This window comes from Staurois parvus, unplaced genomic scaffold (genome assembly GCF_062004578.1).
Source record: "Staurois parvus isolate SC_StPar_1 unplaced genomic scaffold, SC_StPar_1.0 ptg000282l, whole genome shotgun sequence".
Lineage (NCBI taxonomy): Eukaryota > Metazoa > Chordata > Amphibia > Anura > Ranidae > Staurois > Staurois parvus.
Genome location: NW_028318078.1, coordinates 15,140,192 through 15,247,881, shown reverse-complemented (window position 1 = coordinate 15,247,881; position 107,690 = coordinate 15,140,192). Strand labels below are relative to the sequence as shown.

The following is a 107,690-nucleotide window of genomic DNA, read 5'->3' as shown; positions in this document are numbered from 1 at the left end:
TCCTCCCACTGACACGAATAACCAGGCATGAATCCTTTTCCTAATGACCACAGATGTTATGTAATTGACCACCAAGTTTGAGACACTGTCTACTCCCCCTGACTCCGGGGACTTTTCTACTCCCTCTGGCCACAGTCTGGCCCCCCTTAAGTTTGAGGTATAGTAAACTGGCCCTTTGTTTAGAAAGTTTGGAGATCCCTGGTTTAAATAAAATATTAACTGTCACATTTGCTTGTGTTCTCAACCAAACTGTCAAATTATCAAATGTCTGTTGTCAGAACTGGTCACATGTGCAGCATCATGACAGTTGCAGATCAAACAGTCAACTTTTATTCATTTATGCAAAATCTTCATCCCAAAAGGAAAAGAACTGTTGTAATCACTTATAGCCTAACTCCAGGATTTAGAAAAGTTTAAAGCAGAACTATTTCCCAAAGTGGTGAGCCTGCAGGGAGCAGCCCTAGAAATTGGGTGAGTATTGCAGCTAGAGTTGCTTTGTTACCTTAAAGTGGTTGTAAACCCTTACATATACCCAATGATGTGACTAGCCTCAGACGATACACAGAGATTAATCAAATCCTCCTAAATAAGGTGTACCTTTTTATCTACACCATCTCCCCCCTACATCCATTCAAAACGCAGAATTTACACAGAATCTCTCATCTCTGAAAAGCATGGGGTGGTGGCTGAAGTTACATCAGTGAGGGGAGCTCTGAGAGCTGATTGGAGAGAGGGGACACACCCCCCCTTCACACAGGAACAGAGGTGAGGCTGTCAATCACAGACTGTTTCTTCCCTATCACCATTTTTCTCCTGCTGTCAGGAAAACTTGTCAGAAGTGACTCATACAGATAGCTTTGTGCTCTGGATTAAGACAAGCATACACTATAGAGGGATATGCTTTGTTCATATTTGATGTCTGAGGTTTACAACCACTCTGAGGTTCCTTTCAGATGAGCATTCTTTCTTTTACGTTTTTGTCACCAAGACAGAAATAAATGGAAATCCAACATTTTATACTTTTCACCAGAACAAGAGGTGAAGGTAAATCTAAGAGTGCTTGTTTATACCACAATTCCCATGTTCATTGTGTATTCTGCATGGTCCATTTGCGGAGGGTTTTTTTGGAATTATTTATTTGCTTATTTTAATAAGTTGCATATATGTGCATCTGTAAATGAATGAGAAAGCACTGCAATGGTGTAAAGCTCTCTGCAGTGGGTCGCTTTTCAGACACGTTTAGCAGACACGTGTTGTGGCACATCCCCATACACGTAAAGGAGAAAACAAGCATCCATACTCACCTCTATGCCGCAGCTTTGCTGTGATGCTGCAGCTGTCCCACATCAGCTCTAAGTCTGAGAAATGAGTGATCACATGACTGCTGGTTGCTCAGTTCTCGGTCTTCTGTCAGTCACTGCTCTACGCTCTGCTCCTCTAGCGCACAATGGAAGGTCAGACTGGGAATGGAGCTAAAGCACCTGGCTCTGACTCTCAGCCACGTGTTGAGAGGCACAGCCGGCTATCAAACAGGCAACTGGGTGGATCCTAACAATATTGTCTTCTAGAGCCTGAATTGGCTCTGCCCCATCAGCTTATACAGGGCAATAGCCTGCAATTGCCATTTTTGGAGTCACAGGAGGGAAAAAGTAAGTGCACTACTGTGAAATACCACCATCAAAAGCAACATATTGTTTAATTTCTGCCATGGCTATAATGCACAACATCACGGCCACAGAATGTGTACATCACTGAGCAGCTGCATGCCCTTCTTTAGATGGGTAGTCAGGGGGGCAGTAAAAGCAAGCAGCTGAGGCCGTGTGAATGAACCATCTGGGAGATTCACCTATTTGTTCTTTTTTTCGTTATCACCAAAAATAAAATCCCAAATTTTGGGTTGGCACCAGAAGAGGAATAGAGGGGAAATCTTCCAATAGGCACACTAGTTCTGGTGACAGTAAGGGATTCCCTTATTTAGCAGGGATTTCCTCTCACTTCCTGTTTTGGCTATGGGACAGGGAGTGAGGGGAAATCTCCCCAATGGAACAAGATTGGCAAAAAAAACCTGAGTGGTTATAACCCTTCCATACTCTATCCAAAAATGAAAGAAAAGAAAAAAGATTTTGTCACTGGTATTACTAAAAAATAATAAGAGAGGAGCAGACTTTAATGGCCCCCACATACACTTACCCCCATATACATGCACCAATCCTAATTGTTGCGGGTGATGCCGACCCCCCCCATCCCCCCATCCTCCTCACTGCGCACTAACAGACAGAGTGTCTCTCACCCAGCCTGCCGCCCGCTCTGTTTCCTCCTCCTAGCACACCAGGGACCAATAGGGAGGAGGATGGGGACGGGTATCATGTAGTCCCAGAAAACATCCAGCCCCATTTTTCAGACAGAGAGCAAACTGCAGCTCCCAGCATGCTCAATAGTAACTGAAGAGAGAGTAAAACCCAGGGAAAAAAGCTCCTGGAGGGGTGTGAGTGCTGAGAGGGACTGAGTGGAGGCTGATGTCTGTGGGGAATGCCATCAGGGAGCGAGACAAAGCCACTGATGTCCCATTTGCTGTTCCAGTCTTTACACCTGAAAGTGGAGGGAGAACCATGCTTTCCCAGCTCCACCAGAGAGAGAGTCACTGAGCTACTGCTGGGGTACAGACATGCTACACTACAGACTGGAGTCGACCAGGGCAACCCAGAGTGAGCGAACGTTCATTACAGCTGTGTTGCTGGGTCTGGAGAGAGGGCCTTGTGCTCATTACTTGCTATCGCTGCTATAGACTAAGCCATAAGGAAATGACTAATCTGCCATCCTATAGCCCTAATACTGTCTGCAGGCTTTATTGAGGGCTGCAATTCACGCCAATGAGCTCCAACGATTAGCTGACGAAGACTTGGGACTAAAGACTGCCCCTAATCGTAACTGCCCCAAGCCCCTAGCTGTTTGCTAGTTAAAGTGGTACCGTATCCTTGTCCATTCATTTGAGTACACTCAAATTAAAACCGCTATCATTCTAAACTCATTTAGCCACTTTCCGCTCGTCTGCAATGTATTATGGATTGGCGGCAGCAGCATGACCAGCAATGTACCCGTATGTCGCTTTTTATTTCTGGGTTTGGAGCGCGCATGTGTGCAACCCCCGCTGACACCCGCTGACATTCGCTGCAGGAGATGCATGTCAGCAGGTCTCGGCCAGTGATTTTTGGCTGGGACTCTGCTACAGCGAATGGAGAAGCAGAGCCGAGTGTTTGTAAATACAGGGACAAGAGCTGAATCTTCTCTCCATTTTGTTCCAGGGAGAGAAGAAAGAGACATCACACATGAGCAAAAGCAGCACACTGCACCCACACACATTAGATAGGCACAATTAACCCCATTATTGCCACATTAACCCTTTGATTGCCCCCTGCCACCCTGCCAGTGCCATTACTACAGTGTCAGTGTACAGTATTTTTCACTGATCACTGTATTAGTGCCAATAGCAATGTCAGATAGCGTCACGGTCAGTTAGCGCCCCTCCCAGCCAAGGTCAGCTAGCGTTAGATTGCCCGCACACTATCGCACTCATGCCATAGGTCGCTGATCACCGTCATTACTAGTATAGTGTTTGTACGGGTCAATATTTCGATCATGAACAAAACTACACCAGTGTCTCCTTAGTATTAGTAAAATTTACTGTTAGCAGGATCATCCCCGTTCGCTGCTAGCACTTGCGTTTAGCCCCAAAGCTCCCCCCCACCCCTAACAAGAAGTGCAGTGTCAGTGTAATTTTTGATCACTGTCACCTGTGATACAGTGCACACAAAACCACAGCATTAGCAGAATCAGGCCTGATCTCTGCTAGCATTAGCAGGTGAATTTTATTGGTAGCAGTTCAAGCACTCCCTAACAGCTAGGTACTCTTTTTCCCGTGAGTAGCACTAGGTACTTGTAAATTTAGAACCAAAAATGTCCCCAAAAAAGTAAACTAGTGAAGAGGCCTACAGGATTCTGAGTATGTCAGATGAGAGCGAAGGGGAAGCCTCTTGGACAGAATCCTCCTCAGAATACGAACCTGTGGAAAGCAGCGGCATTTTGACAGGTAACTCGGACGATGGAGAAGAGGTCCCTGTTAAGATCAGGCATACCCGATCCCATGAAGCTGAAGTGCTAGGATCGTATGACTTGTCTCATATGCAGCAGAGTGCCAATACTAGTGCCGCATTACCTTTTGGTGGACTGGCAAGCACCAGCAGCCTAGTACATCCTGGTCTTTTTCATACCAGCACTGCAGTATCATTTGGTGATGTGGTGGGTCCCATAAGTGCAGTATAAGTTTGTACGGTGGTGAGCATAAATAGCATCCCGCAGCCACCAAGAATTCAATACAGGCCCATAGTGTCCTTCCTGACATGTTTGCAAATCCTGATTGGTAGCCCACAGATTCTGCAGCATCTGTACTTCCCAGATTCACTGCCCAAACCAGAATTCAGGTAGAAACAGCATATTTAACTACTCCCCTTGATTTTTTGAAGTGTTTTTTTCACAGAAGATTTGTATAATTTGATTGTGGGCCAAAGCAATCTATACATACAACAATATATCGCCGCCAACTAAAATTTAGCTCGTCATACAATTTGCATGGAAACCTATTATGATTTCCAAATTTAAAACTTTTTTGGGCCTAACCCTCAACATTACAAATAAGAATGAATTGCAGTCGTATTGATCCCAGGGGCGGACTGACAACTCATGAGGCCCCGGGCAATAGGGGATCATAGGGCCCCTGTGTCCTTGCCCACACTCAAAGCACACCCAAAAAAGCCTATAAAAGGTACCAGGGGCATTTCATGGGGCCCCCTACTGATCCCAGGCCGTCGGGCACTGCCCGAGTGCTCAAATGGTCAGTCCGCCACTGATTGATCCACAGACCCAATTCATCATATGCCCATGTTCTCTGCTGCTGTGGCCAGGCGTAGATATGAGATAATAATGTGTTTATATATCTTGCGAGCCAAATCAGATAACCACCCTAACGCACAAAACTGGACAAAATATCCTTAATATAATTGGATCGCAAACACCCAACACATAACTACCACTGTGTATAACTTATATCACCATAATGTGTTGCGCTCCTTAATACTTACTTATGATCGCTTATCCATGCCCAATACAAATGATCATGCATAGACAAGTGAAAAAATAACTAAACATACATTAAATCCTTTGACCAAAATACATATATAATAATCTCTTAATTTACTTAAAAAACTAAATAATTCATAATATTAATATATATCCGTGATTATAAAATTGCTAAATCAATAATACATCATTTTTAGTGAAAAAAATATAAATCTCAAAAATAAATATACATATTTACTTAATTAATATTGTGTAGAAACAGTGTCCCGTAAAACATAAAAATAGTGACTTAGTGCTTTAATTAATCTTCAATCCGTGATTGCATATGAATCCGTGACTGTTTGTGAATCCTCCCATTAGTGCAGATGTAAGCTCACCTCCTTATCTGCCTATAATTAGGCTATATGCGCTTTTGGTTCACCTCCTATGGAACCTGCTTGATAAAGACTCTTTCTTTTTTAGATAGTGGATATCCTTTATCACTGATTTTCCCCTCTGGGATTGATCCCTCCTCACGAGGACATAAGCCCTCTATACTCTCCTCTCCATGCGTCTCTCCACATATAGGGAAAAAATTCCGAACATAGTGTTTTATCCTTTTAAAATATAGCTTTATTATCTCCAAGTAATACACTCACATGTGCTGTGATCAATATAAGGCATTTCAAATGTAAACCGAATCCTCCGCTGACCGTTTGAAGCATGCACCCGCCGTCTGGCAAACAATCTGACTCCCTCCGAGTGACGTTGCAGTCCCACCCCTAGGGCATGCTTCAAACGGTCAGCGGAGGATTCGGTTTACATTTGAAATGCATTCAAACAGTACCTCCCCAGCAAGCGTGCCAGATATAGGGTCAAATTGTATAAGCTCTGTGAGAGGGCCACAGGCTTCACATACGAATTTAGGGTTTATGAGGGAAGAGACAGTGAAGTAGAGCCTCCCGACTGCCCAGACGTGGGGAGCAGTGGCAAGATAGTACGGGACTTATATGTAGACAATTTCTATACAAGCGTGCCACTATTTAGACATCTGTACAATCTTGCAATTGGGTATTGTGGCACCGTACAACCTAATTGTCAGTGCTTCCCCCAATGCGTTCTGTCTTCCATTCACGCAGACATGATATCCCAAATTATCACGGCATCTGGCGTTGTTGAGAAACCCCTCTGTGTCTACGACTATAACCTTAGCATGGGAGGAGTGGACTTCAACGACCAAATAATGAATCCGTACCTAGTTTCCCGCAAAGTTTGACACTGGTACAAAAAGGTGTCTATTTATTTCAATTGGCTATATATAATGCTTTTGTAATTTATAAAGCAATTGGACGAAGTGGATCCTTCCTAAAATTTCAGGAAGCGATAATCATGACCCCTTTGTATCCAGAAGGTGCTCTGGACCAATTCCCAGATGCAGTGAGCCGGCTGAATGAGAGGGATTTTACAGATGTCCTCTCTAGTACCCCATCCCAAAGGCCACCCCAAAGAAGATGTCATGTCTGTAGCAGACATGGAATAAGACGCGACACCCGCTTTTTTTGTCCCTTCTGTCCTGATCTCTGCCTCAAAGACTGCTTCCGTCACTACCACACACTACTGGAGTATTAGTATAGGTACAGCACGGCACAGTCTAGAGCACATATTGACCATTTTCACTCAGGGTCTCGAAAAATGTTAGATGATAGTCTGAAAACTGGCTATCGCATTTTGAGAGACCCTAAAATCGTAGGCTGTTCTTAAGGCTCCATGCGCACTGGGTGTTTTGATAACAATGGTAACATTAGCTATGTAAAGTCACTTTAAAAATGTGAGTTTTTTAGCTTTATTTGTGTTTTTGCATTAACGTTTAGCGTAGTTTTCCCACAATTGCATTTTTTAGCATTTTTTTTACCCCCCAAAAAATGTTTTTCTTTGATCAAAAAAAGTCCAAAAACACCAGTTTGCTGTGTTTTACCACGTTGATTACAGTCTATGTGTGCACGGACGCATAGGACAGCATGCTGGGGGGTTTACTAGCTGTAGAAAAAAATGTAAAAAGCCAATAACAGCAGCTGTAAAAATGTCCAGTGTGCATGAGGGCTTAAAGTTACAAAAAAATAAAAAAAAAAAGTTGTCCTTTTATTGAGTTAATGTTCTATTGTTACTTTGTTTTATTGTTAACCATTGTTGTTTGCGTTGCAGGAACACCATTCAGTTTTTCGTTTTATTGAGTTACTGTTCTATTTCTACTGTGTTTTATTGTCAACCATTGTTGTTTGCTTTGCAGGAACACCATTCAGCTGCAGCATTGATCTGTTTATTCTGACAGCAACAGGGGGGTCTTGATCTCACAATATGTACATCAGTGCATGCAGTGCTGTTGGATGAGATTTTTCATCTACAGTTAAAAAAAACCCCAACATACATGCCCGAGCTTGGGGGCCTGGGGTGGTCAGTGGGCGGATCACTCCTATGCTTCGGCATATTTTAAATTTTTTTGACTTATATTTTTTTAAAAAATTGTTGTTTTATTGAGTTAATGTTCTATTGTTACTGTGTTTTATTAACTGTTGTTGTTTGCTTTGCAGGAACTCCATTCAGCTGCAGCATTGATCTGTTTATTCTGACAGCAACAGGGTCTTGCACTCAGAATATACGTCAATGCCTGCAGTGCTGCTGGATGAGAATTTTTATCTGCAGTTAAAAAAAGAACAAATATGCCCAAGCATGGGGGCCTGGGTTGGTCAGTGGGTGGATTGCTCTTATGCTTTGGCACATATTGTTTTCATATTTTCTGACAGTGATTGCAATCAAAAAATGTGTTGTTTTATTGAGTTAATCTTCTATTGTTACTGTGTTTTATTGTTAACCATTGTTGTGTACTGTGCAGGAACATCATTCAGCTGCAGCACCAGTCTGTTTATTCTAACAGCAACAGGGGGGGGCTTGCGCTCAGAATATACATCAATGCGTGCAGTGCTACTGGATGAGATTTTTCATCTGCAGTTACAAGAAAAGAACATATATGCCCAAGCATAGTGGCCAGGGGTGATCAGTGGGTGGATTGCCCCTATGCTGCAGCATATGTTTTTTTTTTTTTTTCTGGCACAGATTTCTTCATCCACATTGATCAATGTGAATGGAGGAATCTCTTAATTTTTTCCGTGGGCTGAAAGAAAAAAAGAACATTACGTGTATGCCCAACATTAGAAGTGGGTGGATGCATGGTGATATTTTCTAATCGTGGGCATACCACACACTTTTTCTATCAGAGATTTATTCATTCACATCGATTGATGTGAATGGAGGAATCTGTTAAGTTCTCTTTTTTCGATCAGCATGAAAAAAAAAGCATTACATATATCACCAACAAGGACCAGTGATGTACTGGTATGTCTACTTTTTTTTCTGCAATGGTAACGCACTGGAATTGCAAGCACTGAAGTGAACTATGACATTGAGAACCATATAACCTATTTTCTGTGTGTTTTGGATGTAGAAATAAAGCACACTGAAATGTGTGTAGTGTGAACTGGCCCTAATTCCACATAAACCCATGGCGTGTATGAGCAACATATCATTTAAGTGACAAACTTGTGGTAAGAAAGAAAAATCTTCCATTGACTCAACATGCCTCTCAGCAAATAATGTGGGATGTCTACTTTCCAAAAAGGAGTCATTTGGGGGGGGGGTTGCTATCCCGACATTTCATAGCCTTTGAAATTGTGATAGGTAGTGAGGAATGAAATGAGGAATTTATGCACCATCAGGCATTCAAAGGGGTCATTGCACTTCAGGCTCCTGTATGTGGCTAGGCTGCCAAAAAGTCTCATACATGTGGTATCCCCACACTTGGGAGAAGTAGCAGAATGTATTTTGGGGTGTAATTCCACATATACCCGTGGCATGTGTGAGCAATATATCATTTAAGTGACAACTTTGTGTAAAAAAAACTTTTTTTTGTCATTTTCCAAAAACTTGAGGAAGAAAAATAAATCTTCCATGGACTCAACATGCCTCTCAGCAGATAGCTTAGGGTGTCTACTTTTCAAAAAGAGGTAATTTGGGGGTATTTGTACTGCCCTGGCCTTTTAGCACCTCAAGAAATGAGATAGGCAGTCAGAAAGTAAAAACTGTGTAAATTCCAGTATCTACAGTGCCTTGAAAAAGTATTCATCCCCCTTGAAATTTTCCACATTTTGTCATGTTACAACCGAAAAAAATGTTTTTGCTATTCGGCACTACGCTATTTCAACTGGTAATTGCGCAGCCATGCAAACAAAAGTTATGTCCTTGTTTTCACACAAAAAATGCTTTCTTTTGCTGGTATTTGATCACCACTGAGTTTTTTATTTTTTGTAATGAAAAAGACAGAATTAAAAAAAACAAAAATACGAGAATTTCTATTATGTTATAAAAAATATACAATAAACTCAATTTTAATCATAAATTTAGGTCAAAATGTATTCTGGTACATGTATTTGGTAAGAAAAAAATCCCAATAGGTGTATATTCATTGGTTTGTGTGAAAGTTATAGCTTGCACAAACTATGGTATACAGTGCCTTGCAAAAGTATTCATATACCTTGACATTTTTCACATTTTGTCATGTTACAACCAAAAATTGAAATGTATTTTATTGGGATTTTATGTGATAGACCAACACAAAGTGACACATAATTGTGAAGTGGAAAGAAAATCATAAATGGTTTTCAAAATTTCTTACAAATAAATATCTGAAAAGTGTGGCGTGCATTTGTATTCAGCCCCCTTTACTCTGATACCCCTAACTAAAATCTAGTGGAACCAATTGCCTTCAGAAGTCACCGAATTAGTAAATTCCACCTGTGTGTAATTTAATCTCAGTATAAATACAGATGTTCTGTGAATCCCTCAAAGGTTTGTTAGAGAACATTAGTGAACAAACCACAGCATGAAAGACAAGGAACATACCAGACAGGTCAGGGATAATGTTGTGGAGACGTTTAAAGCAGGGTTAGGTTACAAATATATATATACAGTATCTCACAGAAGTGAGCGTACCCCTCACATTTTTGTAAATATTTTATTATATCTTTTCATGTGACAACACTGAAGAAATGACACTTTGCTACAATGTAAAGTAGTGAGTGTACAGATTGTATTACAGTGTAAATTTGCTGTCCCCTCAAATAACTCAACACACAGCCATTGATGCCTAAACCGCTAGCAACGAAAGTGAGCACACTCCTAAGTGAAAATGTCCAAATTGGGCCCAAGGTGTCAGTATTTTGTGTGGCCACCATTATTTTCCAGCATTGCCTTAAGCTTCTTGGGCATGGAGTTCAGAGCTTCATAGGTTGCCACTGGAGTCCTCTTCCACTCCTCTTCACGGAGCTGGTGGATGTTAGAGACCTTGCGCTCCTCCACCTTTCGTTTGAGGATGCCCCACAGATGCTCAATAGAAACTCAGTGGTGATCAAATACCACCAAAAGAAGACATTTTTTGTGTGAAAACAAGGACATAAATTTTGTTTGCATGGCCGCGCAATTACCAGTTGAAATAGTGAAGTACCGAATAGCGTAAAAATGGCTTGGTCAGGAAGGGGGTAAACCTTCTGAATGGCAAGTGGTTATTACTTGCCTACCGGGTACTTTTACCCCCTCCTGCCCAGGCCAATTTTCACCTTTCGGCGCTGTTGCAATTTGAATGACAATTGCGCAGTCACGCAACACTGTACCCAAACAAAATTTGTATAATTTTTTTTGAGACAGAGAGAGCTTTCTTTTGGTGGTATTTAATCACCACTGGATTTTTTATTTTTTGCTAAACAAACTAGACAAGACTGAAAATTTTGAAGAAAAAAAAAGTTTTCTCTTAGTTTCTGTTAGACAATTTTGTAAATAAGTATTTGTTCTCCTTCACTGATGTGCGCTAATGATGGGCACTGATAGGTGGCACTGATGGGCATTGACAGGCATCACTTGTGGACATTTACAGGCATAACTAATGGGCACTGAAAGACAGTACTTATATATGGCACTGATAGGCAGCACTGATGGGCACTGGTGTGTGGCACTAATAGATGGCACTGACTGGCACTGATAGGTGGCACTGATTGGAACTGTTAGGCAACACTGACGAGCACTGATAGGTGGCACTGATAGGCAGCACTGACTGGTACTGATAGGTGACATTGACTGACATTGATAGGTGGCACTGATAGGTGACAATAACTGGCACTGATAGGTGGCACTGGCTGGCACTAATAGTTGGCATGGAAAGGCAGCTCTGATGGGCACTGATATATAGCACTGATGTACACTGATGTGGCATTGATGGACACTAACAGGTGGCATTGATGGGGCTACACTGATCATCAGGGCACTGAATAATCAGTGTAGATGTCCCCTCTGAGGAATGATCACGACAGAGCCGATGTCACCGGCTCTTTACTGTGATCGGTGATCTTTGGGGCGCATGCGCAGTTAGAGTGGGGAGGACATCATATGACCTCCTCCCAGAACGAGAGAACCGTCTCTCGCCTGCCATTTCCTAATATGGTGGGCGGGAGGCGATTAAACTGACATTTATGCTAATCCATATAAATAAATTAAGCGTGTTTATCAATAAATGTGTTTATTTATTGGCAATACCCCACAATCAGGTGAAAGGAATTTTAAACTTGTACTCGCGGTGATTTTATTCAACCAGATGTGTTGTAGGGGCTGAGGTTGTTCTTGGAGTCTAGGAGCAGAAGAGAACCCAAAATGATCAAGCGGCTCCTTGGGGAGGGGGGTACTTAATGAATAATGTAGCGGGGCAGAGTTCGCCCCACACACACTTTCATGAATAATGTAGCAGCGCAGAATTTGTCGGCCCCACATACATTTGAATGAATAATGTAGCAGAGAAGGCTGAGTTAGCCCCCCAAGCTCATGGGCCCAGCACCAGTTGCCCGCTGTGCTCCCCTTCGGCCAGCTGACTCCTCATATATTATTCATAAGCCGCGTGAATCCTCATTTACTGTCCCCTGTCACAGCGAGGCCTCTTCTCAATATTCAGGAGCTATCCCTGGAGGGGGCGTGTCACCAAGAGCTCACTGATGGTGATCTCATTCCGCAACCACCAATCAGAAAAAGAAATAAAGGAGAAGGGGCGGACCGTCCTCTAGTCTACGGTAATAGACTGCGGGATGGTAGTCAGTGTTTCCAAGATGGCGGCTTCTTCAGTATCGCAGCCGGAGGTAAACCTGTGTGAGTCCCCGGTGCCAGCCTCAATGTTCTCCCCGGAGCCTGACGCCGAGGATTCGGACTGCAGTGTGGACGGAGAGCCGCTGAGGAACGGAGAGGCGGAGGTGGACCTGACCAGCAAAGTAAGTGCAGGAAAGGAGGGAGCTGGTGACAGCTGGGCCCCCGGTTAAGTGAAGGGGCAAGTGGACGTGTCACTCCGGAGAGGGGGGTGGGGGGAGTCCTGGGCTCTGGACAGTTTTGCGATGGACACCTGTGGGCTGGCACGGTCCTGTGTGTGTGTGGCTGCGCTCCTCCATTCAGACATCTGGGTCCCTCCAGCAGAAGTTTAGTGTTCCCGGCCATAGTGCAGAGTCTAGTACGCTCGGCATGGGATGTAGCTCCTTCCTGGTTTCGTTGATGCCATGAAAATGGCCTATTAAAGGGGAACCCCACCCATTGACAATGTCTGACTTCCCCTTCTGGTGTTCTTATAATACATCGATCAGCCATAACATTATGACCGCTGACAGGTGGATAACACTGATTATCTCATTACAGTGGTACCTGAAAGTGGGTGGGATAATGCTAGGCAGCAAGTGAACCTGTTGTCCCTGAAGTTGATGTGTTTAAAAGTAGAAAAGAGTGAGTGTAAGTGTTTGGGCGACTTTGATGAGAGCCAGATTGTAATGGTGAGACATCTGGTTCAAAGCAACTCCAAAACTGCAGCTCTTGTGGGATGTACCCGGTCTGCAGTGGTGAGAACTGACCAAAAGTGATCCAAGGAAGGAAAACTGGTGAATCATGGATGGCCAGGGCTCATTCATACATGGGAAGCCAAGGCTGACTTTGAAGTCCTTTTAAGAGCTACTGGAGCTGCAAAAGTTAATTCTAATAATAATCTATAAAAGGCTAACCTACCGCCACCCGAATTCTATATGACCCTGTAAAGCAGGGGTCTCCCAACTATGCCCTCCAGGTGTTGAGGAAATGCAAGTCCCATGAGGCCTTGCAAGACTCTGACAGCCACAGGTGAGACTTGCATAGGCATATTGGGACTTGTAGTACTTCAACAGCTGAAGGGTCATAGTTTGGAGACCCCTGCTGTAAAGAAAAGATCTGTATACTTGCCTATCCTGAAGCTGGTTTGGTCCCAGGATCAGCTGTCAGCGCCGGCTTCTGCGTAGAGGAGTGGCAGCTGACAATGGATGTCCTATTGTAAGGCTATGGATGATGTCATCTCCCAGGTGTTTTCAGAATAGGCAAGTATAGGGATCTTTTCTTTACAGGGTTAGAGTAGGTTTAGAATGGAGGTGGGAGTAGGTTTAGCCTTAGATTGTGACTGGAATTTTGATTAAAAGGTGTCAGAACACACGGGGCATCACTTTGTAATGTATAGGGCAGCGTAGGCACAGACCAGGCCAAGATGTCCATGGTCACCCATTACCACAGTCAAAGGATCCTATAAGGGGCATGTGAGCATCAGAACTGGACCACGGACCAATGGAAGAAGGTAAACCTTTCTTCAATTCATCGGACCAGGCTGAGGAACACAACAGCAAGTTTGAGTTGTTGACTTGGCCTCCATGTTCTCCAGATTTTAATGCAATCGAATATCTGTGGGAGGTTGGAAAAACAAGTCCGATTCTTGGAGGTCCAAACACGCAACATACAGGACTTAACGGATCTGATATTGAGGATTTGGTGCCAGATACCACAGCATACCTTCAGCGGTCCAGTGGAGTCCATGCCGTGACGGGCAATCATTATATTTCTCCATTCATAGATCTGTCTGAACATGTGACACCTGATGCTGTGTCTTTTTCTACAAATGGAGTTCAAAAGTGTTCTTCCTAGGATATGTGACATTGGTATCCCAGGAGGAGAGCAAAACCTAATTCTTCCCTTGACTTAAATGGAGGCTGGGGGTGGGGTCAGCAGCGCAAAAAAAGCACAAACTGAAAGGTTGTGTGTGGTTTTTTTTTTTTTTTTTTTTTTTTTTTTCTTTTATTTGAACAAACCGCACTAGGGACCGTACTTGCCCTAAATGGAGTGTGTCCTGAGTGCTGGTGGCTGCTGTGTTCTGTTGAAATCTTCAGTCCTGTGCTCCTTGATACCCCTGCAGTGGTGATCTTCTGGTGCTGCAGGGGTTAATATAAGCGGCTGCACCCGTGACAGGCACTATGACCACCCTTTCCACCCCCTTCCTCCATTCAGGGAAGCTTTACTATCAGTTCCCAAAATGAAAAACCTTCCATGATTTGAAGAGGCAGTCCTTTCATTCATCTGCCTGTCATCCATTTACATTGCTTTTAGTTGTGGGGACCAATAGTACAGCTTCTATGAATAGAGGAGGGGGCAGGCTTTAACGGCACTTTGGTAAATGCCTATTACAGGTGAAACAGCTGACATTAACCCCAATAGCACTGGAAGATCACCCCCAGATAGCAGGGCTATCTGGGGGTAAAGGACTTTTGCTTTCAATCCAACACAGCAGCCAACAGCACACGGAAAACTCTTCATTGTAGGTACAGCCCCGTGTGTTCGTTCAGTAAAATTCAGCTTTAAATAAACTTTTAGCAGAGAACTGGAACTGTGTGTGCTCCTAGTTCTCAGGCCTAAAGACATACTGAAGAATCAGCAATATGTTAACTTGGCACTGAAAGCTATGGTCCCAAAAGGGTTAAACTACACTCACCCCAGTGCTTATGTGAGCTTTCACATGTCTTTACTCAGATTTGCATACATGTAAAGTAATTTCATGTCAGAAATGAGCGGAGCGTCTGATCTGGTCACGCCAGATGTATGATAATTAGCTGGATTAATGTTAATTACAAAGTGATTCTGATTCCAGAGATGCCATTTGTACATCTGCCTTTTAGAATGTCATCTAATCAGTTGTAAAATGTTTGCTATGTCTCATAATTGCTCATTGCGCTGGCACTTTGTGAGCCTTGCAAAGCTGATGACTTCATTAAATGCCTATAGCACAGTGTTGCTCTTGTGAATTGATTCTTCCCAGCTTGCATAATGCTACACATGAATGAACGGACCGTCACCGGGAGGCCACTTGCTGTTTTTTGCTGGTAGAGATCAGCTTTTCAGTGTATGAATGGACTGTTGTCACTATAGGCTTGGGAGCTGTCATTGAATGTCTGGAACAGAATGTGGACAGTGCTTACTGATTTGTGGCTACCTAGCAACATATTCATGTATTTGAAGTTTGTTGTCTTGATGTAATCTACAGCAATACAGTGGGCAGCCTGAACTAAACTGGATGAGCATGGCTGATGAAATGTGTTTGCAATAGAATAATTGTGGGTGGAGTCCACATTCCACTTTGACGTTTCTAAAGAAACTTTTTTTTTTTTTTTTTTTACTGTTGTGCTTTCTATTTATATCCTAGTAGGAATAGTGCAAATAATAGTTGGTCATCTTGAAGCCCTTCAGCTGCTCTGGAACTACTTGGCTAAACATTTAGAAACCAGGACTGTAAGAGTACATGCTTCAACTTTTAGTTCCTCAGCTGTTTAAAATGTTAGTTGCACAGCCTGGATAAAATGTTCTGAGGCATTTCATGTATTGTCATGAACTCAGTGCCTGTTGCTTTGTTTCCTTTTATACATTGAAGAAAATATTTATTTGATCCCCTGCAGATTGTGTAAGTTTGCCCACTTACAAAGAAATGGAAGGTCTATAATTTTTATCATGGGTGTATTTTAAATGATAGAGACAGAATATCAACCAAAAATCCAGAAAAAAAAGATACAAATGTTGTTTTACTCACTGCAACTCAAATTTATACGTATTTGATCTCCTACTCCCCAACAATAATTCTGGCTCCCACAGACTAGCTATGTGGTACACAGATTAGTCCTGTCCATTTAAGAAGGTGCTCCTAACAACTCATGTATATGAAAGCCACCTGTCCACAGAATATTTCTTCCATTCGAACCTCATTAACATGGGTACGAGCTGTCAAAGAACATAAAGGACAAGATTGTAGACCTGCACAAGGCTGGAGTGGGCTACAAGACCATCAGCAAGAAGCTTGGTGAGAAGGAGACAACTGTTGGAGCAATTATTCACAAACAGAAGAAATACAAAATAACCATCATTTGCCCTCAGTCTGGAGCTCCATGCAAGATTTCACCTCCATGGGGTAAGGATAATCATGAGAAAAGTGAGGGATCAGCCGAGAACTACACAGGAGGAGCTTGTGAATGATCAAGGCAGTTGGGACCACAGTCACTAGACAAACCATTGATAACATAATACTCCGCAATGTATTGAAATCCTGCAGCATCCGAATGGTTCCCCTCCAAGAAGGCACATATACTGGCCCTTCTGAAGTTTGCCAGTGAACATCTGAGTGATTCGGTGAAGGATTGGGAGACAGTGCAGTGGTCAGATGAGACCATAATTGAGCTCTTTGGCATTAACTTGACTTCGTGTTTGGAGGAAGAAAAACTCTGACTCTAAGAACACCATCCCTACAGTCAAGCACAAAGGTGGAAACATGCTTTGGGGCTGTTTGCTAAAAGTACAGGCTGACTTTGCTGCATTGAGGGGCCAATGGATGGGGCCATGTATTGTCAAATCTTGGATGAGAACCTTCTTCCTTCAGCCAGAACACTAAAGATCGTGGATGGGTCTTCCAGCATGACAATGACCCAAAGGCAGCAAAGGAGTTGCTCAAGAAGAAGCACATTAAGGTCATGGAGTGGCCTAGCCAGTCTCCATACTATAATCCTATACAAAGTTTAAAGAACTTCAAAAAAACAAAAGGGACTTTACTGGTACTGAAAACGGACAACCTCATATTACTGCATAAAACATGTTTATTGAAACATATCTTCCAGAAATTTACCATAAAAACAGTATTTTAGCTAGTCAGCCCAATAAATTACAGCATTATATGTTATAATATCAAAGTCCTCCAGAGGTCAGTACGTTTTGCTTAGCTTCCTCAGGACCCCGAAAGAGTTGGAGGCAAAGAAGTGTTATTGGCATACAGCGGCATTTCTCAATCAGGATGCTGTTTGTCAGGAGTGCTGTGCTGCATCCATGGTTTCCCATCATACATTTCCTTACTGTTATGTGAATATAAAAAAAAGGAAGGAGGTGATGAGGGCTCTGATGTGAAATGGCGGTGAGGCTGAGGACTCTGATGTGAAGGGGGGCAGTGAGGCTGAGGACTATGATGTGGGGGGGGGGGGGCAGTGAGGCTGAGGACACTGATGATGTGAGGCTGAGGACTATGATGTGGGGGCAGTGCGGCTGAGGACTATGATGATATGTGGCTGAGGACTATGATGTAAGGGGGGGGGGCGGCAGTGAGGCTGAGGACTATGATGTGAGGGGGAGACGGCGGTGAGGCTGAAGATTATGATGTGAGGGGAGTGGCGGTGGTGAGGCTGAGGACTATGTTGTGGGGGTGCGAGGCTGAAGACTCTGATGTGGTGGGGGGCACGAGACTGAGGAGAGTATCTGAGGGCTCTGATGTGAAGGGGGGTTGTTGAGAATGTGGGCTCTGATACTGAAGATTCTGATGTGAAGGGGGGGGAGAGGGAGACTGGGTACTCTGATGTGAATGGGGGGGGGGGGGGGGTGATAAGCTTTTGCAAACACTTTTTAAGTGTTGTGAATGAAAACTGGTTGGGAAGCATGGGGATAAACAATGCAAGTGTTTGGTGTGTGGGTTTTTTTTTTTTTTTTATATCCCAAGTTAACCTCCAGGACGGTTTACTTGAGAAGGCTCCGCCCACCTGCGGAGGGAACTTTTTCATATGGTGTACAGTATTTTCTGGAAGATAGAGATAATGGTATCACTTATTGGCAGAAAAGATGGGTTTTCTCTTCAGCCTTATACTGTGTGTGGTGTTTTTGTGGGGGGTGTTTTTTTTTTTTTTTTTTTTTTTTTTGTATAAGATTTACTTAGTAGTGTTCTTTCTCCAGTAGCTTCTTTTATTCATCTTGGCTGCTATAATTTTCAAGCAAATGTCCTCAAATGTTTCCCATATACTTCCACATGGGGGCTATTCATTGATGTCTGACACTTCCAGACTAGTCTATTACTTTGCAAGCTGGTTTGCATTGTTCTTTCTAAGGGCTCTTTCTGATGTTTGGTAGTCCTTACTGTCCCTCTGACTTTAACCCCTAAAAATCCAAACCACTGTCGCAATAGCATGCATTGGACAGCAGTACTCGCTGCAAAATGATGGGCTGGGTTTAATGCTTGCTTCGGCATGTATACAGCCCCATGTCCTTGTTCAGAGAGGCAGTAAACATATTATATATATATATATATATTTATTTATTTATTTATTATTATTTTTTTTTTTTTTTTTTTTTACTGCTTTGGTCTCACAACTGAATAAGCCCAAAGGTCTTATTCACACAAGCCACACATACAGACCATATCTGTTTGCTTTTTTTTACTACCACTGCAGGCAACCCATAGAAAACGAATGGGTATGCACCAGCTTATATTTTCAAGCAGGAGCGGTACGCAGGAACTGGGTGCACAGGCTCTGTGGTGACTAGCATCTTTCTGCACCTGATCAAGGGCAAATAGAAAACAATTGAGCCCAGTTCAAACCACAATGCTAGTGTGATGTGCACGTTGTAGCACATTGGGTGACACTGCAGGGCATCACATTGTATTGCAGAGACTTGACTGGAGTGTAACTTTGTACACTCCCAATAAAGCTAAAACAAACCTGAAAAATGTAAACAGTGTAATATGCTAAAACCATGCATCACTCTCCTCGGCAAAAATTCTAGCAGCTGCATAGACCAGATTGTAGAAATCTTGTCTCGTGCTTACACAGCAAAAGTAATCCTTGGCGGTATGTCTAACTCTAGGGATAAGGTTGAGGTAATATTTTAACCCTACAGTATCAACTTAGCCTACATCAGTGTTTCTCAACTCCAGTCCTCATGGACCCCCAACAGGTCATGTTTTCAGGATTTCCATTATTTTGCACAGGTGATTTGATCAGTTTCACTGCCTTAGTAATTACCACAGCTGTTTCATCTGAGGGAAATCCTGAAAACATGACCTGTTGGGGGTCCATGAGGACTGGAGTTGAGAAACACTGGCCTACATGAAGATACAGATTGTGAATACATTTTGAAAGATATGCAGAATTTTTGTTTCAGTCATATCCTTTTCTGTGTAGTTTTTCCTTTTCTCTTTTCCCCCTATAAGAGTTATTATTTTTTTACTATAGTTACAGCCCTTGCCTTGAGCTGGCGATACACGGCATGATGTTTGTCAACCCAACTGAAATGCACATTGCTGTTGTCACTGCCCGCTCCCACCTGCCATCCTGCAATTAAAAGATTAAAGGTGATAACTTGTATGCCATACTGCATTGGACTTCAGGTGACTGAAGTGCATATGGTTATGGTATAGCCTAGGTATTTGCCTCAATGCCTTCTGGGGGCATTAAGAGTGTTTGTTTTTTCTTTTACTACCTGTCTCCTTCAGGTCTCAAGGTGTGTGTGTGTGTGTGTGTGTGTGTGTGTGTGTGTGTGTGTGTGTGTGTGTGTGTGTGTGTGTGTGTGTGTGTGTGTGTGTGTGTGTGTGTGTGTGTGTGTGTGTGTGTGTGTGTGTGTGTGTGTGTGTGTGTGTGTGTGTGTGTGTGTGTGTGTGTGTGTGTGTGTGCCCTTGTTTTTTCTTTGGTAGCACCTGAGGGACCTTGGGTCCAACGTGAGAGTAGGTGGGATTGTACCCTTTGATGGGAATATTTGGTGGCGTATACCCACTGTGGGCTTTTCAGTGTCCAGCCATACAGTACTGCTAGCAGGTAGAGGGCATGCTAAACCTTTATGGTCAGACTCTGCTCCCCTCCAAAAAGGATCATTCTACCTCTGGAGTAGACCCCTTCTTGGGTGAGTGGATGAAACTTTGGTCCCATATGGGTTTGTGGACTGCAGATGTGCACAGTGCTCTTGTTTGAGATACGGGGAAGCCGATGCCTTGTCCAATGAGTGGCTGATTTTTTTTTTCGTTTGACCTTTTTGAGGAACATAGTCCCTTTTGGACCTTCACTGGATGCCATCATCACAGATTCCATGGGAGGCTAGAGCATAAGCAGTAGATTAAGGAAGAGGTCAATTAGGTGCAGGCCTTTGCCTTCATCTACTTTGCCGTCCCAAAATCCAGAGGGACCCTCTAACCTGCTAGGTCAACTGAAATCAAGTTTTGCCTGTCCCTCACTGGGATAGGGAGCCCCATCTCAGGATAGACTTTGCACAGGGAATCCTGGTTCTGGCCTAATGTTTGTTTTTTCTTGGCATGAGAGGACACTCAGATATTCCAAGAGGAAGAGGGCAGAGGTCATGGATCCTAGTGTTTAACCTCTCCTGCAGAGAATGCATTAAAGCGGCGGTCCATACAAAAGTGCTAGTTTGCTGTGAAGCCACAAGCTGTCACAGCCTGGTGCCCACAGTTGAGATGCTGGTGCCGTGGAGGAGAGATGAGAAGGGGGCAGCTCAGGTGAGCACATTGCTGGACTCTGGGATAGGTGAGTGTGTTTTATTAAGTCAGCAGCTACAGTATAGGCCCCTTTTAACGCTGGTGTTCTTTTTCTGGGCGTCGAAAGTGCATGACAGCTGTTCCCCATTAAATCCTATGTAATTGTTCAGTCTGCAGGTGCACTGTGATTTAAAAAGTCCTTCATGCTTTAACTTTGCTGCAGGATCCCTCAGGGGTGGTATATGCATAGTTACATTGATCCAATTTAGCTATTTAAAAATATCTGTACTTGGAATTCTTCTTTTAACCACTTCCCGACCGGCCGTTGTATATAAACGGCCGGACGGTGGCACTGCAGGGTCGGGTGGCCGTCTATAAACGGCCTCCCCACACCCTGCTTGTGCGCGCTCCCTGGGAGCGCGCAGCACCGCGATCCGGTGCCCGCTGTGTCCTCCGGACACAGTGAAACACCGATCGTCGGACGGGACCTCTGTACGAGGTCCCGATCATGTGATCACTGATTGGCCAATCAGTGATCACATGCAAAGTAGTAAGCAAGATGTCACTTGTGACATCATTGCTTACTATGTGTGAAATCTGTGAATGATCACAGAGGTCACATGGTACAAGGCTATTCACAAAAGCCTTGTACCATGTGACAAGCTGTGACCAATCACAGCTCACTCTGTATTTCTCAATGAGTGCAGGAATGCAGACAGAGAGAAAGAGAGAAATGATTGCTTTTACATCCTATATGGGTGTAAAAGCAATCGGTGTAAAAAAAAAAAGAAAATCTTTATCACCCCTCACAAGTAGTACAGTGTCACCATGGTGACACTGTACTGCTAGGGTGACAGTATGTAAAAAAATAAATAAATAATATAAAAAAATAAAATAAAAATGTAAAAAAAATGTTAAATTATAATTTTTGCTTATAAACTAATTTGGATTTTTTTTTTTACTAAAAAGATAACGGAATAAATTGTGGCTAAGATTTATGATGAAATATTATTTATTTGCAAAATTTTATAAAAAAAAACTTTTTTTAAAATTTTTTGGACATTTCATTTACATAGCAAAAAAAATACAAATCCCAGTGGTGAATAAATACCACCAAAATAAAGCTTTATCCATCTAAAAAAAATGGTAAATTCAATTGGGTACAGTGTTGCATGACCGCGCAATTGTCATTCAAAGTGTGATAGCGCTAAAAGCTGAAAATTGCCCTGGTCAGGAAGGGGGTAAAAGTGTCCGGTCTGGAAGTGGTTAAAGTGGTAAAGCTGGTTGTTGGAGAGAGAAAAAAAAGTTGTGCTTATTTGCTGTTTAATGGTTTTGCACAGAGCAGCCTCAATCCTCTTTATAGGTCCCCTGCTGGCACTCCTGTCTCCTCCTCCTTTATCCAGTGCCCCCATAAGAAGCCACTTCCTATGGGGACATTCATTCGGGTTCCCTCCCCAGACCTGTCTGTATCCATACAGACAGCATGGTATGGCCCTATCCCCTGCTATCTTCTCAGTTTTATTGACCGCATGCTATCAATATGCCCAGTGAGACGGGACAAAGCCAGGAGAGCCTAGGCTCTCATGTACATCGCTGGGTCGTGATGGGGCTCGAGTAAATATAAGCGGGAGCATATATTGCATTAAGCAAAAAAACTTTAAAACTGTACAACCACTTTTAGACCATAGACAGCCATTTAAATTGAATAGGTTCACCTGTCATTTTTGCCTCCCAAAGAGACACACATTGACACACAAAAAGAACACATGTAAAAGCGCATATATTTCATTAAAAAATTTATATAAAATTTTAAAAAGACTCTGTTGATTTTGGGCCTTTCACTTGTATTTGCAATGAATAATCTTATTTTGTTTTCTGTGCAATTGAATAACCACGTAGAAGAAAACCCTATAAATCATGCAGTTTGTGATGATTAAAAAATTACAATATAAGTGTATATTCCCACTGAATTAAAAAAAAAGATTTTTGCCAGTATTTTATTTAAGGTTCCTTTTGTACTTAAGTTGGTCAATCTCCACTCGCACTCAATGATTTTCTAATCCAAAACAGACATAAGGCATTATTTCCAATGAAGTCTTAACAGTATGTACATTTTGAATTTCAGTTTGTAATGAAATACCAGTGGTACATCTTATCCAAATAGATTGTACTGGAAACAATGGTGTGTGTGCAGTTAGGTGTATGTATGAAATAAGTATTTGATCCCCTGCTGATTTTGAATGTTTGCCAACTCGCAAAGAAATGATCAGTCTAGAAATTGAATGGTAGGTGTGATGTAATACTGAGAGACAGAATAGCAAAAAAAAAATTCTAAAGAAATGCATGTCTAACAAATTATTTGATCCCCTTCAAAAAACATGACTTAGTACTTGGTGGCAAATCCCTTGTTGGCAGTCGGAGGTCAGATGTTTCCTGTAGTTGGCCACCAGGTTTGTACACCTCTCAGGAGGGATTTTGGCCCACTCCTCTTGGCAGATCCTCTCCAAGTCATTAAGGTTTTGTGGCTGACGTTTGGCAACTCGAACTTTCTGCTCCCTCCACAGATTTTCAATCGGGTTAAGGTCTGGAGACTGGTTAGGTCACTCCAGGACCTTTAATGTGCTTCTTCTTGAGCCACTCCTTTGTTGCCTTGGCTGTTTGTTTTGGGTAATTGTCATGCTGTAACACCCATCCACGACCCATTTTCAATGCCCTGGCTGAGGGAAGAAGGTTTTCAGTCAAGATTTGACGGTACATTGCCCCGTCCATTGTTCCTTTTTAATGCGATGCAGTTTTCCTGTCCCCTTAGCAGAAAAACACCCCCAAAGCAGAATGTTTCCACCACCATGTTTGACAGTTGGGATGGTGTTCTTGGGGTCATAGGCAGCATTATTCCTCCTCCAAACACTGCGAGTTGAGTTTATGCCAAAGAGCTTGATTTTGGTCTCATCTGACCACAGCACTTTCAGCCAGTCCTCCTCTGCATCATTCAAATGTTCAGTGGCAAACTTCAGATGGGCTGGACATGTGCTTTCTTGAGCAAAGGGACCTTGCGGGCACTTCAGCAGTGCCACAGGCTGATTGCCTCCGTGCTGCGTCGCATTGATGCAGTAATTCATGCAAAAGGAGCCCCAAGCTGTTATTGAGTACTTGCTATACAAGGATTTACTTTTCAGTAAGCCAACATTTCTGTACTAAAAAAAATATATTTATTTTTAATTGGTCTTGTGTAAATATTCTAAATATGGGTTTCACTTTTTTAATTGAATTACTGAAATTACCTTTTTGATACTCTAATTTATTGAGGTGTGTGGTGTGAAAAATCATCAAATCTAATAAGGCCACAAAAAAGCCCAGTAAAGTTCAATGATAGTGCTGTTTGGAATCCTCCCCACAAAAAGTGTTCCACTACCAACAAGGAACTGGTGCCGTGCAGTGTATGCTCCAAACAAATCCAAAAATGGCTAAAACTTCCACTGAGGAAGTGATAGAAGGGAAGGACATAACCCAGAGGATAGCCGATGACACCCACAGGCCATGATGAGTTTTTTTTTTTTTTCTCCTGAGAGCTGGGCTATATCTCTGTGAGTAAAGTGGAGATAATAAGACCTGCCTATCGATCCAGGAAGGGGATATCTTATATGGTATAATTGGAACCCTGTGTATGTGGAGATTGGCTACTAAGGAGATCTATATCATAGGATATTGGTGTGATCCAAAAAGCGTGTTGGCCCGTAGGGTCACTTGTTGGAGGTGAGCGGGCATTTTGGCCATTTTTGGATTTGTTTGGAGTGTACACGCATGGCACCAGTTCCTTGTTCATAGTGGAGCACTGTTTTTGTGGGGAGGATTCCAACAGCACTATCATTGAACTTTACTGGACTTTTTTGCTGTCTTATTATTATATTTGATTTTTCACTGGGATTGTTTTCAATTTTTTTTCTCTGCATATATCTATATATATTTTGATTGTCTCGCCACACTTATTTGTGGTTTTTTTTTTTTTTTTTTTTTTTTGTATTTTTTTTTATTTTTTCACTGTGTATTGTGTATATGCTATACATTGTGATTTGGCACTTTATGATTATCCCAATTTTTGGGATCCACTTTGACAGTTTGGTACGTATTATCCCAATTGGGAATTGGGTTGTGTTTATTTTTTTGCTGCATTCAGGGTTGTATTTATGAACCCTTTTTTGATATATTCACTGAGTTGCACTTTAGTTGCTTGCACTTTTTTAGAACCTATTGGAACTTTTTATAGTTTATAATTTCATATTTTTAGCGCTGCACCATATGTATATTATTTATCTGTTGAGGTAAAGGAATTGGTGTTAACAGCTGTGGTTGGGTAGCATTCATCTAGCGCAGGAGGAACCAACACACTTATACATTGGTTACAGAAGGATTTCTAAACTTCTGAATGTTCCAGTGATCACTGTTGGGGCCATAATCCAGAAGCGGAAATAACATAATTTCATCATGAACCAGCTATGACCAGGTGCTCCTTCCAAGATTTCTGATGGAGTAAAAAGAGTTGTGCAGGAGGCTACAAGGACCACTTCTGGAGAGCTTCAGAAAGACCTGTAATTAGCAGGTACAATTTAAAAAAACAAAAAAAACCAAAATGCACTCAACGACCATGGCCTGTACAATATGCACGCTCACCACCCAAGACTCCTTGCTGAAGAAAAAGCATGTTGAAGCTCGTTTAAAGTTTGCTGCACAACATTTAGACAAGCCTGTGAAATACTGGGAAAATATAGTCTGGTCAAAATTGAACTTTGGATGCCATAATACACACCATGTTTCAAATGGCCCTGCACATCATCCAAAAACACCATACCAACAGTGAAGTTTGGAGGTGGGAGCATTATTTTGTGGGGCTCTTTTCCAGCATATGGCACTGGCAAACTTCATTTCATTGAAGGAAGGATGAATGGGAAAAATGTACCAAGACATTCTTACCAATACCAGGATGATGAAGATGAAACTAGAGTGGGCATTTCAGCAAGACTGATCCCAAACACAAAGCCAAGGAAACTCAATTGGTTTCAAAGAAAATAAAGCTGCTAGAATGGCCCAGCCAAAAACCTGACTTGCATCCAATAGAAAATCTATGGAAAGAACTAAAGATCAGAGTTCGTAGAAGAGGCCTAAAGAACCTTCAAGATTTGAAGACTGACGACTGTGTGGAAGAATGGGCCAAAATCACACCTGAGCAATGCATGCAACTAGTTTACCCATACAGGAGGTGTCTTGATGCTGTCATTTACCAACAAACGATTTTGTACGAAGTATTAAATTTCATTTAGCGTGTTCAATACTTTCTCTGGCATTCCACTTTATTGCACATAACTTAATTTCTGAACCTGTTTGGTTTCTTTTGTAGATATTGATTGCATGGGTTGTTGCCAACATGTGGGGAAAACCTTGTCAATATCACCTTTTTAGAAATCTATTTACTGAGAAAAATGGTAACGTGTTCAATACTTATTTTACCGTGTGTGTCCGCGCCAAAAGTATTGGGACGCCTGCTTTTTGACGCATATGAACTTTTAATGGCATCCCAGTCTTAGTCCGTAGGGTTCAATATTGAGTTGGTCCACCCTTTGCAGCTATGACCACTTCAACTCTTCTGCGAAGGCTGTCCACAAGGTTTAGGAGTGTCTGTCTGAAAATGCTTGACCATTCTTCCAGAAGTGCATTTGTGAGGTCAGGCACTAACATCAGAGGAGAAGGCCTGGCTCACAGTCTCTGCTCTAATTCATCCCAAAGGTGTTCCTCCACCCCAAACTTGCTCATCCATGTCTTTATGGACCTTGCTTTGTGCAGTCCTGTTGGAACAGGAATGGGCCATCCCCAAACTGTTCCCACAAAGTTGAGAGCATGAAATTGTCCAAAATGTCTTGATATGCTGATGCCTTAAGAGTTTCCTTCACTGTAAATAAGGGGCCAAGGCCAACCCCTGAAAAACAACCCCACACCATAATGCCCCTCCACAAACCTTACACTTGGCACAATGCAGTCAGGCAAGTACTGTTCTCCTGGCAACCACCAAATCCAGACATGTCCATCGGATTGCCAGACAGAGAAGCGTGATTTGGTCACTGCAGAGAACACGGCTCTACTGCTCTAGAGTCCAGTGGTGGCATGCTTTACACCACTGCATCCGCCGCTTTGCATTGCACTTGGTCATGTAAGGCTTGGATGCAGTTGCTTGGCCATGGAAACCCATTCCATGAAACTCTGCGGACTGTTGTGCTAATCTGAAGACTACACAGTTTGGAGGTTTTTATCCATTGACTCTGCATATTAATTTTTAATAACTGTCCCGTTTTCGGCCAAGTGCATCCTGAATTTTCGGTTTTAGCACCAGAATTTCCACTTTGGTTTGCCACTAAGACCATGCCATTGTAGCTCTGGCTGTATGTTTAGGGTCGTTGTCCTGCTGAAAGGTGAACCTCTGCTCCAGTCTCAAGTCTTTTGCAGTCTCGAACAGGTTTTCTTCTGAGATTGCTCTGTATTTGGCTCCATCCATCAACTCTGAGCTTCCCTGCCGATGAAAAGCATGGTGTGTTCAAGGAAATGTGCAGTGTTTAGTTTTTCGCCACACACTGAACTTTTTGGCCTAAAAGTTTTAGCCTCATCTGACCAGAGCACCTTCTTCCACGTGTTTGCTGTGTCCCCCACATGGCTTCTTGCAAACTGCAAACAGGACTTCTTATGGTTTTCTTCAACAATGGCTTTTTTTTTTTTTTTTTTTTTTTTTTTTTTCTTGCCACTCTTCCATAAAGGCCAGCTATAACTTTAAAAAAAAAAAAAAAAGCACCAATTTTGAGGATAAAAAAAAAACATTTTTTGCCTTTTTGCTATTAAACGTACAGAAAAAAAAATCAAATTTAGGCCAAAATGTATTCTGCTGCATGTCTTTGCTAAAAAAAAAAAAAAAAAAAAAAAAAAAAAAAAAAAAAAAAAAAATTCCCAGTATGTGTAAATTAAGAGGTATGTATGTATATGAATTTTTTTTATTCTTTACTAGTAATGACTGCGATCAGCAACTTATAGTGGGACTGCGGTGGGCTTTCTGATAATGGGGGAACTAACTTGGTGTCACTGACATCCCCAGTGACACCAATATAGTGATCAGTGCTAATAAAGCACTGACACTGTACTAATGGCACTGGGCATGAAGCGGTTAACATCTGGGGCGATCAAAGGGTTAAATGTGTGCTGTTTTATTATAGGGGCTGTGTGTGTGCTTCACTGTAAGCACACTGCTTGTATGGTTCTGTGCAGGAGCTGACAGATGAGATCTGTATTGCTTTTACATACAGGTCTCTTCCCCCGTCGGAGATGCTCGGCAATTGCCTGGACCCGGTGATTGACAGCCGAGGTTGCAAATGGTGGCGCGGGTAGGGAGCTTGCGCCCCTTCCCCAGAACTGCAAAATTGTGTGTGTATTAGTGATTTTGCGCACCCTGTAGCAGCATTTCTGTTATACGGCGGTGTGGAACTGGTTAAATGTAAAACAGAAGGATTGGGTTGGTTTTGTGTGGTTTTGTTTTGGTTTTTTTTTTCCTCAGTGTGCATGGAGCCTGAATGTAAAACGATGATTGCTCATCAATGGGTCAGTAAAATTGTAGCCTCATACGTCCTTGGGCTTAGTAGCAGCAATGAGTGTTATGGTTTCATAAGCACCGGGCTTTTTTGGTAAATGGTCCATCTCAAGTGAACAGCTGAGACATCTTGCCCTATGGTGCTACAGATTATATTTTCTTGAATAACTTAAAAAGCTGCTCAGCGGGGAATCTTATCTGTTTATGGAGGGAAAAACCATTCAGACTTCCTTTTTCATTTGAAAAACTTGGACGCTTTTCAAGGTTTAAGAGTTCAGACTATTCCCAAACAATGAAATGCCGTTATACAATTTCAAAATTATAATGAACATAAATTGCAGTCCAGTTTTCAAGAAGGCTGTTCAAGATGTACTGATCACATCGTTCCTTTTTTTTTTTCTTCTAGCATGTTCTAGTAAGCCCCAGTGCGGAACAGTATGATAGCCTTTTACGTCAGCTACGGGAAAGAATGGATGAAGGACGAGGGGAAACGATATATGTTATTGGTCAAGGATCTGGTATGTTGATAGTTAATATAGAATTTTGTTTATGTTCCTATGTTTTTAAGCACGTAAGATGAATTTCATAAAATTTTTTATGTGTACAGGTTATGTTCTTTGCTACAGTACATATCCATTTCTTAAAGTCCAGTTATGAAAATAGAGCTTGGAGTTCTTGGTGTGTGGTGTTGTGTGTGGGTTTTTTTTTTTTTTTATTATATCATCCATTGAAGGGCACAGAAGAAGGTTTGGATGCTGGCAAACCAAAAACCCTTTTAAAGCCAAAGTTGGGAGGAGGGGGTGGGGGGATAAGCACAGGAAACATTACTTATAAATGTGATGTGTCCTATTGCTGCAATCCTTCTGGTTTGGTGAGGTTATCAAGAGTGCTGATGATCCACCTGTCCTCGATTCATAGATTTTCATTCATTGAAGCTATTCTATGGCCTCTATGAATGTAGGAGGGGGTAGAAAGGGTAGGCATAGTTGCCACTTTTGATGAGTGCATATGACAAGTCCCTCATCTCTAGTTACCCCAGCTGCACCTGAAGATTTCCTGAACAAGATTTCCAGTATTTCTGGATAAACCCTCTGCACATTGCTGCAAACCCCTCCCAAAAAACAGAATATCTGGGTGAAGATTCCCCCCCCCCCCCTCCTATTTTCATAAGCCCCATCTCATTGCATACTATCACATTATGAAGGGTTTGCCTTGAAACAAAGACCTCTAGAGGAGCGCTGTCACAGCTCCCCAGGGCTTCCATCTTCACCCGGTCTTCCTTCCGGGTTTGTGAGCTCTGGCCAGCTGACTTGCCGAGCCGCGATGACGTCACTCCTGCGCATGTGAGTGGGAGTCCCGGGCCACGGCACTGTTCCTACAGAGTGCATGTGCTGGCTGTCAGTGCCAATATCTCCTAAACATTTCATGTTTTAATTTTACCTACAGGTACGCTTTATTATAAGATTACCTGTAGGTAAAATTTATTAAAGAAGCATTTACTACCGCTTTCAGGTCAACAAATATTTATCCCATGGCCCTTTCCCTTGGTGGTATGTTGTGAATGTTTGTGGGGGTTTAAACCCTAACGCAAAATGTATTTATATTGCAGCTTACCAAATCGTAGATGTGATGGCTGCATTCAATTTCTTCTTTAGGCTTTTCTTATTTTCATCTGGTGATCTGGCCAGTAACTCTGTTGTTTTTTCAAAAGAACACGTTCTCCTGCAAATGTATCAGTTTTACAGGGATGAAACAAACCATTTTAACACAGCTGGGTTGCTTTTTGCTTACAGTGATCCGCTTTTATTCATGTAAAACCTATATCCTAAAGTGGAAAACCAGTTTGCTGTAATTGGTTATAAAGTATTTCCTACAGTTGGGCTTCAATTCATTAGGGTATTTTAAATCTGCTAGTATAGTTAACACTGCCCTTCCCTCCTCCCCCCTTCCCAGACAGTACTGCTGTCTGCTGTTCTCCTTCATCCAGAGCGGGGCACTCAAATACAGGAGATGTAGTACTGGCCAGATCACAAGGTGAAAACTGGGGAGAAAGCGTTTATTAAAAAAAAAAAAAAAAGTGCCGCTACCACATCTAATGTTGATAAGCTGCAATATCTACAGAAGCATGTGGGGAAAAATGAAAAGAATTGCTCCAAATCGGTTGAAGCTGGGAAAAAACCCTACAGGTTTCACGAACTTGTTTGAAGTACTGATATTAAAATTTTTTTTTTTTTTTTTTCCATTTCTAAATCTTCTTTAGCAAAATCAATATATTAGACACCATTCTTTTCAATATGGAAGCCATAGTGAACTCTAATTTTGTGTAATTTTTTTTTTTTTTTTTTCTATACTACCTTTTTGTTGTTTTTCATTTCAGATGGTACAGAATATGGGCTAAATGAGGGTGATATGGAGGCATCAGTGGCTACAGTAGCTAGCATGGCAGAACAGATTGGTGCTGATATGATCCTGTTGCGAGAGCACCAAGAGGTTGGAGGCAAAGTACGAGACTACCTGGTGCGCAAACGAGTGGGAGATAATGACTTCTTGGAAGTGAGGTGAGAGGAGCCCCCATTCAAATTTTTGGTGTGTCTCTGCTACCAAATTATTGTTCTTATTTGAGGAACTGGGTATGTATTTAAAGTTCCTACAATTAAAGCTGAACTATATGCTGACATAAAAGACCTAAATAATGCAGCTTTGTAATAATGAATATATCATTAGATATTTTATGTATATTTTTTTTTTATATATATTTTAGCATGTGAATGACTTTTTCTTGTGTACCTTTTTCATATTTTTAACCGTATTTGCTTTACAGGCATTTGTTCTATATTGCTTTAGTAAATTAACCATACTGTCTTCATTCTGCAGAATGCTCACTGAGCTTGGTTAATTAGGTGAAGATATATGATGTGCAGCTACCATTCGGCTAGTACACTGGCACAGGAAAAAAAACAAAAAACACAAACTGCAGAGTCTTTACATATTCCACCTGATTTTATGATGTAACGTGTTCCCATAGCTGTTGACCTGTACTGGTTGTCAGATTTGGAATATGGTTTTCAGTGAACTACCACAGCACTGTTGAACGCCGTGGTAGTTCATTGAAGCTTCCTGTCAGAATATCTGCTTGACTGTACATCCCTGTATGGCAAGCAAATATTCTGATAGGTCTGCAGGAGATCTGCAAGACATCAGCGATCTACTGATTGCTGGTGCAATGCTTCACAGGCTTCTTTAGACAAAAATAATGCACATTTTATTTTTGTCCAAAAGGTGAACTTATCCTTTTTAATGGTGCGTTTTTGTGGGACTTTGACCCCTGCGCACTATAAACCATGCTAGTTAGGATTCAATCCTCTTGGCTCCCCCCCTTTTTTGTTCCCTCTGTTGCTATGTCTTCTTTTCTTCCTGCTGTTTTCTTTTGCTCTGTTATCCATTCTCTCCATGAGATTGGGTAGTCCCCCATTTTTACTCCCCTTCCCACCTATGAATACATTCACGCTAACATGATACCATCCCTTATAACCTACTTTTTGGATCCATCAAGCCCCCATTGCCCAGTTATAACAGATACCTTTTTCTTGTGATACCTCCTTCTTCCTTTTTTTTTTTTTTTTTTTTTAACTTGCCTTTTTATTTAATTTTCTACGCGTACTGGCTAGTTTGCATGTGTTATACCTTTTTGTTAGAAAGTCCCTTCTTGTCTAAGGTTGTCTACTTTATATGATCATAGTTTGATAGTGTTGAGCAGTCCATTCCAATGTGGAATTGCTAATATTTTTGTTTTGTACAGTCTGTACTGTTCTTGTTTGTGAAACCTGTTGAACACTTCTTTCTGCAGCTTCTAGATCTCCTCAGCTGAGTCTTCGGGAACTGTACTCATCTATAAAGGAGATGTGGGGGCTGGCCTGAATTGTCATATCTAGTGCTGGATTCTGCATGGGCGCTCACCTTGAGATGTGGTGCATGTTGTTAATTTAGCCACAGGGTGTTATACAGGCCTAGGCACGTGGTCTACCAGCTCCAAAGCTCTGTTCCTAAAAATCCCTTTGGGGTATGCCCATCGCAGAGGATGAAGTCAGACTAGTGTCTGGTCCCTTTTTAAATTCTTCTTAGTTGTAAAGATCTCTAATTTAGTCAGTACAGGGCTGGTGCCCTTTAAAATCTGTTCCAGGGTGCTCCTGTGCTTAGGCTACGGGAGCAGCGCAGGCTGCCACACTTGAAATGATGTGTTTATGGAGTGTGAGTGCTGGCCGTTTACAATTGCGGCAAGGGGTCAAATTGTCTTGCTAGCTCACTCAACCCAGATATCTGGGATGGATGGGGGGGGGGGGGTAGCTTTTCTTCACAGGGTCCCAGTAACCTCTGTTCGGACGTGGCCCACCGTGTGACTCCCTGCCTTCTTTTTGGCATTCTGCTGGTCCTTTGGCCACACAGCTTTCCTCCTATCATCTATCTTGAGTTTTCATCCACTATGTCTTTTCCTGGTCAAAATCTCTGTCCATTTTAGAGGCTGTAAATAAGTCGCAAGTGAGCCTCTTATGTCTCCCCTTCTGAGATGGTCTCTGATTTTGTTTATTGCGGATACACTGCCTGAGTATGAGCAATACCCCCACTCCCAACAATGTGGCAAATTATGTTTAATATTGATAAAAATGCAAAGTCCTGTCCTCCGATTCTCCAGAAAATAGTGCTGCCCCACTTCCAGCGGTGGACTGTTCCTGCTGTCCTCACGTCCGAAGCTGGTCTGTGGGCGTGATCACATCGGGAACAGCCTATTCACAAGACCGCTAGTGTTGGGGGGCGGCAGGGGTTGGTTTTGCTTGGTGGATTAGGCAATTATGTCTAAGCTTTGGGAACCAATAGACAAAAACTAGCGTGTGCCCGCACTGCATGGGAAAATACAATTTTGCCCCGAATTCTTCTTTAATAATAAGCAGTGCCAAGCTGCAGTTTCTAAAACTAACAAAATCCTTTCTTGTAGTAAAAGGTATAGCCTGCAGAGAGACTTCATTTTGTCCTTGTACAAATCATTAAGACCTCATCTGGAATATGCAGTTCAGTTTTGGGTACTGTGTATGTGCAGCGAAGGGCAACCAAACTCCTAGACATGGAGGAACTCTGCTATAAGCAAAGATTATAAGAACTGAATTTTTTTTTTTTTCTCTTAAGTGGAGATAAATGGGGGGTTATGATTAACCTGTTTAAATGAGTGGTCCACATAGTGAACATGTGTCGAGTTATTCACTTTTAGGTCATTACAGAGGACAAGAGGGCATTCTGGAGGAAAAGAAATGTAACCTCCCACGTACGAAAAGGCTTCTTCACAGTAAGAACTGAAGAACTAGTTCTGGGCAGCTCAGTAAATTGTTCTAAAGGCCTGGATGCATTCCTAAATGCACATAGTATAACTAGATATTTATATTTAGAGGCAATAACCCCCCCCCCCCTTCTTTCTCACTAGAGTGAATCAAATCATCCTTTGGCATTTTTTGCCTTCCTGTGGATCAACTGTGGGTATAGGATCATGTATATGGGTCTTTTCGATATCTTTCTTGGTTGATCTTTATTTATTTTTTCTTCTCTAACTATTCAACTACAGTTGTGTTCAAAATAATAGCAGTGTGTTGAAAAAAGTGAATAAAGCTCAAAATCCTTCTAATAGCTTTTATTTCCATACACACAATATTATTGGGAACACTACACATTCTATTCCAAATCAAAACATGAAGAAAAATATATCAAATTTGTGGTGTTCAAAAAATTGAAGAAAAGTGAATATTCGACTGTTCAAAAAAAATAGCAGTGTTTGTATTCTTTACAAACTCAAACATTCACTATATAAACTGATGGTGAAACAGGACAGAAGTTGCAAACAAGGATGAATTTGCACAGACATACCATCAAGGAACATAAAGATGACTTTTGCACACTTGTGGGACACAATTTCGCACAACCAGACCACACTTTGGGAGACCTCAATATTTTAGTTCTTAAAGGAAATTTAAAATTCTTTCAGGAAAGAAACTTTTGAACTAAGAACGGTCTAAATTTGGACATTTTTGATGTCACCCCACAAGTTTTCTATTGGATTAAGATCCGGGGATTGGGCTGGCCACTCCATAACGTCAATCTTGTTGGTCTGGAACCAAGATGTTGCACGTTTACTAGTGTGTTTGGGGTCGTTGTCTTGTTGGAACACCCATTTCAAGGGCATTTCCTCTTCAGCATAAGGCAGCATGACCTCTTCAAGTATTCTGATGTATTCAAACTGATCCATGATCCCTGGTATGTGATAAATAGGCCCAACACCATAGTATGAGAAACATCCCCATATCATGATGCTTGCACAACCACGCTTCACTGTTTTCACAGTGTACAGTGGCTTGAATTCATTGTTTGGGGGTCGTCTGACAAACTGTCTCCAGCCACTAGACCCAAAAAGAACAATCTTACTTTCATCAGTCCACAAAATGTTGCGCCATTTCTCTTTAGGCCAGTCAATGTGCTCTTTGGCAAATTGTAACCTATTCAGCACATGTGTTTTTTTTCCAACAGTGGGACTTTGCGGGGGCTTCTTGCAGATAGCTTGGCTTCACATAGGCATCTTCTAATTGTAACAGTACTCACAGGTAACTTTAGACCTTCTTTGATCTTCCTGGAGCTGATTGTTGGCTGAGTCCTTGCCATTTTGGCTTTTCTATCCATTTGAATGGTAGTTTTTCGCTTTCTTCCACATCTTTCAGGTTTGGTTGCCATTTTAAAGCATTTGCGATCATTTTAGCTGAGCAGCTTATCATTTTCTGCACTTCTTTATAGGTTTTCCCCTCTCCAATCACCTTTTTAATCAAGGTGCGCTGTTCTTCTGAACAATATCTGGAACAACCCATTTTCCTCAGAATTTCAGAGAGAAATGCACTGTAACCAGCATGTACAACATTTGCTGCCTTCCTTCCTTAAATAAGGGCTATAATTGCCACCTGTTTTTCAAAGAATGAATGACCTCACTAATAGAACTCCACACTGCTATTATTTTGAACATGCCCCTTTCAATTAGTGATTTCAATTACACAGAATCAACAGCATGCATGTAATGACTGTTGGGTCTGTTGGATTTCTATTACTCCACTACACCTGCTAGTAAATTATTTGCCATGTAGAAATATCATTTCTACCAAAAACAGTGATTGATCAGGTTAGTGATGTCTGACTTATTTTGAACGCAACTGTATATAACATTTTAGAGCCATGTTCTTTGAATGACGCAAGTACCCAAAATAAGTCTAAATTTTGTTATTGTTTTGTTCTAGGGTGGCTGTAGTTGGCAATGTGGATGCTGGGAAGAGTACACTTTTAGGAGTTCTGACACATGGAGAACTCGACAATGGCCGTGGTTTTGCCAGACAGAAACTCTTTCGGCACAAGCATGAGATTGAATCAGGCCGCACCAGCAGTGTGGGCAATGACATCCTAGGCTTTGATAGTCATGGACATGTTGTAAACAAACCAGACAGTCATGGAGGTAGTCTGGAATGGACCAAGATATGTGAGAAGTCCTCAAAGATCATTACTTTTATAGACCTTGCTGGTCATGAGAAATATTTGAAGACCACTGTATTTGGAATGACTGGTCACCTACCAGATTTCTGCATGCTGATGGTGAGTTGGAGTAGTACCAGAGTTTGTTTTCCTTGTTCTTATTTGTAGTTATGAAATATTTGAATTTGAAAGCAGAACTTTATGAAAAACAAATGTATTTGCAGTGGGACTTTATGAAAAACAAATGTATTTGCAGTGGGACTTTACTTGCACTTCAAGAGCTAATTGCTTGTTTATTCTTTGGGTACCAGTAAAAAGGACTTTAACTTGTCTGATGTGTGTGCAGTCCCTCTGCACCCTCGCGTACAATGCAGAGGTTATTGGCCCTACTTTATACTTCATGATGTCAGAGCACTTGTGGCCGATGTGACATAGACAAGAGGCTGCAGGGGCCAGTCTTTTACAGTGTACAGGAGCTGAGTGAAGTCCTTTTTTTTTTTTTTTTTTTTTTTTTTTTTTTTTTTTTTTTGTACTAGTATCCTTGGCATAAAAAGCATCTCTTTAGCTTCTAGGTTGTACTCTATGTAATTTATTACATGTCTTTTAGCAAGTACACTTCATTAATTTTCCACCCAACTTTGTTGGTAAAAAAAACCTTTCGCTGCTGGTTTCATCTTGAAAATGCTAGTTTTCTGCTCGTTTCATCATCACTTTATGAAACACTCCCAGAATTTATCATGGAAGGTCAAAGTGTAGAACCTGTGGTGGGCCATTCAAAAGGCATTCAAGCCAGAAGGTTAGCATGGGAGTGGGGCAATTACTATCTTCTACTTCATAAATGTGCATCCAAAAGCAAGGCTGAAAGTTTTTTACCTTCAGCCTCGGCTGTCCCGGGTCTCTCCCTCTTCATTAGCTGAGACCGCAACGGGAGCCATTGACTCCTGCTACTGTTAATCACAGCCAATGAGGAAAGAGTGGGGGTGTGGCCAAGCCATATCTGTGTGTGAATGGACATACAGAGGAACTAACCTGCTGCTTGGGGGGGCCCCATAGCAAGATGCTTCCTGTGGGGCACTTGGCAGGAGGGAGGGGCCAGGAGCGCTGGTGGGGGCCTGAAAAGGAGGATCGAGGTTGCTGTTTGTAAAACCACTACACAAAGCAGGGCAGTATGACATGTTTGTTGTATGTGGGGGGGGAAGGGGGGTTTAAATCTGCCTTTTTTAAAATCGCTTTAAAGGGCTGTAAATGAAGTGGTCTATATAGTAAAGAGAAGAGATCCACAATCAAAAAATGCTTTTATAAAATGGATCCATGCTACATAGAACGGTCTTGCATCACTCATACAGGTGTACTGTACCTTCTACATATGGGGTGAGATACATGATGAGAATTGTAAACTTTTTTTTTTTTACTTTTTAAATCTTAAAGTGCACAACTCCCCCTTAACTACTATATCTCCCAACTGTGCATCTACATCCTTAAACCATTTCCCTGAAATATTATCCTTCCCCTGGCGGGAAAAAATCTGTACCCATCAGGGGAATCAACAGTGAGTTATGCTTCCAATCTGTTTTTATTTGTCTAATCCATCCCATACTCTTACCACCTGTGTAAGTGTACTTCTAGTCTCATCCATATTACGAAACTTTCGTGGTATCCAAATAATCCTCTAATCGTGTTACTTAAAGTGCCTTCTATTTTAGGCCAACTCTTCCCCTGTGAATTATGTGTCCAATCTACAGTTCATGACAGTATCGCTGCAGTGTAATAATTAATATCCGGCAGATTTAATCCTCCTTTTTCGTTCTTATTACACAGAAGTTCATACCTAATTCTCGACTTCTTATTAGCCCATATTAATTTTTTTTAATATCGCAAAGAAGGATTTTGCAATGTGGACTGGGAGCATATGAAATTTTATATAGAATTTTTGGGACTATCACCATCTTAACCAAAGGTATACGCCCGATCCAAGAGACCCTTCCGTTTTTGAAAGTCTGCTCAACTCCTCTATTTCATTTATTAATGGGATATAGTTCACCCGATTTTATATTTTTTTTTTTTTTTATAGAATGGGTCAATTTTACTCCTAGGTAGCCTGATTCCTTTTCCCTCCATGAGAATGGGAAGGCCTTTTTGTAGAGTCTGCATCTCCTTCTTATAAATATTAAAGATCTTTGTTTTCATTAAGGTTTTTTCAAATTTTGAAAACTCCATACTACTTTTTTTTTTTTTTTTTTTTTTTCTTTATCTCATTCGGTTAGGTAACGTTAACTGTGGGTTCACATTATAAAACAGTATATCAGCATATGCTGCTACCTTATGCTCTATCTCACTTATCTTGATTCCTCTAATATCTACTCTTACCGTCGCCAGCAAAGGTTCCAAGGATAAAACAAATGACTGGGATAAGGGGCACCCGTCTCGTGTACATTCTAAAAGACTCCAAGAGAGACCCATTTACCTTAACTGCTGCTGTCGGGCCATTATAGAGCTCTTTTATCCAACCCATCATCTTAGTACCTATTCCCCCTATCTCTAGGGTGTCCATCATGAACCCCCAGTCTACCCTGTCAAAAGCTTTTTTTAGCATGGATTGACAATATAATTGTTGGTAATTTTTCTCTTTGCCTTCTGTAAGAGTAGCAATATTCTTAATTTATCCATTCTTGGGACAAAGCCCAGTTGATCTAAGTGTATACATTCAGGCATCAGCTCAGATAGGTCTGTAACTAGCACATTGTGAGCTCCTTTTTTTTTTTTTTTTTTTTTTTTTTTTTTTTAAATCGTTATATATGTTTGCAGCTTATTCCCATTTCCTCTCCTAAGGCGTGTGTGGTATGTATAGAGAGACCATAAGTTTTCCCAACACTTCATACAGAATTACTTCTGGATTTTGATTTGGCCATAGATATTGACAAAGGTGTAAGTTTGTCCCCTTATTTTCCCTCTTAAGCATAAGAACTGGCCCTCCTGGGTCCTCCAATCTCTCCTCCACAACAAAACTCACATTTTTCGAGAACCTGATCGCTACTCCTTTTAGCTCTCTATTAGTGAGTCCCCATAGTACCATGTTTGGTAGTACCTCGAGTATAGTTTAATATTAGTCATATGTTAAATGCGTATCTTGAAAAACACATCTGCCGAAAGTTGGTCAACTTCTCTAAGTAATTGTCTTTTTAGTAGAATTTAACCCTTTCTCATTTGTCATGAAGTTAATTGAACTCATAGCTATCTATTATTTGTTCTCTTGTTCAGAGGGAATACGGTGTAGACTGTCTCATGGATCTTCCTCCCCCCTCCCCCCCACTCCATCCTCTTCCCCAACCCTTACCAAAATTACAAAAAAAAGCCCCTGGCCTATACATTGTCATGGAATCTGATTCCCCCACTGGTGATTCCTAATTTGGGGTAACACTCTGAGCATGAATGTCTACTCCTGCTCTCAGCATGGGGTTCAAGTATTTAACATCCTGTTTAGCCTTCCGATGCCCCGCCATCACTACCTGTATTCCCTAAAAACCTACTTGGGAACACTGGTGAGGGTGGTGAGCAGGGTGGAATCAGATAATCGCGTCTCTGGGGTGTCTGATGTTACTCCTGGTGGGTGTCTTTAATCTATGTATTCTCTCAGTCTTAAAAGGATCTGTGGCTGGTCTACCTGTCAATGGGTTAAACACCTTTTATTTACCGTAGGTCCTCTTCATGTGCATCCTCTGGGAGACCTTTTAATCCATAACCTCTTTTCCTGCTGGCCGCATACAAATGTGCGGCCTCCCGGTCTCTGGGCCTAGACGCCGAGCGGCTGCACATATGCATTCAATTAAAAAAAAAAAAAAAAATGTGCTGAGAGCGTGCTCCCTGCGCGCTCCCAGCACACATGTCCGGTACTCACGGAAAGGTCCCAGTCTGCTCTTTTGATCGGGACCTTTCCCGATCATGTGATGACGCGTCACGGCGGTCACGTGATCCCTAAGCCCCGTCCGTCCCAGCTTCTGAAACTTTTAAAGGGCTGGGAGGCGCCGGCGTGTAGGGGTTAAGTTGTTTCTTCTCTCTGTTTTCTTGGTCCTCCAATTTTTAAATGACAGTTTCCTCTGTTCCCTTTGCATCTCTTCCAACTGCATTTCCAGATTATACAGGTGAAACTCGAAAAATTTGAATATCGTGCAAAAGTTCATTTATTTCAGTAATGCAACTTAAAAGGTGAAACTAATATATGAGAGACTCATTACATGCAAAGCAAGATAGGTTAAGCTGTTTGTCAGAATTGTGGTGATTATGGCTTACAGCTCATGAAAACCCCAAATCCACAATCTCAGAAAATGAGAATATTGTGAAAAGGTGCAATATTCTCGGCTCAAAGTGTCCCACTCTAATCAGCTAATTAAGCCACAACACCTGCAAAGGGTTCCTGAGCCTTTAATTGGTCTCTCTGTCTGGTTCAGTAGGAATCACAATCATGGCAAAGACTGCTGACCTGACAGTTGTGCAGAAAACCATCATTGACACCCTCCATAAGGAGGGAAAGCCTCAAAAGGTAATTGTAAAAGAAGTTGGATGTTCCCAAAGTGCTGTATCAAAGCACATTAATAGAAAGTTATGTGGAAGGGAAAAGAGTGGAAGAAAAAGGTGCACAAGCAGCAAGGATGACCGCAGCCTGGAGAGGATTGTCAGGAAAAGGCCATTCAAAAGTGTTGGGGACTTTCGCAAGGAGTGGACTGAGGCTGGAGTTTGCATCAAGAGTCACCACACACAGACTGATCCTGGACAATGTTGTTTTCCTCTTGTCAAGCCGCTCCTGAACAACAAACAATGTCAGAAGCATCTTACCTGGGCTAAAGAAAAACAGACCTGGTCTGTTGCTCAGTGGTTGCATCTCATTTGGAAACCAAGGACCCAGAGTATGAAGAATTGAGAGGCACACACTGCAAGATGCTTGAAGTTCAGTGTGAAGTTTCCAGTCTGTGTTGATTTGGGGAGCCATGTCATCTGCTGGTGTTGATCCACTGTGCTTCATTAAGTCCAGGGTCAATGCAGCCTTCTACCAGGAGATTTTGGCGCACTTCATGCTTCCTTCCGCAGACTAGCTTTATGGGGATGCTGACTTCATTTTCCAGCAGGACTTGGCACCTGCCCACACTGCCAAAAGCACCAAAACCTAGTTCAATGACCGTGAGATTACTGTGCTTGATTGGCCAGCAAGCTCGCCTGACCTGAACCCCATAGAGAATCTATGGGGCATTGCCAAGAGAAAGATGAGACATGAGACCGGACAATGCAGAAGAGCTGAAGGCCGCTATTGAAGCATCCTGGTCTTCCATAACACCTCAGCAGTGCCACAGGCTGATGGCTTCCATGCCACACCGCATTGAGGCAGTAATTGCTGCAAAAGGGGCCCAAACCAAGTACTGAGTACATATGCATGCTTATACTTTTCAGAGGTCCGATATTGTTCTATGTACAATCCTTGTTTTATTGGTTGCATGTAATATTCTAATTTTCTGAGATTGTGGATTTGGGGTTTTCATGAGCTGTAAGCCATAATCATCACAATTCTGACAAATCAAGGCTTGACTAATCTCATATATTAGTTTTCACCTTTTTAAGTTGCATTACTGTAATAAATGAACTTTTGCACTATATTCTAATTTTTCGAGTTTCACCTGTATGTCTGCTGAGCTTGTGGCTCTGTTCTCTCCTCCACTTCCTCTATCCTTGTAAACATTCGTCCAAGATCCTTACGAATCACTGCCATTTAACTTTTCATAGATAATTAGTTTTGTGAACATTTTTGCCATCTCTATTTTTGTGGGGATTTGTGATATTACACCCTGTTGTTTAGAGACCTTTTGATCATTTACAATGTTATCGTTTATCAATTCATTACTCTGATTCTCATCCCGTACACCAACTGACAGTCTAGACTGCTCTCCATCAAATTTTTTAGTTCTTTCCTGATGTTTCCCCGGACTTTGTTTCTCTGGGCTTTTTCCTGTAATGGCAAGTATTTCTTTATTGTGCTAGTATTTCTTTAATGGGTCTGTTCTTCATAGCCGCAGATTTTTCAATCAATGTTCAGAAATACAATTCCCACACCCTCAGGGGACCTTTCCTCTTTGATCTTCAGCGACTTTACAGTCCCAAGTTACGTTTTATAGCACATACGTTCAGTCCTAGGACTCTGAGAGACCGTGATTCCTTGGTCTTCTTACCATCCAGCCCCACTGCTCAGGTATACAGTTGCTAATAGAAGAAATAGAATAAGTATAAATCAGCACACATAAAAACATAAAATCCTCAAAAATCCCTTAGTCATATTGATATCCTTCCCCTGAAGTACCAATAACTAATATATTCATTGACTTAAACCCAAAACCCACAGTTACAGTGAAAAATCAAGTCCCAAAGGAATTACCCAAAATATTATTATGCAAAAATAAAAACAATCTCAAAATAAAGATAAAAAAAAGTACATAAATAAAATAAAGTCCCAATACACAAAGTGTCCAAATAATATGTCCAAACTAAGATCAATTCTTGATAGGAAGACGCTTCCTACTCCACTGAAGATGGAAATCAATCACAGGTGCTCTTCAAATACATATAAAAACGATAAGATCAGCAAATCGGCATCCTAATGACCAGTATACGATCCCCTTTCCGTGTGTAGAGGGTCTCCCGATCACCAGGTAATTCCCCCTTTGCCACTCCTGTCCAGCACTATCACTTTTTTGCTCTGGGGGACACCTGAAGTGAACCGTTACTCTCCAGACCTCCGACACACAGGGGTTCCAGAATCCAAAATGGCTGCCGCGGCACTTCCGGGAACGTCAATACGTCACGTGCCCTGGACGCGTTTCGTCACTTCTGGACTTTGTCAACATCCTTTTATTTATGTATTTTTTTTATCTTTATTTTGAGATTGTTTTTATTTTTGCATAATAATTTTTTGGGTAATTCCTTTTGGGACTTGATTTTTCACTGTAACTGTGGGTTTTGGGTTTAAGTCAATGAATATATTAGTAATAGAAGAAATGACAACTTTAAATTTTACTGCCGTTTCCCATGGCAACTCGCCCTCCGAACCCAGGCTTCTTGATCCATTGCACAGAGCAGGTGAGTAAAACATGTTTTTTAAAAAAAAAAAAAAACTTTAATATCACCTTTTTAAGGATTGTTACCTGCAATATAGTAAAGTGTGTGTGTGTGGTTTTTTTTTTTTTTTTTTTTTTTTTTTTTTTTATTTTGGGGGGGGGGGGGGGGTTAATATTGCTTTCAGGCCGGGAGCCAACCTGCTCTGTTTCTACATTAGGATCCTGGGCTTGATGGTGGAGTGATTTCCAAAACACTGTAGTGCAGCACCTGTCAAGAGACTGAAGATTCTCTGTGGTAATAAGGACAGTAGAGGACGCTTCTGAGTGTAGCAGTATAAAAACTCATCTATTCACACGATGATTGGCAACTTACAAGACAATATAGTGATATCAGGCATATACACATAGAAGTGTCATTCAGGGTCAGCTTCTGGGGATGTTCCTTTGCAGAACAGGATGAGCCTCCCAGGTAAAGACTATATCACCTGTTGCTGTAATGCAGAGGAGACACACAGTAGACGAAGTGTAGCAATAGGTGAATGAAAAGCAAGCTATGGAAACTTAGAGGTAGAGGGTTAAGAGCCTTATATGTGTCTTTCTCCTCACTTGGGTCCATTAATCTTCCAGATGTAGGAGAGCCAAGTGGGGTTCAGCTGTCAATAGAGCCTAAGGATGTGGATGGGAGCCCTGGAGAGTACTGGGAGACAAATATAAAAAATACCGGATACTTTTTCATACAAGTACATGGTACAGCAGGCATATCAGGAATATGAAATGTTGTTTACATACTCCTTTAACCCGTAAGGATCTGTTCCTTGTACTGTAGAGAGATGAGATTGTTTTGAGGCCAAAAACCTCCTTTCTTCAAGGTAGTCTCTCCCTTCCATCTCAAACGTGTAACTTCCTATGCATATCCAGGCATCATTTTTCATCATTATGACTGTTTTATGTTTATTCTCTTAACCCTGATGGGGGGGGGGGGGTTGCCCCTGAAATGCGCTGGCTGTTTGTATTTTATTTATTTTACCATCAATTACAATGATCTTGGACTCTCTCATTCACTTTAATCTGGTACTCCTTTCTGTATTTCTCTGTCCTGCTCCTTGCCATCCTAAGGCAGTCTTCTGGATGTGGTATACACTGTTGTGAGTTTTTCCTCATCTGCAGCTTTGTTTGAACAAACCAAATCTTTGTCATTCTTGCGACAACCTCCATCTCATTTCACCATCTCCCATGTGGATTCAACAACGCCTCATTTAAGCCTATTGACTTAAAAAAAAAAAAAAATTTAACTCTACTAGGTTTTTGGTTTAATGATCGGGCCTCTTTTGATGCTCGCTTTGGTCGTAAGGTTCTTCGAGCAGCTGTGTGAACCCCCTCGAACACCTTCAGTTTTTCTGTTGATGTGGGGCTGTTGATATTTAATTTGCTGCGGTTCTCAACCCTTCAGTTGTATTGCTTGAGGATGTTCCTACCTTCCTGAATACTATTTTTTGACCTGTAATGTATGCTTCAGTAAATCCTTTTCATGTTACCTGTAAAATTCTTTCCTTTTAAAGTACATTTACATGAAACTGGTTCTGCCCCGCTGTTCTCATGATCCACTCTTACTTTTGCTTGCTTGGACTGGAAGGAGTTATGCAGTGCTGTTGTAACAGCTCTGTTTTTCGTCAGTGTCTGGTCTGCTGTAGGTGGCAGCAACCCTTTGTTCCTGAATACTGCCGTGTGTCCTGTAATGAACTCCAAAAAGAATGAAAAGAATTTTACAGGTAAGACAAAAATCCTATTACATTGCAGGTTAACCAGTCCTTCGATGTGCTGACTGCACTTGTTTACATCACTTGTTTCCTTTAGAAAATCTCTATATTTCTCCTCTATATTTGTGGAGATGGAGACATTTCTGGTCTTGTCCTAGGGTGACAACCATATCTTTCTACAGTTATAGTGGAGTGAGCATAGCCACCCAGGGACAGGAAGTGTGGTGTTTTGCAGTATTAGTATGTTAGAATAATGATAAAAGGATACAAATGCAGACACTAGGTCTAAGGACTGGTAAGCTCCATTATATAACATTTTTTGTGTCTTGGGTTTAGGTACACTTAAATGATCACTTTTTTTTATCATAGAAAACATTATATTTGGTAAACTGAATATTTGGGAGTAATTTATTTCCATAATCTTCCTTTCCATAGGTTGGCAGCAATGCTGGCATAGTGGGCATGACTAAAGAACATCTCGGTCTGGCGTTGGCATTAAACGTCCCAGTCTTTGTGGTGGTAACAAAGATTGACATGTGTCCAGCAAATATATTACAAGGTGAAAATATCATTAATTTGTGTTTGGGTTTTTTGGGTTTTTTTTTCCTCATTGTGATGTGGACATCAAAACTGTAGGTTGATCTGACTTTTTCCTGGTAAAGAATGTGTATTACAAAGCATGTTGAGGTTGGTTTTCCACAATATTGTTAAATACTCATCCAAAATTAACTGGGTTGAAAAAAACCTGGATTCATATTTTAATCCACACAGTACAGGACACAGGTGATAGATAGATACACACATATATACACCCCCTGACTTATCCGCTGGTAACTTCAGTTGATTGGACACTAGCAAAATTTGAGGACCTGTCCCCTGGGTATTTGTCCACTGCGATGGGTGAAGCCCAGACCCTATATAGGGACCAGCAACATGGATAGGTAAGACAGGGTCACCCGATTTCTCTGACTTGCTGTAGTCCCACAACAAGTATGAGACGTTTAATATCTCCAATACTTGCTTTATGCTCTTTATTTGTATTCTGCATAGTGAATGTTTATAACTATCAGGAAACCTGGAATTTGTTTTGAAATTAAACAGTGTGAAACTTTTCTAACTTTGTGCTAAAATCCAGCCACTCAGAGCTTAGTTTCCAGTGGATAACCAAGTGTTTCCCCACACCACACCACAGGTTGCATCTCCAGAATGACTGACTGATTTTATGCACATGTGCAGAATCTTGTGTCTCAAAGCCTAGTCAACTGAAGCTGCCTGTAACAGAAGCCTCACACGTATTCCCTTTTGAAGGACATCATATTGGTGCACCACTTGACAAATTCATCAAAGATTCCACGGAGGGAAAGGTCCTTCTTCCACAGCTGAAGATTCAAAAGCGCACCTCCGGTCTTCTGCCTCCTACAAATAAAAAGAAAAAACAAAAAACCTAGGCTTCAACTGTTAAAGCTCTTTTTAGCGCAATACAAAGTCTGCCCCAAAGCATTCTTCTCAATGATGGGTTGTCCACACTCTTAAGAGTGGGAAGACATCTGCTACTGCTTGCTATTCTGTGGGATACAGGTGTGCAAGGCCTGTGGGTTCAATCAGTGGTTTCATAGTAAAATATAAAGTTCAAAACTCTGCCCCTTACCACTTTCTTCTATCAAACCAACCAAAATCTGCTCAAGGACTGTCAGATTTGCAGAACCATCTTATGTCCTCGGGAGTAGTCCCTCAAATACCTCGAGGACAGGCTAAAAGGATTCTATTTAAACATGTTCCTGGTACCAAAACCCATCCGGGGTTTTTGTCCTATCCTGGAGCTAAATTCCCTAAACAAATACCCCCCTGGTTCCAAAGTTTAATATGAAATCTTCAAGGTCCGCTATTTGCCTCCTCTGAGACAGGGGTATTACTGGCATCTGTAAACATCCAAGATGCCTACCTGTATTTTCCCATCTACCCACTGCATCAGTGCAGTCTGTGCTTTGTAGTAGGAGACGTAAATGCTTAGTTTTTCATACTGCCCTTTGGCTTATCCTCTACTACCAGAGTATTCACAAATGTACTTTCTAGTCTGACTAGAGGAGCTTTTTCTGAAAGTCTCTTCTCTCTTCCAGTTATTTGTAAACATCCACAGGACTATTCAGAACCTCCAGGCTTTCGGTTGTATAATCCTCTTCCTAAATTCTGCTCTCCAGCCTTCCTTTCCTGGAGCATGAGTCTCATTATAAACAGTCCAAGCAAAAGTTTCTTTCAGAAAACAAACTGGTCTCTCTCAGATCTCATACTCTGGTCTTAATGTTACAGAAGCGCCCCCCTGTGAGATTATCACAGTGATCTGGGTCTCTTGGTGGTCTTCATCAAAGCGATTTAATTCACCCAGTTCCATTAACCTCTTCCCACCTGCCCATTGCATATAGACTGCGGACGGGAAGCTTTGCCGATGCGGGGTAACGTATGTGTACATCAGTCCGCATCAGCAGCTCTTGTGCAGTTTAGAACGCTCACCCAGGAGCCCGGCAATTGGCGTACTGTGCAGATACAGCGGATCACATTACTGCTGTGTCCAGTTGATCACATGGTCTTTTTACCATGTGACTGCTTTACCCAATCACAGCACTCACATTGTAAACACTGGAAAGTGAAACTAAAGATCGCTTCTCTCTGCTTGTCAGTGTGAGGACAGAGAGAAGCGATCCTGTAGCCTGTGAGTGTACAGCAGCCTGTCAAAGTGCTGTGCCAGCCACCCCAGTGTCCCAGTTTAGTGTCCCAGTGTCTCTGATCAGAGCCCCAGTATGTTCATCATAATGCAGCCAGCCCCTGTCACCTGTCCCAGTGTGCAGTAAAACACCCCCATACACCATACCAGTGTCCTGTCCCCATACACTATACCCAAACCAATGCCCAGATCACCACCATATCTGCATCCTGATCACAGCTATACCCTATACCAGCGTCTTGATCACTACCATACATCATACCAGCGTCCAACATTTTAAGCAAAAAAAATTTTTTTTTTTTCTTCAACATTTTTGGCATTTTTCCATTTTTATATAACAAAAAAAATTTAACAGTTGTGATAAAATGCCACCAAAAGAAAGCTGTCAGAATAAAAAAAAAGCTAAAAATGTCATGGGTACAGTGCTGAGTAATTGTCACTCCAAAGTGTGATGACTTCTGAAAATTGGCCTGAACTGGAAGGGGGCGAAAGAGTTCGGACTTGAAATGGCTAAAGGCCTCCTTCAATGCAACATCTCTTTGGCACGGAACAGATATGCTGCCTCTCGACCTGCCTATGCTCCTATTCATCCAAGCAAGGAGTTCCTTTTTTATATGTATTTCAGTTGTCACCATCTCTACCAAGGGGAATGGGCTTTTCAACCTGATGTCCGAAATGGGGACTTTTGGAATGTGAATATCCTGACCTCCAGTTTCAACTAGTTACTCGTATTTGTGGTCAAGACCAAGGATCCTTTAGCACTGCATCAAATGTTCTGTTGGTTCCCTGGATCCGTTTTCAGGCTAATTGATGCCTTTTCTCCAGTGGGAATTCTGCCTTGACTACTCTACAAAATAGAACAGAAGTAACCCGTGATTCTGTCTTGAGACAGAGGGGTCTCTTATTCTGTTTCCATATTTGTAAAAACAAGTAAAGCCACTTCCAGCATGATCTATTACCATTCCCAGAAATCCTTTGTCTGACGTGAACACAGGCATTTTAATCCCAGGGATTACTCTGTGCCTCACATTCTAGTCTTCAGGGCTTGACCATAACATGGCCTTAAAGCAGAACTCCATGTAAAATTTTTATCATGCAGTGGGGCTGTGCCCGCACTGCATGGGTTAACTGCTCGTTTTGTCAAGGGGTTAAGGGAAAAGCTATACTTACCCTGTCCTCCAATCCTTTGGAAAACCATGCACCCCCCACGTCCAGCGGTGGACTGTTCCTGGACTCCTGACACCCAGTGCCGGTCTGTGGGCATGATTATGTCAGGAACAATCATTCACAAGAACACTAGCGTGCAGGGGGGGCAGAAGCGACCGGGACCGGTCTCGCGCTTCAAGGATCCCTGGATTCAGTAAGTATAACTTCGCTTTTATCACCCCTAGACAAAAAGAGCAGATAGCCCATGAAATGTGGGAACAGCCCCACTGCATGGTACAAAAAACATTTATCCCGGAGTTCTGCTTTAAGTACTCTTAAGGGACAGGTTTCGGCCTTGTTCATTCTTTATAAAAAAACCCTCTGGCTTTGCTATCCCTTATGTAGACCTTTTATTCAGTGTTTCTTGGATCAATCCACCCTTACAGCTCCCTGTGCATCCTTGGTACCTTAATTTGGTGCTCTCTACCCTCCAGAAACCACCATCTGAACCCATCAAACTCCCTTTTTGGATGACTTCCTGTTTCTCCTGAAGGTGGTGTCAGCCTTCTACCTCAAAGACCTATTCCTTCCTTTTTGTTGTGCACTACTCCAAAACACCCAAAGGAGTTTGCTCTGCTCTTTGCTGTCTGGGCTTATTCAGAGCTAATGTACCTCCAAAGCTGCAGCTTCTATCTGGAAGACACTCCCCCCCCCCCCCCCCTTTACCATCACATGGGATATCCTGCTTCAAGACAAGATCCGCCATCCACTAGGTGAATAAGGTGCCTAATCTAAAGAGCTTGCACCCAAAGGACAAAGCACCTCATGCATTTACATGCTTACTCTTCCAGTTTGGTAGGCGTTTCCTGGGCATTCAGAGTTTGATCTTCTGTTGCCCAGCTTTGTAAGGCCACCACCTGGTCTTTTGCACATACCTTTTCAAACCAGAGGGGAAGTCCAGTCTTCTGCGGATTGAACTTTTGGCTACATGGTTATACAGCAGCACTCTTGAGTTTGGTCTGTTGCCCTTTATTTTTCAGCCTGTTGGCACACTTTGCCTTGTTGCCTACTCTTTTAATTGCTTGGGGACAACCCAGGATCTAAGAATATCAAGCCTGTTCCCTGTTCTGTACTCCAAGATATAAGTCAAAATTAAATTTTTTTTTTTTTTTTTTTCCTTTCTGAGAATGGTTCTGGCCATGCAATGGCAGACTGCCTCTTGAATGGTTCAACATTAAATGTGCATAAGGGGAGAGAAATTTACAAAATGTGTTTGATTTCCTCACAAATTGGAGGCTGTTCAGTTTTAAGTGTGTGATGGTAAATTTAAAGTACTGGGGTTGATTTACTAAAGCTGAAGAGTGCACAATCAGGCTCACTTATGCATTGAAACCAATCGGCTTCCAGGATTTATTTACAAACCTTAATTGAAGAAACTGAGGTCAAAAGCTGACTGGCTACCATGCACAGCTACACCAGATTCTCAGCGCACCAGTTTTTGTAAATCTACCCCATTGTGTTGGTGTTGTATGTAAGTAAGCTATGTTGTGTAATGGTGGAACGGTATTAACTGTGCTTATGCTGAATACAGTTTTATATACAAGGGAAGAAAAATTTTTTATTTATTTTTTTTTTTTTTAACGTGATCAGCCTCTTCCTTTAGTAAATCAGCCCAATTGCAAATTAATGTGCAGAATAGGTTTAAATGAAACCACCAGCAAACATTAACTGGCTGCATCCTTACTGCAGGTCAGCTATGCACTAGATAGTGGCTTGGGGATTACAATACCACCATCTTGAATTTTTTTAAATATATCTGGAGTGGCAACTCCCATATTTTTATTCTCATAGGTTGACTTTAGGAGATTATGGGAAAACCAAAAAAGAGAAAATTAAAAATGAGTTGTTCCATTATAACAATAGTGTGGGTTTTTTTTTTTTTGTTTTACTAACTTTGGGTGAAAATGAGAACAAAAAACTGGTCACTATGAAATTTGTGTTTTTTTTTTTTTTTTTTTTTTTTTTTTTTTTTTTTTAAACCCTCACTAAAAGAAGGTATTATGAACTGGAGTATGTCCTAGGCAGAGGTTGCTATTCTTGGATCACATGCATCTCAAGTTCTAAACCTGGGCTCAATTATTTTTATGGGAATATTTATTTTTTGTTTACACTCTCTCAACTTCAATCTCTGACTATTTTAAATCCTTATACTGTTAGCATTAGTAAATGGATAGGGGGAAGTATATAATATTTACTTTAACCTTTTTTATTTTTTTGTTACTTTCTGGTTTTCATACCTAGGCAAACTCATACAGGAGTCTTTAGAAGGGGCGGAGGGTGGGATGATTTTTCTCAGCTAAGTGTACCTTCGTGCCTGAGCTAACGTCATTTAACATTTACTTCCTGGAATTAATCTGCCTTGTATTCCCTTACTCAAGATGGTCATGGCCAGAAATGCTAGCAGGGTGGTGTCTTTCAAAGTGATTTCCCAGCAAAATAAAGCATGGAGACCTGGATGGATTAGTGAGCGTGCGTTTTTAGTTTATAGTGCTCTGATGCAGTTTTTAGTTCCGCTTTAAATGAATGGAGGGTAAATATTTGGCTTGGAGATATCAAAGTTATCAAAAACCTTGTTTGCTCTGCTCTTCTGTATGTCATGCGGTATGTTTACTGGTATGGTCATTGTTTGTTTGTTAATATCACTGTTAGAGCATTGCCCTGTCCTTCATTGTGATATTCAGTAGCATATAATCTGTGCAGATATTAAAACAGCAGTTCAGTGATTCTAGGTATTTTAAGCTGCCACTGATAACTGCCCTTTCCCATGTGATTGGGGAGAGAGTGCTAGCTGGGAGACATAGGTTTATTAGGTATTGTGCAGCCCATCCAAGTGTATGAGAGACTGAAATTTGCTGCGTCTGTAAGTGAATGAATGATGTACCAAGTATTACTCATGTTTATGGCCCTTTTGACTTCAGGTACAATTGCCTGGAACGTAGGTCTTCTGTGACAGCTACACTCCACAGAGTACATAAGAGTAGGTCTAGAAAGTTAAATTCATCACATCAGTACAGTTTCTGTAAAAAATTCAGATATGCTTTATGAAAATGTCATCTTTTGATTTTGCAGAAACTCTAAAACTTCTGCAGAGGCTACTTAAATCTCCTGGGTGCAGGAAGATTCCAGTCCTGGTGCAAAATAAGGATGATGTCATTGTAACGGCCTCCAACTTCAGCTCAGAAAGGTACAGGTTTTAATGCACTTAATAGTTTATTTCAGGTACTTGTATAGCGCCGTAAATTATACGCAGCGCTATATATATATATATATATATATATATATATATATATATATATATATATATATTACATTCACAGTGTGGGAGGAAACCGGAGTAACCTACGGGGATTCGAACGAACGACCCTAGTCCTGCCAGGCGGAAGTGCTAACCATTTAGCCACTGTGCTGCCCATAGTTTTTCTGTAATGTGCATTGAGCTGCACAGCTTGAGGTTATGTAACCTAGGGTTATACTGAAGCCTATAGGAGAAATGGACACGAGAATTCTAAAATTTTGCTGTGGTGAAATTTATTATTATACAGGATTTATATAGCGCCAACAGTTTGCTCAGCGCTTTACAATATAACTGGAGACAATACAGCAACAATACAGTTCAATACAAGAGGGAAAGGAGGGCCCTGTTCCTTGGAGCTTACAATCTAGGATGATGTCATTTGGCGCCCTTCTCAGCCAATCAGAATAACTTTATATTTCCTAGTGCTGTATATTGTATGTAGCTAAGGTTACATACAGTTTTTACAGTCCTCTCTGCCACTGGAGTTGTTATTGAAGTAAGTTGTTTGGACCAGCAAATACAAGTGTTTTTTGTATTGGCATGCTTTTGGATGTTCCTAGTTTTCTTTATTTAAAGCTCTGTCCCACAATGGTGATTTCAGATGTCATTTTTGTACTCCCCATAAAATCCTTTTCTTGGAGTTAAATGACTTTGCTCCTTTCCCCCATGCTATCGGTCTCTTTAGATTGTGTGCTGCATTTGAGCAGTTGAGGAGTGGGCTAAAGCCTCTAGGGGCTGGTCTTCTGTTTTCTGTGTGCCTAGTGTCCACTTTCCCTGTAGGCAGGGGTATGACCCTGAGCTGCTTAATTTCAAGTTGTGTGCCTCAATTTTTGAGAAAAGGACTTTAAAATGTTTACAATTACTTTTTTCCAGCTTCAATGATGTATTGATGCACTCAGGGTCACACCCACCTAGAGCAGACCCCTAAGAAACCTACTGGAAACCATTTACTAAAGCATAACGCATACCATTTTCATTACCATACTTTGGTTGTTCATATTACAAATCTTATTTCAGTTCACTAAAAGCCTGATTACCTGTATCGGCTAAATAAATGGCTTGCACAGCTTATTTTATATTTTATACGTCTGTGAATTTTTTTTTTCAATGTAGCTTATACTTTAGCAATATTCATGCTTGTGATTTGGTCACATTTATGAGAAAATTGTCATGAGATAAAATACTGAACACAGTTAAAACTTGCATATTGATGAAATAACTTTTGTCATATGACAAATTGTGGTTTCTTTTAATACATTCTACAATTTTATATAAGACAGGCCACGCATTAGTCTGTTTATGATGTGATATTAAAGGCAAAGACATCTTTTATATGGGGCAATGTCCTGGTTAGTACATTAAAAAAATAATTATGTATATTAAAAAAAGAAATTCCGACCACTGCAGTTTTCACCTCCTACTTTTTGGCAGCATGGTGCTGGCTGACCGTAATATACCAGTAGATTTTTGCTTGAAAAAATTTTTTTGTGGGATGTTCATTTTATTTTCTAATAGTTAGTGTTCAAAGTAAGTCTTTCAACTAGTGACGCGTAAATCAAAAGTGAATGGAACATTTTTCTCGAATGAAATTCGGATGCAAATGTGGTTTTCATTAAGGAAAAAGCATACTTGTTGTAATGCATGTACATTATGAAATTGAATACAGCGAGCTTAAAGCAGAACTAAACCCTTTTATCCTTTATAGCCAAGGAACTTCCATCTTTGCCTCCATTTGATCTGAAGTTGCCATGACGTTGCACATGTTATCTGCTATGACACCTGCGTTCTCAGTCTGGTTGAGAGTTGACGAGCACACTAGTAACTGTACAAGGTATCATTCAAGGCTAACCTTGAATGTAACAGTTAAATTGGTGGATTTAAAGTGGTTGCAAACCCAGAAATATACCCAGTGAAGTGACTGTCCTCATAATCCTCAGATTAAACCAATCCTACATTGTACCTGTCTATATGCAGTCTTCTCTTCTTGGCACCTGTTCAAAATGTTGAATTTTTAACGTTTGTCTGAGTTCAGAAAAAGAGAGTGAAGCGCTGAAATTACACACTGCAGAACTTGGTGGTGAAGAGAGCAGATTTGAGAGAGGGGACACCCTCCCCTCCCTTCCTTCACTCGGCACAGAGGAACAGAGCTGAGGCTTTTAGTCTGCTGGAGGTCAGTCCCCATCGCCATTTTTCTCTTTTGGTGTCAGGCAAACTTGTCAGAAGTGATTCATGCTGATAGCAGAGGAGCGTGGCAGCAGACAAATGACATATAGTGCTCAGGATTGAGGCAAGCACGCACTATAGAGGGATATGTTTTTTATATTTCATATCTGAGGTTTACAACCACTTAAATTGATGGGTTTAGTTCTGCTTTAAAGCAGGATTAAACTGTTTTAAGAAAAAAAAAAAGCATTCCCAACATGATGGGAATATAATTGTCATATTTGCTCATCCAAACTGTCAAACCATCAAATAGTTGGTGTTGTGACTAATCGTCAACTGCTGTGGTGCTGCACGTGAACAAACAGACGTTAAGATGGCAGCTTTGTTAGCTGAAAAAGATAGGAGGGTTTAGTCCTGTGTGTACTGTCTCCAGTGGGGGTCATGAGAACCCTTTCGAAGACAACACTTTTCAGAACGAGACAGATTAGTAGTGCACAGGAAAAGGGTTAGGTGGATTAGCTAGCTCAGGCTTAGCACTTGGCTCCAACAGGGGTGGTAGTTTATCCACTCAGAGCTATAGTACCCTTTTATTGTTATGGTTGCTCCTAATCTGTTGCCATTCTGCCGACTCATCTACCATACCAACTTTTTTCTTATGCAGGCAGGAATTTTCTGCTATGTCAAAATGTGGGCAGAATTTCAGGCCTTATTGAAGCCATTGATGGCAGTGGTCACTGTTTGTGCCTTCTTGGTCTTCCCCACATGAATCTATCTTTTACTTTGCTTTGAAGTTGGACACCCGGAGGAGGAGGTAGAAACTGCGGGTGATCCCTCTCCAAGAAACCTGGTTTAGGATGGTTTCATCCAGGCTTAAGGATACCATGGCTACCCTTTTTGATGTGGTAAGCTTCTGCTTAGCATTAACAGCAGCCTAAGTCTGCTCACCCGAAGATATCCAGCATATGGTCCATTAAATTGCCAAAACCAGATAAGCTTTACAAAACCAGATAAGATTTATACTGCTCTTGCTGGTGGAGCTTGCCCTTTTTGGAGACTGGCCTATTTAGGAGAAGATCTGCTCAGCAATATCCTGCTAAGCAAAGCTTTCTGTGAAGGTGGGCAATTCATATGGTAGGTCTTGCCATTTCTCATGACATTGTTGAGGATAATCTTGTGTTCCAGAAACCAGTGGACAAGAGGTTAAAGGCCATTTTTCTCTTTACCGGGCCCTGTCCTGAAGCCTGCAGTTGGCAGTCCGATAGTCCATTGCTGTTTGGACTAATGCATGGTCCAAGATCCTAACTCCATCATAACATGCCTACGTCTGCAGTCAAACTCTTTACCTATGCCCATACACTTCTGTGTGGACAGATTGGTGGCCACACTTAGTCAGCTTTCCAGGATGGGCTTTCTCCATCCATATGCACAGAATCCTTTGCATAAATGCTGGTCAGCTGATCTCCTGTACAAGAAGCACCTTGAACTTTTACCCTTTTTTAAAGATGAATGCCTGTTCCGTACTTCCTTGCATATGTATGTCAAGAAGATTAGAAGGCAAGAGTACTCTTCTCCCCAGAAAAGGTTAACATGATAAATGCAGATTTTTTTATTTATTTATTTTTTTTGACCTGTCATTCCTGCTCTGTGCAGTGGTTTTGTACAGAGCACTCCCAATCCTCTTCTTCTCGGGTCCCCCGCCGGCACTCCTGGCCCCTCCCTCTTGCGAAGTGCATGCTATGGGGGCCACCTGAGCAGGCTCGCTCCCAAGCAGTTGCTCTGCATGTCCATTCACACTCTAGCACAGCTCGGCGCTGAACTCTGCTGTCTCCTCATTGGCTGTGATTCATCCCTGTTTAGGCACACTATAAAATCTGTTATGCTTTGAGCTTTTCAGGATCAGGCATCTGTCTCAGATTTGCAAAGCGAACACCTGCGCTTCAGGTAACGTTTAAGTTCTACCAAGTGGATTTTCGGGCCTCCTGAGATGCCAGTTTTGGGCGTTAAGGTGCTACAAGCTGTGCCTCTCTTGAACTGTTTGTTTTGTGGGCCTCATGGCTCTTGCTTTCTTTCCCACCCCTCAGTTGGTATGCTTTTGGACATCCCATTGTAAAGACTAAACATCCTGTGTTCCATACTGTGCAATTCAGAAACAAGGATTTTTAACTTGCCGGTAAAATCTGTTTCCTACATTACAGTATGAGACCTCTATTATGATAGCCTCAACCTCAGTTTGTAACGAGCAGTCTGGGAATGGGAGGGGTTATAAACAGAGGTGTCCCTGCAGCCTTGTCTTTTGCCAGTATCCAGTCACCTGAAGGTAGTTGCATGTAACTCATAATAAAGATTAAACATTTTTTGTCCCATACTGTAATCCAAAAAAGTCAAATCCTTTATTTGCATTTTATAATGTAAGCAGTTGTGCTTAAAAAGTAGTCCTTTTCTGGCACAAATGTATCTGGACAATCAAGTTTTTGATGCTTAATCATGGATGATGGAGAATATTTTTATTGTGATTTTAGACCTATTGATTACTAATAAGCATCATTTATGATGAAATTGTTTTTGTGACATAGTACAAAATGGTGTATTGCAGTTAATATATTGTATGTACGGTATATCATTGTTTAATACAAGACACTGGCAAAGTATTCATAGATTATAGGTTTAGCCTGATGCCCTAAACCCCCTCCCACCAACCTCCCCACGCCTCCTATATAACTCAAACCCAACTCCACGAGTCCTCAATTTATTTGCTAGTGCCCTAAGGTGATGGACATCCTCTGTGGGGAAAAATAATTACATTTTTTGTTTTATGTTGGATTCTTCATCTCTTGTTTCTCTTCTACTTCAGTGCCTTTTATATATCAAAAATTAAAAGCAGTGCGTCAGTGCAGCCTTGGTTAAAATCTTGGTAATTGTACCTGGGGCCCCACACCATGGGGATAGCCAGTAGTGTTGCTGTGGGTACTGAATTCTGCACAGCATTGCAATCAGCCAGTGGGTGCTATAGATTCAGGCCATGGTTCATCGCTATGGAACCCAGATCCTGAAAACCCATTTTCGGGAATGCCTACCATGACTGGAGAAGCCTGATTTTATATAGCGTTGTGGACAGGAAAGACTGGGTCACTGTTACTGTACAAACGGGCAACTTAGTCTTGTGTGGATGACAATGTGTAACATCACCCCGCTGGCTGCACACTTTATCATCACTTTCTTCCACCCTCTCGCCACAAGGATTGGTTACAGGATGGTCCATTCCCAGGTTGCTGCATCCTTTTCTGGACATGCCTACCCTATATTCTGTACCCAAGGCTAAATCTCATATGAACATTCACTCTGCTGAAGGCCCACACAGCACTCAACCCCATAGTGACGATGCTTCCCTTGCACCAGAGCAGGAACCAATTTTTAACACCAGTATCAGATTCTTGCATGACATGCAACAAGTGACCTACCTGACAAAAGTAGACTTTTCTGTATCTATGTCGCAAATTGTCAGATAACTAACTCCTTAGAGCGGAGTTCCACCTAAAGTGGGTGGAACCATTTTTCTGCCTCTTCCTCCTCCCCCACTTCCACATTTGGCACCTTTTTTGGGGATGAGTGGGTACCTGGTTTTGACAGCGGCCACGGTGAACTGAGCCGGAAGTTCGCCAACACCCAACCTCCCCACCCCCCCCCCGCAGGCCTTTGGAACATTCCATGAGTCCCAGAGGACTGCGACCCATTCATAGAGTGCAGCATGATTTGCGCATGCACAGTTGGAAACCGGCTGTGAAGCCTCAAGGCTTCACTGCCAGTTTCCCTTAGTCAAGATTGCGGTACCAGCACCTGACAGCCAATTAAACAATCTGCTCGAGGTGAGGACACTGCAGAATCCCTTGACAGGTAAGTGCCCTATTATTATAGGTCAGCAGCCACAGTGTTTATAACTGCTGACTTTTTTTTAAATTTTTGGGAGGGGGGCCGAGAACTCCTCTTTAATATAGGTAACTTTGTCTAGGGCTACAAAACACTATGCCCCTTTTCTACCGGAGTTGGATGCTAATATGCCTTTAGACAAGGCAGGCCTAGAAGAGAATGAGGATATACACTGTGTGCACAATTAGCAAGTTTTTTATTTTCGAGGATTTCATTATTGAACTACGGTACTCTCAGTCAATCCAAAATGTTAATAGACCTCAAACCTGAATATTTAAGAAAGTAAAAGGTGAGATTTTGGCTTAGAATATATGGGTGCACATTTATTGGGCATCTATTAGTGTGCAGAATTATGCAACTAAACTACTTGCCCTCCTGAGGATTTACCCCCTTCCTGACCAGGCCATTTTGTGCGTGTGTTTTTTTTTTTTTTTTTTTTTTTTAATGCGCTATAAAAAATGACTGCCAATTTTGAGAAAAAAAAAACGTTTGACTTTTTGCTATTAAACATGTCCAATAAAAAAGTTAAAAATCCAAATTGTCATACATTTTACACCAAAGTGTATTCTGCTACATGTTTGCTAAAAAAAAAAAAATCCCAACACATGTAAATTGGTTTACGTGAAAAAAAATCCCAATACGTGTAAATTGGTTTGTGCAAGTTATATCGTTTACAAATGGCGGTATAGTTACTGAAATTTTTTTCTTTTTTTTTTTTTTCACTAGTAATGGCAGCGATCAGCGACTTATAGCAGGACTGCGTCGGGCATTCTGACACTGGGGGGAACTGACTTGGTGTCACTGACATCCCAAGTGACACCAATACAGTGATCAGTGCTAAAAAAAAAAAAAAAAAAGCAGTCACTGTACTAATGACACTGGGCAGGAAGGGGTTAACACGAGGGGCGATCAAAGGGTTAACTGTGCTGGGAGTGTTTTACTGGGGGGCGGTGTTTTGGTGCTTTACTGTAAGCACACTGCTCTGGATGGCGCTGCTGTGCACAGCCTTTCAAAGCAGTGTGCCCGAGCCGACAGGGAGGAGGACTGCTGGTAAACACAGCATTCCTCCCCGTTGGAGATGCTCAGTAATCACCGGGTGCCGGTGGGCAATCACTGTCTGGGACCCGGTGATTGACAGTGATGAATGGTGGCGCAGGTAGGGCAAGCGCGCTCCTTATCTGGAAATACAAAATCACGTGTGTGTGTGTGTAATATTTTATACGTGATTTTGGGCACCCCTGCCACCTATTTCTGCTATAGGGTGGTTGAGATGTGGTTAAACTGAGACTAAAACCAAAATTCACTAATTTCTGACGAAAAAAAAAATCTGTGACCTTGTAGCAGTCCTAAGCTTTCCATTCATGGTATGTCAGTTTTTTTTTGATCTGTCAACGTTTTGTGCAGCAGCAACCACAGCCTCCCAGACACTGTTCAGAGAGGTGTACTGTTTTTTCCTTCACTGTAACTCCAGTTTATGAAGGGCCCACAATTTCTCAATAGGGTTTAGATCAGGTGAGGAAGGGGGCCATGTCTGTTTCATCTTGAAAGCCTTTACTGCCTAGCTACACTGTAAACTAGATGCATGTGATGGAGTATTGTCCTACATACATATCACGGTCTTTTTGAAAGATGCAGAATTTCCTGTACCACTGCTTGAAGAAAATGTCTTCTAAAAACTGGCAGTAGGTTTGGAAGTTAATTGAATCCATCTTCAACCCGAAAAGGTCCAACTAGCTCATCTTTAATATCAGACCATACCAGAACCTCCATCTTCATGGCATTTGAGTCAAAGTGGAGCCAATCCATCTAGTCAGTCAACAGTCACTTTCATCACATCAGTCCACAAAACCTTTGAAAAATCTGTCTTCAGATGTTTCTTGGCTCAGTCTTGACATTTCAACTTATGTGTCTTGTTCAGTAGTGGTTGGGTTTCAGTCTTCCTTACCTTGACCATGTCTCTGAGCACTGAACACCTTGTACTTCTGGGCACTCCAGTTAGGTTGCAGTTCTGGAAAATTACAGCACTGGAGGACAAGGAGTTCTTTTCAAATCAACCAAAAACTACCCAAGTACCAACACATTTCCAGAATGCCCAGATTTGTTTCTTGTCCCAGGGAGGACTGTGCCAGTACCTCTACAAGATGGGTTCAAAGGATTCTATTCAAACCTATTCATGGTACTAAAGCCCAACAGAGGTATTTTGTTCCATTCTGGACTTGAAATCCCTCAACAAATGCCTTCAAATTCTAAAATATCAACTAGAGAAAAGGGGAATCCTGGTATCTGTAAATATCCAAGATGGCTATCTGCATATTCCTATTTATCCACCGCATCAGTGCTTTCTGTTCTTTGCAGTTGCAGACAGCTATTTCATATTTGTTGCATTATCCTTGCAACCTCTACTCTGAGTATTTATAAAAATCCTAGCTCCTCTTCTTGCTGCTCTCAGAACTCAGAGCATCCGGGTCACAGGTTATCTAGATGACCTTCTCTTAAAGAACTTTTCTCTCTTACAGCAGTTTGCAAATGTCCACAGGACAATTCAGGTGCTCCAAACGTTTAGTTGGGTTCAATTTTCAAAAATCTGCTCTTCAGCCTTTCCTTCACCTGGAATACTTGAGTTTAGTCTTTTGCATCCCAAGGAAGGGATTTTCCTTCAGAAAAGAGATTTTCCTCTCCAAACCCACGCTTGAGATTTGAGATCAGAGACCTCCTTCAATGAGATTTTCCACAAGTGCTCTAGACCTTCATGATGGCCTCCTTTTTTGAGACTGTATTTGTCCTACACAACATCTTGACTATTCTAACAAAAATGTTCCTTCTCTTGACCTACCCATGCTCCTGTTGAGCCAAGCAAGGAAAACCTAACTTGGAAATCTTCAGGCCAGCCTTAGGGCCCGTTCACACCAGAAACTGCACATAACCATGTTTTTTACTGCATGTTTACATGCATTTAAAGTGAAATTGCGTGTGTTTTGCACTGCATTTATCATGCAGCTGCAGTGCATTTTTTATGTTTTTTGAGCTTGGCTTGCTTCTATTTCCTTTTTGATGCCCGTTTTTTTTTTTTCTTTGTAGTTTGTAGAAAGAAGCATGTCCCATCATTGGTACAGGCAGAAGAGGGGTCCATGTGATCACTGCACTCTGTTATTTAACACTTCATGACCGATATGGCTATCCTGATAAAGACCTGCCAGTAATCAACTTGCCAGTGTTCTCCTTTCTGTCTTTGTCCATTTCTTTATAATGTGAACAAATTCTTGCTGTAAATTTCTCCCAGATCTGCTCTTTTCTTCTCTTGTCCTTTATAATGATCATGTCTGGGTCATAGAGCACAGGGTACTGCTGGATCATTGTGATGGAAGTCCTCTGCATCCATGGATGACCTGTATGCTAATATGGCTGCACACTGCTCTCCACACATACCAGATGCAGATCCAGGAAGTGGAATGGGGAGGGACAGGTTATAATTAATACATTTTTTTTTTTTTTTCTTTTTAAGGGGTGCAGTGTATTTGAAGCGTGTTTTGTAGTGAATTTGCAGCATGTTTACCTGCATTTGCAGTGCAGAAAAACGCAGCAAGCTCTAATTCTTCTTCTAGGTAACTCTAGCTAACACTTTATAAGCTATTACAACTGTTGCTTTTGCGATAAAAGTTTTACACAAAAGAATAAAAGCTGACTATTCTAAACACCCACGTCCGTGTTAAATGGTTTCTCAACCTGCCTTAGTTCATTAAAAGAATGTGAAAAATAAGACTTATTTGCCTGATCAACAGGGGAAAAGTCTTAAAAAAACAAAAAAACAAAAAAAAAAACCCAACTGCATCCAAGACCTGGTAGGCTACAGTTTAATAAATGTGTGGTGTTGTGTTTTTTTTTTTTTTTGTTTTTTTTATTTAATACTACTTCAGTGGTAGGTATCAGTCTTTCAGGCTGGGGAGGAATGTTCCTTTCCCTCATGGTCCAAGAAACATGGTCACTGGTGGAAGCCAAGCTTCCTATCCACATCGAGCCCAAAACAGCAAGGATGGCTTTGCCACACTAGACCTCAATCAGGATGCAGACAGAAAATGCCGTGGCTGTTGTCCTACATCAGCCATCAAGGAGGGGACCAGGAATTATGCAACCTCAATGAATGCAAGCCACACAATATGGACAGAATCTCACTGTCAAGCAATCTTTGCAGTCTACATCCCAGGAATTGACAAATAGAAGGCAGAATACTTCATACGCCACCGCCTGGATCAGGAGGAATGGGCCCTTCAACCCAGACAATATGTTAGAAAAGGGGTTCTCCAGATATAGACCTCCTAGCCTCCAGATTCACAACAAACTACCTCCTGATTGTAGCCAGGATCAAGGATCCTCTAGTGATGGCTTTGGATGCTGATAATTCTCTAGCCTCAGTTCAGGCTAATCCTATGCCTTTACCTCCATGTGAATTCTGTCTTCTCTGGTGTAATGCGAATCACAGGCTTCATCTCTTGCTATATATATATATATATATATATATATATATAATTTGTTTTCTTAATATTTTTTTTGTTTTGTTTTTTTGTAGCAAACTGGCCCAGAATAACCTGGTACACAGATATACTCATACTTCTAGCATATGCCCTTTTGGCCTCCCTCCAACTGGCCATATTTGCTTTCTCATGGCCCTCAATTCCATCCTGCTTCTCAGTCTTTGGCTGTAACAACATGGCTGTTGAAGCCCAGCTCTTGAGAGAAGGTCTCTGGGTTTACCATTTCTACCTTGCTAAAAGCAAGAAATGCCACTTCTAGAATAATCTATCATACCTAAACTTATGTATAAAAATCGAGCGCAGTGCATAAGATATGGTAGCTGCTGGCAACAAAAAAGGCACCTTGGGAACCTCCACAGTAAATGTTAAAAGAATAGAATTGCAGCGCTACATGAATGGTGACTTTATATATAAAAATATGATAAACACAAATGACTAATTGTCAATGGATTAATAAAATGCCGGCGAGAGTTCATCAAAAGTGCTTAGTGTCTGATATGCAAAAGATATAAGTAGTGACTTTCCGTGGTGATAAGAATAGTCAAATCATGCACTAACCAGATAGCGCATGGGGCATTTAAGACCTGCCCCTGGTACTCAGCTGCTGTGTCACTGGAGCAGAGAGGTGTCATCTGTAGGGCCACCACTAGATGTCATCTGTCCATGCAGAAGATGTATCCAGCCACTGAAGTAGGTGTCATCTATAGAGCGACCACTAGATGTCATCCGTCCATGGAGGAGATGTCTCATAGATCCAGAGATGTCACTTGCAGATGTTATCTTACTGTGCACGGCCCTCAGCTACAGGACCTTCAAAGTTACACGCTCCCCAGAAATAAAGAGCCCGTGGAGAAGAGGCCTCAAATAGTGTGATAACGTTTTAATAAAGTAAAGCAATCAGAAATGAACTTACAGTATTGGTATAGCTCATGAATGGCTAAAGCAGAGGTACATGTACAAGAAGTGCCAATCTCTCTTGTATTAACTTCCCCTTTGCAGCAGCCTATGCTTCTTTGGGATCTTAACTTGGGTTCAGAGAGTGGTTTCTGCAGGACTGAGCGAACCATCAGGAATCTACCCTTAGATGAGCTCTCCTGCAGTGTTGCCTTTTTGGTTGTTCACGTCTGTCGGACATGTCAAAGTTGGCAGCTCCCTTGTAAGGAGCCGATACTCCTCCTTTACAATGCCAAGATAGTAACATAGGCCTACCATCCTTATGCTCTGCTCCAAAGAATCAAAAGGAACTTTTTCTTCATTGGCTGGATGCAGTCAGAGTAATTATAATCTACCTCAAAGCAATAGCTTCGATTAGGAATACTGACTTTTTGTCCTGTCCTCAAGAACCTTGCAAGGGACACCCTGCTTCCAAGTCCACCATTGCTTGATAGCTAAGAAATGTGAATTCTTTTACACGCCCAATCCACTAAGTCTGTGGGAGTTTCCTAGGCTTTCAGGCTCTGTAGCCCAGCCTCTTGAGGCCACTACCTTGATCTCTGTGCATTCCTTTTTCAAAGTTCTACCTGGTGGATGTGCAGTCTTTTTTGTGATGCAGCTTTCTGCTGAAAGGTTCTTGCAGAAGCATGCTGATGTTGGGTGTGTTGACCCTTGTTGTTTTGCTTGCTGGCCCAGCTAGTTTGCCTGGTTTTTGCCCACCCTTCTGATTTCATTGCTAGGAGACATCCCATGGGCTGTGAATATTTTGACTGTGCTATGTACCGTACAGTTAGCATAAAAAGGGTTTTGACTTGTCTGTGAGTTCCATATTTTGGAGTACAGTGCAGGACACAGGCCCTGACACATTGCCTGCTACAAAACTGAGGTTTTTCAGAGTGGGTTAGGGTTAAAGAGGAGATGTTTGGGGAGTGTCTGCGAAAGCTTTGTCAGTGCTCAATCTCCTGATGGTACGAGTCTGTAACCAAGCATCTATGAACATGTTGCCTGTGTCCAGTACTGTACTCCGTGATATGGAATTCATAGGCAAGTCAAAATAAATTTTTGTTTCCTCTTAGACCGTATTTATAACCTCTTACTTGGTCTATTTTAGCTTATTCATGGGTTGGTAAAATTATTTTTTTATATTTACCCTTTCCTAGGATGTGCCCAATCTTTCAAATATCTAATGTAACAGGTGAAAACTTGGATCTGCTCAAAATGTTCCTCAATTTGCTGTCTCCCCGATGCAGTTCAAGGGAAGAAGAACCTGCGGAGTTCCAGATTGATGATACCTACTCTGTACCAGTAAGCTTTTTATTCGAGCACAAGAGAAAAAAAATCTGCACAGACTATAGTTATGATTTTCCTCCTGGAAAATTGTTTTATTTCTTTTTTTTTTTTCACAGGGTGTGGGCACAGTGGTTTCAGGAACAACATTAAGAGGACTGATTAAGCTAAATGATCTTCTGCTTTTAGGACCTGACCCTCTTGGCAACTTTACTTCAATTGCAGTGAAGTCAATACATCGCAAACGCATGCCTGTCAAAGAAGTACGAGGTGGTCAGACAGCATCTTTTGCTCTGAAAAAGGTACAGCAGTGTTGTCATCAAATTTGGCTTTGATACCACCATAGTATTGTATTCTCTCATTAAGATCTTCTCATTTATTCTATCTGTCTCTCCCATACCATATCTGAGTTCTAGTTTACAATAGTTTAACCACTTGCCTATCAGGCCAATTCTAAGATTTCTGTCTTTTCACTTTCAATCATTTTTTTTTAATTGAAATAAAATTTGAGGTACAAAACATGGAGTAAGAAAAGTGTTTTGAAATAGCCAAGAAGATATTAGACAGCAGGAACGTAGCTGCTGAGAAACCAAAGACATCCGACATTGTCTTTCATGTAAAAACCTGCTTTTTATTTTTCGCTAGGAAACTGCTCAGAGCCCCCAAACAGTATATATTTTTAAGCAGAAGTCCAAGAGCAGTGGTAGGCAGCACCCAACACTAGTGCCAGAGGTGGTACGCAACCGCATTAAGGATGGCACTCAAGGGGAGTCCTGGGAGACCCACCTCCCAAACAATAAAGCTGGCCAGCAGAGGAAGCAGTGCAGCTGGTGCCCACCCACCTCTATTCGCACTGGTGTAGATGCCTGCATTGCTCTCTCCACACTGAAGCTGTGTAGAGTCTGATTCCCCAGGCTGCTTGTTTTCACTTTGAAAGGGTAATTATATTCAGCATTTTTCCTCCTCTGTTGTACAGTACTCTTTTTAGCCTGACCTGGCTCATGGCCAGGCTTTTACTATTGGTGTATCTGCCCTCCCTCCTAACATTCCTCTCCCTCAGCATCTATGCGCCTGACTCAGCTTTGAGGGGATATAGCCAAAAAAGGTTTGTCTTCAAATGGCTATTAACCCCTTCCACAGCAATCTTTTATTGATAAGAGCAGGAATTGCGGTGGGCTGAGGTGTGAAAGTGCATTAATTAGATGATCAGAAGTATGGAGGTGGTTTGGGGTGAGCTTAAGTGCGATGGTGTAGTAATTGGGGTGATATGAGAAGTAGGGGTGCAGGAATTGGAGATAAAATGTGTAAAGGTTGCAGGTATTTGGGTGATCTGAGGTGGGAAAATGCAGGAATTGATACTGGTTGGAGGCCTGAAGGAACAGGAATTGGGGCTGATCTGGGTTGTAAAAATGCAGAAATTGAGATCTGTAGGTGCAGAAATTGAGATCTGTAGGTGCAGAAATTGAGATCTGTAGGTGCAGAAATTGAGATCTGTAGGTGCAGAAATTGAGATCTGTAGGTGCAGAAATTGAGATCTGTAGGTGCAGAAATTGAGATCTGGAGGTGCAGAAATTGAGATCTGGAGGTGCAGAAATTGAGATCTGGAGGTGCAGAAATTGAGATCTGGAGGTGCAGAAATTGGGTTAAACTGAGGTCTGGGGGTACAGAAATTGGGGCTAATCTGAGGTTTGGTGGTGCAGGAATTTGGGGCTAATCTGAGGTTTGGAGGTGCAAAAATTGGGGCTGATCTGAGGTTTGGAGGTGCAAAAATTGTGATCAGAATTGTGGGTTTCAAAAATTGAGGCGTATCTGAGACCTGAAGGAGCAGGAATGGGGGCTGATCTGAGGCCTGAAGGGAAAGGAATTGTCGCTGGAGAATGGGATGTGAGGATGCAAAAAATGGGGCTGATCTGGGGCCTGAAAGTGCAGGAATTAGGGTGATCTGAGCTGTGAAGGTACAGGGATGAGAGCTGATTTAGGGTCTGAAGGTGCAGCAATTGGGTTTGATCTGGAAGAACTTTATTAGTGTGACCACAATCTCCTCACACGTCATTTCCATCTGCATATATTTCGCAGAAGCCCTCTGTTGACATATTCATTTCAACCTTACCATACTTGCCTCACAGCACTATTACTATTATTCAAATAGTTTACAGCATTTACTGTATAAAAATTCCTTTTCGTGATTGAGCGTATAAAGTTGACATTTTTTATATAACCGGCACTCTCAATTTCGCCAAACGTTTTTCGGCACACCATGCTCAAAAGGATACCAACCCCTGCCCTAGAAAATAAAATTCATAGGTGTTTCAATTTTTTTGTTACACGGTATTTGACAACAGTTTTTCGAATGCAAATTTTTTTTTTTTGTGGGGGGAGGAATTACAATAGAATACCCCTTGTAATAGAATAGGCCATCCTTTTTCTTTCTCATAGACCCCAGATCTCTCCTCTGGCCTCCAAAGCAGCAAATTAAACAGAAGGGTTGGATCTGCTGCTTCATAAGCCAGTAATAGCGTGGCAACAAACAGACCGAAACCAGTAATAAAACTATCGTCGCTTCTGACATCACACAGTGGGAGGAACATAATCCGTTCCTCCCGATGTGACCAGGGAAGCTAGTGCCGCCGGTCGCATCCTTATCGGGCTATGTAGCCGCTAGGATTTTTTTTTTTTTTTTTTACATTGAAGGGAATCGCCTAATGTAAATAAACAATACTGGGAACATGCTCACGGTTGCAGTTTGAACTATGATCCCAGTATAACCACCTCAGTTCAAGGATGTACGGTGGTATTGAGGTGGTTAATCAAAGATCTATGATTTACTCTGATCTATTATGATCTTAAAGCTCAACTGCAGCTAAAACATTTGTTTTGAACCTCTACCATGTTGAAGGAGACTTTGGCTGGATTTATGCTTTAAGAGAGGGCTCTGCTTATGTTTCAATACAAATGCACATGCAGCAATTTAAACAAACCTTTACAGACATACAGGATTTCTCTTAATCTGCTTATTTAACAGGGAAAAACAAATATTGTATTTCTTCTGAAGGAATAAACCCAAATTACTCCCACACACCCTTGACTAGGGACTTCTACAAAGGCTGTGATCCCATGTGCTTCTTGTCAAATGGGCAGTTCAACTGGGATGTTTTCACTACTCACTCAGCATAGAGTGGGATATATTTGTTTTTGCTTCAACAGGGCATTTGTGAAAAGCATAGTTTCCTGAACAATGACACCAGGAAGGGGAGCAGATTCACTCAAGTAAATTGTCGCTAGGAAATAGACCACAAATACACTATTGGTCAAAAGTTTTACCACCTTCTATCACATGAAAAATCAATCCAGCAGCTAATTTAGCCTGTTGGATTGCTTTTACAGTATTCAGTATTGCTTGGCTGAAGCCAGGGTCATGACTGCAGCTGCAGTCATGACTCTGGAAGGACCACTAAAACCAGAGGACGTATAGGTACATACTTATAGGTAAAGTGGTTAATGCCTTAGTGTACTCTGAAAATAAAGCAAAGACTGTTCTGGCCATTGCATAATTTGAAGCCCTCCGTCTTGTTGTATTCTAAGGTAGTTCTGACACAGCCTAGAAGTACCGTATTTTTCGCACCATAAGACGCACTTTTTTTCCCCCCAAAAAAGGGGGGGAAAATGTCAGTGCGTCTTATGGAGCGAATATGGAGCGGCCGGTCCGGTATTTCCACTGCCGCCGTGTCAGAATACCGGGCCGGCCGCTCAGCTCTACAGCGGGACCTTATAGAGATGACTGCTGACCTTTTGGGGAGGGGGGGGAGCGGGTACCTGAATTTGACAGATACCCGCTCCCACTTCCGTGGAGTTGTTCTTTCATCTTACCCGTTCCTCTACCCAGCGGCGCGGTCTTCCTGGCTTCTGTAGTGTGGGCATGACAGCCGGGTGCCAAGTGCTCATGCGCAGGAAGCGGTGCTTTTTGTGAATGGTAAGGCGGCACCTGGGACACATGACCGATCCCAGAAACCGCCGGACCAATCACAAAGCGCAAGTGCTTCTCGCTCATGCGCACTGGGCACCCGGCTGTCATGCCGAGCGCCATTACAGAAGCCGGGAAAACAGCGCGCGGCTGGATAGAGGAACAGGTAAGATGAAAGAACAACTCCGCGGAAGTGGGAGCGGGTACCTGTCAAATTCAGGTACCCGCTCCCCCCCCTCCCCAAAGGTCAGCAGTCATCCCCTGTACTATCCAGTCTCTGGTCATCCCTGTGCTGTCCGCAGTCTCTGGTCATCCCTGTGCTGTCCGCAGTCTCTGGTCATCCCTGTACTGTGTCCGCAGTCTCTGGTCATCCCTGTACTGTGTCCGCAGTCTCTGGTCATCCCTGTACTGTGTCCGCAGTCTCTGGTCATCCCTGTACTGTGTCCGCAGTCTCTGGTCATCCCTGTACTGTGTCCGCAGTCTCTGGTCATCCCTGTACTGTGTCCGCAGTCTCTGGTCATCCCCTGTACTGTGTCCGCAGTCTCTGGTCATCCCCTGTACTGTGTCCGCAGTCTCTGGTCATCCCCTGTACTGTGTCCGCAGTCTCTGGTCATCCCCTGTACTGTGTCCGCAGTCTCTGGTCATCCCCTGTACTGTGTCCGCAGTCTCTGGTCATCCCCTGTACTGTGTCCGCAGTCTCTGGTCATCCCCTGTACTGTGTCCGCAGTCTCTGGTCATCCCCTGTACTGTGTCCGCAGTCTCTGGTCATCCCCTGTACTGTGTCCGCAGTCTCTGGTCATCCCCTGTACTGTGTCCGCAGTCTCTGGTCATCCCCTGTACTGTGTCCGCAGTCTCTGGTCATCCCCTGTACTGTGTCCGCAGTCTCTGGTCATCCCCTGTACTGTGTCCGCAGTCTCTGGTCATCCCCTGTACTGTGTCCGCAGTCTCTGGTCATCCCCTGTACTGTGTCCGCAGTCTCTGGTCATCCCCTGTACTGTGTCCGCAGTCTCTGGTCATCCCCTGTACTGTGTCCGCAGTCTCTGGTCATCCCCTGTACTGTGTCCGCAGTCTCTGGTCATCCCCTGTACTGTGTCCGCAGTCTCTGGTCATCCCCTGTACTGTGTCCGCAGTCTCTGGTCATCCCCTGTACTGTGTCCGCAGTCTCTGGTCATCCCCTGTACTGTGTCTGCAGTCCATTAGTTCAGAATTTTTTTTCCTGTTTTCTGCCTCTAAAACCTAGGTGCGTCTTATGGTGCGAAAAATACGGTATGTTTTGGGTCATTATCTCACTGTAGGATAAACCACCTGGGTGTATTCTGGAGGGTATTGTATGATGCTGCAAAATGCTGTGGTGTAGTGGTTTAGTTCAGGGTACCACTCGCGCTGTGCAGGTCGCCAATTATTGGATCCAGCAAAAGTGCCCCAGACATCATTATTCCTCCTCCATGTTTGACAGTTTGTGTTGCCTACCAAGGAACCATCCTTTCATCTACTCAATGGCATGCAGAAACCCTGCATGATGAACTGAAGATCTCTAATTTGTAATCATTGGTCCTCCAGAAGACCATCTTCCAGTCTTCAGAAGTCCACTGATGGTGCTTCATGGCCCATGAAAGCTTTTCTTTCCTTTTCTTTCCTTTTTCTTTCCTTTTTCTTTCCTTTTTCTTTCCTTTTTCTTTCCTTTTTTCTTTCCTTTTTTCTTTCCTTTTTTCTTTCCTTTTTTCTTTCCTTTTTTCTTTCCTTTTTTCTTTCCTTTTTTCTTTCCTTTTTTCTTTCCTTTTTTCTTTCCTTTTTTCTTTCCTTTTTTCTTTCCTTTTTTCTTTCCTTTTTTTCTTTCCTTTTTTTCTTTCCTTTTTTTCTTTTCCTTTTTTTCTTTTCCTTTTTTCTTTTCCTTTTTTCTTTTCCTTTTTTCTTTTCCTTTTTTCTTTTCCTTTTTTCTTTTCCTTTTTTCTTTTCCTTTTTTCTTTCCTTTTTTCTTTTCCTTTTTTCTTTTCCCTTTTTCTTTTCCTTTTTCTTTCCTTTTTATCGGCTTTCATACAGCCACTCGCCCTGTCAAACCTGCACTCGAAGTCTTCTCTTCACAGTTGAACGTGCAACTTATTCACTTCAACCAGTGTTTAAAGCGTTACTAAACCCACAACCGTAAAATCAGTCTTTATATGCAGTAAAGCACGCTTGTTAAACTCAATGTGAAACCTAAGGGGTTAATCTACATTGTGTAAAAAAGCCTGTTTGATCCTGTCTTCTCTGATCCTCCTCCTACCGCCCCCAATCCATCTGCTGATACTACAGAACTCTAGGAGTCACTCTGCACATGCGTAGTTTAGTGGATGTGATCAGCACTGTCCAGGGTCAGGGGTCATGCAGTCTCCTAAGGACAGTCAGAGCAGAATGAAAACTCTTCCTACAAGATTAATTGATGCTCAGATGGACACTGATAGTCACAAGACTGCTATATACTGCTGATGAGAAAAGGTATTTAGCAGTTTATATTTACTAGTATAATTGCATTTTCATGTAGTGTGCACTGGGGGGGACCAGATATAGTGAATGCGGGGTCCTAGGTTTAGAACACTTTAAGCTGTTGTCCTGTGAGCTGCCTGTCACACAAGCTGTTAGCTCTCAGAAGCTTATCTTCTGATTCTGTTGTGGCTTTGGGTCTGCCAGACCACCTCCTCTTGTCAGTTTCCTCCAGTTTCTAGGTGCCTTTTTGATAGTGTAGGGAACTGTACTCACTGACACCTTGCCTATTTCTCCAAAAAGGAAAGACCTACACCTTTTTAAGGATTATAATAGTCTGACTTGCTTTTTGTTGCCCTTTTCTTGCCATTTTGAGAGAAATCTACAGGTGCACCTCCCAATAAATTTAGAATATCATCAAAAAGTTAATTTATTTCAGTAATTCAATTCAAAAAGTGAAACTCGTATACTATATAGATTCATTACACAGTGATATATTTCAAGCATTTCTTTCTTTTACTTTTGCTGATTTATGGTTTACAGCTAGTGAAAACCCAAAATTCAGTATCTCAGAAAATTAGAATATTGTGAAAAAGTTCAATATCATAGACTCCTGGGGGTTTATTTACTAAAGCTGGAGAGTCCAAAATCAGACTCCCTTCTGCATAGAAACCAATCGGCTTCTAACCTCAGCTTGTTCAATGAAGCTTTGGCAATGAAACCTGGAAGCTGATTGGTTTCTATGCAGAAGGGAGTCTGATTTAGTAAATCCCCTGGTGTCACACTATAATCAACTAATTAACGCAAAAACACCTGTAAAAGGTTCCCTGAGCCTTTTAAATGGTCTATCTGATTCAGTAGGTTACACAATCATGGGGAAGACTGTTGACTTGACAGTTGTCCAGAAGACAGTCAATGACGCTCTCCAGGGGGATAAGTCATAAAAGGTCATTGCTAAAGAAGCTGGCTGTTCAGAGTGCTGTATCCAAGGGTGTGGAAATTTTTGAAAAAACTACTTGTCCAGGGATTAAATTGGTGCCCCAATCTGCTTGTCCCTTATGACAATCTACTTGTCCAGATTAAAAACAAAACATTTGAACTAAAACCATATTTAAATTGGAGGTGCTTTTTAGGAATGTCTTGGGCTTTATGGCGACTTAAAAGTGTAATAATTTTAACATTGCGCTGTCTATCTCCTCCTCCCCTCCCTGCCTCTCTCCAACACCACACCCAGGAACTAGCAGGGAGGGGAGACACCTTGCAGTGTAATGAGCACCAATTGGGTGCTTGTCAGAAAGGGGAGTGTCCAGCCTATCCTTTATCCTTTCGTTGCCAGAGCGTTTGTTTTTTTTTTTTGTTTTTTTTGCACACATTTAAAAATGTATTTTAGGCCTGAAGATTACACAAAACCCCCAAACATTATATATTTTCTGAAAGCCGACATCGTAGAGAATAAAATGGCGGTAGTTCCAAATTTTTATGATATTACCACAAAATTTCTCTAAAAACAAGTTTAATTTTAGGGCACAGAAAAGGAATAAATTACAATTTTTTTGTAAATGGATACCCAACACATCAAAACTTAAATTTGCATGCGCTCGTGAAATGGCAACGAACTTCAGTACCCCATATTTTCTATAGGTGACACTTTTAAAGCCCCTTTTATAGGTCATCAATATAGTGTTACGGAGGAGGTCTCATGCTAGAATTATTGCTCTTATTCTGGCATGCGTGGCAATATGTAACGTGTATCGCAATCAACATTTTCATGCTTAGGTGCCTCAGTGTGTGCTTTTAAGTTTGTACGTGTGTGTATATGTGGGGGGGGGGGGGGCCTCATTGTGTGCCAGCTGCCGCCCGAATGCTTCCACCTGACAGGTGAGCCCTGCTGTTTGCCCACAGCGGGGCTGAAGGATAAAAAAAAGACACATGTCCCGGGCGTCGGGCGATATAAATTCAACACCCCTGAATCGCCACTCTTGGAAAACGTTCATTCTATTGTTTGTGTAGAAAAAAAATTTATCATGTACATGCCTCAACTATTTCAATTAACATTCCAATCTTCTGGCTTTAAGAAACACTTAACCTCCACTAGGGTCTGATTATGTCAGGATTTCTGTGCTCAAAGCGGTAAATTTTTTTTTTTTTTTTTTTTTTTTTTTTTTTTTTTGTATGGAAATGTTTTTTTTTTTTTTATTGTAGGCCTGTAATTCTTAGGAGTAACTCGCTGAAATCTGTCCCAACAAGAGTCTAGTAAACATCCCGGGTATGATAAAATTTGAAACCCGAAATCATAAATTATAATATAATCATAAAAAATACATTTAATTCAATAATGTAATCAAACCAAAAAGACTGAAATTTGAAGTGTTTTCTAATTTACTATCACTGTTCTCTAGCTGGTCTAAATCCGCTTTTGACCTAAAGGGACGCTTTTTGGACACCATGGACATTTCTCAGTTTCCAGGCAGAAAGAACAGTAAAAATTCAGGCAGGGCACAGGACAAAGCACTAGGGACAAAATGTATGTGAAATGGTTTGATACAGTAATGTAATACTATCAGATTTTAGTGTATTGAGTGTCACATTTTTACATTTTTGAATTTCCCGCTGGTTCCGTCCCCCATACGTCCCGACTCTAGCAGGCTAGCAGGGAACGGAAGACGGATGCCGGCATCGGCCGGAGGACATGGCCGGGGACGCTGCAGGGGGGACATCGTGGGAGTGCAGGACAAGGTAAGTGCTGGAGGGATCCCTGAGCAATGCTGCAGGGTAATCCCGAGTGTAGCTCGGGGTTACCGCTCTCGGTACTGAGCTGCACTTGGGAATACCGCAGGGGGGGGGGGGGGGGGGGGGGGGAGTTAAAGGAAAAAAAAAAAGAACTGTAGTCAGCTTCAACTGTTTTTGCAGATCAAGCAGAGGGGAAAAAATATGGAATCACTCCACTCCATTCTGAGGAAAATACGGAATCCTGAAAAAAAAAAAAAAACTACTACTTGTTGCAACACCTATGGCTTTTATAACGGCTTGAATTCTCTGAGGCATGGATTTAACTATCAACAAACCGTATTCATCAGTCTGGCTTCAACTTTCTCTTATTGCAGTTGCCAGATCAGCTTTGCAGGTTGGATCCTTGTCATGGACCATTTTCTTTAATTTCCACAACAGAATTGTACTATTTGCAGGACATGCCATTGACATTGTCTTTCTTGAAGGAAAGTTTTCACAGTTTTTGCCCTATGGCAAGATGCATTATCCTGAAAAATGATGTTGTCATAACCAAACATCCTTTTGAACTGATGGAATTAAGTGTCCAAAATCTCAAAAAAAAAAAAAAGGTACAGGGGAGATGGCAGATCTTCAATAAATGCACAAATTTATTTTATCTGACATATCGTCAATGATTGTGGAAATTTGCATGTTTTCTTCAGCCAGTTGTCTTTATACATTTCATTGAAACAACACCAAACCGTTCCAGTATCATCACCCTGCGCAATGCAGGTTCATGATTCATCAATGAATATCGCTGTCATCCACGGTCCATGATTGCTTTTCTTTGGCCCACTGTAACCTTGTCTTTTTCTGTTTTAGGTGTTAATGATGATGGTTTTTTTTGTTTGTCTTTTCTGTATGTAAATCCTGTTTCCTTTAGGCGATGTCTTACAGTTTGGTCACAGACATTGACTCCAGTTTCTGCCCATTTGTGCCTCATTTGTTTTGTTGTGCATTTTCTGTTTTCAAGGCATATTGCTTTTAGATTTTATATCTTGACGCTTTGTCTTCCTTTTCCTACCAGTACGCTCCCTTTTTACAACCTTCCCATTTGATTTGTACTTGGTTGTTCCCAGTCAGCAGTGTCTAAAATCTGGACCAACATCTTTTGCAACATTCTGTGATTTACTTTCTTGAAGTCTTATAATCCTCTCTGTTTCAACGGGCATCTCTCGTTTTGGAGCCATTTTTTTTTTTTTTTTTTTTTTTTTAACTGCAGACTAATTAGCAGATGTAGTCTGATGAAGATGTTTGTTTTAGAACTGCAAAGTACATGGTGATTCCAGAATATTTTCCTCAGAATTGAGTGATTCCATTTTTTTTTTTTTTTTCCTCCTGCTTGATCTGCAGAAAGTTGAAAGTGACTACAGTTGTTTTTTTTTTTTTTTGAAGTGTTTCTTAAAACCAGAAGGTTGGAATGCTAAATTAAAATAGTTTGAGGCATGTCCATGATTGTGTGTGGTGTGGTTTTTTTTTGGTTTGGTTTTTTTTCTATTCAATTTAAACAATTGAATGAACATGAGTGGTGATTCTATACATTTTGCCAGGCGTACAAAAGTGTAGTAACAAATGGTTTCAACACTGCTTTAAGGCCTAGTTCACACAAACGCAGTTTTATTGCTTTTTGCAGAAACGCACTACAGTCCATTCAACATGTTCACAGCTATGCGTTTTTCATGCTCTGTGTTTTTGGAAAGGGTCAGAGACTTTTTTTTTTTTTTTTTTTAAACTCCAAAAAGCAGTGTTTTTGCTACAATAGAGTTCAATGGAGACACTGCTGAAATGCGTAAAGCATTTTTGCCACGTTTTACGTTTTATTTTACCCAGCAACAAAAATATTTCACCTTTTACAAAAAAAAAACAAAACTGAAAAAAAAAACCCCGAAACGCGTGTGTAAACGCAAAGCAGGATGCATTGCAAAAATAGTTTAACGCAAACTGCATTGGTATGAATAAGGCATTAGGCTGCCCATACCTTATGCAATTTTCTTGTACAATTTTTTTTTCTTTAGTTTGACCTCATATGTTTTTTTTGGTAAATCTAAACACTTGTATCCAATTAGACGGGCCTTTGCACTTAATGGTTGAAGGTAAATCTAAAGGAAATGGTACAGAAAATTGTAAATGGTATGGCCAGCTTTATAAGTAGAGCGTGTAAGTAAGCAACCAAAGGTGGGACACCTGTAGGAATTGTTAGCATTTGCTTTCAAGGCTTAATTCATTTACATTGCTGTAGAACAGCTGTGTGTTGTTAAGACATTGCTACTTCTCTGAAAAATGTCTTTTGCACATTATGTACAAAATAATGTACATTTTATTTATTTATTTTTTCACATCTCTGGTAGTTTACTGCTTACCTTTTTGTACCATTTCAGGCTATTTTACTTGACTTTAATTGTTTTACATTTCACTAAAACTAGAAAAAATGTGTTCTAAAATTTTTGAACAGTACTGCATATACAGAGGGCCCTGTTTAAGAAAGCAGCAAGATGTATGCACTGGTTAGTATGTTCCCTGCTGAGAACACTATATTGGAAACTGCAGGCTACATGTGCAGACCTGCATGTGTGGGATATTCTACATGAATATATCATGCAACCACCAACATGGCAAGAATGTAACTTTATTTGTCTCCCTTTACATTTTTTTGTAGCCACCTTTACTCTTTTGGTTTATAAATTATCTCTAGGACATTGTGCTGTTTTTATCATCCCAGTATGAATTTACAGCCTTTGTTTTTACCATGTTCCTTCTGTTTGTTCTGCAGATTAAGCGATCCTCTATCAGGAAGGGCATGGTAATGGTTTCACCACGCCTTAACCCTCAAGCATCTTGGGAGTTTGAAGCTGAGATCTTGGTGCTGCATCACCCTACAACAATCAGTCCACGATACCAGGCGATGGGTAATTTAATACCCGTTTTTATTTAGGGGTTATGGCTTATTAAGGTTGGAACACTCAATATGTCATGGGCAGAGCCTTGACATTGTATTAAAGTGTATTTCATCCTTTACTTTTAAATTTGCAAAACACTCACTATAGGTTTGTGTTTACAATCACACAGCATACCTAAAAATAATTTTAATAAATATTATTCACCTTTCCACTTGTTTGGAGCAGGTTTTTATATAGGACTCTATAAGCAGCTTCTATTCAGAATAGCTTGCGATGTACGCAAAAGAGGAAGAAAATTGGATCCGTGCGAAAGCAATCTTTAAAGTGCAGTACCATTCAAGTACTTGCCCAAGCCTTGATCTTTAACCCTTTGTTAGGGCAGACCGTGTTCACATCCAGTTTACAACTGATCTGTCGGCACAGTACAGAAGGGGATAATTATGGTAAACCTAACTCCCCAGCTTTCATAGCATTCCTCTTCTTTTTCTATGCAAGTATAAAGAAGCCCAATTTTTTTTTTTTCCTTAAGTTATGCTATGTGAATGAGAACTTGAACAATTGAGTACTGTCAGTGATACTTTTTTTTTTTTTTTTTTTTTTTTTTTTTTTTTATTTGCACCAACATCCAAAATTTCAGGACAAGTTCTTGGGGTGTATCCCCCTTTTTTCAAGGCCCAAGCAGCGCTCATTGTACTGCTTGAACCTTGAAGAGGGCACACCCTGAAAGCTTGTCCCTAAAATTTGGATGTTAATGAAAATAAAGTATCAAGGACAGTACTCAATTGCACTAATACGGCTACAATCGCCTTAAGCATGAATGGGATCATGTAACAGATATAAAGCAGGTATTATCTGAACTGAACTACAAGAGTGGAAATGCACTTGAGAGCTCAAATCCAGCCAAAACATTTGTTTTTTAAAATAAATTAGCAAGGTTAAACCTCTGTCAGGTTTACCACTGTTGGTGTGCTTTATTGCCTTGAGTATTCATTTCATGCTGGGAGCTTTCCCCTCACACCCTGCCTTGGTAAACTGAGGGGAAGTATCTCTCACATGGACAGCAGTAATCACTATATATATATATATATTTTCTCTCCAGAACATAAAATGGAAAAGAGGTGACTAACAACTCCTTACAGTAGTTTTTACATGTTATTGTTTGTAACTATCGTCCTTTTTGGAAAAACAGGTATTGAAGAAATTCTGAAACGGATCACTTTCAGGAGGTTGGTACACTGTCAGACAAAAACCTATAAGTCGGCCCATGTATAAGCCCACCACATGCCTGTCATTCCTGTAGTCTTCCTTAGCTCTGTTTTGGGTGTGGCCACTTCCTCTGCCATCTCAGCCAAGATTTTAGTACAGTCCTATGCAAGACTTTGACCCAAGTCACCAAGTTATGTGCTATCTCTGACAGCTGAGTCCACAAGCATACTCCCAGCGCTTTCTTCTGAAGATTCTACATCTGATCTACCTGAGGCATCTGAGCAATCATGTACTGAGATTGTCTGTCTGATTCTGAGTCAATACAGTCATTACTTGACGAGTCTCCCTCCAAGGAATTGCACAAATTAAGAGTCAGTTTGGCTGTTTTTGATATGAGCAGCAGTCTAAACGTACAAGTTTGTGTTTGTACAGTATAAATGGCTTCTACCAGTGCTATTCCCAGTTTTAACCTTAAAGGTGATTCTAAAGGCTTATTATTTTTATTTTTTTTTATATAGAAAAAAATAAACATGTAGTACTTACCTGCTCATTGCAGTGGTTTTGCACAGAGCAGCCCAGATCCTTCTCGGGTGCCCCCACAGCAAGCAGCTTGCTATGGGGGTGCCTGCTCTGTGTGTCAATTCACACATGGAGATGTGGCTCGGCCCTGCCCCCTCTCTTCTCATTGGCTCATTGGCTGTGATTGACAGCAGTGGGAGCCAGTGACTGTTGCTTCTGTCTCAGCCAATGAGAAGAGTCCTGGGACAGCTGAGACTCAAGTGCACATTGCTAGATCGAGAGGGGGCTTAAGTGACTATTGGGGGGGGGGGGGGGTGGATCCTGCACAGAGGAAGTTTTTTTACGTTCATGCATAGAATGCATGAAGGTAAAAAAAAACCTTGAGCCTTTAGAACTTTAACCACTTCAAGTCTGGACACTTTTTACCTCCTTCCTGTCCAGGCCAATTTTCAGCTTTCAGCGCTATCACACTTTGAATGACAATTGCACGGTCATGCAACACTGTACCCATATGAATTTTTAGAATTTTTTTGAGACTGATAAAGTTTTATTTTGGTGGTATTTATTCACCACTGGGATTTTTTTTTTTTTTTTTTGGCTATATAAATGAAAGTCCAAAAATTATGAAAGTGTTTTTCTTATAAAATTTTGCAAATAACTGAATAAATTTTGGCCAAGATTTATGATGAAATATTATTTTTTTTTAGTAAAGAAATAACCCAAATTAGTTTATAACCAAAAATCTATAATTTTTTAATTTTTTTTTTTTTTTACATTACATTCTACACACTGTCACCCTTGCAGTACAGTGTCACCATGGTACTGCTAGGGTGACACTGTACTACTTGTTGTTGGGTGATGAAGATTTTTATATTTTTTTCTTTCACTGCTTGCTTTTCCACCCATAAAGGCTGTAAAAGCAATCATTTCTCCTTCTCTCCGGCTGCATTCTTGCTGCCATTGAGAACTACTGTGTGAGCTGTGATTGGTCACAGCTTGTCACATGGTACAAGGCTGTTGTGAATAGCCTTGTACCATGTGACCTCCATGATCATTCACAGATTTCACACGTAAGCAATTATGTCAGAAGTGACATCTTGCTTACTCCTCTGCATGTGATCACTGATTGGCCAATCAGTGATCACACGATTGGGACCTAGCACAGAGGTCCCGTACGACGATCAGTGTTCCACTATGTCCTGAGGACACAGCGGGCACCGGATCGCAGTGCTGCGCACTCCCAGGGAGTGCGCACAGTCCAAAATGGCGGGGGCCGTTTATGAACGGCAACCCGCCCCTGGACTGCCTTCGTTTGGCCGTTTTACAGAGTAGACTTGCATACCTAACCAATAACTGGTTGAATGTCCTCTTTGGACTACTGTTTTCACTGACAGGCCTTGCTTTTTACCCCATCCTGGCTGTTTCCAACCTCTGGCTGGCTGGCCAAAGTCCCTTTTTATAGAAGAGATATTGCTTTTGTTGTGGTTCATCCTTCGATTCTAGAATGTTTGGAGCGAAGTATTGCAGCATTAAGCAACAGTTGCCTGCTGGTGGTTTCCAGTCTATCTTACATATATTTCCTGTCTGTATACAGGTAGAGGCCAGTTTGGTTAAAGTGCTGAACTGCAAAACCTGCTTCTCAGAAGCATCCATGTGGTCTTGGAGGAACAAGTTTCTTCAGATCTTGATTCTGGTGGTGGGCGTACCCATCTTTCTTGGTGAAAGAAGCCTAAGGAACGGACCACAAAGTCGTATCCCTCATTATATGTTAAGAAATGTCATGTTCATTTCTCCTTTCTTATGCCATCCATGTCTAGACCCTCCAAGCTCTCGGCCCACCCACAAGGTCTGTGGTTTAAAGTCTGCCAAATCTTCAGACAAACCTCCCTCAGCATGCAGGCGCATACCCACTTTCCAGAGTGGTTGAATGTTTGTAAGTCTTTACAGACACTTGAACAGTTTGCATCTTCTACACCTGGGTGAAAGAGGTGGTTTCCAAAGACTAGAAGCTGGAGATTTAGTCCTTGCCCCCTCCTCTATTTTAGCAGATCTTCATGAAGCCCTCACTTGTGGTTTTTTATTTTTTATTTTTTTTTTCCTCAATGACCGTGTTTTTAGAGATTTTACTCCAACCTGTATATAGTTACCATCCCAAAGGGGGAATCTGCTTAATCTTGGATCTAAAAGCACTGAATGTCTTCATTCAAGCTTAGAAACTTTGTATGCTGTCTCTACTGGGTCATCACCAGGGTGATTTTCTAAATTTGTTGGACATCAAGGATGCGTACTTGCATGTCCCTTTCTTTCCAGTACATCAACATGGACCTGACCTTTTTGGCCTCTCATCTGCACCTTGGTGCTGGTGTCAGTCATGGCCATGCTTCACTTTAGTGGCATCCTCATTATGGGATACTTTCAACTTTCTGTTGAGGGAGTAGGTGGTGCAGGCTTTGAGTGAACGGCTGTAATGCCTGGACAGATGGAACAAAAACTTTCAGATATCGTTGCCTGAACAAACTGATCGTTTTGGAGTGTCAGAGTCTAGTCCTGGACACAGCACAGGTCAGAATATTCCTTCCACGGGAGAAACTTCAGACTCTGAGATTTCAGGTTCGAGCTCTGCAGTCTAGGAGTCTTCTGATTCTTTGCTTTTTCATGAGTCTTGGTTCTGAAGGTAGCTTCCTTCGGGGAAGTCCTGTTTGTCCCACGATGACCATATATTGTGTTGTAGAGATCTGGCTTGAAACTGGGCAATCTAGCCCCTTGACAGATCGATTCACTTGGCATCTTGGACCAGGTTGTCACTGGCTTAGTGGTTCAGGAGTCCATGTCTTGAATGAGGGAAGTCCATCCTTCCTGTCTCTTAGAAGATCTCAAAGTCAGATGCCAGTCTTTTGGGCTGGGAGGAGATGTGCTGATACACAGGACATGGATGTCAGAGGTGAAGGGGACTGGATTGTTGGAGGAGTCTTGTCTTCCAATTAGCATCCTACAGGTTCAGGTGATTGGCTTTCTTTGCAGCATTAGACCACCCTGCTGGAGGACAATATAATCTGAATTCAGTCACAGTGCCATGGCGTCTGCTCGTATATCAACCATCAGAGTGGAGCCCCACTGCAACAAGAGGTGTAGATTGCATCCTTTTCTTAGACAGGGTGCCTTAAAAGAATATATTTATTCTCTGTACTGAGATAAGTAAGCCTTTTTTCTAGGAATTTCTTCCAAGACTCTAACAAACTGCCATCATCTTGCTTCCTGATCAGTTGTGACCTTGATGAGAACCCCTACTTAGATGACCCTCACAACTTAAGTAGCAATTTTCCTACTGCCCTTTAAAGTATTGTGAACTGGTTGCAGTGGAGCAGGTCTACAACCTGGTCATCTCTGTGAAAAATCACCACATGGTATTCGATTAATGTTTCAGATCAGATGCAGCTATTGGATCAGTAGTGTTCCCATTAGTGTTTTCCCACTCAGACTTGGGTTGAGGGCAACTGCGAAGTTCTCTTTGTACCGTATATGCTGTTGGTGAAGAAACAGGGATTTTGTACTTGCTATAAAATCTTCTTTTGGCTCCACAAGCAAAAAATCCATTTAATTTTTAAAGTTTAATGCTCTTCCACCCAGTGTTATCTGTGTTTCATGAAAAGAAAATGATGGTTGCAAAGTTTTTATTTAAAATCCGAATCCTACACACAATGCTGATCACACTTGAGCTCACTACATGGTAGCAGGTACAACTACAGGTTTTATAGTTATTTTCTCTTTATTCTGTTTACCCTAAATGAATGATGGAAAATGTCTTTTGTTCCAGTGCATTGTGGCAGTATCCGTCAAACAGCCACCATCCTGAGTATGAGCCGTGACTGCTTGCGTACTGGAGATAAAGCTACAGTTCACTTCAGATTCATAAAAACACCTGAGTACTTGCACATAGACCAGCGACTGGTATTCAGAGAGGGCCGAACCAAAGCTGTGGGCACAATAACCAAGGTATTTTGATGAGATGTATGCAAAACAAGGTCCAGCTAAAGCAACATATTATGCTTCTTTAAATACTCCAGATAATTCTTGTATTTTAGTTTATTGTATTTTAGTTTATTGTATTTTAGAGGTGAAAAGAGGTGTGCTTTTATTATAATTTTTTTTTTTAGCAATGCTACTTTTACTTTGTTTCCACTAGCAATCCATATATGAACCCACAATAACCAATTTCCTCAGTGTCCTTACACGTCTAAATCAAGTTGCTATGGGTTACACCACTCTGTACTCGACAGAAAAAGTATGCTTGGGTTTTAAGATTTTTAAAAAAGTTTACTTTTTACAATTTTTATTCCTTTTAAACAATTTTGAGCTTTAAGAAGTTTCAGTGTGGTTTTTTTTTTTTAATTTTTTTTATTTCTCTCATGTAGACTTGGTCCCATTGAAATCTGTCCAGCCTGTGGTCTGTTTCTTTGTGATGAGCAATATTTTACTGTTCTGAATTACCAGGCAGCACTGCAGGGCTGTGTCATACATGGAACTGGCACAGACGGCGCTGATAATTTGCTCAGAACAATAAAATCTCATTCAGTTCTGCTTTGCTGTGTATCCCATCTGCTGGGGGGTTGTGTGTGTTTACAAGCAGCCACAAGCACTGCTGTTGGGGTGTGATGGATCTAATGTTATGTATGTTTACTAACAGCCAGCAGCTCTCACACAGTCCTGCAACGCTGATTGTTCAAGGACAATCAGCTTAGGGTATAAGGCCTCATTGCTGGCTGTAGCACTTCTAACAGGAACGTCCAGTCTGGGGTGGAGCTTACAGGCAGTATTAACATAGAGGTTTATTTATTCCACAATGGGATCATTGATCAGAATGGAGCCAAGTGCTATGTGCACATGGTTCGCTGGGTAATTAAAAAAAAAAAAAAAAAAAGTTAACCTTTTTGTGTGAGTATTTTTTAACTCCTATTTGTCTTGACAACTTATAACTTATTCCCTGACAAGTCGTACAGAGGTGAGCATTACAGTACACTGTTGATACAATGTTGGTTTTGATGCACAAGAAATGTTTAGATAATCAGTCCAAACATTGAAGGTCTCACACATGTAGTATCCTTATACTCAGGAAGAATATCAAAATATGTTTTGGGTTGTAGGCTTTTAAGGGACATAAGTTTTTTGTGTCTAATTTCTTGACTACCTATCACATTTTTTGAGGCCCTGAAATGCCAGAACAGTAGAATCGGACACAAAATGACATTTGGATATTTAATTTTTTGCAGAAACAAAGTGAAAATGTAATTTATTTTTTTACTGGAGGTTGTGAATTAATGTTTCTCACACACAGCATGGGTATACTTAGAATAACACACCAAAACATGTCGTTCTACCCCTAGTATGTGGATACACTTGTGGGAGACTTAGTCTTTGGACTTGTGTACCAGACATTGTATCCTGTGCATTATAAAAATCAACCAACATTATATCAAAAACCGTGTACTTGTAATTCTTGCCTCTGTATGGGTGGTCAGTTTAGTGTAGCATCACCTATAGTAGTCCCTGTACCTGTAAGCCAAGCAAGCCTAGGGATGCCCCCAGGAATGCTATGTTCACTGGGTAGGATGTACAGGAGGCTAAGCAGAAGGTGAACAGAAATCCTGTGGTTCCAGGAGTACAGTTGTCCGTAGGAAATGGCTGGGACTGGCTTCTCATAGGAACTTAATCAGTGGGACTTGCAGATGGGTCAGTTCAGGCGACAGGTGCCGATGCCATCTGCAAACAGGCAAAGGATGGGTCCAGATGTCAGGCAAAAACATGGTACATATGGGAAGAAGGCAGAGGCAACGCTGCACTGGTGTGGCAGTGATTAGAAACTGTGTGAGGAACCACAAACCAGGCGGAGACTGTTAAAATCACACCTTTTTAATGAAATGGCAAATATAACTTAAATCCGCACCAAAGTCAAAACAGAAGCCAGGATTTGGATGCCAGAACAGGTAATAAGACAAGCCAGAGTCAGGAAACCAGAAATCGGTGTAGTCAGGAGCCAAAAGTCAGGAATCGGAAGAGAAGTCATCCAGACAGTGTTACACAGAAACACACTGGAGATCATAGACCATGCAAAAGCTGCTAAAATAGCAAAAAGGGCTGGCTGTAGGCTGGACTAATGAGGCAGGTAATGGTATCCAGATGAGTCACTGTGGAGACAACAAGTAGCTGATAATTAACCAACAGCTGAGCAGCTTCTGAGCACTGAAAGAAAAGAGCTGCTCATTAAGTAGCAGGAGCTCAGCCCTGACAGTACCCCCTCATTAATGACCCCTACCCATTGGGGGGAGCACCAGGCTTGAGGGGAAACATAAATGTGAAGCATGAAGGAGGGCAGGAGCATGTATATTCGAGGATGAGACCAAAGAGCGTTCCTCTGGACCATAAACCTCCAGTGAGCTAGATATTGTATGCTTCCATGAAACCTACGTGAGTCAGATTGTATCCCATATTCCCCATGGTTGTCAACCTGAACCGGGCAAGGGTGTGGTACCTAGGTGGTATAGCAGTTACACACCAGAGTTTTTAATAACGAAACATGGAATATGTTGGAAGGAAGATCTAATGGGTATGCCGCGGTATTAACCCTACATAGTGTGGAAAGGCCAAATATACGGAGGCGTCAGTTTTAGTGAGGGAACACTGAGTCGTAGGTTACGGGAAGACAGCCAGATCCTCTCCCCAACTTGGTAGGAGGGTGCAGGTAGGTGTTGGCGGTCAGCATGGAGTTTGTACCTCTCTGGAGCTTTTGCAAGGTTTCTTGGATCTGCACCCAAGTGGAACGGAGTTCTTGAATATGTTCTTCTAACACAGGAATTCCCTGCAGAACGAATGTATCGGGCAACATGGATGGCTGGAACCCATAGTAAATATGGTGGTCTGAAATATGGCAAAGTAGGAACTGTTCCAAGGCTTGGTTGGCCCGTTCTGTGGTGCCATTGGACTGCTGGTGATATGAGAAGGAAAGCTAAATTCCCAACTGTGCACAAAAGGTTTTCCAAAACCTGGCCACAAACTGGCTACCCCTGTCCGAGTGATAACTTTAGGTAACCCATGTGAAATAAATTGGGGTGGTTGTATATTTCCCCCTAGTTATATTAAAATTACGTGCCATCTTGTCTGTCCCTATAATTAGCTAGTGTGCCTAAGCTCTGACAATAGGGGTGGTAATAATGTATTATGATATTGGCTATAAAAATAAACACAATGCTCAAAGAAGCAAAGGTTTTTTTATTTACAAAGAAAGTAAACCACTAACAGAAATCTAAACTAATATTAAATCGTATGAAAATAAAAGAGCAAAGATGATATGTTGTGTAAGTTCTTCCTCGAAGTTCAGTATCTGGCTGGTCTGAGTGCTTTTAATGCAAGGCCCGGCCATGCTTTTTTTTTAAATTTTTTTTTATTTATTTCCCCCCCCCCCCTCCTTTTATCTATCCATTCACCACCCACACAAACACCCTTGACCCGCCCGGTGTAGTCCTTCGTCAAATGAGCAACAATCCATAACTTATAAGGGGCTGTCCTGCCCAATCACTAGGAAGTATAGCATTAGGCCAGCCATCCTCCGGAAGTATGTCGTTGTCTTCACTAAGGGGCACTGCTATATTGCCAAAAATGCTTTGACCCAGGTCAATGGTCCAGTCCACATCAGGTTTCTTTTGGCTAGAAGCCATGTAATCTGTCATTTTACTGTTCCTGTCACCAGGGAATCTGGGCTGAGGCTTTCCTATCTCCATGCCCCACCGCTAGGGGGATGTGTGAACTCTCAGGACCAGGCTTTTGGTATGCAATCTTTTGTTACACACGCTCTGTTGTACGTTCTTGTTTTACGGACACTCCAAGATGACATCTAACAAGCCAAATGGTTCTTTGTTACCCAGGCAGTAAGAATCCTGTCAGATATAAAAACATGTTGCCTTCCAACACCATATAACCGAAAGATCTCCCTGAGCGAATACTGATGCGAATACTGGGTTCTTTGGACATAGGCAACTTCTTCAGCGAAATTTTTTGATTTTTTTCGAAAACCGGTCATCCACCATAAGAATAACTGTATTGCCCTAGGAGTTGGGTAAATCCACAATAAAATCAATAGACAAGTGGATCCAGGGCCCCTCTCCACTGTGTATGGATTGGAGAAGGCCTGCTGGAAGGTGTCGGGATGTTTTATTTTGAGCATACACGAGACAAGCAGCTACAAATGCGGTTACATCAGCGCAGAGACTAGGCCACCAGAATTGTTGAAACATAGACCATATGAATTGGTGTTTTTTCCTGGGTGCCCAGCTGCTTTGGAGGAATGGTAGGTCTGGGGCAAAGCAGTGCAGCGATGCTCAGGGACGAAGCAGCAGTCATGAGGTCTTCCAGAAGGAGAATGGAATTGAGAAGTCAGAATTCTTTCACCCAGACTAGTGCAAATAGTGGCCAAAATGCGGTTTGAAGATTTCACAAGAGTAGGAACAGACTTCATTTTGGAAGAGGAAAATTGCCACGATAATGCAACGCTTATATTTTTCGTACCAGGTAAAAATGAGACTGTAGTTGAAGCTTGACCGAAAAAGGGCCCACCAAGCCCTTCTAGGAGATGAGCGTTTTGATCATAAGAATCTCACATTCCTGTCTAAGGCTAGTCAAAATGAGGCACAGTAGTACCCTCAAGGAGTTGCCTCCATTATTTAAGAGCTACAATGATGGCTAATAATTCTGTCCCCAATTTTGTACTTGCATTCTGCTGGATTCTGCTGATGTTTTAGAAAAGTAGCCACAAGGATTCAAAAGGGCCTACAGAGGTAGGATGTTGAGACAGGAGAGCGGCTACTCCAGTCTGACACCTCAACCTCAGAATGAAGAGTAACTTAGGATCAGGGTATGCCAGCACTGGGGCTGCAGCAAAAGCGGCCTTGAGTGAATCAAAGACTTTATTGGAATCCAGAGACCAATTCTGTGGGTTGCCCTCCTTTCTGGTCATATCAGTCAGGGGTTTGCCAATTTTTATCGGAAACTTATTTGTAATTTCTCTCTTCTGGTCAAAGACAAGAAAATATTGTGGAGGATGCAGACTTGTGCGTTGAGGCCATTGTAAGACTGCAGATCGTTTCTCTGGGTCCATCCAAAACCCAGAAGCAGATATGACAAAAAACAATTTGTACTTGTTCACGATGAAATTCGCACTTTTCCTACTTCTAAAGAGGTTGAGAGAGAACAACCCTGTATAACATGATGTCTGTGTAGTGGTTCTCTAGGGATTTTGAATATGAGAATATTGAGGTAAACCACCACACATTGCTGCAGCATATTTTTGAGGACATCGTTAATAAATTTCTGGAAAACTGCAGGAGCATTGCAGAGACCAAAGGGCATTATGAGGGGTTTGTAGTGTCCGCTCCAAGTATTAAATGCAGTTTTCCATTTGTCCTCCTTTTAATCATCACGGGTTTGTAAGTGCCTCTCAAATCTAGCTTAGTGAAGACCTTTGCTACCTTTTTTAGGGGGTCAAATCCGTTATCAATAGAAATGGATAAGCATTTTTAATAGTAATGTGATTGAGACCCCTATAATCATCAATACAGGGTCCCAGTTCCACTCCTTTTTCAAAAAAAAAACTAAAAAAAAAAACTGCACCAACGAGAAGAGGATTTGCGGATTAATCCCAGAGATAGTGACTCCACAACATCATCTTATCTTCAGAGGGTAAATCCGACCACTAGGAGGAATGGCATCAGGTTGAAGATCAGTTCTGCAGTCATAAAACCGATGTGACAGTAAAATACCAGCTTGGCCTTTCTGAAAAACATCAGAGAATTCCTGGTACTCCTCTTCAAAAAGTGAGTCAGTCTCTTCTTTGCCAAACAAGTATTGGCGCATTGTAGCGCCATGACAGAACCTCAGCTCTATGCCAATCAAATTAAGGATTGTGCTTCTGTAGTGAAGGATGACTAATGACAACTGGGTAATGAGGTGAGGAACTGACTTGGAATTGGATTATCTCATGTGAAGAGCCCCTACAGCCATGGTCAACAGAGCAGTTTCATGGGCAGGCTGTAGAGGTCTCCCATCAATTGCCTCAATGGCAAGTGGGTAGTAATGAGGCTGCAGCAGTATCGAGTGCTGCAACACAAAAGCACGATCTATGAATAAGCCTGCAGCCCCAGAATCGATTAATGCCTGGGTGTCAATGGGAAAACTCAGACCTGGAAAGGTTAACCGGAACTAGAGATTTTTCTTTAAGGATAGCTGGGGATGCAAAGACATCACCTAAGGTCTGCCACTCTGATGAATTGACTGTTTGACATACCACTGTCACACTGCATTCTGTGTAGTCTTGTTGCCCCTATTTCATCTATTGTTGCGGACTGGTACACTATTATTTATTCTATCATTGTGCGAGCGCTGAATATGCTTGTCTATTGTACATGGTGATTACTTTATATACCATTTGAGTGTATTGAAATTCCTACTATAGGTTTGCGGTTTATCAGTAGGCAAGGTTTAAATGAGAGATTCAGACCACAAAAAACTTGTTTACCTTTGCTGTTTTGTGTAGGGAGGCCTCCACTCATATCGTTTGTAGATAAACGGTCTTAGGTTTTCCAAACGATAAAACAGTGGGTGGATTTTGGTAAATCCATCCAGGCTTTTCTTGCTTCAAGACATGATAGTGGTTTGCAGCCTTTAGGAATTTTGGCTTCTGGAATGTCAGACCAAAGAGTGCCTATTCTCGGGTTAAGGGCGAGTAATTTAAAGAAGGGAGTTGCATTAAGGTAAAAAATGTTTAGGCTTTATAACCAGTTTAACATGCCATTCTTCAAGTCCTTCTTCAGTCTGTGTTGCCCATAGCTGCAAATCATGTTTTTATATAGATTGCTGACAAAATGAGAAATGAGTTTGTGTGTGTGTGTGTATATGAATTTGCTATATTTCAGGAAATGTTCTGTAATCTCTTTATTTAGTTGCTACAAAGCACAAACAACTTGCCAATGAACTCAAAGCCACAGCAAGTTAAGATGCAGTCCACCAAAAAGAGTCCACTTGGAAAGAAGGATGAAGCAAACCTAGGGACGGCAGCAGTGGAGGAGGTCCCTGTGGCAGCCAATGTTGGAGCAACAGGGTTGCAAGCACAAGTAAGAGTTTTCGTTTAGGATCACAAGGTGACATACAGACACGCTTGTTGTATTCTCCAGCTGTATTTACTCAGTATAATATCCAAATGAAGGATATAACACCAGCATGTGAGTAAAAATTCAAATAATTCAAAAACAAAATCACTGAGTTTTTTAAAAAGGATTATCAGAGAGGCTACCAAGAGGCCTACAGCAACCCTGAAACAGTTGCAGGAGTTTGACAGTGTTCATTTTGTGCATGTCACAACAATATCACAAATTCTCAGCAAACGTAGCTTGTATGGGAGGGTTGCAAGAAAAAAGCCGCTCCTCAAGAAATGCCACATGCAGTCACGACTCGGCTTTGTCAGAATGCCTTGAAGATTCTAAGGCCACATGGAAAAAGATGTTATGGTTAGATGAGACCAATATTGAATTATTTGGCCTCAATACCAAACACTGACTGGTGGAAATCCAGTACAGCTCACCATCCAAATAACACCATTCCTACAGTAAAGCATGGAGGTGGTAATATCCTGTTTATGGGGGTGATTCTCTGCAGCAAGAACTGGAGCACTTGTCAGGATAAAAGAAAAAATGGATGGGGCAAGATGCTGCCAAATTTTTGAGGAAAATCTGCTACCCTCTGACAAAGTTGTAAATGGGAAGAAGGTTTATCTTCCAGTATGACAATGACCCAAAGCACACAGCAAAAATGACCACATAGTGGTTGAAGGAAAAAAAAAGGTGAATGTCCTTGCATGGCCTAGTCTGAGCGCTGACCTAAACCACATTGATGATGACCATTTGTGGACTGCAGTCTTCAGTTAAATTTTGAAAATCTGTGGAATGACTTGAACTTGAGTAGTTCTGCAAAGAAGTCTGGGTGTGCAAAGTTAGAGACACATCCAAACACACTAAAGGCTGTAATTAAAGCAAAAGGTGGTTCAACAAAATACTGCCACAAGGTGGTGATCCTTTTTCCAACTCACTGATGCGGTTTTTAGGATTTTTGTTTTCAATTTTTGTTGGTGTTCTATTTTTTACTTGTATGTTTATAGGTTGCACTGAGTTAATACAGCTGGATAAAACAAACTGTGTCTCTTCATTTCAGGGGCTGCAACGCAACAAAATTTGATTATTTTAGGGGGAGTGATTCTTTTCTATAGTTTGGTTTTGTCTGTGTTGACCACTCCATTCAGCTTTTTTTTTTTTTTTTTTTTTTTTTTTTTTTGTAGGCAGCTTTGTTTCCTGTTTGTCATTCCACAAGGTCCACAAAGAGCTTTATCTCCTCCTCTCGCAGAAAACACCCACCCACTTAGACTTCAAATTGGAGGGCTCTCCCCACAGTCCTCAGTTATCGTGTTTTCTCTGGCTAGGTAGGAACTCGCAGGAACTGTGGGGACTGCATTCTCTCAGGTGCTGCCTGAGAGGGGTCTCTGTTTGTTTGTTTTTCTTTTACCGTATTTACTTGCAGCAGTGGTCTTCCAGGCAGAGTCCTGGGGGGGAGCGGCATGTGTGGGCAATGGTGGCGGCCATATTTTTGTTGTCCAGTGGGGTCTGGGAATGCCTGTGAGGTCACTTCCGGGCAGGGGCAGAGCTTCTGGTCAGCATGCGGCTTCCGTTCCGGGTGCAGGATGCATGGCCCAGCCAGTGCCTATTTCCGGTCCCGGGCCGGTGCAGCACCGTTCCGGGATTTTGGGACCAGGAGACAGCCACATAGACTACTGCAGGCTCTGCTGTGGAGCGACTGCAGCTACGGGGACAGGCGGAGGCCCCGGTAAAGCTATGGGCAAACTGTATTATGCTGCTTTTCTTTCTGGCAATGTGGGGTCTTTTTTCCCCCTAGTGGCTGAGGGCCTGTCTTGTCCTCCCAGATCCTGCGTGTGTGGGGTCAGTGCACTAGTAGTGTGGAGGTTTGGGCTCTTTTTGCACTGGGTGCATTTTGTGTGTTTAAGGTCAGTCAGTGGCTAAGTGGTTATGTTCCTTGCGCCTTGTCTTAGGCTAAGGGCAGTGAATCTACACTTGCATGAAGGCCATCTCCTCTTGCTAAATTGTCAGATGCTTGGAAAAAGCCTTTATAGGAGTGCGTTTTTCTGCTTTATTGAGAGAGGAGGCAGCGTTAAAAGTGATTTTCTGGCTTTCTTGAAGGCTGAGTGGAGTGCAGTATTTCAGAAATATGTTGGCGTCTTCCTCCCAGTGTGCTTCTGAGCCTACCCCCACACCACAATATGCTTCCTTGGAAGCGGGGTCAGAGATGCCATCTGCTCAGGTGGCTGTCTCGCCTTTTCGATAAGAGGGTGATTCAAAGGATGATGGGGGAAGAGGCATAGGATTCCTCAGCATCTAAATATAAGCTGTCGCTGGAGGATGTGGAATATCGGCTTAAAGTGATTCATGCCACCTTAGGCATTAAAAAAGGGAGATTATTTCCTGTACATTCAGCCATTGCAGACATGATTAAAAAAATGGCAGGATCCGGAAAGGAAACCATTTTTTTTCTTAGATCCCACAAGAGATGGTTCCCATTTGACTCCTCAGCAGTATGGACCAAAGTGCCTAAGGTAGACACTGCATTTTCCTATGTCTCACAAAGCACAAACTTCGCCTTTGAAGACACGGGGAGCCTGAAAGAGGCTATGAATAAAAGAATGGATTTGCTGTTGGAAAAGAGCATGGCATTCCACAATGTAGAATTTAAAGCCAGCTATGGCAGTCACATGGTTAGCAAGAAATCTGGTGCATTGAACCAACTTAAGGCGCATATCAGTGAGGGAACCCCAAAGGATGAGATTTTAGATCCCTTCCCTACAATCACAAGAGCTGTAGGGTATATAGCAGATGCATCTGTGGAATCCATACGCATGACCGATTGCTCAGCTTGTTTGTCTCGGCAAAAAGGGCCTTATGGTTAAAAACATGGCAGGGGGACTCTACATCAAATGTTAGGATGTGTGGAATCCCTTTGTCAAGGGATCTCCTCTTTGCTGTGTGATCCAAAACTGACTCGAAGCCTGGCCCAGACAGGAAAGTCTTTTCCTATGAAGAAGCGAAAATAAGTGCAAAAACTTTTCATCCCCAGAGAAGCTGGGTGACAAATCGCAAGGGAAGAAAGAGGTCTGGCCATCGCAGAAAGGAAGAGAAAAAAAGGGTATCCATATTTCTGCACAGCCTGAAAAATCCCAGTGACCAGCTGCTCCTGGTGGGTCCGAGACTGCAGGTGTTCCTTCCACAATGGGAGAAAATAACTTTAAGCCTGTATATCTGAAATCTGGTCTTCCAGGGTTACAAGATAGGTTGCAGAGGTCCCCCCAAGAAGGATATTCCGAAGGATCCGGTAAAAGCTCTTGCTATGAAGAACCTGGTTCAGGATCTGATATTCCAAAGAGTGGTGGTTCCGGTCCCATCAGAGGAAGAACAGATTGGGTTTTATTCCCATATACTTCTGGTGGGAAAACAATCAGGAAAATGTTCGGTTGATCCTCAACGTAAAACCCTTGAACAAAGCAGTGCGATACAAGCAGTTCCGAATGGATTCAGTCTTTTCAGTTGGAAACCTGCTGTTCCCAGATTGCTTTATGGCATCAATCGATCCAAGGGACGCCTCTCTGCATATCCCAATCCCAAAGATTTTTGAGGCTAGCTCTAAGGTCAGGATGCGAGGTTCAGAACCTGCAATTCAGGGCACTGCCTTTCAGTCTGTCATCTCCCAGCATCGTCACCAAGGTGATGACAGAAGCCCTAGCTCCCTTCAGGCTCGGAGGTGTGATGGTTATTCCCTACCTAGATGTTGTGTTCCTGGCAAGCTCAGAAGAGCAGTTGAAGGACCTTCAGGTATCCCGCAGCCATCTGGAAAGTCCGGGCTTGATCGTCAACGTGCAGAAATCTCCAATCTGACCCTGTGCAAGAAGGTTTTTGTTTCTGGAGTTCTGCATCTGTTCGGCGGAACAAAGTTTTTTGCTGGAAAAAAGACGCGGAAAATACAGTCGTCTTTGACTCTTCTTCACGGCAACCACCAGGTGTCAATCAGGTTTACGATGTCAGTTCTGGGCCTGTTGACAGCCTCCATCCTGGCAGTCCAGTGGGCAAGATTACACTTTAGGTCCCTTCAACTATTTTGTCCTGAGAATTTGGAATGGATACTTTGTCTTGCTGGACAAGAAGGTGAGAGTCCCCTCCAGGGTCAATAGATCCCTCTGGTGCTGGATGCAGGAGGTTCTCTCTAAAGGTCTAGCTTGGTCCTTTCCAGTGGAAAGGATCCTTACCACGGATGCCAGCTCCTGGGGCTTGGGGGCACACCTGGGAGGTCAGCTTGCACAGGGGCAGTGGCCAAGGCAGCAAAGGTTACACTCAAACTGGAGGGAAGTAAAAGAGATTGCTTTTGGCTCTTGTGGCTTTCTCTCAGGAGCTCCAGGGTTGACATGGACAGGTCTGCATGGACAATACCACAGCGGTAGCCTATGTAAAGAAGCAAGGTGGCACAAGAAGCAGGAGCCTTTAAAACTCTGGCGAAAGAAGTTGTGACTTGGGTGGAATTCAATTTGGCATCCTTGTCCGCAGTCCATCTCAAAGGCTCACTAAACCTGATAGATGACTTCCTGAACAGACACCAGCTGAAGGAGGGCAAGTGGTGCCTAAACCAGGAAGTTTTCTTCAGCTTAGTTAAGCAATGGGGTCAGCCACAAATCGATCTGTTTGCGAATCGTCAAAATACTAAAACCAGTCAGTCCTTTTCCCTGAAGAAGGAAGATGGAGCAGTAGGGATTGATGCTCTTGCTCAAAGGTAGAGCTTTCAGCTGTGCCACGCCTCCCCCCCCCCCCCCCCCTTCTAACGAATTCCTCTGGTTCTGAAGAAGCTGCAGAGTTCAGGTCATTTTCATAGCTCCCTTCTGTCTGCAAGTGTCCGATATGGTTTGATTGACAACCACGATTTTTTCAATCAAAGAAGGACCTGCTACTAAAAGGTCCTCTGTTATCCGATAGTGGAAAATATATGCCTTTATGGTGTGGTTTCTGAAAGGCAACTGCTATAATAGGCTTCTAAAAACACATAGCAGACACTCTTCTAGCAAGTCATAACGGGGGGGGGGGGGGGGGTCACGAGAGCTATCTACGGGAAAGTCTGGAAGAAGTATAATTCTTGGTGCCTAACCAATTCAAGGCCCTTGGAAGATCTCGCTTCAGTCCTGGAGTTTCTTCAACCAGGAGCTGACAAAAAGCAGCCAGCACACTAAAAATCCAGATGGCAGCTTTGGGTGGTCTTTCTGGAGTGTTCGATCTCCTCGGATCCCCAAGTTATCAGTTTCTTCAAGGCCTTGTTTCTATCCAGACCAGTTTAAGCAGAAGCTTTCCCTAAATGGGATCTTTCCCTAGTCCTGCAAGTTCTGACCAAGTCTTCCTTTTGAGCCCTTGCATTCATTAACCCTGAAGTATATTACACTGCAGACCAGTTCTATTAATTGCGGTCACCTACACACATAGAATTAGTGACCTACAGACGTTATCAGTCAGAGAACCCTTTCTAATGATCTATCCAGATAGGATTGTAATGGGAACCAATCCAGCCTTCCTCTCAAAGGTAGTGTCGGTTTATCACCTCTTCAAGGTTGGCAAAATGTCTTGAGCGATTAATCGATTTACAGTATTTTAGAAGTAACTATGGATTTCAAGAGTTCTGAATCTTTTTTTCATTTTGTTTGTGGGGACTAAAACGGGCAAAAAGCAACTAAAGCATTCTTTGCCAGATAGCTGAGAATGGCAATCAAACAGGCCTATGAACTTTCTGATCTTGTTCCATCGCTGGGCATTCATGCTCATTCCACAAGAGCTCTAGCAGCCACATGGGCAGAAAAGGCCGGTGCCACCCCAGATCAAATTTTGTAAGGCAGCGATGTGGGCAAGTATGTCCATCTTTTGTACACCATTACAGGCTGGATTTGTTGTCAGCAGGAGAGCAGGCCTTCGGTAGGAAGGTCTTGCAAGCTGTGGTCCCGCCCTAAGGGGGCAAGTTCTTGTTTATCCTCCTAATGTGCTGTCCTGAAAGACATTTTGAGAAATTCCAAGTTGGACTTTCCAGCAACTTGTTTTCTAGTAGTCTTTCAGGACCGCAATAAATGCCCACCCTGATATCGTTTATGCGGTTGTGCTTATGTTTTTCAGATCTGCTGGAGGTACTCTTCAAATTGGAAGCCACTCCACACATTCCTCAGTTGTCGAAGTCTAAATGGGTGTGTTTCCTACGAGAGGAGGAGCTGCTTTCTCTCGTACTGTCCTACAAAAAAAAAAAAAAAAGTTCTCTAAGTCTGACTTGGATTTTTGGCTTACATGTTGATTTCTAAGTGGATCTTAGTGGTTATTGTGCAGACCTATGAATTGCAAAATAGTGTGTACTTTTTCTGTTAAAGCCCATTTCATTAGGGCAGTGAGTACTTCTCAGGCTTTCATTATCTGGTCTCGATCTTGCATCTGAAAGGCTGCAACTCGGTTTTCAGTACATATACTGTACATTCTGTAAGTTTGTTGTATTTAGTTTTTTTTTATAAGGTTGTTTTGATGTGCCCATCCCTTTTTGTTAAAACTGCTTTAAGATGTCGTGGCCAAATTATCAACTGTGTCCCTCAGTGGTTGATATTAAAAGTAGTATTTTTGTACTCTTTAAATTCCTTTTCCCAGAGTCCATTGGGAGTTCTGTCCACTCATATACTATCATTCTTGTTTGAAATGCTTGCTAAAGCTGAGAAGGTGAGAAGACTTATAGCCTATGGGGGGTGGCACATAGAAAATTAAATTCCAGGTTTAATTTGACTTTAAAAAGATTGCCTGGGTGGTACTCTTTCCATTACGAACTAATACGGCTGCTTGGTGCACTGTAATATACTGGAGTAGCATCAGCTACTTACAGCAGGCAGTGCTGTGTTCCACAGCAGTATAGGTGACTTCCTGCCTGCTGCCAAAACTAAATTGTTGTCCTGCATGCATCTACGACTTGTGTTTTAGCAATTAATAGCTTCTTTCATTGGCTGATGTAAAAATTGTAACATCTGCCTCCTTCTGCATCTCAGACAATCTTGTATTCACTGATAAAAATACAAGACCTCCTGAATGAAGCATTCAGGTAGACTATTTAGTTCAAGCAGCATATGGGAAATCACCTGCACTGCAGCAGAACACAGTGTTGCATACTGTATGTAGCTAATGCTGCTACAGTTTATTACAGCACACCCAGTGGGTGCATCAGTTAGTGATTGATATAGTTTGTGTGACTTTAGCCAAGCTGATCCAAAGTAAACCTACAATTTAATTTTCTATGTGCCTAAAAGCAGGGTTTTTGCATCCTCATGTCAGAGCCTGATGAAGAATAGTAAGCATCTCAGTAGTGGCATCATCAAATCTTACTCTAAATAATCTTAGACTAGCTGCCTGAGGTACAGTGCCTTAGATCTTACACAGCAGATAAACTGTTATAAGGCTGTAGGCACAGGAGTGCTTAGGAGCACTGACCTACCAGGAAGTCACTGCTATTTTTAGGAGGAATAGGTACATATTTCAGAGTAGTACCTGGATACGTACAGTATAATACTTCTAGATTTGTAAACGCTTAGGATTTTCTGAAACATAGCAAATCTTCACTTTTTGATTTCAGTTCCACTTTAAGGGTGGGTGGTCCTTCCTGGCTTTTTGACAGTCAACAGGGTTCTTGATGACATCCCAACATGTTAGCGCATCTTTGTAGTCATCTATCTGAGCAGTAGACCATCTATAATCTTGTCAGTCAAGGCTTTCCTAGGGGAATGCATTTTGCTTTTATTTTATTACAGTAGCCTAAAACGCAAGTGTAATACCGGTTTTAACAGCAGTCCGATAATGAAAAAAAATAGCCTTACTCTGTGCCATTTAAGTATACACTACATTACTATACAAAAATATATATATTTTTTTTTTCCCAACAGCCAAAGACTGGGGGAGGTGGAAGACGCCGTGGTGGGCAGAGGCATAAAGTAAAATCTCAAGGGGCATGTGTGGCCCCAGCAGGAGGTTGCTGAACTTGACTGCTGAATTTGTGTCCCTCCAACAGCTTGAACATGCCCTCACCACCGTTTACTGGAGAGAAGCAGCACACTCCCAGATCTCCTGCAGTTCTGTGTACATCAGCCTAATCAAAATGCACTGATTTTACTCTTGAGTTATGACTATGGTGACCAATGATCTGTCATTGTGGCTTTGAATCCTGGCTCACTGTACAGGCAAAGAATGAAGTACACCCACGGCAGGATTGTAACATTAATTCACAAGGTCTTACTTTGAAATGCCAAGTCAACAAATGATTGTCCACCATGTAACAGCAAATTGGACATGGACTTTCATTATATCATTTAGGTAAACACTTTAGTTCCCTAACATTTCTGAGAAAAAGACTACCACCATGCTATTTAAGAAGAAAGTGTTGACTTTTTATTTTATTTTAAGAAATATATTACTTTACACAATGTGTAGTTTTGTACTGTTGGGATTGTACATTACTTATTGTGTTTTTTCATTTGTAATTTTTTTTCCTCCTGGCAATATCAAAGGCTGATTTTTAAGATCTTTTCTTTTAACGTAATATCTAAGGGTTTACATTTATGTTCTTAAATTACCTTCCAAAAATTTTAATGACTTGTTGTATATTCTTATGTGGCAGCTTGTTTCTCTCTGCCATATTGCAGATATCATCTCTGAAATGGCTGTAGATTTTCATTTTTAAATGTGTGCTATTCTAACAAAAAATTACTTCTACAAAGATATTTTGTGTGCTGCGAAGAGCTGGAACTAATTTAACCCTCTGAAAGGTATCTCTGCAGATCCACTTTGGTATTCACTTTTGAACACTAGCTTATTTTTGAGGTTCAGGCATGTCCGACACAATCTAGCTAAATTTTATTTTATTGTGTTTGCAGAACTTTGCCTTTTTTAGTTTAGAAATTCAACCTTCTAAGGCTGCTGTTTTGGTCATGATATAACACCTTTATACCCCCTCTAATTTAATTTATTGAGGTTCGAAACACATTTTTCCTCAGTTTTGGTGTTTTTTGTTTTGTTCTCATGTTTGCCATTGCAATCCATTAAAATTCACTTACGCGTATTGTGATAATGTGCGTTGACATGCGTTTAGACGAATTTCCGTTGATTTTAAAGGAAAAGTATAAGAAAACAATATTAAGTTGTGTTTCCAGCCTAAAAGGTTTTTTTTTTTTGTCATTCCTGATGTGGTGTCAGCTTCTGTCGGGTTGAACTATTAATTAACTGTGGTGTCCTTGATTACGCCAATGATATAGGATATTAGTTAGTTTCTTGTCTCCCAGCAAATCTAGAATTACTCCATATATTTTATTGCTAGTCTAGTATAGCAACAGACAAAAACAATCTGACTTTTTTAAAGAAAATCTGTTTTACAAAAATGAGTTCATCCTGATAAGTGCACATCTGCTTCTGTATTTTTAAAGTGGTTGTAAACTCTTGGGCTTCCTTCACAAGGCCAGCTACATGCGGCTGATTCTTGCAGCTGGAATGAACGGGTCATGTGATCAGCAGTGTCCATTCAGCCCATTTAAACCAATGGTGGGCTTACAGTGGCTGCTGCTGTTCATATGTAGCTGCACACAACAGAGTGGTTTGCTGCGGTTAGGATTTAGGAGCAGGTGTCTGAGTCTGGCCGCAGCTGATTGTCCCAGTTATTCCAGCAGCAAGAATCCGCCCATTCTTGCCACAGGATTCCGATTAGCCGCATTTAACCATCTGTGTGAAACAGGCCTTACATATACCCACTGAAGTGACTAGCCTCACATGCTACAGAGATTAAACAAATCCTCCTACACAAGTTGTACCTGTTTATTTGCAGCCCTATCTTCTATACAGTTCAAAGTACAAAAATTAGTACAGCATTTTTGAGCTTTAAAAAGGAGGGGGCAAGGATCTGATGTCACACTGCACAGCAGAGAGCTGATTGTAATCTGAGACCTAAGTGGAGGGAGTGGGTACACTCTCCCTTATACAGAATGAGAGACGAGACAGAAATCACATTGGGTGCTTTGGATAGGTTATGCGTTGTCCATTTTTCATTTAGGAGATTTACAACCACTTTAAGGTTTTAAGTGCATATCTAAGGTTTGATTGCAAAGCCAGGTATAGTTCCACTCTAATGTGGTTGGTTGTGGCTGAATGCTGGTTATTTTCATTTCAATACACAGTGTGCGCGGGTGCAGGATTTTTTTCAGTGGATTCAAATGCAAGTTTGTATGCTTTCATAATTTTATTTTATTGTACAATACTGTGGTGTATCTTGTTCACTCATATCTTTTTTTAATACGTTATCAGCATTGATAAGATTTCCACACCAGAGTCCACAGCTCTGCCTCCATGAAGTTCTGCTCCCTGTGCTGAATTTTCAGAAATGAATAAAAGCCCCAGCATACCACTGTAACTTAAAGCAGTACTAAACTCAAACATTTGTTATATTGCAATTTACCAATTCTTCGATGTGATGGCTTAATTTTTCTTTTTGTAGGCTTTCTTCTGTTTTCGTTTGGTGATCCAGCCCGTAAGTCAGTTAGTCAGTAGTTTTTCAAAAAGAGCAAGCTCTTGTCCAGAGCTCTTTACAGGGTTGAGACAAACCATTTTACACTGACGGGTGCTTACAATGTCAGCTTTTATTTCATATAAATCCTTCATAATCAGTTACAGTAAAGTGTTGGTTTTTTTTTTTTTTTTTGTTTCCCTTTTGTGATATAATGTGGGCTGGAGTTTGGTTTCAATTTGTTAGTGTATTTCAATCTGCTAGTCCATTTAACACTACACTGCTCCCCTTGTGACTGACTGTGCTGCTGCCTGCTGTGCCCTCTGTGTTCTTTCAGCCAGAGTGGGGGCAATACAAGAGGTGTATTACTGGCTACGTGAAACCTCTAAATATCAGTTCCCTATTGTTGACACTTTGATCTGGTTGACAAAAGAAATAACTTAATAGTTTCAGAAAAGGCTGGACATTATATTTGGATCATAGAAGTACAATTTACACAAGAGTACACTCTGTTCTTAAGCTGTATTGAAATTGTAAGAAAAAGTAATATATTACAGCCTTTTAGTCCTTAGATAAGGTAAGCTGCATTTTGTTTTTCTTTTTTCCTTTTGTGCCTTTATCACTGCGTAATCCTGCAAATGCAGTTCCTGTCCCTGGGTTGCTATGCTCAATTCTCAACTGTCCCTTGAGGGAGTCATAGTTGTCACTCTGCCTGGACTTTAAATCTATGTATAGTAATAGCGAGCGCTCTAGAAAAATAGCAGCTAGAACACTAAAAGGAAATCAGTAACCTTAAAGTAACAATCGGTAAATGAAGTGCAGCGCTAACAAAGGATAAATAGATGAATAAATAAAACAAAGTTCGTTCAGAATAATTCATTCACTTGATTGCCTCTAGTGAATGACACCACTGAAAATATCCACAACACATGTCTAAAAGCTTGTGACCGGAAACAAATGGCAGAAGTGCGCACTCACCGACTGCGCATCGGAAATGCACATAGATGTAACCGCCAAATGGAGTGTAAACAGCAGGTGTATGGTGGGTTTCCCTCAGAAGAATGGTCATCAAGCTTGGATGAAGTATCACTTTGCTGGATCCAGAGGTCTCCTTTAGGGATGTGTGAATACAGCTTTGATGCAGGGCTCCCTCCTCTGGATACTGGATGTACTGTGGGTATAATAGATCCTCCAATAGCCAAAAAAAGGGGGGGGGTGCCAATAGTGTAGTAACTTCAGGTATTTATTGAGCAAACATGGTAAAAACACAGGGTGCGGGTACAGATACAAAGTGCCAAAATAATAGAGCAGAGTACTGCAGCACTGACCCTTAAGCAAGATGGCCGCCGGACCTCCTCGCTGCCGGGACGCTTAAGGGTCCGTGCTGCAGTACTCTGCTCTATTATTTTGGCACTTTGTATCTGTACCCGCACCCTGTGTTTTTACCATGTTTGCTCAATAAATACCTGAAGTTACTACACTATTGGCACCCCCCCCCCCTTTTTTTTTTTTTTTTGACTCCTATTGGAGGAGCTATTATACCCACAGTACATCCAGTATCCAGAGGAGGGAGTCCTGCATCAAAGCTGTATTCACACATCCCTAAAGGAGACCTCTGGATCCAGCAGAGTGATATTTCATCCAAGCTTGATGACCATTCTTCTGAGGGAAACCCACCATACACCTGCTGTTTACACTCCATTTGGCGGTTACATTTATGCGCATTTCCTATGCGCAGTCGGTGAGTGCGCACTTCTGCCATTTGTTTCCTGTCACAAGCTTTTAGACATACGTGCTGTTGTGGATATTGCCAGTGGTGTCATTCACTAGAGGCCATCGAGTGAACGAATTATTCTGAACAAACTTTGTTTCATTTATTTATTCATCTGTTTATCCTTTGTTAGCACTGCACTTCATTTACCGATTGGACTTTAAACATGTATGCTGTTTTGTCCTTCTTGATTATATAGGGAATGATGGTATTAAAGAGGAATTTTCACCAGTATTCCCAATTACCTGCCACCAATCATTCCCTTCCCCCATTCCTTGTACATCAGTGAATCCAAAGTTGTCCTGCTGCGATCCATTGCCACATACCAGGTTCTGTGCCATCATGCCTTCTTATGATGTTGAACGGTCTTTCTAATAAAGCGCCATCAGGTCTGCTGTCCAGCCACTGTCTCCCCCTTTTCCTGCAGCTTTCTAGAATATATAACATGGAAATCCCGGGAGGCTGTAGAAGCAGGGATACATCATTTTCACCTAGGCAAGAATGGAGGAGAAGGCCAGAGTAAAAGCAATTTGTACACAAAAAACAAAAACAAAATTGTTTAATTTCATAGATGAGAGTTGTAGTGGGGAAAAGATGATAAAATATATACAGTGAAGGTCTGCTCTAATAGTTTATACAGGTAAAATAACATGGTTTTCCTTCCAGTTTATCTCACAGGTGGCAAAAAGGACACTAAATTTCTAACAAGATCAATGAGAATTTTCTGTACTTGCTGCAAGTGTACTTCGATGTGGTAGCTGCATTAGTTTTTAATTTTTCAGTCTTAAACGTGGTGAGCTGCACCATATCAAATTTTTGTTGGGTTTAGTTATTTAAATTTGAGTTTTACTATCCAGCATATTTCAAATACATTAAGGTGCCTGGAGATTATCTTTAGTGTTCTAGCCAGGAGACCAACACAAGTTCATTCTGCAATTACTGCAGATACACTTTGGCCAGCCAGTCATGGGGAAGGAAGCAGCAGTCCCCCCTCCCCTCAACTTCCATAGATTTTCAGAGATTATACTTCATGCAGATACCTTTTTTTTTTATTTAGAACTCAACTTTGGTAATATGAATGTGTGTTTTTTTTTATATGTGCACAATTCTTTCAACTTCTGTTTTTATGTTTTGTGTACCTGTTTTAGGCTTTAAGTGCTGCTTTGCCGAGGCCTATATTATTACTAAGGGATCTTTGGCTTGATGGGGGCCCCAATTAAGGTGTTAAACTTATTACTTGAATTGATAACCTGTATTTGGAGACCTCACAAATCTGATTCATGCCAAGAGGGGCTCACAAAATTGTTTAGACATTGCCCTTCACTACCACCTACTTTGCACCATTCATAGATGTCTCGGATTTGGATGTCTCCCCATCCATAGGATTGACTATATGAGCTTAGTGCATCCAGGCAACCAAGCTGAAAGAAAATGGTGGCGTCATACTGACTGTGTTACGAACACGTCTGCTACCCATAATGCTTTACTTTGGCTTAGATGTGTATTTTGCTTGTTTTGTTGTCTGCCTCATGCTGAAGAACTTCCACCCTGTTTATATTATATATAGCTTGCATTAAAGAAGTCTTTTATAGGACTACAATGGGGTTTAGCCATATATTTAAGGATTATTTCCAGGTGAACACCTAGTATAGGTATGGCTGCCATATCCCCATTATGGACTTAGAGTGAATGCAGGGTCCTGGGTTTAGAAATACTATCTGGTCTCCTACAGTACACACTACATGGAAATGCAATTATTTTAGTAAATATAAACTGCAAAATACTTTCTCATAAGCAGTTAGAGCAGTCTTGTGATGTCTATCAGTGTTCAGCAGAGCACATTAAGGCTTGGAGGAGGAGGAGTTTTTATTCTGCTCTAGGATGATGCAGAACCCTTGACATCTGTCTGGACCGTTCTGGTTGACCCTGTGATGATCACATGTGCTCTTCCAAAAAAAAAATACAAACGCTCTAGCAATACACACCAAACTGAGCATGTGGAGTGTTTCCACATTATATGTCTTATCAAGAGATAGGAGGGGGACACTGGAAGAAGGGGAGAATCAGAGAAGTCAGAATCAAACAGCATTTTTACACAATGCAGAGGATTAACCCCTTAGGTTTCACAGTGAGTATAACAAGCATGCTTTACTGCATATACAGACTGATTTTACTGTTGTGGGTTTAGTAACACTTTAAGTCAAATATAAAGCCACAGAACACCATCAGTCTCTAATCCTGTTGCCAAATGCTTGCGGGTTCAGGAGTGTTACCTGGCAGATTCCTAATAGAGGTCTGACTGCTATACTCCATCTAGTCTCCTTCCAGGAGGATCTCTATCATAGATGTCCTCTTACATATATAATGGTTGGGATGGATTATGAGCGTTTTGACTACCATCATTTGACATATTACAAAAGAGGCTTAGCAAAAATGACGAGCCAGGCAAAAAAGACAAATGCATCTTCCCTATGCTTTTTAAGGTCTGGGTTCTGCTTTACTCTGTGATAAACTTTGTGAAGCATGTATTATGGGTGCATCAATGATCTTTACACTGTGTGCATTCTGAGCTAAGGATAGTGCCAGCATTTTCAAATACTAAAATACTGGCTTTATCCTGATCCAAGAAGGGAGACCATACAGGGTTTGCCATGAATAACACACATGCTTTGCTTGTCATTGTGCTATTTGAGCATTATGTTGGTGCATATCATCTGTTTACTTTTTACTAATCGGAAAATCGTACATATTTAAGCTATGTGTGCTTATAGCTATGAAGTACGATACTAAAGGAGTATTTTTAATAGGGTTAAAATCGTCATGAAATATGTTATATGGGAATAAAGGTTTGAACTAGGACACAGCTTTTGATCATGTAATCCTTTTACACTCACTGGCCACTTTGTTAGGTACACCTGTTCAATTGTGATTGGCTTATTAGCAGTTTGTGCACAAAAGCAAAGCAATTGAACAGGTGCACCTAATAGAGGCTAATAAGTGTTTGCATAGTTTTTTTTTTTTTTTTTTTTAAATCACTTTGTGAAGATTTAAAATAAAACTGCACCAGGGATGGTACTTACAGTCAAACTTGTCCTTTGTGCTGGTGATTGCTGTTTGACACCATTTCCCCCCCCCCCTTAAATCACCCTACAGGTGTGATTTTCCGTGCTGTGGGGGTTAATACGTGGGGTTGCAGGCATGCATCAAAAGTACCAACTATGCCTGCCTTTTCATTCATCTGCCCACTCATAGAGTACTTTTCATTGTGACAGTCTTCAACTACAGGTATCCATTAAAGTGGTGGATTCTTTTTAGGACCGTTGGACATTGAACCAACTTGGGGAGTTTGAGACTTGCTTTTCAGCAAATAAGATAAATTAAACAGAAAATATGTGTGGATGTGAAGAGAACACTCAGCACTGTATCATTAAAGGCTGCAGAGGTTGCTGATCACACTGACCCTGTACCCCCATGACCTTTCTAATCAAGAAATGTCATGGATACAAGTGACAACTTCAGAGTTGGTGTCTTTGGTCCCAGATCTCTCTTTGCAGGCTCTGCAGTAAAGAGAAATTTAGATGTCCTAATAGTGTAATGTATTGGCCTCCAGAGCTTCTTCTCATCATGGCCAACACTGAAATTTACTCTGTATGCCTAAAGCAGTTTCCCACTGACTGTAAAAATTCCAAGATTGTCTCCTAAAGTAAAAATGAACAGGATAGCAATATGTAGTTCTGCAAAGAAAAAAAAAAAAAACTTGGAGTTTAAAACTGACATTTTAGTGTTGAGCTTTTTGTTTTAAGCCACACCAGGGATGGTACTGACAATAGGGGGGGAACCCAAAAAAGCCCCTAGTGCTGGTGGCTGCTTTTGTTCATTTAAATCTTTATTCTTCTGGCCTAACACACTCACACTACCCCTGTGGGGGATTTCCTGGGGAGGGGGCAGAGAAATTAAGATTTCAAGTGAACATAGTGGCCACCAGCACAAAGGATGCTTTTTATTAACGGTTTCCTATCGTGTGTGTGTGTATTATTGGATGGAAGCAGTGCTATCTCAGTCATCACTGTAGCAATAATTAAGATAAATGTATTTTTATTTTATCTATTTTTGTGTTGGCAATTCCCTACAATCAACAGATAAACAGCCACTCCATTACCTTTACAGGGTATCCTCACCCACCTCCCTCTCTCTCCCCTGCCACTGCCTATACTGGCCTCTCCTGAACGATCTGGGACCCTAGTAAGGATGCGACCACCTCCGTAGCATTCACTGAAGAATGGCAGGAACAGAAGTTCCCACCCCTCTTCTCTGACATCATAAACCAGAAGCGACGGAGGAGGAAGATGTCTAGGGTCTAATAGACCCCAGATTTTTCCATGAAGAGGACCTGTCATGTTAATGTTGTTCATACCTTGCGATGGCAATAAAGTTGATTATATATAAAGAAATATCAGAGATGCTGATTTAAGTCTGGTGAGCTACTGAGAACAGAATAGTTAGCTGAAAAATAAGAGTTAAAGGAGAAGTATAAACATACTTGGTGCGCACCTCTACATTTTATAGCAATACAATATACACTTGTGAACTTTCTCAATACAAAAAGGCGAGCAAACAGCTTTTATAATAAAGTGCAATCCGCCATATAAAAAATGAAACCAGCTGTATAAAAAGTGTTCAGTCCAACATATATTCTCTGAGATTCAATCAAATCTTAAAAGGTGGTGAGCAAATGTGATTCCTCCACCAAATAAATGATCAGCCTCTTATCAAAAATATTGATCTCACTTTCCAGAGATCAATACATGCTTCTATGCTTGTACTCAGCACTCATCTCACTGATTGGGATACTTTCACCACCTCCTCAGCATATTGTGACAGAAGGAATCTTGTAGGCAAGAAACAGATATTCCCTCTGGAGAAGATCAAAGGACCAGTAATGGTATTATATCATAAAACTATTTTTTATTTAAAATAAGCAGACATATACTCACAAACCTAAGTAGTATAGGAGGACATAAACAGACACCAAAGCCTCAAGTAGCAGGGTGTATATGACCTCACCGGATAGGCCCCGCCCAACATGTTTTGCCACCAATCCGCATCGTCAGGGGGATGGATCATGCTCCATTAAATTACCTATACCCCAGGAATAATTTTTCCTTGCGTAGTTGACATATTTAACCACCTAGTTTTTAGGGCAATACAAATAAAAAAAATTTGCAAATGAGCCTGCAAAGTAGTGGAAAGCAGTCACAATGTCCGGCTCCTGCAGACTCTCAGTTACTGCCTAGCTTCCTGATGAACTGACTGAAATATTTCAATGTGGTTAGCCCATCGGATTACGCCACACAAATTAGGTAGTGTTGCACACACTGACATGAGAGATATAAATATAGTTGCCTATGGTCAATTTCTGGGTAGTTTTTTGATGTTTCATGGGCATGCACAATTAATATATTTTGAGATTTGTTCACAGTGCAAATGCATATTTTATATTTTACACAAAAATCTGGTATGGTGTTTGTGTGAACTAAAATGGAA

General features: G+C 41.6%; 1 protein-coding gene across 2 annotated transcripts; it reads left to right on the top strand.

Annotated features, from left to right (window-relative positions):
- The first annotated feature begins 12,262 nt into the window (after positions 1-12,262).
- GTPBP1 (GTP binding protein 1) lies at positions 12,263-100,282 on the top strand. 2 transcript variants are annotated; one of them, XM_089681978.1, is made up of 12 exons: positions 12,267-12,467; positions 28,831-28,942; positions 30,802-30,982; positions 35,741-36,089; positions 45,256-45,379; positions 51,815-51,929; positions 64,750-64,894; positions 64,996-65,178; positions 76,837-76,972; positions 82,503-82,681; positions 89,674-89,844; positions 97,773-100,282. In XM_089681978.1, exons 1-12 carry the CDS (start codon positions 12,288-12,290, stop codon positions 97,863-97,865), a joined length of 1,968 nt encoding a protein of 655 aa, XP_089538104.1. In that variant the 5' UTR covers positions 12,267-12,287; the 3' UTR covers positions 97,866-100,282. The 2 variants fall into 2 exon arrangements, with proteins under 2 accessions (XP_089538105.1, XP_089538104.1); XM_089681979.1 differs by lacking the exon at positions 89,674-89,844 and having other exon boundaries at positions 12,263-12,467.
- Positions 100,283-107,690: the final 7,408 nt, after the last annotated feature.

Coding starts and splice junctions, on each gene's coding strand:
- GTPBP1 (XM_089681978.1), top strand. CDS start 12,288: ATGGTAGTCAGTGTTTCCAAGATGGCGGCTTCTTCAGTATCGCAGCCG. Junction 12,468..28,830: donor AGGTGGACCTGACCAGCAAA/GTAAGTGCAGGA, acceptor TTTTTCTTCTAG/CATGTTCTAGTAAGCCCCAG. Junction 64,895..64,995: donor ATGATACCTACTCTGTACCA/GTAAGCTTTTTA, acceptor TTTTTTTCACAG/GGTGTGGGCACAGTGGTTTC.